Below are 144179 nucleotides of genomic sequence, written 5' to 3' on the forward strand. Positions count from 1 at the left end.
TCATGTGTTAGCCTCTACTGACAGTATAAATCGATGTAATATTTTAAGGATATTCTCCACTCTAAAACTCTACCACTCATTAGCTCAACCTAAATATTTTTGCCCTTTGACAAGCAGAAAATAATTTATGCTTCCCTTGAAATTATTTTTCAAGACCTTTGTCAGTTTGGGGACATTATATTCTTAAAATTGACTTTGCTTTATGAAACTTTAATAATGTTGAAGTTTCCTGCCCTTGGAAGCACCTTTGTTATTATGGGAAATACTGAGGATGAACAAGGACCATTTCAAGAGATCATGGAGAAAAAACTCCTTCTGGACTTAATTTCATTATGAGGATGCTCAAAATGTCAAAATGCTAAATTGCTTATAGTAAGAACCATGCCTTTTTTACACTATTTTCTGCATGGAGCTGGAAAATATATAAAATATTTTAAAATAACTGCATATCTATTTTTGAAGCTGATTTAGCTGTTCATAGCTTGCTAGCACTTTATCCATCTCACTATTTCACTCAGTAAACCAATGCAGTTGTTACATATGTGTCTGTGTTCCCTTCTAGATTATGTGTTTATGAAGTCAGAAACTGTATTTATGTCACAGCCCCTATGTATAGCACAATATTCATTGCTAATTCAGATCATGTTTTAAGATGAGACAAAATTTAACATTTTTATTGTAGTCATAAACATCTAGCAAACCAACCAGAAAATGAAAAGAATTTTGGTAATTGGCCAAGAACAACAAAAAAAGAAATACTTACTGCAAAACCATATCTCTAATAACTACCACTGGAATTAGAACACACACAGCCTAAAATTATTTTAAAGTATCTCATCAAACACTTTGAGGTGGTACCTAAAAAGATTACATCAGAAGTGAACATAATCATGTTGTCTGACCAGCATGGATCACGCATTCAAAGTAAGTGTATATTATATATAAAATAAGCAATCAGAACCCACTGTATAGCACAAGAGAACTTACTCAATACCTTGTAATAAACTGTAATGGAAAAGAATACATACACACACACATAACTGACACACACATTACTTACCTGTACACCTGACACCCAACATTGTAAATCGACTACACTTCAATTTTTTTTTAAGTGTAAAAGGTAGTATAGCTTCATAAATTTACCTCTGATATCCAATGAACTAACTGAAACAACAGAAGCTACAACTTTCTTGAGACAGGAAATGGACAGCAAACTGGGCTGTCACATTCAGTAATAGTCATACCTGTCCAAAAATATACAGACTCACTAATACATAGGAATTTTTCATTTTTCTGGCATTATTAGGCAATGAGGTATGCATATTAGAATTTTTTTAAGTGACAAATTTAAGAAGAGTATTTTAACCTTTACTCATTATTTTTTTCTAAAATTAACAAATGTATTCATCAGTGTATTTAATGTTTTCTTGATAACTTGGGGTCATCAGTTTAATCAACGTTTGCATGAATAATACAAATGGAAGCAAGACAAGCACTCATACTGAAATTGAAGATGACATAATATTATATCAACTGGAATAACTGATGAAGGAGTAAGGAAAAAAAAAACAAAAACGAAAACAAACCGTGATCAAGAAACAGTCAAGTTCTGACTTCTATTTAGTTTCCAAAAGTGAATTGAAAGTGTTCAGTTGTGTCCAACTCTTTATGACACCATGGACTGTAGCCCACCAGGCTCCTCTGTTCATGGAATTCTCCAGGCCAGAATACTGGAGTGGGTACCTGTTCCCTTCTCCAGGGGATCTTTCCAACCCAGGGATAGAACCCAGGTCTTCCGCATTGCAGGTGGATTCTTTACTGCCTGAACCACCAGAGAAGCCATTTCAAAAAGAGAAATCACAAATCCCAGTGGTATCTCCAACATTATTAGCTGTCTTTATCCCGTGTTTCCATTTTCCTTTCCTTTTTCTTCTACCCTAGAGGGGTTCCAGGAAATGTTTACAGCTGCTCTCAAGACAAATTCTAATTCTCAAAACTTCACAATATGTCCAGGAGATTAACAGTGTGGAGGTCAAATACAATTCATCACAGGGAGATGTGTTGTGAAAATAAAATCAGAAACTAGCTTCTAAACATGCAGAGAGAAGAGTATGGTGTCAGGCACTAATTTCCTTCCAAATTCCTCTCCATTTCTAAAAGATGTTTTTATTTACCATGATCCCTTTTTATTGGTTCCCTCTTCCAGACTGCTCCATTTCACCCATCCTCACACTAAAAAGACATTCACACTCTTTTTGATTCCAGTTATTTGCTCATTAAGTAATCATAGGACTGTCAGAATTAAATACAGAGTAAAATTAAAATACTGGAATCATTTGGAGGGTTTAAGCACCTCCACCAATAAATACTGGGTGTGGAATTCAAGAGGCTGCATTTGACTTGGCCTTGTCCAGTTCTTTCTCAAGAAGTATGAAAGATAAACCTAAACTCAGAGTTAATCAGATTGGCCTGCTTTCTCAGGTGGACTAGAATTCACTGCTTATTCCACCCACTCTGAGGTCAGTGGCTCTTTTCGGAGATGAGATGGACTCCTCTGCCCACTGCAGAGGCTCACTTCCCCCGGGCCCACTCTCTGTCTGAAATCCCACACTGAGGCCAGATGCCAGCCTTCCCAGGACATTAGTGGTCTTCTTTCAGTGTTTGAATTGCTCAGACTGAGTCCCCATAGACTCTTTCTCAGCTTGAAACCTGATCGTCAACCTCTTTACCTGACCTGGATGGTCACCTTCCTACTCTAGGCTTCAGCTGCTTTAGCTGGAAAATGATATATCTGTTCTTCATTTTAAAGTCTTCTTTCTAAAGCTCTAGAATGTGGTGACTCCATGAAAATGTTGCTCTCTGCTGGTTTCAACTTTGTAGAGAATTAAAACCACAATTACTCTAAGAGACAGTGAGTTACACTTGATAAGGAAAGTGTGATTTTATAGTTAGATTTACAGGGATGAAAGATGATTTACTATGTTTTAAGATACTCATGATCCATTCTCATGAGACTCAGGAAAGGAGAAGGGAGGGAGTAAAATAGTAAATGATTCTGACAAATTAAGTTAGCCAGGGTGTATCTAATTAGTTACAACTTGAATAAGTCACACATATCCAATTCAAGTTTTCTTTTAGTTTTCTAAGAAGGGATCCCAGTGAACAGAGTTCCATGTTCAGTAAACCCACATTCAGTGGTTTAGTCTTAAAAAATAGTTATGTTGCTGGAAGAAGAAATACTGCCCATCAGTCCTAATTGATGTTTAGCTATCAAATGCATTTGAAATAAATTTATTACTTTGGCTGATCTCTGTTTAACGCATTCCAAAAGGGGAACAAAGCATACAGAAATTTATGGACTCTCTATCTTCTACACTAAAGTGTGTGATAAATTACATATTATTTGGCCATGAAATTAACAAGCCAGAGGAACCACACCATTAGCAAGGTATATAGTGGTGAGCAGCAGGCAATGATAATGATGTAAAACAAAATAGAGTGTGTATGTTAGCATAGCTGCCAATAAAGTAATCATTACATGCATGCATATGTATCTAAGACAGGTAAGCTCTTTGAGGGCATTTCCTATGAATTCTATATACCTATCAGGATATAGCCCAGTTTCTAGGGCTGAGAAAGCATTATTGTAATAAACTCAGACCTTTCCTCAATAGAGAATTTGGCCTACATGTATTCTGAACATCAACATTTCACACTGCTTTCAATATTCCTACACTAGCTGCCACCTCAACAAATGCAAGATAAAGTATAATGGATTATAAGAAGCTAGAAACAAAAAATGAAAGCAAGAGAGGTATAAAAAAAACATGGGTATAGAGTACTTCAACATTTATGTAGAGAGGACCCCAAACTAACCAGAGGTTACCTTAAACTCTTAGCATACACTCTAGAAACTTGAGTAAACTCTGGGAGTTGGTGATGGGCAGGGAGGCCAGGCACGCTGCTATCCATGGGGTCGCAAAGAGTCGGACACGACTGCGCAGCTGAACTGAACTGAATAGAAACTTGAATGAAAAACAATACAAGGGAAACTCAGAAAGACTGTTTTTTCACTTTACTGCATATGCCTGCCCATCTTAAATAATCTATATGTTTATATTCAACGAGAAAGCACTGTTTTGCAAAAAATATTTGGGTTCTATCAGAAAGCATGTAAAGGTTAGGCAACTCATAGCCTTCAGGTGAATAACTGTTTCTTTCAGGTTGTGAGCATTTGAATTTTCCAGAAATATTTCCCCAAAGTTGAAAACTAAGAGAGTAGAAGGACAGTATACTTTAGAAGTTTTACACTGTCAAGATTTTTCTAGGAAGAATATCCTTATGGATTATCAACACAGTGATTCCAAGGAGATCAATTTATGCTGAGAAAATTACATAACAACATTCACTTCACCTCCATTCTATTGACAATAAGTTTCATTACTTCAACCTTGTGCTTCTTAGTAAAGTTTAAAAGATTGAGCCAAGAACAGACAGTGACAATGTCAGAGACTCAGGTGTACCTATAGGTGTCTTCACACAAAATCAGCCACCTAGGCTAAAGTCCTGATTTAAAACATTCCAGTATGAATGAATCTCCAAAACCATATGCTGAGCAAGTGAAGGTAGATCAAAAAGGTACCTTCTGTATTATTCAACTTACACAAATTTCTAAACTCAGCAAAATTAATCTCTAAAGATAGAAATTAGATCAGTGGTTACCTGAGGGTAGGAGATGGGGAGATTTTTGCAAAAGGTTAGGAGGAAACTTTCTAGAGTTTTAGAACTGTTGTCTACCTTTATGGGGGTGGTAGTTATACAAATGTATAAATCAATTAAAAGCCACTGAACTGTTGACTAAAAGAGGCAAGGCCTCTTCTCCAACTCAACTCCAGCTCCCATTTCACTCTGAAACCAAAGACTCACACCTTCCTGGTTCCTGGGCTTCCTTCGTGGCTCAGAAGGTAAAGAATCCGCCCGCAATGAGGGAGACCTAGGTTCAATCACTGGGTCTGGAAGACCCCCTGGGGAACAGAGCAGCCACCCACTCCAGTATTCTTTCCTGGAGAATTCCATGGACAGAAGAGTGTCGTGGGCTGCAGCCCATGGGGTCACAGGGAGTCGGATACGACTGAGCTACTAGCGCTTTCACTTTCAGGTCATTACCATATTGTGACAGCCCTGAAGAATAGTCCAACAATTGTTATGTCAGAGCCATTTGACAGTTTGTAGCTCTAAAAAAAAAAAAAAAAAAAAAAAAACCAAGTCCAGCATCTGTCAAAATTTTCCTGGTTTAAGATTGTGGTAATACAGCAGCAGTAATTCCAAAGTCATTTATGACAACCTGTGTGGGAAGCACTTCCCTTCGGGAAAATTCTTGGCAATACAATACTCCTTCCCCGACAGGTAATAAGAAAGCATGGTCATGGAAAGTTATAATACCTTCAGCTTCAAGAAGGCCTGAGGTTCATGCATTTTTTTTTCTTGAATTAGATTCCCCCTTAATTACTTTATCTGCAAGAAACTAATTATCAGAATTATGTAAGCAATTAAAGAGAAGCTAATCCATGTTCTTTCAGCTTGTTGACCTTTCCCACTTCTACCTGAAACATCAGGAATTTACATGCCTTTCTTTTTTTTACTGATTTGTACGTATGTGTCCTCATAATGAAAAGATCATTAAAATAAAATATCCTGAGTGCAATCTTAAGAAGTCGAGTCTTTTTAAAGTCTTGGAAAATGTGAAAGCACTGATATTCATGGACAATTTTACATTCTGAAATTTACCCCCAATTTTGTAAATCTCTATTCTGTCTAGCAGATTTTCAAAATTTCTACCATGGTCATTTGTTAATTTTATAATTACATAATAAATGCATTAAACATACAATTTTCTGTTACCAATTGCAGTTTTTAAACTATTTCTCTCCTTGTCTTCAGCAGATATGTCATAGACTTGTTTTAAGTAAAGACTCAACATACAGAACTTTATAGTGACAAGAACTCTACTGAGCCCTCTCCATCCTAAGACAGTGTACCATAAAACCACAATATATAACACTCCAAGTATTTCAAAATTATAAAACACTTATCTACTCAAAAAGAGAATACAAACTTGCACAGAAAATAAACATGTAAACGTTCATAAATAAACCACAATATAACTTGCTTCACAGAATATGCTGACTGTAATGTCCTGAGCCTCTCCCATCCTTAGGTAGCCGGAAATTACAACAAAATAATATTTCACCTTTGGAAGTCACACCATCTCTCATACCAACCACCCTATTGCTTCCTTGGAGAAAACAGGAAATTAACCTGAATATCATGCAAAAATATATATATAGCATTACTGATGTAAAATCTCTTTTTAAAGACAATAACTTCAATAGCAGAGGGAATTTTACCATTACAGGCTTCAGATAACCTCTATATTTCTCAGATTTCAGGCTAAATCATAAAATGCTATATTGTATCTAAAGCTATTTTTTCAATAGTCTATTTTATAAAATGCACTAGCAAAGCAATAAACACTGAGCAATATTCTGGCTCCCAAATCCTAAAGTCATTCTGATTATGTATGGGTGATCATGGGACATCACTGGACCCACCAGAAGACTGGCTGAAATGCCAGTGTTCTGACCAACTGATAAATTAGAAATTATTCAGAATCCAACTTTATTTTATTTCTTGTTAAGTAATTCCTATGAGGGATTTAGGATGTCAATGTAAAGTCCTATGATGTATAACCTTTACCCATGAGATGGGGAACAATGTCAATCCCCATCATAAATACTTTCAAAATGTGACACAGAAAATCCACTGTAGGGCATAGGACCAGCCAATCGGATATGAATCACACATGTCCGTTCATTTGGACAATCTTCAAATATTCATTTTTAAGTCTACTACATGCCAATCATGTACTGGGCTCTGAGATACTAAAACCATGCTAAATGCTAAAAACAGACAAACTCAGTTGTGGCCCTCCTGGAACTTATTACTCAGAGATGTGCCTTCACTGTAAATGGTTAGGTCTCAGCCAAAGCTGTTCTCATCAGCAAGTGACCAAGTGATACAGCTTGATTTCTAAACAGCCTGCACACTCTGTCACTTGCTTTCAATATTTTTGCTTTCCTGCAAGAAACATAACCCAATGGTCCCTTTCTCCTCGTTAGTGAGGTTTAGGGAAAATTCACCCGGTGAACAATTCCTTGCAGCCTGTTTCGTCATCCTCTCCTTTGTGCTCTTGAACTAAAGAGACCTGGATTAAAGTCATTTGCTTTAATCCTATTATTTTAAAATATGGCTGCCCCTGCTTTGAGGATTTCTACTGGACCAAACTGGTGGCAAAGCAGCAATGAAGGACAGACAGGTACATTTCAAAAAGACAGCTCTAAAAATATCCATTCTCCTTCTGTTCTCCTCCCATCCCTCTGCTCTGAACACCTCTGCCCTGATGCACTGCCTTTATTCTCTGCTCCAAAAGGGTTTCTAAGAGAGGGGAGTATTTATGGTTTCATTTGCTCCTGAGTCTTTGGTAGAAGAGAATGGTTCCTCATTCTTACTAATTCCACACTCCCATTGGTAACACAAAAATCATTGTTTTTAAAAAATATTTCCTCAGCTTCCCATTTCTTCTGGGCCAACACTGAAAGAATCTTTTCAAAGAAACAATATTCTCTCCCCACTGCCCTTCTGGGCTTCAAGTGCCCACCTCTAATCTCATTTTCAACCCTTATTAAGGGATGCAACACAAAAATACAAGAACATTCTTTGTGCCTTCCTTGTACCAGCCAATTATTCTAATTTGTTCTGTCTCTAAAGAACAGAATGAGAAATCAACACAAAAGCTGATTATGTGATCTCTTCCAAGGGAAAGATCTGAAAGTTGTCTATTTACTAATGAAGCTCCATGTGTTTTAAGGGTTGACTGAAGCAACCATCAGGAATTTTCGTCCCTTAAATTAGTTTTTGCCACCAGATGCATGTCTTTCATTTTGGATAATGTATCTTTTCAGTTCAGGATACAACTGGGCAAAAGAAAAGAAAAAAAAAGATAATCAACACCATGTTTTTGAGTAATAACCCAGTAATATAGCTACCATCCTTCCCTGAGGAATTTCACCTACTTTATGAACACAATTGAGTATCAACTCATAAGAAAACTAACAAAGTCCAAAACCACTTCACAATAGCCTAGAGAGGTAAAGGTCGAAAATGATTATTGCCAGGCCCAGCAGACAATGGCACCTACTAGAAAGGGCACAGGACAGGAAAATCTCAGAAGCCTGGGTTCCATTTTCAGTTATTCCTGTAAGCACTAGTATGATCTGAGTGATCTCAGCCTGCTCCACTTTTTCCATTTATAAAAACTTGCATCATCCTCTCAACAGAATGAAATACAAGATCCAAAAAGCTATAAACCTTTTTAGGAAAGAAAGAAAATAAGCAAGCTTTCTAATGAAAAAGAATAATTCAGTCCATGGAGACTTAGTAAAAATCTGCCATAAAGCAATTGTTTTCATGAAATTTATCTTTTGTGGCATATTTATTGGGGTAAGCAATTGAAGGAAACCATACTTAGAGTTACCATTTGTTCCAGAAATCAAAGTCATTAAGTTCAGGTTCAAACTTTGAAATATAAGATGTCCCTACACCTCATATTCACCATACATGTGAGAAACAAGATATGCAGACACATCTTCATGTAAATATCCCATATGTAGTGGTTTTCATACAGGGCCCCAAAGTCATTGCCATTCTTTCCATCCACATGTGGGCATCTCTCCCCTTGAATTTGGGCAGACTTTCTAAAGCTTCAAAGAATGGAGCAGGAGTCAGTAAATCATGGCTGGTGGGCCAAATCTAGGCCTCTATTTTCTTTTATAAATAAAGCTTTATTGGAACACAGCCATGTTCATTAGTATAGGTATTATCTGTAACTGTTTTCATATCACAGCAGTGGAACTGAGTATCTGCTATAGAGCCTGGATGGCTTGCAAGGCCTAAAGTACTGACTGCTGACACCTTATACAAAAAGACATTAAACTCCTGCAATAGACTATAACAAGGGTGATGCTATGTAATATCTAAGACTAGGTCATAACGGTCACGCAGCTTCTGCATGATTCTCTTGGAAAGCTTGAACTCTGGACACTCATTCTTGAGACACTCTACCTTGAATCCTAACTATCATGTTATAAGAAGTCCAAACCAGGCTGGCGGTCCTAAGATGGCCGAGGAATAGGATGGGAAGACCACTTTCTCCCTCACAAATTCCTCAAAAGAACATTTCAACGCTGAGCAAACTCCACAAAACAACTTCTGTAGGCTGGCAGAGGACATCAGGCAACCAGAAAAGCAGACCATTGTCTTCAAAAACAGGTAGGAAAAACTATAAAAGACGAAAAAGGAGACAAAGGAGGTGGGGAGGGAGCTCCGTCCCGGGAAGGGAATTTTAAGAAGAGAGGTTTCCAAACACCAGGAAACACTCTCCCTGCCGAGTCTGTGGCGAGCCTTGGAAACACAGAGGGCAACATAACAGGAAGGGAAAAATAAATAAATAATTTAAACCAAGAGATTACAAGCCCAACAGTAACTCCCCCAGCAGAAAAGCAGCACAGACGCCTGCATCCGCCACTGGGAAGTGGGGGCAGGGCAGGGACACGCGGGAGGCGTGGGCTGCAGTGCTTTGTAAGAATCAGGCAGGAACGCCCCACGCGCAACCAGAACAATCTAACTTGGGCTAGCAAACCAGACTGCGGGATAGCTACCACGCGAAAAGCTCGAACATAAGACACCGCCAGGACCGAGCACAGAACAAAGGACGGAACGGAAAAAGCCAGCTGCAGACCATCCCCCGCCGGGGATAGGCAGCCAGAGCCGTAAGGGCTGGAAAGGGGCAATTACAGACCCAGAGAGACTTTACTTACCAAACTGCAAACAGGCTTCTTTGCTAAGACTTCTGGGGGTGCTGGACGGTCACCATCTGCCTCACAAGGGGCGCCAGCGGTCCACCCAGAAAACTGAGCAGCAGGGGCAGAAAAGGCGGCAAGTTGCAGTGATCGCGTTCGCCAAACTCCTGAGCTACTCAGACCCGGGAAGGGCACAAAATGCAGTCCCAACCGAATCTGAGCCTCTGAGGGCTACCTGAGCACCAAACCTGAGCGGCTTAGACCGGGGAAGTGCATGCAGCCTAGGGCCGGCCTCAGACGGTTCCCGGCTGAGCATCGTAGAGCCGGAGCGGTTTGTGCGCCGCGAGAAGGGACGGGTCCAGCGGGGCTGAGACACTGTGTGCACACGACAGCGCTATTTGTTTGCAGCATCTCCCCTCCCCACAGCGCTAATGAACTAGCGAGCCTAAAAACCCAGCAAAAAGAAGAAGTTAAACAGAGGAAACCGCCTTGGAAATGACCCCACACTGCCCACAACATCAGAGAAGGGCCAGAAATATTTTTACTATTTCTAAAATCATTTCTTTTTTTTTAACTTTTTTTTTAATAGTTAAGTCTTCTATTTCTCCTCTAATTTTTATTTCTATAACCTATTATTAATATTCAAAAAAATGACTTTTTTTTTTAAGGCAAACACCATATATAGTCTTTGGTTGGTTATTGTTTTTTTTTTTTTTTTTTTTTTTTTTTAATAATTCTTGTGGCTTTTTTCTTTCTTTTCTTTTTTTTCCCTTTTTTCCTTTTTCCTTCTGCTTCTTTCTTTAATATTGTATTTTTGAAAATCCAACCTCTACTCTAGATTTTTAATCTTTGCTCTTTGGTTTTTGTTGTCAATTTTGTACATTTAAAAACCCAAACTTCACTACCCAATTTTACCTGAGAGCGAGATTACTGGCGTGACCACTCTCTCCTCCTTTGGACTCTCCTTTATCTCCACCAGGTGGCCTCTGTCTCTTTTCTCCCCCATCTCTTCTCTATCCAACTCTGTGAATCTCTGTGTGTTCCAGACGGTGGAGAACACGTAAGGAACTGGTTACTGGCAGGATTTGTCTCTCTCCTTCTCATTCCTCTCTCATCCTCCTGGCCACCTCTGTCTACTTCCTCCCTCTCCTCTTCCCTGTATAACTCTGTAAATACCTCTGAGCGGTCCAGACTATGGAACGCACATAAGGAAGTGACCACTGGCTAGCTTGCTCTCTCTTCTTTTGATCTCACCGCATCTCATTCCAGTCACCTCTAACTACCCCCTCCCTCTTCTCTTCTCCTTGTAACTCAGTGAACCTCTCTGAGTGTCCCTCAATGTGGAGAAACTTTTCATCTTTAACCTAGATGTTTTATCATCGGTGCTAAAAGAGGAAGAGGTAGGGAATCTACCTGAGAAAGAATTCCCAATATTGATAGTAAAAATGATCCAAATTCTTAAAATCAAAATGGAATCACAGATAAATAGCCTAGAGACAAGGACTGAGAAGATGCAAGAAAGGTTTAACAAGGACCTAGAAGAAATAAAAAAGAGTCAATATATAATGAATAATGCAATAAATGAGATCAGAAACACTCTGGAGGCAACAAATAGTAGAATAATGGAGGCAGAAGATAGGATTAGTGAAATAGAAGATAGAATGGTAGAAATAAATGAATCAGAGAGGAAACAAGAAAAACGAATTAAAAGAAATGAGGACAATCTCAGAGACCTCCAGGACAATATGAAATGCTCCAACATTCGAATTATAGGAGTCCCAGAAGAACAAGATAAAAAGAAAGACCATGAGAAAATCCTTGAGGAGATAATAGTTGAAAACTTCCCTAAAATGGGGAAGGAAATAATCACCCAAGTTCAAGAAACACAGAGAGTTCCAAATAGGATAAACCCAAGGCAAAACACCCCAAGACACATATTAATCAAATTAACAAAGATCAAACATAAAGAACAAATATTAAAAGCAGCAAGGGAAAAACAACAAACAACACACAAGGGGATTCCCATAAGGATAACAGCTGATCTTTCAATAGAAACTCTTCAGGCCAGGAGGGAATGGCAAGACATACTTAAAGTGATGAAAGACAATAACCTACAGCCCAGATTACTGTAGCCAGCAAGGATCTCATTCAAATACGAAAGAGAAATCAAAAGCTTTACAGACAAGCAAAAGCTGAGAGAATTCAGCACCACCAAACCAGCTCTCCAACAAATTCTAAAGGATATTCTCTAGACAGGAAACACAAAAAGGGTGTATAAACCCGAACCCAAAAGAATAAAGTAAATGGTAACGGGATCATACTCATCAATAATTACCTTAAACGTAAATGGGTTGAACGCCCCAACCAAAAGGCAAAGACTGGCCGAATGGATACAAAAACAAGACCCCTCTATATGCTGCTTACAAGAGACCCACCTCAGAACAAGGGACACATACAGACTGAAAGTGAAGGGCTGAAAAAAGATATACCATGCAAATAGAGACCAAAAGAAAGCAGGAGTGGCAATACTCATATCCGATAAAATAGACTTTAAACCACAGGATGTCAAAAGACACAAAGAAGGCCACTACATAATGATCAAAGGATCAATCCAAGAAGATGTAACAATTATAAATATATATGCACCCAATATAGGAGCACAGCAATATGTAAGACAAATGCTAACAACTACGAAAGGGGAAATCAACAATAACACAATAATAGTGGGAGACTTTAATACCCATTCACACCTATGGACAGATCAACTAAACAGAAAATCAACAAAGAAATGCAAACTTTAAATGATACATTAGACCAGTTAGACCTAATTGATATCTAGAGGACATTTCACCCCAAAACAATGAATTTCACCTTTTTCTCAAGTGCTCATGGAACATTCTCCAGGACAGATCACATCCTGGGCCATAAATCTAAACATGATAAATTCAAAAAAATCGAAATCATTCCAACCATCTTTTCTGACCACAATGCAGTAAGATTAGATCTCAATTACAGGAGAAAAACTATTAAAAATTCCAACATACGGAGGTTGAACAACACACTTCTGAATAACCAACAAATCACAGAAGAAATCAAAATATGCATAGAAACTAATGAAAATGAAAACACAACAACCCAAAACCTGTGGAACACTATAAAAGCAGTGCTAAGAGGAAAGTTCATAGCAATACAGGCATACCTCAAGAAACAAGAAAAAAGTCAAATAAATAACCTAACTCTACACCTAAAGCAACTCGAAAAGGAAGAAATGGAGAACCCCAGAGTTAGTAGAAGGAAAGAAATCTTTAAAATTAGGGCAGAAATAAATGCAAAAGAAACAAAAGAGACCATAGCAAAAATCAACAAAGCCAAAAGCTGGTTCTTTGACAGGATAAATAAAATTGACAAACCATTAGCCAGACTCATCAAGAAGCAAAGAGAGAAAAATCAAATCAATAACATTAGAAATGAAAATGGAGAGATCACAACAGACAACACAGAAATACAAAGGATCATAAGAGACTACTATCAGCAGTTCTATGCCAATAAAATGGACAGCGTGGAAGAAATGGACAAATTCTTAGAAAAGTACAACTTTCCAAAACTGAACCAGGAAGAAATAGAAAATCTTAACAGACCCATCACAAGCACAGAAATTGAAACTGTAATCAGAAATCTTCCAGCAAACAAAAGCCCAGGTCCAGACGGCTTCACAGCTGAATTCTACCAAAAATTTCGAGAAGAGCTAACACCTATCCTCCTCAAACTCTTCCAGAAAATTGCAGAGGAAGGTAAACTTCCAAACTCATTCTATGAGGCCACCATCACCCTAATACCAAAACCTGACAAAGATACTACAAAAAAAGAAAACTACAGGCCAATATCACTGATGAACATAGATGCAAAAATCTTCAACAAAATTCTAGCAATCAGAATCCAACAACACATTAAAAAGATCATACACCATGACCAAGTGGGCTTTATCCCAGGGATGCAAGGATCCTTCAATATCCGCAAATCAATCAATGTAATTCACCACATTAACAAATTGAAAAATAAAAGCCATATGATTATCTCAATAGATGCAGAGAAGGCCTTTGACAAAATTCAAAATCCATTTATGATAAAAAACTCTCCAGAAAGCAGGAATAGAAGGAACATACCTCAACATAATAAAAGCTATATATGACAAACCCACAGCAAACATTATCCTCAATGGTGAAAAATTGAAAGCATTTCCCCTAATGTCAGGAACAAGACAAGGGTGCCCACTTTCACCGCTACTATTCAACATAGTTTTGGAAGTTTTGGCCACAGCAATCAGAGCAGAAAAAGAAATAAAAGGAATCCAAATTGGAAAAGAAGAAGTAAAACTTTCACTGTTTGCAGATGACATGATCCTCTACATGGAAAACCCTAAAGACTCCACCAGAAAATTACTAGAGATCATCAATGAATATAGTAAAGTTGCAGGATATAAAATCAACACACAGAAATCCCTTGCATTCCTATACACTAATAATGAGAAAGTAGAAAGAGAAATTAAGGAAACAATTCCATTCACCATTGCAACGAAAAGAATAAAATACTTAGGAATATATCTACCTAAAGAAACTAAAGACCTATATACAGAAAACTATAAAACACTGATGAAAGAAATCAAAGAGGACACTAATAGATGGAGAAATATACCATGTTCATGGATCGGAAGAATCAATATAGTGAAAATGAGTATACTACCCAAAGCAATTTACAAATTCAACGCAATCCCTATCAAGCTACCAGCGATATTTTTCACAGAACTAGAATAAATAATTTCAAGATTTGTATGGAAATACAAAAAACCTCGAATAGCCAAAGCAATCTTGAGAAAGAAGAATGGAACTGGAGGAATCAACTTGCCTGACTTCAGGCTCTACTACAAAGCCACAGTCATCAAGACAGTATGGTACTGGCACAAAGACAGAAATATAGATCAATGGAACAAAACAGAAAGCCCAGAGATAAATCCACACACATATGGACACCTTATCTTTGACAAAGGAGGCAAGAATATACAATGGAATAAAGACAATCTCTTCAACAAGTGGTGCTGGGAAAACTGGTCAACCACTTGTAAAAGAATGAAAGCTCAATTCCAGAAAAATAAACGACCCAATCAAAAAATGGGCCAAAGAACTAAATAGACATTTCTCCAAAGAAGACATACAGATGGCTAACAAACACATGAAGAGATGCTCAACATCACTCATTATCAGAGAAATGCAAATCAAAACCACAATGAGGTACCACTTCACACCAGTCAGAATGGCTGCGATCCAAAAATCTGCAAGCAATAAATGCTGGAGAGGGTGTGGAGAAAAGGGAACCCTCCTACACTGTTGGTGGGAATGCAAACTAGTACAGCCACTTTGGAGAACAGTGTGGAGATTCCTTAAAAAATTGCAAATAGATCTGCCTTATGACCCAGCAATCCCACTGCTGGGCATATACACCGAGGAGACCAGAATTGAAAGAGACACGTGTACCCCAATGTTCATCGCAGCACTGTTTATAATAGCCAGGACATGGAAACAACCTAGATGTCCATCAACATATGAATGGATAAGAAAGCAGTGGTACATATACACAATGGAGTATTACTCAGCCATTAAAAAGAATACATTTGAATCAGTTCTGATGAGATGGATGAAACTGGAGCCGATTATACAGAGTGAAGTAAGTCAGAAAGAAAAACACCAATACAGTATACTAACACATATATACGGAATTTAGAAAGATGGCAATGACGACCCTGTATGCAAGACAGGAAAAAAGCCACAGCTGTGTATAACGGACTTTTGGACTCAGAGGGAGAGGGAGAGGGTGGGATGATTTGGGAGAATGGCATTGTAACATATATACTATCATGTAAGAATCGAATCGCCAGTCTATGTCCGACGCAGGATACAGCATGCTTGGGGCTGGTGCACGGTGATGACCCAGAGAGATGTTATGGGGAGGGACGTGGGAGGGGGGTTCATGTTTGGGAACACATGTACACCCGTGGTGGATTCATGTCAATGTATGGCAAAACCAATACAGTATTGTAGAGTAAAATAAAGTAAAAATAAAATTTTTTTTTTAAAAAAAGAAGAAGTCCAAACCACATGGGCAGCCTTCTGCAGGCACACCAGTCTACAGTCCTTGTCAGCCCCAGTCTTCAAGTCATCCCATCTCAGGTGCCAGACATGAAATTAAGATGATCTAGATGATTCCAGCCCTAGCCACTCAAATCCTCATGAGCTGAGGTTTCAGACATCAGTTATGGAGTAGAGACAAGCCATCTCCTCTGGGCACTGTTTGAATTGCTGATCCATAGAATCTGTGCATATGTTAAAATTTCTCTTCACACACTACTAGGTTTAGACTTTCTATCATGTAAGCGATTGATAACTGTAGCACTGTGTCTGTACACAGGAGATCTACATTTCACAGCACACGTACAAGAACTGATAAATCCCTGCATTGTATAAACTTTCTCTTTTAACCTCATAGACACTCCCTGAGAGAAGCAATATTGTCTCTATTTTATAGATGAGAAAACGGAGGCACGAACAGGTAACATACTTGAGTACTCAACAAGCAAATTTTAGTCAGGGTTTGAATCCAAGCAGTCAAGTTTCAGATCCCTTTCTCTTAGTCATCAAGCAATATGCTGAGAAAGGGGATGCAAGCTGAAAGCCATTACTTCATGTTCAAGAAGACAGAAAATCAGCAGGCATGGTTGAAAGAATGCAGGACTTGGGAGTTGTAAGACCAGAACTCAAGTTATGCAACGAATTCTCCTCTCATCTAGATATAGGTTTGTGTTAGAAAATGAAGAAGAGTACTACATATTTTGATTGTTAATGTCTGTACTTAAGAAAATTACCAAAGATGAGCATTTCACCAAGGAGTTATTTTGCAATGACAGAAATTACTGATTCAAAATTAAATCTTTATTAAGTATCCATTGCATCAGAAGTCTTTCCCATTCTGCATTTTAAAAATTCCTTTTCTGTCTATTCTTGGCTAAAGCCTTGAAGCCTAACATTTGGAAAGACAATAATTTAGGGGAGACTCCTATTTGCTAAGGTTAGAACCAAAAGAGCATGGTGGGTAAAAAGCTGCCCAAGGATATAAGTTCCTGCAGCTGGGAGGAGACAGAATGGATATCTGAAGATGTGTACTGAGCCAACACTAATTCTACAGCATCAAGTTAGAATTCAGGGAGCCAAACTGCTGGCAATTTTTCCTTATTCCACCCCCCACGCCCCGCCCCCGGCCCCCACCAAAAGCAGCAAAACAAGCACATTGGCAAATGAAGAGCATTAGCCATCACAAATTCCTTTTTAGAGGTGACCTAGCAAATGATTTGATGCAATGTAGACTATGATTTGGCTCCAAAAACCATAAGTCAGGCCTTTTATAAGAGGTCTGTCCTCAAATATCCATGATAGAATCTCCCCAGCTGATTATATTAATAAAATGCAAATAGGGTTAAGAGCCACCAACATAGCCAGTTCTAGACACATAATATTGGAGAGAACATTTAAACTGAAATTTAGTTTAACAGTAAAACAAACTGTGACTTTACTGGCTGGAACTAGCTAAGGGCTGTGGATTTAGCAGGATGAGAGAAAAAGATGACTAGGGAGTAAATCAAATGCTTTACACCTGTGCTTAGCTAATTGCTACTCATAATTCAGACAGTCTCATAGTACCTGCAGAGAAGGCAATAGCAACCCATTCCAGTACTCTTGCCTGGAAAATCCCATGGACCGAGGAGCCTGGTAGGCTGCAGTCCATGGGGGTCGCTAAGAGTTGGACATGACTGCAGCGACTTGGCAGCAGCAGCATAGTACCTGAACCTTAAAATCCCTTAGTTCTGTTAAAAAAAAAAAAAACTCTTCAAGTAAATAAATTCTGAGAATTATATAAATCATAAAGAAAAAGAAGAAACCTTACTTTCTGAGTTAGTTGCTTTCATATTTACTAGTTCACTTTCATGACATAAACTAGATTATTTTTCTCTCCAGTTTATATTTGAGGAAAATACGGCTTTAAAAATGGTACTGAAACAATTGAACATCCCTCCAAATAAAAATAATGATAATAACCTCAACCTAAACCTCCACACCTTATATAAAAAATAAATCAAAGTGGATCATAACCTTAAAAAGTAGAGGGAAAAAAATAGAAAATCTTTGGCATCTAGAGCTAGGTGAGGAATTCTTAGACTTGACAACAAAAGTATGATCAATAAAAGCAAAAACAAGAAATTGGATCTCATCAAAATGAATTAAGAGTGCTTCATAGAATATCCTTTTTAAGTGGATGAAAACTCAAATTACACACTGAGAAAACACATTTGAAATCCCATATGAGAAAAATGACTTGTATCTATAATATACAAAGTATTCTCAAAACTAAACTTCAAAAAATGTAATTAGAAAATAGGCAGATGCAGGCAGAATACAGGGAAAGACATTTCCATGGAATAGAATATACACATGGCAAACAAGCACACAAAAAGATGTTCAACATCATTAGCCATTAGAAAAACACAAACTAAGACCATAATAAGATATCACAGAATAACTAAAATTAAAATACAGTGACAACATCAAGTGCTGGTGAGTATGAGGAAAAATTGTATCACATTGCTGGTAGGAATAGAAAATGGTTTAGCCACTCTGAGAAACAGCTTGACAGTTTTATTTTTTTAATCCTAAAACTAGATTTACCCTACAAACCAGTAATTGTATCACTGAGCATTTATCCCAAAGCAAAACTTAAGTTCCTGCAGAAACTTAAACATAAATATTCAACTAACCACATTTCTTTCGATGGGTAAATGTTTAAACAAGTTGTGATCAAATATTGTGATAGAATACTACTTAGCAACAAAAAGGAATAAATAATATATGCCAAAAATTGAAATAAACTTCAAGGGAATGATACTGAGTCAAAAACTTTAAAAAGCCAATCTCTGAAGATTAATTCATGATCGTGTTCATATATCATTCTTAAAATAACAAAACTGTGGAGACAGGGAAAAATTAGAAGCTGCCAAGGGTTAGAAACGGGGGTAGAAGGTGCAGGAGGGAACTTTGTGAGTTGTTTTGTTTTTTTTTTTTTTTGGTCCCAGTACAAATAACATAGCAATCTTCGTTTTAATCCCTAAAGATATTTAAAAGCAATTCCTAATATGAGGTGTCCAGATATTTAGCAATGGGAGCAGATCAGAGGTGACAACTTCAAAAGAGACTGTACTAATTCAAACTATGTGTCAGTTTTTACAACACCAGTGACACTACTTAAATGATACAAATTTTTTTAATGGAACATACTTTAACTATTCTGGATATCCAGTATACCAGATGGACCAGCAGCATTTTCTCTACATTTAATCTTATTTAAGAAAATAACTTTCATAATAAGACAGTAAGAGAAGAGAAGCCACAAACCTCAAGTACAGTTCTCACAGGAAGACGAGGTTAAAATAAGTGGTAGCAGTTCAAAAGCTTAAGCCATAGTACCTAAATTTGGCTGTGCCTTAGGATTATCTGAGAAACTTTTAAAAAACCCTCACACTCAGGATGCACCCTAGATCAATAAACTCATTTTAAAGCTCCTCATGACACCAACATCTAGCCAGAACCAGCAGACTAAACAGAAGGGGATGTTTCTACAAAAATCTTTTAAAAGTAAGTCCTTTCACCCAATCAGATTTACCTCCCCCAAAGACCTCCCTACTCAGCAAGTAAAGAATCTCCCTGCAATGCAGGTGTCACAGGAGACAAGGGTTTGATCCCTGGGTCAGGAAGATACCCTGAAGGAAATGGCAACCCACTCCAGTATTCTTGCCTGGAAAATCCCATGGACAGAGGAGCCTGGCAGGCTATAGTCCCAAGGGTAGCAAAAAATCTGGCATAACTGAGTGACTAAGCGCACACGCACACACACACACACGCACGCACACACACACGCACGCACACACACACATGTAAAAAAAGGCTAGATGTTGTCCATACTGAACTTTAATTAATACTTAGGACTTGCCAAAAACTTGAATCATGTTCACCCAAATTACATATCATTCTCTAAGTTTTTCAAACCCAGAGCTAAGGGGAAAAGTTTCCCAAAATGAGATTTTAAGTGCTCACAGAGGACTAGTCCCTGGAAAACCAGAAGAGCCATCACTCTGCGTTGAAACGTAAAGCGTTCTTGATAACCTTACCACTGCCAACAGATACTAGTCTCTGCCAACCAATGGAGAAAAGATATTTCCCATTCCTACCAGGGCAAATTCGGCTGTACTTCTCTTAGCTAGACCCCTTCTTTTCCAGGCACCACTGCCCTTCACCTGGTGGTGGACACTTTGGTTCTCTGACAGTGCAGCTATTTTGAAACTCTCAGGTGAATGAAAATCATCTGGAGGACCTATTATAACAAAGATCACTGAGCCCCTCTAGAGTTGCTGAGCCCATAAGTCTGGGACAGGGCCTTAAAACTTGAATATCTAACACAATACCAGGGGACACTCTCAGGCTGTCACCGAATGCCAAGTTCCTGTGCCTGAAGCACAGTGAGGCCAAACAAACCTAAACCCTGGAGTGTGGAGCAGAGAAAGGTTTACAGTAGGGCTGAGCAAGGAGAGGGGTGGTTTATGCTCCCAAAATCCCAAACTCCCTGAAGGGTTTCAGCAAAGCATTTTTTACAGGCCTGTCATAGGCAAGGGGCATCCCCAGGAATGTGATAACCTCATGTCCAATTTTGATTGGCTGATGTAGAGGTAATAGGGCAGTTAACATTATCAATCCTCAGGAGCCACAGGCCTGGGGGCTACAAGCTCCAGATCATCAAGTGGTTAATTTCTTCCATTTGGTGCTGGGTTTTAGCATCTGAAAACTCAGGAAATATGCATGAGATACTAGAGGGCAGCTACAGCTGAGGATACCAGGGACGGAATCTGCTCGAAGAAGGCCTGGTCGATTACTGCTTGGTTAATAGATGACCATACTTTGAGACCCACTCGAGGAAGGGCTGGTAGGTTACTGCTTGGTTACTAGATGACCATACTTTGAGAGCCACTCTTCTAGTGACTTGGAATGTTAAGTAATCGAATTCCTTTCCTTGTAGAGCCAACTATGGGGGGCAGGGAGTAAGTTTCGTCTTTGGTTGTGTTTCTTGTTCATTTAAATCAAAGCCTATTTGAGGGACTTCCCTGGTGCCCGAGTAGTTAAGAATCTGCCAGCCAATGCAGGGTACAAGGGTTCAATGTCTGGTCTGAGAAAATCCCACATGTCTTAGAGAAACTCAACCTGGCCGCCACAACTACTGAGCTAGCGCTTTAAAGCCTGAGACTTACAACTACTGAAATTACTGAGGTGCGCATCCCACCCCACAACTACTGAAGCCTGAGTGGCCTAGAGCCTGTGCTTCACAACAAGATAAACCACTGCAACACCTCAATGAGAAGCCCACCCAACACAATGAAGAGAAGCCTACTGCCCCCACCCATCCCCCGCCCTTGCTGCAACTAGGGAAAGCCACCGTGCAGCAAGCAAGACCCAGCACAGACAAAAATATACCTAAAAAAGAAAAAGCCTATTTGAGACAGTGCTGCACTCAAGCAGGCCGGCAGACCTGTCTCTTGCTTCAACAGAGTTTGCACAGAACCGACCCATGTATTCCCCGTCCTCTAGCCTCCACCACCCTCCAACCTCTTTTCCAGGTGCAACCTTTGGAATCCACCACTCAGCTCTCCTCGGCCTCTGGGACTAGCCAACATCAGTTTTGAGCTTACTTTACTCCTGTTCCACCAGGAGCTCCCTGATTTGTCAGAATTATTCCACCGTGGTGGAGACTGCCGTTCACCGCCTGTTCATCACGCATCTGCGGGCACTTACCTCTTTCTGCGCTTCCACTGCAACCACAACAATGCGGCTCTGCACAAGCTAGGTCCACTTTTTTTTTCCCCCATTGGCCCAGGAGAAGCCAAGAACGCCTAGAGTCTTCGGAAAACGCAAAACCAGTGTTGCGACTGCGCCCTCTTCTAGGATATGCAGAAGCTTCTCAAGAGAGTGGGGTAAAACCCAGGACGCTGTGAAGCCACCACTGTCATGGAGAAAAACCTGAACTGGGCCCTTCTGGATCTGTCTGCCCTGGTTCTCGCGAGCAGACTTGCGCCTCCGTGATTTCCTGGGGAGACCCGTCCTGGAGGAGCAGGTGAAACTCATATCAAGGCCTGTCTCCTGAGGCTCGCGGCCCCCCAGGCTGGGCTAGGTGAGTCTCTCTCTCAAAGGCTCACCCTCAAGCTCTACCAGGAGCCTCCAAAGCCCAGAGGCCTCTGAGGAGCCCCTCTGGCGTCAGGGCTTCTCCCTGAAGCCCCTTTTCGGAGCCACAAGGCAGCTGTTTAACCACTCTGGAGCCCTCTTTTCACGCCTTGAACCAAATGGAAACAGCAAAGCTTTTTGCAGTGGGGGGTGGGGCGGGGGGAAGCATGTTTGAAACTCAAACAGTATAATGAGATATAAAGAATAGATATATGAATTAATGTCCTTTTTACATATTTATTGCTCTCACTGTATCTGCATGAAATAAGTTTGTCCCCCTATTGGACTGGTTCTCAAACTTTGCTGCTTTTGTTTGAATTACCTAAAGAGCTTAAAAACAAAACAAAACAAAACGAGTGTCTGCGTCCCAGCCCCAGAGATTTTGATTTAATAGGTCTAGGAGGAGCCTGGGCACAGAGAGCTAAGTAGAGTTCCCCAGGTGATTCTAATGTGCAGCAAATTTGTGAACTGCCTCTTGGCTTCAGTCCAGCTAGTGATCAGCTATTAAATCTAAGACACATGGGCTATTGCGTGAGCTCTGTTGCTCTGTGTATTCCATTTTCTTCCTCCTGGAATATCTGTACCAGGGAAAAGGATGGACAGTTGTGTAACTTTGATGAAATGGACTGACATTTTCAATTAGCTTGAAGGCAGGGCGGGGGTAAATGCAATAATGCATATAGCCCTAGGTGAGTGGCTAGAAGCTTTTTCAATTGAGTCCACTCTACTGTTCATGCTAATGGTAATACTTCTCCTCTTAATGCAGCTGTAAACTTTATAAGCCCACAGGTAGAGCGCATCACAAAATATTCACCCCTCCCCATTGGCCCACTCTCAAGCTCCATTCCCTTCCCCAATACACCAAGGTACATCAGTGTGCTTGAGAGCAAAATAAACATATTGATCTTCAATTCCTCTCCTTTGCAGCTTCTCTCTTATCAGGAGATGTCAGCATTTAGTGCAAGGACAAATGCTTGCCTCTTGGGAAGTAATGCAGACCAAGCCTCCAAGAGACAAATGGCCTTTACGGAGTGGGGGGAAATAGTCTTTCAAAAAGGTTGATGGCCTTTTCCAGTCATCTCATCTTAGAGATCAAATATCCAAGATAAAAATGGTTAAAAAGAAAAAGAAGAAGAAAGGAAAGAAAGAAAATATAACTTTCTTATTACATTATAATAAGGCAATTTTCCTTTAAATAAAACACCTTAAATTCTCTTTCCGAAATAAAATTTGCTATCCCATCTTTAGACTATCCCTCTTACTTCCTATATTATTCATGATGCTTAATTCCCCAAATAGCACATGGCTGAAAACAGAAGCTAACCTCTTGTTAAGCATGAACTAAATCTTTTCCTAGAGCCCACATTCAAGGTACAAATTGGGGTTGGCCAATACAAATATTTTATCTGAAATAAGTTGCAGTATTATGCCTCTTCAATATATTGTTAACACAATATAATTAATATAGTTACTATAATCAATATAGTTAATATAAGTGCAAGACATGGTATGATGCCACTTTGGTGATTTCCTTCATCCATGTAATTTTGAAATTTGACTGTATATATTTTTTTGTATTCTCATGAGCTTAATAATACCTTTCCAGGGATACAAAAATAAAATAAATCTGTAATATTCATGTGTGGTTTGCCCCTGGGGTGGATTATCATAATGGCGGGTGAGATATTTGAGCCTTTTCCCAAGTCATTAAAAAACCTCTGGCAAGCCGCCCCTGGTCCTCTCCAGGGGGTGGGAGGAAAGGATCTTTAATCATAATAATCCTGGGGGGAAAAATCTCGGAAATAAGACATCTGCTTCTGTGCCTGTTGTTTTGTAGAATAGCAACGATTGCTTTAGCAGCTTCCATTGCCATATGTGTACAATAAGTAAATGAACATAAAATTGAACGAACACATAAAAGAAGGATAAACCCACCCAGCTTAACAAATCCAGTCTCTCACCTGCTGTGCCCTGAAACATGAAAAAAAGAATCCCTGGATCATAAGGATTAATAAAATAACAGTCTCTGTTAACAATACTGACAGGCGGTACAGGATCATTTGTCTGATGTGGGGACTGACAGCTTAGCTGCTTAATTCTTAAGCCTGCCCTCTTTTATCACTTTTCTCCTAATTAGGCAATAAACATCACCTATACATTTGCCTTAGAAAAAATTAAAAGTTTGTAGTCCAGACATTCCATTTTGTTTTCTGTCCAGCTGGAAATGGAATACATGACTGAGTTTTCTCCATCATTCAGACAGTCAGTGTGGAAAACATCAGGGCTGTGACTCTCAGCGCAGTAAGACCAGAAACTTTTATATTGGTCTTTCCAAACCACCAATAATTAACCAGTACTTTGTATAATGCTAAAATCTTAGACTTTATCTGATATTTTACAAGTTCTGAAAACATTAGCAATTTTTCATAATCACATTTCTCATGCCTCAAACCTAGGTATTATTGAAAGTCCTTAATAATTCTTGATGAATAAATGTTTGTGAATTCTCACTGCTGCAGCAAAGTCATACTACTGATAAAAGAAATTTTATTTTAGATTTAGTAGAACAGGACAGAAGTAGGAGATTTTTGTGTGCTAACAATGGTAATAATTAAATGTGTAAAAGAAGTTTCATATATTGTTGTTGGTCATTCTAAAATGTAATTAATACCCTCAGTTTCACAAGCATTTATCACAAAGAAAGCATATCATGTGTTTCCATTCAAAGTGCTACAAGCTCAGGCAATAAATTCAAGAAGACCCAGGTTCAAGTTAATGGTTACCACTTACTGTCTATGTGACCTTGGGCAAGTTATTTAACCAAGCTAGGCCTTTATTTCCTCCTTTATAAGATAATGCTCGCTTCCCTGGTGGTGCAGAGGTTAAAGCGTCTGCCTGCAATGTGGGAGACCTGGGTTCGATCCCTGGGTTGGGAAGATCCCCTGGAGGAGGAAATGGCAACCCACTCCAGTATTCTTGCCTGGAGAATCCCATAGATAGAGGAGCCTGGCAGGCTACAGTCCATGGGGCCGCAAGAGTCGGACACGATTCAGCGACTAAACCACCACCACCACCACAGTTGCTGAGGAGAAGCTTCAGGGTTCTTGAGCCACCAGGAAGATAGTTGCGGTAAAGTGAAGTGAAGTCGCTCAGTCGTGTCCGACTCTTTGCGACTCCATGGACCGTAGCCTACCAGGCTCCTCAGTCCACAGAATTTCCCAAGCAAGAGTACTGGAGTGGGTTGTCATTTCTCCAGGGGATCTTCCCAACCCAGGGATCAAACCCAGGTCTCCTGCATTGCCAGCAGGCGCTTTACCGTCTGAGCCACCAGGGAAGCCTCAGTTGCGGTACAAGGGAGTCTAAAATGATGTTGTACCTGGAGGGCTATTTGCAAGATGAAAGGTTACCAGGGCAGTTCTTACAGTAAAGGGGATGATCCAGCAGAGGGAGAAACTCAGGATCGGGAAACCCTCAGCCTAAACTGGAGTAGGGAGAGGGCTGTGATGAAGACTGCATGTGGAGACACTGCCATCGGCAGGAGCAAGGCCCTTCATCCCAGTGATAACGGGGAAGGAAGGGAGGGTGAGCCCACGGAAAGACATGAGCTCTGTTATGGTGGCCAAGAGGGGAGGGTTTTATATGAGTTGCTTCTGTTCTGTCAGTGTAATGTGAGGCTGGGTGGTCTACCACGGGCAGAGTGTGGAAGGCCAGTGGTTGGCGTGTGCGCCAGGACTTTGAAATGAGAGAAGAAGTAAATAGTAACAGCCATTTTGAGGAATTGGGACACCAACACAGGATTTCAGAGAAGTGACTAAGATGACCAGGCTGATTAGAGGGCCCATTTGAGATTTGTGTTTATGAATTTAGTGTGCGGGAAATTCCCTGGAGGTCCAGTGGTTAGGGCTCCAAGCTTTCACTGTGGAGGATGCAGGTTCAATCCCTGGTCAGAGCACTAAGATCCCACAAACCTAGTAGCACCGCTAAAAAAATTTAAAAATAGAGATCTGTCAGCATGCTTATGTATTTTTCTTCAGCAATATTTAGCTATTTTTGGATTTTGTAAGAACTTTCTTTTTAAGATGATATATACCCTATCTCTTTATGATTAAATCCATTGAGGAAAAAATGTTACTTAATGTCAATGTGCATTCTATGATTAAAGAGAATATACACACAGAAAAAAATCTAGCTGTTTCGGTACAGGTAAGGATGTAGGAAATACTAAGTGTCAGATAATCTTTTTCTCAAATATATATGTATGTATTTTTTCAGAGACACTAAATGACTTAACAAAGAAAGACGAAGTATAAATTGCAAAGCTTTTACTGAAAATGTACTTTTTATAGCATTCATGATTTCACACCTGTGATTAACTAGCAATGATTTCAATACTTACAAACTCTTCTGCCTCTGAATTTGTGATAATGCATGAAACTAAGCTTATAACATTAAGAAAAAACAACAGCTCATCTAATCCATCTTTATATCCTTCATGACAGCAAGATGCACAATTGAGTTCTTTAAAAGGGCTAAAAGTGATTGACATAAATTCTGAGCTTATTTTTAAAGCTGTGTAAATGCAACATTTTTAAGACAACATTTAAAACAAAGGTCACACTTTATGAAAACAAAATTCTTAATTCAGGCTTTCTTCATTCTTAGTCATTTGGCATTCTGCTCCATTTAACATTTTATATTGCCCAACAAAGAGTGATTATCTTTCACTGTTTTTGGAGATGACTGAACAGATGACGGTGTTACGTGCCTACTACACAGGTGGGATCTTGCCTAAGATCAGTTTGCTTAAAGATATTATTTTGCTATATTTTTGTTGAATATTGGGGAGTACTTGTATGATTCAAGATGAAGTCTGTGCTATTTCTTTAAGAACTGAATGCTCTGGATATATATTTGATAATTAAGATTTTAGACAAATATTCACCAGCATTAGGTCTATTAAACTGAAATACACTGTGGGCCTAATATCAAATAATAAATACATGAAGTAAACATTAAGTATCTTAAAAGAAAGACCACATGATCCTTCTTCTGTAAAAAAAACATTATTTGTTTGAAAGTATGACCTTTCCCTCAACTATTACTTCCTGAATATGAAAAAGAGATAAAATGGGTTGAAGTAAAAACTCCAGCGCTACACTCCACAACCCTGAATGTAACTGGTGAGATCTTGGTTTTGACAATGACTTCTCCATGCCACCCTGTAGAGAAAGATGAAACAAATGGTAATAAGGTTGAAACATAGCTTCACTGTATTACATATATTTCAAGTCCTTTGGGAAAACAACATAGTTTATCAATACATGAAATAAAAGCTACAGACAGATCCAAGTATTGCTATTTATTACCTGGAGATATGTATACCAAGGACTTCACATCTCCCCCAAACCTTCGCTGGGGCACAGAACATCTGAGTACAAATGTTGAGTCCTGTGTAGTTCACAGCACAAATGCAAAGTGCATTCCATATTTACTTAATGACAAAAATAATGTCAAGATATGACAAGGAATTAGTATAAGGTGGAGAATCTTAAAACCTCTAGAAATTCCCAAAAATAAATTGAGGAGTAAAAGAATAAGATTTTGAATCCGTTAAAGTAGATTGTTTCTATGTTATACACCATTTAGCATGAATCCAAAGCTGCAATTTTCAGTTCTCAGTACCATACTTTGCTCTTTGGAAATATTCTCTCACCTCTTTCATAACAATAGGATAAAACAGCTCTCTCCTTTAATACTTAACGCATACCACACTCTGTAATGGGAACTAACATAGTGTTGTACATCCATTATATTTCAAACACAAACAAACAAAGCAATAAAGTCCTAGAAAAAGAGGTCAAATTTGTGGTTAGGTAGAGTGAGGGAAGGGGAATTGGATGAAGGCAGTCAAAGGTACTACAAACTTCCAGTTATAAGATAAATAAATACTAGGGATATAATGTGCAGCATGGGGCTTCCCTGGTGGCTCAGCAGTAAAGAATTTGCCTGCAATGCAGGAGATACAAATTCAGTCCCTGGGTTAGGAAGATCTCCTGGAGGAGGGAAGGGCAACCTGCCTCAGTATTCTTGCCTGGAATCATCCCATGGACAGAGGAACCTGGCAGGTAACAGTTTATTGATCACAAAAGTCAGACAGGACTTAGTGACTAAAGAGCAAAAACAAATATAAAGCATGATAAATATAATTAACACTGCTATAGTTTATATATGAAAAGTGTTAAAAAGAGAGTAAATCCTAAGAATTTTCACCACACACAAAATTTTTTTTATTTCTTTAATGTTGTATCCATGTGAGATAATGGATGTTCACTAAATTTATTGTGATACTGTTTCCTGATGTAAGTCAAATCATTATGCTATACACCTTGAACTTACATAGTGCTTTATGTCAATTACATCTCAATAAACTGAAAGGGGAAAAAAAACCACATACCATGCTCTAATGCCTTGTGGATCACTGACAACCCTCTTGGCACATGCTACAGCTTGAGTGATGTCATCTTGCAGCAAAGCTGAAAAAGAGGTGGTGAGAAGTGAAAATACCATTCATAGAAATGTTAAGTTTAGGCTCAGTCAGCTTTATTCTGTTAGGCTGAGGAAAGAACAACTAAAATAATTTTTAAGGGTCTGCTTATCTGTTGATGTTGGGGGAAACTCTTCATTCCATCCCATTTGGCATCTGTTTCTCATTTACCAAAGTCATTGGAAGCTCTGGAATTATTAATTAGCATGATAGAAGGTTTTCTTTTTACTGGGAACTATTGGAAAAAAAAAAAAAAGACAAACAAGCAGAAACTGGTCTAGCAGGTTTTTGCTCAGCAATTCAACGCTGGAAATTGATTCTAAAGAAATAATAAGAGATGTACTGAAAGACATGTATACAAACTGTTTCATAGCAATTAATAGAGGGCATAAATGGAACTAGCCTAAATGTTTAACAGTAAGAGTTAGGTTGATACATTATAGAGCATTTATATTGTGAAAATCTATTCATTTTTAAAAAACAATAAGGATTGGTATTTGTTGACAAAAATAATTTTGTGTAATAAAGACAAAATTGTAAAGCAGTGACTATAGTACAATTTCACTTTTGTTATGTGGGTACAAATGTGTATAATATAGCTTTACATTCATGTCCGGGATTGTTGTGTATTCCAAAAGAACATGTGGATACCAAAATTTCTCTATGGTCATACATGTCTGGGTAGTAAGAATTTTTATTCAATGACAACAGGTTATTCCATAATACAACATTTTTTAAATAAATTAACTGGATACAAAAGTATATTCTTAGACTCATCTTCACTATTAGGATTTGTAATATTTAAAAATTTAGCAGTATCAATTTTGCTATATTTCTCCAATATTTCAGGCACTAAAGATTCTACATGCTTTGGGAGGTTCAAAAAAAATGTAGGGGATATATGTGTACCAATGGCTGATTCACACTGAGGTTTGACAAAAAAGAACAAAATTCTGTAAAGCAATTATCCTTCAATTAAAAAATAAATAAATTAAAAAAATTTTTTTAAAGATTCCACATGCTTTCTCTATTTTAAAAGGAAATCAATAGAATACTTGTTTCACCTCAATTAAGCAAATTTAGAAATTAACTTGTTAGAATGACAATTTTTATATAGGAGCTGTGTTTTTGGAGATTTGTTCTAAAGAATTTATAAATGAAATGTCATAATGTTTCTAATTCACCTTAAAATCACTCAGCAAAAAGAAGTTTATATACATATATATATATATATATATATATACACATAAGTAAATATGCCAAAATGTTAACAACTGTTAAAGTACGTGATGAGCATATTGATGCTTATTATAGTAATGTTTCTAATTGTCCATATATTTAAAATATTTTATCGTAAAAAGTAAAAACAATTTTTTAAAAATACCATGTATATTCCTCCACTTTGATTAACTAGTAATTCTTTTGTTTTCCAATAAAGGAGGGTAGATTTTTAAAAAAAGACCACCCAACAAAATTATCGCTAATCCTCCCCAAACAAGGAAAGTAGAAGGAATGGCATTGTTTTCCAAAGTATCAATATGTCCAGTTATGATAAAGTGATAGGTCATTCCAGCAACTCCTGTATGTTAGCAAACAGCAAACTTTTATGATTAGAAACTGAAGAAATTAGGAGGAGGAGAATAGAGTTTCTAGATAATAAAATGGAGTTTTTATAGGTCCCTGATGAACCCTTCAAGATTTTTTTATTTCTATTGAATCTTGACCTATAGGATTGTTCCAATTTCCCCATAAGATGTTTATGGAAAAACCTGAACGAACTTTTTGGATAACTCAATAGGCATAACCAGGTGAGTCCTGTGCCATCACTCCACATTATCTTGTCTTACCGCTGCAGGGTATATGACAGGCATTAACTGCTCCTGGGGTTTTGCCATCATTACACCACCAGTGGCTATTGATTTGAAATATCCCATAATCAGTGCTTCTGTCTCCACTATTGTAGTTTGTATCTTGTGTGTTATAACTGCTTTCCCATCTGGCCAAACACATCCCTGAAAAAAACATATTTTGAGTAATAAAGAGTGAATCATGTGACTTACAGTTCATAGCATAATCAGTTCTACTTAACTAGTTCTATTTTACTAACGACTTACTTTACAAGTATAAAGATGCATTTTACTTGTAAAGTGTTTTAACACTTTGGTGTTAAAGGTCCCTTCAGAAAATTCTTTTATTAGCAAATGATTTGGTAATACAAATGAAAAAGATAACATATTTTTAAAAATATCTTCCATTGCTATTACACTTTCCTTACTACTAACACCCAGGTAGGATTAAGCCTAGAACAGAAAAATCAACAGAGTTGTTGAGTGGGTTTGGTCATTAGCAGCAGATGCATATGTTAATGGAAAAATGCTTTTTATCAGAAAAAAATAAGGATTTTCTGGGAGAAAGAAAATTTATGATACCGAAGGCGAATTTGGGTATCAAATTATAATGCAGGCAAGAATCATAGAATAGGAAAGGCTGGGTCATCCATCCATCCATCTAGCAATTGGCTAACTCATTCAAAAATATTTATGGAGGAGAAATGTCTGAATTCAGTACGAAAACTACAGTGATGACATTGACAAATATGGACTAAAATACAAAGGAAATTTTCCTTATGGCACATCTTAAATTCTGTGGAAGAAAATGAAAAATAATTAATGAACTAGAGTCAGAATAATAAAATGTCATTTCATGCTGCATTTCAGGGATCCTTATATAGATATTGATTGAGGGGAGATAGTTCTACTGTCCCTGTTTTAAGAGTTCAATGGAATTTTTAAAAAACCTTGATGTTAAAAGTGCAACATCATGTTAGGGGGATTAAAAATGAGAAAAATACTGCCTTATTCAGAACCCAAGATCCAAATTAGAAATGGCTAGAGTCAAACAACAAAGGCTTGACAGACATGTTCCAGGTGCTAAAATGTATCTTATAGTCAGTCTACATGCGCCAGTTGTCAAATTTAGTAGCACTAGAGGAGTACATGGGAACCTTGCATGCTTAGAATGATGTAGAATTTGACCCACCATGCCTCATTCCTTCACCTGGTACATCTGATTCTAAAAGAACAAGTGGATACTTTTAACCATTGTAAGTGTATAAGCTTTTGAACTGTGGTGTTGGAGAAGACTCTTGAGAGTCCCTTGGAGTGCAAGGGGATCCAACCAGTCCATCCTAAAGGAGATCAGTCCTGGGTGTTCTTTGGAAGGACTGATGCTGAAGCTGAAACTCCAATCTTTTGGCCACCTGATGTGAAGAGTTGACTCATTGGAAAAGACCCTGATGCTGGGAAAGATTGAAGGCAGGAGGAGAAGGGGACGACAGAGGATGAGATGCTTGGATGGCATCACCAACTCAGTGGACATGGGTTTGGGTGGACTCCGGAAGTTGGTGATGGACAGGGAGGCCTGGTGTGCTGTGGTTCATGAGGTCGCAGAGTCGGACACGACTGAGCGACTGAACTGAACTGAACTGAAGTGTGTAAACCCTCCAAGAAAGAAAAAAACATTCACTCAAAGACCCTTTCTTTTGGTTCATCCTCTATTAGTATCTGTTCTACACCTAGCTAACTATTTGAAAGGATGAAAAAGAGTTAACTTACAGTTTGCCAGGCTGATTCCCCTAAAGCCATCCATTCCAAATCTTTTCAGAGTTCTGGCAAGCTCACATCTCTCAAAGACCTTGCCTTGGACAGCGACCGAAAGGAGGAGAAGCCCCAGAATAAGGAGAGCCTTCATGTTGACTGAGAAGCCAGACCTCCAGGCTGACCAGGGGAGCTGGCCCTGCTTTTTAACATCTTTTCACTTCCTTCTTATGCGACTGGTTTGGGAGCTCCACCCTCTGAGACGTGGAAAACAGGAAATGTTGATTGGTTCACTAACTTTAAATTTTTCTTTCTTATGTTTGAAGAGGGACATTCTGACGTCCTAAGAATTAATCTGCAAGAAAATAGTGAAATGACATTACTTAAAGACATTGCTCAGGACTAATTGGGATTAGCACTATTGCCAAAAGCAGAACTTTTTCCTATTTTATTATGAATTTGAGCAAGTATAAAAAAAACCTGAATGAACATTTGACTCAACTGAAAATGAATTCCAATCTTTCATTACATTTTTCTTCATTAAGTTGCTTTATGTGCCTTCTGTATGTTGCCTTCATCTTTTTCCTTTAAGATTATTTTATATACACTTTCCACAAAAGAACATTGCCTGTTGTTCAGATAGGTATATAGTACAACACTATGTTGTTCGGCCAAATTCCATTCCTAACTTCTTGGTTACTCTTGTAAATTCTTAATTTATAAATCAATGTTTCGCTATTAGAAGTAAGCCTCGTGCAAATAACATTCTTAACTCCATGAACTGTGAACTTCCAGATGTTCAAGCTGGTTTTAGAAAAGGCAGAGGAACCAGAGATCAAATTGCCAACATCCACTGGATCATGGAAAAAGCAAGAGAGTTCCAGAAAAACATCTAGTTCTGCTTTATTGACTATGCCAAAGCATTTGACTGTGTGGATCACAACAAACTGTGGAGAATTCTTCAAGAGATGGGCATACCAGACCACCTAACCTGCCTCTTGAGAAACCTGTGTGCAGGTCAGGAAGCAACAGTTAGAACTGGACAGGGAACAACAGACTGGCTCCAAATAGGAAAAGGAGTACGTCAAGGCTGTATATTGTCACCCTGCTTATTTAACTTATATGCAGAGCACATCATGAGAAACGCTGGGCTGGAGGAAGCACAAGCTGGAATCAAGATTGCCGGGAGAAATATCAATAACCTCAGATATGCAGATAACACCACCCTTATGGCAGAAAGTGAAGAGGAACGAAAAAGCCTCTTGATGTAAGTAAAAGAGGAGAGTGAAAAAGTTGGCTTAAAGTTCAACATTCAGAAAATGAAGATCATGGCATCCAGTCCCATCACTTCATGGCAAATGGATGGGGAAACAGTGGAAACAGTGTCAGAATTTGTTTTTGGGGCTCCAAAATCACTGCAGATGGTGACTGCAGCCATGAAATTAAAAGACGCTTACTCCTTGGAAGAAAAGTTATGACCAACCAACATAGCATATTCAAAAGCAGAGACATTACTTTGCCAACAAAAGTCCATCTAGTCAAGGCTATGGTTTTTCCAGTGGTCATGTATGGATGTGAGAGTTGGACTGTGAAGAAAGCTGAGCACTGAAGAATTGATGCTTTTGAACTGTGGTGTTGGAGAAGACTTTTGAGAGTCCCTTGGACTGCAAGGAGATCCAACCAGTTCACTCTAAAGGAGATCAGCCCTGGGTGTTCTTTGGAACGAATGATGCTAAAGCTGAAACTCCAGTACTTTGGCCACCTCATGAGAAGAGTTGACTCATTGGAAAAGACTCTGATGCTGGGAGGGATTGGGAGCAGGAGGAGAAGGGGACGACAGAGGATGAGATGGCTGGATGGCATCACTGACTCGATGGACATGAGTTTGAGTGAACTCTGGGAGTTGGTGATGGACAAGGAGCCCTGGAGTGCGATTCATGGTGTCGCGAAGAGTCGGACATGACTGAGCAACTGAATTGAACTGAACTGAATTCCTTTCTGACAAAGCCTTACTTCACGTTTTCATGTTAGAGCATAAAGAGTCATTGTAAAGCAAGGGAATTTTACAGCAAAAAAAACCCAAAAAAAACAGAATATGCCACCCCAAGAATCTTCCCCTTTGACACAAGAAAAATTTTGAGCTGAAGGCAATGCAGAAGAAGAAGATCCAAGAAAAGTTCTCTGTTCTCCCCCTATTTTCCTGAAAGCAGCACATAAATTTGTGCAAGAATTAATCATCAACATCCCTAGACACATATTAGGCCCAAGTCAGGACTAGAGAACTCTGGAAAACAACCTATACTGACTAGCTATTATTTTCCATTCGTTTCTGATGTATTTATTGTACCACTATTTGCTGCCCTTGGAAGCCCAGTACTCTTTGCCTCTGTCTTGTAGTTCCCCTAAAAATATATTGTTCTTTGGTTAAGATGATCTGTAAGTCCAAGTCCTAGACACCTCTTTGAGTTACTCACCACTTTCATTTCTCATAAGTATATATGAGATGTACATGTTAATATACTCATTTCCTTTTCTCTTGTTAAGCTGTCTTTTTGTTACAGAGTCCCAGCCAAAAACCTAAAATAGTGAAAGGAAACAAACATTTCCCCCTGTACAGTTTCTGGTGAGGAGGATGGGACCGTGAAAGGCTAGAACACTCCATTCTCCCTGGCGACTGCAATTGAAATATGGGATAACAGACAGCAGACCAGCAGAAGGTACAGATTCTTACCATGTCAGTCTCCCAGCTCTTTCTCTGTAGTGCACAGACAAGAGAGGAGGATAAAACTTTCTCCTTTTCCCTTCCTTTCCAAATTCACAGTGGCAGAAGAAAAACATTTGTGAAAACAGACCTTGAATTGTGATTCTCGTGAATCTGTTTTTGTTAATCAGCCCCTATGGTTACTGACTCTTAGCCTCGCAGGAAGAGTTACGTTTTCCTTTGTCGTCTGTCATAAGGACGAAAAACCATAAGATGAGAATCTCCATTTGTTTTGTTTTCTCTTCTGAGAACTTGGCTTTGTCACCAGTGAGAATACTCCCTTTGTGGGGTTGGCGGGGTGCAGGTTGTCAGGCTTGCATCAGCAGTTAGCCAGCCAGCCAGCTAGCAGCCGAAGACATGAAGGGACAGGCAATATTCTCTTTGTCCAACCATGCTGGCTGTCAGGGAAATTTGTCTTAATGAAGTGTCTCAGGTCATAAGAGGCCTTTAGGGCCTCTACCTTTGCTGCCTGGTTTGTGAAGGAAAAATTCTCCTCTCAGTATCACCTTTCTGGTAGCATAGGTTAGGAGGTCAGTTATGTAAGGTGTCCCACTTTGCAGGACATAGAGCTTTCTTTGTCACCTGAGACGAGGAAGGTCTTTGTTTCTTAGGCTTTCTCTGGAGTGGCTCTGCATCTTGAGAGGCCTACGTTTCTTAAGGGACAGCTCTTGCGTCCTAATAGTATAAGCTCTAATATTGGTTTTAAGCTCTTGTAAGCCCTAATATTGGTTTTAAGCCATGAAAAAGGCTCACTGGCTCAGACTCACAGTTGGAATAGATCTATTGAAGACTTGAACTTTTACACCTAAAAGGACTTTTAAGATAGCTCTCATCTTAAACAAGTGTCCTACAGGTACCAATGGGAAGATCAAATTGAGAAAAAAAAAAAAAAAGGAAAGAAAGAGAGAAAAGATAGAAATAGATACAGAAGGTACAGGGTTTTCCTGATGGCTCAATGGTAAAAAATCTGCCTGCCAATGAGGGGGACCCTGGGTCAGGAAGATCCCTTAGAGAAGGAAATGGCTACTCACTCCAGTATTTATGCCTGGAAAGTCCCATGGACACAAGAGGAGCCTTGTGGGTTACAGTCCACAGGATTGCAAAGTCAGACATGACTGAGCGACTGTGTGAAAGAAAAACAAAACACTTCCTTAACTTTCTCAACAAGGTTAGCAGGGGAACATCAGAGGACTGTCAAGAGCTACAGCTGGCACTCAAGCAGGTATAAAACTTACAGAAATATTGATAGCCAGGAAATAGCTTTGACAAAGGTCCAGAAAAGGCACATGAAGGTTTGATTTATTGTCCTTTACTTTGTAAAGCCAACCCCACCAGGTCCAGACATCCCATATTTTGGGCCTGCACTACCAAAAAAGTGTCAACATTGTTGAGTTCTCCTATCCTCCTGTTAAACAAAGGGAAAATGTAATAATGATGATCTTAGGTTTCTGATAAGGGCAAATATACCCTTGAGTTCCATCTCATATAAGACCCACAGTCCCTTCTCTGACCCTTGGAAATATTGATCTTACTGTATCTTTGAAATGTAAGCACCCAAAGAGATCCTTGTTGCTAAAGCAATTCAGTTCAATTCAGTCACTCAGTTGTGTCTGACTCTGCCGCCCCATGAACCACAGCACTCCAGGCCTCCCTGTCCATCACCAACTCCCGGAGTCCACCCAAACCCATGTCCATTGAGTTGGTGATGCCATCCAACCATCTCATCCTCTGTCGTCCCCTTCTCCTCCTGCCCCCAATCCCTCCCAGCATCAGGGTCTTTTCAAATGAGTCAGGTCTTCGCATCAGGTGGCCAAAGTATTGGAGTTTCAGCCTCAACATCAGTCTTTCCAATGAACACTCAGGACTGACCTCCTTTAGGATGGACTGCTTGGATCTCCTTGCAGTCCAAGGGACTCTCAAGAGTCTTCTCCAGCACCACAGTTCAAAAGCATTAATTCTTCAGCACTCAGCCTTCTTCACAGTCCAACAATCACATCCATACATGACCACTGAAAAACCATAGCCTTGACTAGACAGATCTTTGTTGGCAAAGTAATGTCTCTGCTTTTGAATATGCTGTCTAGGTTGGTCATAGCTTTCTTTCCAAGGAGTAAGCATCTTTTAATTTCATGGCTGCAGTCACCATCTGCAGTGATTTTGGAGCCCAGAAAAATAAAATCAGCCATGGTTTCCACTGTTTCCCCATCTATTTGCCATGAAGCGATGGGACCAGATGCCATGATCTTCGTTTTCTGAATGTTGAGCTTTAAGAAAACTTTTTCACTCTCCTCTTTCACTTTCATCAAGAGACTCTTTAGTTCTTCACTTTCTGCCATAAGGGTGGTTTCTTCTGCATATCTGATGTTATTGATATTTCTCCCGGCAATCTTGATTCCAGCTTGTGCTTCCTCCAGCCCAGCGTTTCTCATGATGTGCCCTGCATATAAGTTAAATAAGCAGGGTGACAATATACAGCCTTGATGTACTTCTTTTTCCTATTTGGAGCCAGTCTGTTGTTCCCTGTCCAGTTCTAACTGTTGCTTCCTGACCTGCACACAGGTTTCTCAAGAGGCAGGTTAGGTGGTCTGGTATGCCCATCTCTTGAAGAATTCTCCACAGTTTATTGTGATCCACACAGTCAAAGGCTTTGGCATAGTCAATAAAGAACAAATAGATGTTTTTCTGGAACTCTCTTGCTTTTTCCATGATCCAGCAGATGTTGGCAATTTGATCTCTGGTTCCTCTGCCTTTTCTAAAACCAGCTTGAACATCTGGAAGTTCATGGTTCACATATTGCTGAAGCAATTACAGGACCGGAAACAAACAAATATGAGAGATAGTTTTTTAAGAAAACAAACCGTTTGATATTTTCATAAGCTCCCTTGCCCCAAATTTTGTCCATAGCCTCCACAAGATTATTCATTCAAGACAAGTAAAATTCTTAATAGTCTTTTCCACAAATATTGGCAAAAGGCTTTAGCCACCTGAGTGGGTAAATTTAACTTGTTCTATCTGCCAAAAATCCCATTTAGGTCTTCTATAAGCTAGAAAGTTTTTGTACTACTGTACTGGATATGTGGCTAAAATTTTTAAATGAAAGCTATGAGATCACAGTTTGCATCAGTCTCTATCTATATATCCATGTATATCTATGTATGTATGTTATGTATGTGTGATATTTTTATTCCTCTGGATAGTATTTGTAAAAACTTGTGAAAGACCTCTATTTAACTGGCTTAAAGACAATACAAGCACTTATTTAAACTAAGACTAGTCAAATAAGTTTATGTTGTCTCTACTTTATGCTTGAAATTATAAAATTATAAATTCTACTCAAGAACTAAATTTACAATAGAAATTATTTCCTTAATGTATGTCAATATGGTAGAGAAAAAAGTCATCTTTAAATTATTAGATTCTTTACTTCTGTAAGTTTTGCTACTTGCCTAGTTTGTCAACAAGAAAAATAACATAAAATGATGGTTAATTTTTAATATCATTAAATTTTCATGGCGACTCAAGCATAATTGTTAAGTACACATGAATTAAATAGATATAAGTGGTAGAAATGTTCGTAAATGAATTTTGCAGGTATCATTCATAAAATGTGTCTGCTTAAAAATAGTTTTCAAAATCTTTTTGTAACATTAACTTTAAATGATATTCATTGATATCTAGTTCATTTCCAAATAAAATAGTGAAATATTAATTGCCAAACACATGTTTAAGTTTATATGCTTTTCACCTCTTATTACAGAGAAACTAAAGGTATTTGGGTTTGTTAATAACATGTTGTTTTTACCACTTAAAAAAAATTGTACTATGAAAAGGCATATGTCTTTAAAAATCACGAAGTGATATATTCCTGGAAATTCCCTGGTAGTCCTATGGATAGGACTTGGCGCTTTCACTGTTGTGGTCTGGGTTCAATTCCTGGTTGGAGAACTAAGATCCTGTGGCGTCCACACAGCACAGCCAATAAATAAAGATATAAAAATTTAAAAGAGCAAATAAGATAAAAGATAAGGGTTCTAGTAAACAGGATTTTAATACAGGAGAAAGGAGAAGGGAAATTATTGAGATGAAGGGAACAGTAACCCTAAGGACTCCCTGGGGGAAAGCCAAGTTAAAGAAGTCCTGGAAGGCTTCCCTAGGGGTGCAGGGGATAACAATCCTCCTGCCAACAGCGGGCATGCGGGTTCGATCTCCAACTGGGAAGATTCCACATGCCGGAGCAACTCAGCCCGGGCGCCACTACTCCTGAGCCTGCCAGCGGCAACTACCGAAGCCCAGGTACCTAGAGCCTGTACTCTGCAACAGAAGCCAGCACAGTGAGAAGCCCAGTCACCACAATAAAGAGTAGCTCCCCACCCACTGCAACTAGAGGAAGTCCACGTGCAGCAGCAAAGACCCAGCACAACAAAAAATAAACGTTAGTTGACTAATTTTTAAAAACCCTACTACAAATGTGTGTAATAGACAAGCTTAAAAAAAAAAATGTCCTGGAATGTTTGAAACTATTGAAAGGAGTTTGACAACTCTGACTGAGATCTAGGGCGATGAATTAATACATGAATAAGTAAATGGAAGACTATGCAAACAAAAAGTAAGGCAATTGTCAATTCCAAGAAAACTAAAACACAAGAAAAGAAGATATACAACCAAATTATACGATCATAGTATACTCATCTGTGAGAGTTTGTACATGCTTGTAAAGGGGAACAAGACATGGGGAGTCCAGAGAGCTAAATCTTCATCTTCCTTGGCGGAAATCAGTAGAAAATACCCATGATTGAAAATAAAAAATGAATAGAATAATCATACTCTTGACATATATGGCCATAATAATAAAATAGAACTAAAGAAGCTAAAAATACCTAAGAAGTTGAAAGACATTGCCTCTAGTGTTGGGAATTGGATAAGAAAGTTTAGGGCTATCTTTCAGCATTTAACTTATAACACCTCATTTGACTTTAAAAAATGTGCATATGTATTTTATGATTAAAAAAACTTTAAAACGTCTTATGTAAGAAAAAGGACTAAAAGATACACACCAGAATGTTTATACTGACACTCTTCAGAATTTTATTCAACTTGTATATTTTGGCATTTTCCAAGTTTTGTTCTTTCAGCATATATTACTTTTATAATTAGCAAAATAATAAATAATTACACATACAGAGAGGAGTGTGCAGAATCACTAAAAAAAGAATGATTTTTTTGAAGTCCTCAACATTCCTCTGTGTATATGAACTCACCCATATTGGTAGAAATAGTCTGCCAATTAACTTTAAATTTATCCTTCTTTCATGCAGCTCATCTGTACCCAGATCAGTGGTCTCTTAAGCTTCAATAGAAAGGAGTTAAATATTAATTTTCAATGAACTTCATGAGATGCATTAAAATGGCATATAAGCTATAGAAAAAGAAACATGAGAGAATATGTCAGAACAATCCTGTTTTGTTTAGGATCATTTTTATTGTATCATTAACTTTCTTAAAAGACTGAAAAATACTCTTATAAGAATAGAATTTATATGTCTTGGAATAAGAGATAAGTTGCCAAGCTCCTGGAACACTGTCCCATCCAGGCCTTCATTTGGGAGATTATATTATTGAAGGAGGATAAAGCAGGAAGAAACATTTCCTGAGGCCTGGGTACTTGAGGAGGCAAATTTGGCCAGATCTGAGATGACAGTGGTAACAGGCTTGAGAAGTGGCAGGGCCCTGCATCCCACTCCGTGGGGGTCCCAGAGCAGTGGTAAGAGGTCTCTTGGATGGCATGCAGCTGCTGGGAAAGTGAACATGAATTGCTCTCCCTTGGGAATCAATAAAGCTTTTTTAAAAAATATTTATTTATTTGGTTGTGCTGGGTCTCAGCTGCAGCAATGTGAACTCTTAGTTGCAGCATGTAGGATCTAGTTCATTGACCAGGGATTGAACCCAGGCCCCCTGCATTGGGAGCACAGAGTCTTAGCCACTGGACCACCAGACAAGTCCCTCAACGAAGCTTCGAGAAAGAGCTTCTGCCTTCGAGTGAACCATGTCAGCCTGGGAAATTACCATCATATGAACATCTCAGTGATGGACTGAAACTCTAAGGTCTTCCTCAAGTTTTCTGGGCTTTGTCCTTTCTTGAGATGCTTGTAAGCTCCTGGGCAGGGGATAAGCTAAAGAAGTTTTACAACACCATCTTTTGGGGAAATGGGGCTTAGAGACAAATTTTGTTAGATTTAGAAAAATAAAGCAAAGTGATGGTTCTTGCACCCATTTATAGTATAGCAAATTTAGACCCTCTGCACTATTTGACCTAGACTTACCTTCTCTGAATGTGACTGCAGAGTGGGAAGTGAGATGGTTCTTGAGAGCCCTAGAGATGAAACTACTTTCCTGAAAATGGCTCTTCGATTTAATGATTTTGGTCACCACTGACCCTGGAGGTAAGCCACGGTGTTTTTAATTCTCAGTGACTCAGACCTCTCTGTCTTGATAATCTTGTTTCACTATAATCTATCCCATCACTTTTTTGCTGTTGTTGTTCCTGCAATCTGGTTTTTATTTTCTTGTCATTCAGTCACTCAGTGGTGTCTGACTCTTTGCAACCCCATGGACTGCAGCATGCCAGGCTTCCCTGTCCTTCATTATCTCCTGGAGCTTGCTCAAACTCATGTCCATTGAGTTGATGATGCCATTCAACCATCTCATCCTCTATTGGCCCCTTCTCCTCCTACCCTCAATCTTTCCCAGCATCAGGGTCTTTTTCAATGAATCAGCTTTTCGCATCAGGTGGCCAAAGTATTGGAGCGTCAGCTTCAGCATCAGTCCTTCCAATGAATATTCAGCACTGATTTCCTTGAGGACTGACTGGTTTGATCTCCTTGCAGTCCAAGGGACTCTCAAGAGTCTTCTTCAATACCACTATTCGAAAGCATCAGTTCTTAGGCACTCAGCTTTCTTTATGGTCCAGCTCTCACATCCATACATAACTACTGGAAAAACCACAGCTTTGACTACATAAAACTTTGTTGGCAAAATGATGTCTCTCCCTTTTCTAAATTAAAATCTATTTGTGTCAATATATGAAGGACATGAAAAACTATATGCAAATAGCATAACCTCAGGAAGTATTAATAACTGACACTGGTAAAAAAAAAAAGACCGTATTAATGAAAAGAGGCATTGGAATGAGTTTTGTCAAAGATTGTAAATAGTCACTTGCTATGAAGCAGTGCCATTCCGTGGTCAGGGCAGCTCCTCTCATTAGCCAGCTGACACTGTCCTTGTGTAGTTTGGCTCAGGGGTGCAGAGGACCTAGTCTCATCTCTGCTGTGGCAGCATGGCTGCTAGGAGAATTTGGAAGAGGCAGGGGAGATGGGAGGGCTGGCATGTGGGGTAAGGGACACAGCTGGACTCTCCCAGGGAGCCCAGATGCTGAAAGCTGAAGATGGAGTAATTTCTAATGGAGCTGTGTAATAGCCCTGTGAAACAGGACCAGCATCCAGCTGCTCCCAGCAAGTCCAGCATCCTAGCCACAGGTCAGAGTGGCTCTCTGTGTGGACATTCCCTGACTCAGGGCAGTGCTTCACCCTAATCCAAAGCTGGCATTTTGTTGGCCAGGTTCTTGGGTCATTGAAAAATGGTAAATGATTTGGGTTTGCCTAATCCAAACCAGTGTGTCTTTTTTGAGGATTAGTGATCACTTTCTGTTCTTTTAGCTCTCAATGTCTCTGTAATTTCAGTTCCCGCTCTTTGCAAAATAGATCGAACAAGCAAGATGCTTTCCTGCATCTCATAACACCACCCAAACTCCAGAAATCATCTAACTTTTGTACTTAATTTACTATGTAGTCTTGGTGTTTTTGTGTTTTGAGTCAGATACTCAGTTCATGGGCTTTCCAGGTGGCTCAGAGATAAAGAATCTGCCTGCCAAGCAGGAGACGTGAGTTTGATCCCTGGCTCAGGAAAATCTCCTGGAGAAGGAAATTGCAACCTACTCCAGTATTCTGGCTTGGGAAATCCCATGGACAGAGATGCCTTGCAGGCTACAGTCCTTAGGGTCGCAAAGGAATCAGACACAACATAGCGACTAAAAAACAACAATCTGTTCATACTGAGAAAAAATACTACTACTTAATATACACAAGAGAAATTATTTCTACTGTGGTGTCAATACTGTGCTATAAAAGTTATTGTGGTCTCGCACAGAGCCACAACTTACTGACCCATGAATTGATCTTTAAGCCTAAAACAGTACCAGCCTAGTCATCTGCCAGGTGCTTTACTGCTAATCACAGAGGAGACTCTACCATTCTTCACCCTTGCCATGCATCACTCTCTTTCGTCTTTGTTCCTGCTGTCTCCTCAATGTGCTGTGCAGACAATGGAAGAAATAATAGGTGCTGGTGTCAAAGACAACGCTGGGGGGTGAGCAGAACCAGACCTAAAAGCTTAATCCCCGAAACAGTAAAGTTCAGCAATTAATCCCAAAGACAATGGAAAGTATTCATGAGTATTAAACTGGAAGGTAACTGGATCAAAATCTTAAAACAAAGTAAATTAACACTCTCGATTGCATTCAGGGACTGCTGCTAGAAAACTATACGAGTAATTCAGATGGCAGATGAAGTGGGAAGTGGATAATAGAACTAGGAGAATTCAAGAGATATTTAGGAGGTTTGAATAGTCAAGATTGGAGACTATTTTGAGACACAGGGATAAAAGGAAAGGTATATAATGCTAGCTTTTTTTTTTTACTCAAATGCTTGCAATGTGTTAGCCACTTAATAAACATTATTTATAATTCTTTCAGGGGTCTTAAAGATAGGTATTATGTCCATTTTACAAATGAAAAACTATGTCTCCCAGAGGAGAAAAGTCCTGCCCCAAGACATACAGATAGTGAGTGGGGGAGCTGGGAGTTAGATTCAGGTCAGGTCCATGGTCTTTTCAGTTTACCTCGGTACCTTGAAGTTCAAGTGAAAGGGAAGAAATTCTCTCACAACACACTATAACTTCTTTGTCTACCTCTTGCTGATTTTAGTTCCCAATATAATTATACAAATCCATTTTATGTGTTTTAAGTGTGATTTTCATCTAAGAGGTTAATCTAACTCCAGGCAATGCCGTTAAACAATCAGAGACTATTTCAAAATCAGTATTCTTTTTTTGCTAAACAGAGATGTTACTTATTTATTTTTGGCTGCATGGGTCTTAATTGCCACAGGTGGGCTTTCTCTAGCTGCGACGAGTGGGGGCTGCTCTCTAGTGCTTGGGCCTCTCATTCCCGTGGCTTCCCTTGTTGCACAGCACTGCTCTAGGCACTCTGGCTCCAACAGCTGCGGCTCCCAGGCTCTAGAACACGATCTCAGCGGTGTGGCACTGGGGTTATCTGCCAGGTGGCACATGGGATCTTCCTGGACCAGGGATCAAACCCATGTGCCCTGCATTGGCAGGTAGATTTTTAACCACTGGACCACCAGAGAAGCCCCTAAAAATCAATTTTCTTAATGTGAGTACAACTGATAATTGTGGAAAGTTTTTTATTTCTTTGTGCATACTTTCTTTGTACTATTTACAAAGTACATTTAAACTTTCAGATTCAATGAAATTATAACTTTAGAGTTCACTTCCCTTTTTCACATTATGAACAGATATTTCCCTTCCCACATGGGTCAGGTTACAAAAATCCTTCCTCAATTTACACAAAAATTGGGGATTCATCATTGAGAAATTGTAATGAAATAAGTAACTGATTTTTCAAACATGTGATAAAACATAATCTTGTTGACAAAGAGATGGGAATGTTCCTATTTTCGTTTGCTCTTTCTAGAAGAGTATTCTGATTTCATTTCTCTGTTAAGTATGACTTTTGAGTTTAAGGTTTGATCTTTTTAGTTGTGCCAAATCAACTGCATATCATTAAAGTTCTTTCACTGAACTAAAACGCAGTGATTTCAATCTGTAAATTAGCTCTGGTAACATTACAAAATGCTGAGAAGAGAAGAAATAGTTGGAAATATGGGAATAAGGTAATGTACCTGGATCGTATTTTTTTCCCTTTCTTGACAAACAAATATTTTATTTCTCCTCTTAAGAAGCAAATAAGATAATATGCTCAACTTCATATTAACAACAATTTATCTGTACACACTGAATTGAAGATGCTTCTGTTCTCTCTTTGACATCACTCTAAATGAAGATGCAGCCACAAATTATTTCACCCCAACACCTCACCTCAAGTCAATATCATACCTCTGTAAGGTGGCTGGTTGCTGGCATGTGAGTGGTCTATTTCCAACTCTGTTAAATAGGAAGTGAACTCACAAACACAGCATCATTTTTCACACTGTCTCACATGAGCTGAACCAGAGATTATGAGGGCTAGTATCAGTGCTTTATACATTTATTTTGGAAAATAATTTCCTTGACTGCTGATTCAAAAGGATTTTCAATTAAAGAGTCACTTATTAATAGTAAATGAGAAATACTGTAAGAATATGGAATGATAAACTCTGCATACAGAATCTATGTGTTATCTTAGTAATTTTTATGTAAATCTCAAACTATTCTAAAATTAAAAGTTTCAGTTCAGTTCAGTTTAGTTCAGTCGCTCAGTCATGTCCGACTCTTTGCGACCCCATGAATTGCAGCACGCCAGGCCTCCCTGTCCATCACCAACTCCCGGAGTTCACTCAAACTCACATCCATCAAATCGGTGATGCCATCCAGCCATCTCATCCTCTGTCATCCCCTTCTCCTCCTGTCCCCAATCCCTCCCAGCATCAGAGTCTTTTACAATGAGTCAACTCTTCACATGAGGTGGCTAAAGTACTGGCATTTCAGCTTCAGCATCATTCCTTCCAAAGAACACCCAGGACTGATCTCCTTTAGAATGGACTGGTTGGATCTCCTTGCAGTCCAAGGGACTCTCAAGAGTCTTCTCCAACACCACAGTTCAAAAGCATCAATTCTTCGGCGCTCAGCTTTCTTCACAGTCCAACTCTCACATCCATACATGACCACAGGAAAAACCATAGATTTTTTTTAAAAAAAGTATAAGAGAGAACATAGTATGTTCTGGAAATCTCCTTTGAAGTGGGGAGTGGAAGTGAAGAATTTGGCTAGGTAGGCAAAAGACCTTTTATGCTATTCAAAGGAGATTCAATACATAAATTGTATAGGCTGGATGAGGATTCCTAGATCTGTGGATGGGCTTCAGGGGTGTTGCAAAACCTCCTGAGTTGTATAAGATTATATTGTCTGAATGTGTATAGTATGTTTTTCTCTGAAGAAAGTTAAAAACTTTAATTATTATTCAATTATTCTTAAAGGGAAAAGCACATAAAATTGTTAATAATCACTGCTGAAGGTAATGTTGAAATTGAAATATTTCGAGCAAGAGATATGAAACAATTCTATTTTTGTGTGCAAAAAAGATCCCTTCTTGGTAGTCCAGACTATAGTGATAATGTGTATGTATTTGGAGAAGGAAGGCAGGAGTTAAAGCCAAGATGGTGATAAAGACCATGATCTTCAGACTTTTTTGAATTGTGGTCTACTTTGCAGGGGAAAGGAATGACCCCATAAGATACCCTACCCTACTGTTGCCACTTTCCTGAGAAAAAAATTACTCAGTCTTTGGGATGAAATGTCATTTTTGTAAACCAAAGTTTGATGGGATTATATATACATCAACTTTATCATTGTAGATAAATGCACTGTACAAAAAAGGTCTCAATGACCCATATAACCACAATGGTGTGATCACTCACCCAGAGCCAGACATGCTGGAGTGTGAAGTCAAGTGGGTCTTAGGAAGCATTACTACAAATAAAGCTAGTGGCAGTGATGGAATTCCATCTGAGCTATCTAAAGTCCTAAAAGATGATGCTTTAAAGTTCTGCTCTCAATATGGCAGCAAATTTGGAAAACACAGCAGTGGCCACAGGACTGGAAAAGGTCAGTTTTCATCCCAATTTCAAAGAAGGGCAGTGCTAAAGAATGTTCAAACTACAGTACAACTGTACTCATTTCACATGCTGGCAAGGTAATGCTCAAAATCATTTAAGCTAGGCTTCGACAAGATGTGAGTCGAGCGATTTCAGATGTACAAACTAGATGTAGAAAAAGCAGAGGAACCAGAGATCAAGTTGGTAACATCCGTAGGATCATAGAAAAAGCAAGGAAATTCCAGAACATCTACTTCTGCTTCATTGAGCACGCTAAAGCCTTTGATTGTGTGGATCACAACAAACTGTGGAAAATTCTTAAAGAGATGGGTATACGAGACCACCTTACCTATCTCCTGAGAAACCCGTATACAGGTCGAGAAGCAACAGTCAGAACTGGACATGGAACAATGGACTGGTTCAAAAATGGGAAAGGAGTATGTCAAGGCTGTATATTGTCATCCTGCTTATTTAACTTATATGCGGAGTACATCATGCGAAATGCTGGGCTGGATGCAGCTCAAGCTGGAATCAAGATTGCCAGAAGAAATATTAATAACCTCAGATATGCAGATGACACTACCCTAATGCCAGAAAGCAAAGAGGAACTAAAGAGCCTCTTAATGAAGTTGAAAAAGGAGAGAGAAAAAGTTGCTTAAAAGTCAACATTCAAACAACTAAGATCATAGCATCCAGTCCCATCATTTCATGGCAAATAGATGGGGACGGGGGCGGGGGGGGGGGGGGGGGGGGCGGAGCATGGAAACACTGACAGATTTTATTTTCTTGGGCTCCAAAATCACTGCAGATGGTGACTGCAGCCATGAAATTAAAAGATGTTTGTTTCTTGGAAGAAAAGTTATGACAAACCTAGGCAGTGTTTTAAAAAGCAGAGACATCACTTTGCCAACAAAGGTCTGTCTAATCAAAGCTAAGGTTTTTCCAGCAGTCATGTATGGAAGTGAGAGTTGGACCATAAAGAAGGCTGAGCAATGAAGAATTGATGCATTTGAACTGTTATGCTGGAGAAGACTCTTCAGAGTCCTTCGGTCTGCAAGGAGATCAAATCAGTCCATCCTAAAGGAAATCAGTCCTGAATAGTCACTGGAAGGACTGATGCTGAAGCTGACGCTCCAATATTTTGGCCATGTAATGCAAAGAACTGACTTATTGAAAAAGACCCTGATATTGGAAAACACTGAGGGCAGGCGGAGAAGGGAATGACAGAGGATGCGATGGTTGGATGACATGAGTTTGAACAAACTCCGGGAGATAGTGAAGGACAGAGAAGTCTGGCATGCTGCAGTCCAGGGGGTCACAAAGGGTCAGACATGACTGAGAGTCTGAACAACAACATGGGTCACTATGCACCAGCATCCTGGCAACAGAGAAGAAAAACTCTTCCCCCGGAACAGGGATTCCCACATGCTGCAGCAGCAACTATCTCCAGGCTGGTGAAAGGTAAAGCCCACTAACTTCTTCTGGAGAAGGACTGAGGCTTAGCAATAGTAACAGCAGCTTTACGATCAACAGGTCATTTTCTTGAGCTGTCTGGGATGTCCAGTTTCAGGATGAAGTTAGAGTAACTATAGATACCGTGGACTGAGTAAGTATCCTTGGATTCTTTGAACTTCAAAGGAAGAATTGTTTAATAAATAAGATAGAACACAATTTCCTGTTAATGTGGCCAAGTGGGATCTTAATTAGGAAAACATCTCAGAATGGTGAAGCCCAACACTAAGGCAGGCCACCTTTCAGGATATAGAAGTAGCTATAATTCTATTGAGTTATCTACCTGTAACTCAGGTACTGGATAAATATCCTTTCTTTTCAACCTCACCTTACCATGAAGAGGTTATCTACGGTTGAATTAGCACTATCAGAGCCCACATTTCCTATAAGTGATATAAACTTGGCTCCAAGTGCTTTGTACATATTTGCCCAAGTAACCTATCTTAAAAAAAAAAAAAAAGGAGGAAAGATTACAAAGCTGCACTAATCTCTATGATCCTGCCAAGATCATTCTCATGAAGTTATACTTTATAAAGTATGTGCTTATGCTCATAATTTGTACTCTATGAAGCTCAATCTTTTCTTCTATAAAATGAGAGTACTAATGTTCATCCTGTAGCTTTGTTGAAATCACACCATGAAGATTACAGCAAAATTTAAACAACCAAATGACAGCTCCTTTTCTACCCTCTTAGTTCTTTCTCCTCTCTAAACAAGAAAAACAAATTATTATTTTAATATATCACATGCCATAGCATTTACATAGACCACTCTTGACGATCTCAACAAACCACAAACCCAGAGGTAAGAAGATTTTATCATAGTTGATGAATCTTATACTACAATAAGAGTGAGAGAAAACAGAAAATTTGTTACCTTCGTGGCATCTATTTATTAGTTGATTTTAGAAGTGTTTGAGGAAAAATAAATAATAAGAAATACCACCTGGAAAGACCACTATTAAAAACTTAGCACAGTAATCAAGATAGCATAATACTGAAGGGAAAATAAGACACGTAGGTCAATGGAACAGAATAGAAAGCCCAGAAACAGACTCTTACAAATATGCCCAGTTAATTTTTGACTAAAGAGCAAAAGTGACTAAATGGAGGATGGGCAGCCTTTTCAATAAATGGAACTAGAGAAATTGAAATTCATCAGCAAAAAAAAAAAAAAAAAAAACCTTGACCTAAAAACTCACACTTGATGCAAAATTGTACTGAAAACAAAATTTTAATTTAAACTATAAAACTTATAGAAAATAACATAGGAGAAAATCTTTCAGACCTAGAATTAGGTAAAGAATTCTTAGGCTTGACACCAAAAGCATAATTCATAAAAGGAAAAAACAGATAAATTGGCCCTCATCAAAATAAACTTTTGCTCTGCAAAAAGACCCTATACAAGGATAAAAAGACAAATTAGAGACCAGGGGAAGATTCTGAAAATCACTTATCAAAATTCTTTTGTCTAAAACACATAAAGATCCTTCAAATCTCAACATTTAAAAAATAATAATCTAATTAGAAAACTGGGCATGGACAAAAATTCACAGACATTCCTCCAAAAAGGACAGGTATACAGCTGGCAAATAAACAACTGAAAAGACTTTAACATTATCATCCATTAGACGGATGCTAATTAAAACTACAGTATCCTGTCAAAATTAACAATGGACTTATTATACAACCTAGCGATCTACTTTTGGGTATTTATCCTAGAGAAATGTCTTCTTTCCACATAAGAACTTGTATATGAATATTCATAGCAACTTTATTCTTAAATAGCCAATAACTGTAAACTATCCAAATTTCCTTAAGATGTTGTTTGTATCAATAGTTTGCATCTTTTTCTAAATCACTGAGTAGTATTCCATGGTGTGGACACACCAGTTTGTTTAATCATTCACCCACTCAATGAAATCTTGCTAGTTTATGGTTTTTGGCTATTAAGAATAAAGTTGCTATGAATATTCATATACTTCTAAATATCACTTGGGTCAAAGAAGAAATCTCAAGAGAAATGAAAGAATTGTTTAAACTAAATGAAAATAAAAATACAGCTTACGAAAATGTATGAAATACACTGAAAATAGTGCTTACAGAGAAATTTACAGCATTAAATACATATATTAGTAGAGAAGAAGACGTAAAATTAAAAAAAGAAAAACACTAAAAAAAAAACCCCTAATATTCTACCTTAGGAAACTAGAAAAAGAAGAACAATTCAAGCCAAACCAAATGCACAAGAAAAGAAATAATACAAATTAGAGCAGCAATGAAATTGAAAATAGGAAAACAATAGAGAAAATCAACAAAACCAAAATCTGGCTCTTTGAAAAGATCAATAAAATTGATAAACTTCTAGTAGGCTAAGAGTACAAGAGAAGACACAAATTACTAAATTCTGATACAGGTCCTGATCAGTCCAAGAAGAACTTTGAAAAATTATGCTAAGTGAAAGAAGCCAGTCACCAAGGACTACCTATGATTCCATGCACATAAAATGCTCATCCCAGGGAAGTACACAGAGACAGAAAGCAGATTGGTGACTGCCAAGTGCTGGGGTTAGGGGTCAGTAGGTGATAGCTGAAGGACACTTCCTTTCTTTTTGAGGTGATGAAAATGTTCTGAAATCAACTTTGGTGACAGGTATATGTATCTGTGAATACATTAAAAACCACTCAAGTGTACACTTTAAATGAGTGAATTGATGGTATGTGAACCATCTCAATAAAGGCATCTAAGAGAAACAACAGAGTGCAAAAAATTGTATACAACAGGCTAAATTTTCTAAGAAAAGAATGAGGGGGGGGGTGACAAAATGTTTCAGAACAAAAAGCTTATCTATGCATAATATTTCAGGGAGGACCCAGGAAACAGAATATATCTATTGCCTCCAAGGAAGAGAACTGGTGACGGAAGGACGTGCTTGGAGGAAACTTTACATTGTATTATCTTTTTGCATTTTCATGTGCCATATTATTAGGCAGATTTACCATGAAACTAATGAAGCTTAAACTTTGGGCCCCTCACTTGCACAGGCTCTTCATAAGGCCCCAAGAGGGCCCTAAAACATACTTACCTGTTTGTAAAATTGATGCTCATGTTTGTAAAATTTCCAAAAATGAGATGTGTTAACTTCCAACAACTCACCTTGCTATTTCTTTCCACTCCAAATTCCCCTTCTTTTACTTCTCCTTTTGTGATGTGTGAGGAAAGGAGAAGAAAGAATCTGGCTGCAAACATTTTGGGGAGCCCATGCTCTGCAACAAGAGAAGCCACCTTAGTGAGAAGCCTGAGCTCGGCAACTACGGAGTAGCCGGTGCTCGCTACAACCAGAGACAGCCCAAGCGTAGCAAGACCCGGTTCAGCCAATAAACAAATAAATGAAATTTTTAAAAAAGAAATGTCTGACCAGTTTTATTGAGGTATAAATAACATACAAAAACCGCACTTTAAAGTATACAATTTGATATGTTTTTATATATGCATACACCCATGAGGCCATCACCACAGTCAAAAAAGATCATATTCTTCACCTTCAAAAGATTCCTCTCGTTCCTTCATCAGATATGTGCTTTGCAAAGATTTTATTCCAATATTTTCATTATCTTAGCAGCATCTTTTTAAAAGCAAAAGTTTTATAAATTACACTGAAGTTCAATTTATTTATTTGTCCTTTTCTTGAGTATGCTTTTGCTGTTGTATCTAACAAACAAGTCACAAGATTTTTGCTTATTTTTCTTGGAGGAGTTCTATTGTTTTAGGTTTTTCATTTAGGTCTACAATCCATCTTGAGTTATTTTCCGTATGTAGTGTGCAGTGTGGATTCAAGTTCATTTTTTTGCATACCGACATCTAGTTGTCCCAGCACCACTTGTTAAAAGGCCCATCCCTTCTCCACTACATTGCCTCTGTGCCTTTAAAGCATTTTTCTATATTTACAGAAACGTTGCAAAGGTAGTACTGACAATTCTGTCACTGAGTTTTCCCAATGTCAGTGTTCTAGTTTTGGCAAATGTAGTTTTCTCTTAGTTTTGTCTACGTAAGATGTAGACATTAGTAGATTACTATTAACTAAGTTCTAGGCTTTATTTGATCCCACTAGTTTTCCCACTAATGTTCTTTTTCTGTTCCAGGATCCAACAGGGAATACCACATTTTATTTGTTTTCATGTCTTCTTAGGTTTTTTGGTTTACACATAAATAAAAATGCGCTTAGACCAAAGTTTTCAACAGGAACAAGAAAGAACATTAAATATTACTCTGAAGTGCTAATCGTTGTGGCTATTAAGATTTTAAAGCAAAAGTGACTTCCCTGGTGGTGCAGTGGTTAAGACTCCATGCTCCAATGCAGGAGGCCCAGGTCTGACCCCTAGTCAAGGAACTAGAGCCTGCATGTTGCAGCTAACAGCATGCGTGCCACAATTAAAGATCCTGGATGCAGCAACTAAGACACATCACAGCCAAATAAATTTTAAAAGGAAGTTCAACTGGATTAAAAAAAACGATTTTAAAGCAAAAGAATTTTCTTTCAGAGTTCATAATGAACAGCAGCATTATTAAATAGCAAATATTTCATAGGAATCATCAAAATAGCTGCTGTTTTCATCCAGGAACATTCGGAAAAATACTAAAATGAGAAAAGCTAATTAATATTTATCCAAAACACTTTATTAAAACTTAAAATGGAAAAATATGTATAAAATTAACTGGTAAAGAAACAAATCAGATAGCAAGTAATAGTCCATTACTGGAGATTTTATTTCAGCTATAACAGCCCTGATCAATTGTTGACTGTTGTGTAATATGGTTAATATAGAAAACCTTATGAGTGATTTTTAACTTTCTTATCAACTGAAAACTAGCTATGGCTTTATTCAACAAAGTGGAGCAACTTCTGGATGACTTGAACCTGTTGTTGAATGGTATTTGTAGTCAGCTGTATGATAAGAAAGCTATAATGAAAGATGTGAATAAAGCATTTTTTAAAAACATGAACAAGTACAGAATATGTGCTCTGTCTAGTTTCTTTAAATTCACTGGAGAAAATGTCACATCTTTGATATTAGGATTTGTTGAGTTGGATTCAACATTTTGCAACGATTATTTGTGTTCTTTTCAGGTATAATTCTCCACTTTTACAAAAGAATTCTGTTACTAGAATTGCCTACATGATTTTCCAAAAAGATTCTAATTCCATATGCTAACTCACAAATTATCCTAAATAAATATACAAGGAGTATACATGCACGCATGCTCAGTCCCTCAGTTGTGTCCAACTCTGAGACCCCCTGGACTGTAGCCCACCACACTCCTCTGTCCACGGATTTTTCAGTCAAGAATACTGGAGTAGGTTGCCATTTCCTAGTCCAGGGGATCTTCCCAACCCATGTACCTGTAGGCAAATGAACTTCTCCAGTGTGACGGCAATATGTGAGGCTAGCTAGAGTTATGGTGAGAGTTCGTGTCCTTGCCAAGTGCTTGGATTGTTAGAAACAGAGGCTCTTTTTAAGTAGATATACACCAAATTCTGGTAAAAGTTCATTATGCCCTCCAAGTCCCCTATGAGGACACTGGCTTACTATATGAGAACAAAATGAAGGTCCATCATTAGGACTGTGGACCCTTAATGAGGTCACTATTCCAGAACTTAATAAACACACTCACTACTCTCTGACCAGCTCACTGGGAGGTGGCTATCTTGTAAAAATGTGGGCTCCTTGGGAGCTTCAGCTTTATACAAGGCAACACATGGAAGAGGGCCTCTCAAATGTGGCTTGGCCATTCCTGAACACAACATGACACTCAGATTGTGAAAGACCCCAGACATCCACTGATTAACAACATTCCCTTCCAGTTACTTTCCCATACAATGTTTTCTCCCATCATCCCCTCCTGAATTCAGTTCAATCATCCTTTTATCCTTACCACTCCATTAATATCATTCCACTCAAAGTCACCATGAGTTCCAGATGTCACAGCCAAAGGTCAACTCAGTCTTCATTTTATCAAAACCGTCAATAGTATGTGACACACCTCACTCCGTTTTCAGAAACTAGGCTTCCAAGACACCCTCCTTTTCTTTCCCTCTCTCCCTCCTTTCCTCTCCTTTCCTTCCCTCTCTATCCCACACTCCCTCCTTGTCTCCCCACACTTCCATCTCTCTTCTTTCTCTCCTCTATTCCTTTCTTCCTTGGTTCTCTTACCTCACGAGCTGCTGCCTATCTTTTTGGTTGCATCATTCTATCTTCCCTATTTCTAGGTATAAGAGCCCCCTTTTTCAGACTGTTGACCTTTCCTCTTTATCCATCATTGTTCTCCTGGTGATCTCACCTGGTCCCACTGCTTCAAATATTATTAGATACTGATACCTCACACAGTTGTACCTCTAGTCATGAAATTGTCCCAAATTCCAGATATGTACATCCAAATGAGTACCTAGCTCCCCCTTGGTAGCCTAATCATTGTCTCAAACTCAACATGCCCAATATGAAACTTTTTATTTCTGCTCCCACCAAAAAATTAAAAAAAAAAAATCCCACCCAACCCTCCAGTTTTATCTCAGTAGAAAACAATTCTATTTTTTTATTTCTTAGGTCAAAGACTATAGAGATATCCTTGATTTCTTTCTCTCTCATTCAGCTTTTGTCCATCAACAAATGAAGTCAGCTCTACCTTTAAAATATACTGTCTTACTGCTTCTTCACAACTATTGCCTCAATCAAACCACTTCAATTTCTCACCACACTAATGCAAAATTGCCAGTTGGTCTGCCTGCTCCCACAACTGTTCCCTAACCATTTCTTCTCCAGATAGTGACCAGTGATAAAAGGGGGATTGCGACACTCCTCTACTCATACCCTTCCATGCTTCCTGTCACACTGTGAGTAAAAACTAAAATCTTCACCATTCCCTATAAAGCCCTACCCAGCCATGCCCCCAAACATCTTCCTAAATCCATTTCCAACCATTCTCCTCTTCCCTCATTCTACTAGCCTTTGCTGCTTCACTTATACGTAAAGTTCCTGTACACACACAGCTCTGCAGCTGAATTATCTGTTTTAATTCACCTAGTTGTTCCTTTGCTAGTCCATACTCTTGTTATAATATTTTCATCGGATCCCTTAATATCTGGTGTAGTCATCCCCCCTTTAATTTTCTTCATCGACACAGATTTGGCAACTCTGAACTCCATTCTTTTATCTGAATTTTAGAATTTGTTATTTTGGATACCCTAAGTATCTTAACAGTAATTTGATTTGCAAAGCATTGAGTTTGCAATTTGGTTGATCTTTAACTTTGAACGTGAAGTCTTCCCATCTTTAAATATGGTATATTTGCCCAATTATTAAAACCTGTTTTATCTGCTTTGTTAGAGATTAAAATACTTCCCCATAAAATCTTGAATATTCTTAATTAGTTTGATTCCTTTTCTCTTTTGGCCTCATCCTTCTCCAGCCTTTCCCCACCTTAAGCCCCATACATATATACGTGATTCAACATTACTCTCTCAGTGGCCTCTCATGAGTTTTGCATTAGTTCTTCAGGTCTTCCTAGATTTTCTTTTTTATCCTGCGGCATCTCTGGAGCTAGGACGGCAAAGGCAACATGCAGCCTATGCTGGTTTGCCCCCATGGTCCCACTGATTGTCTATGATGGTTTGAGCTGAATTATTTTACTATTGGCAAGTGAATCTCCTAATTAAAACATGTCAGTAAGTGGCACATATAACAAAATGACAAATAGGGTTGTTTATGGGCATTATAGGAGAAAGCAATGGCACCCCACTCCAGTACTCTTGCCTGGAAAATTCCATGGACAGAGAGGCTTGGTGGGCTGCAGTCCATGGGGTCGCTAAGAGTCGGGCACATGACTGAGCGACTTCATTTTCATTTTTTACTTGCATGCATCGGAGAAGGAAATGGCAACCCACTCAGTGTTCTTGCTTGGAGAATCCCAGGGGTGGGGGGAGCCTGGTGGGCTGCCGTCTGTGGGGCTGCACAGAGTCGGACACGACTGAAGTGACTTAGCAGCAGCAGCAGCATGGGCATTATTTTATATTTGTCATATGCTCTCTATCTCACACCATCCAGTCCTTCTTAATCTTCCAGGCTCCCTCTGAGTCCTCCAGCAGCCCAGGTCATCACATGGCTGCTAAGTCCTACTCCTCTTTCTGTTCCTTCCACCTGCTCTGCACAACAAAGCTCTTCAGCATCCAGAAAGGCTGGATCTTCCCTCTACCATCAGATCGGGATTTCTTCTTTTTGAAAAGTGATCTAACTTTAAAATTTAGAAGCGATCATTTGTTTGTACCAAGAGATTTTTCATCCTAGCAGAGATAGTTTCAATCCAAATTAATTTATAATTGGTGCAAAATTTCACAGTATAACCAATGAAAGCAATTCAACAAGTATGGTAGAGAATGGTCCTGGGTTGTAGCATTATCAGGTAAGTAAACAAGTTCTAAGAGACTTCCACAGATGGTTTATTCTTTACAGTATTTTCTCCATTTTTATAACTTCTTCCTTTGTTTTCACTTTGCTTAGCACCTAGGTTTTATAATGTAAAAGTGAAAGTCACTCAGTTGTGTCCAGTTCTTTGAGACCCCATGAACTATATAGTCCATGAACTTTTCCAGGCCAGAATACTTGAGTGGGTAGCCATTTCCTTCTCCAGGAGGTCTTCCCAACCCAGGTCTCCCACATTGGAGGTGGATTTTTTACCAGCTGAGGTTTTATAAAAATTCTACAGTTTTTTCTTTCTTTTTTCCTTATGCAACACTGTGACATTGTAATGTGGGCCTGTAGTTCTCTGACGGAGACAGGGTTTTATTCATCATGCTGTTTAAGTGCAGGTCAGTCTTAAGGCTAGGACACACGATATGAAAAAATTATGAAATCTGAGTCTCTTAAGCCTAGACATTAACCCAGCAAACCTCTAAATTCTGATTAGCTTTCTCTTTACCCTCATTTTACTTTCTCTTCCCATCTTCACTGTGTGAAATTTTAAGTTCGTAATAGGGTAAAATTGCTTCTACCTTTGTTTGTAAGATATGTCATTTCAAAATTTAATATCTGAAAAATATCCAGAGGGGAATTTCATCAGATACACTCCACTCATTAGTACAAAGGCTACTGAGGTTCTCTATAGAGTCTACGTAGAATATAAGGATCACTCTTTTGTGTGTCTTGCTTGTTTTATTTTTTCTTATTCTTGTCTCCTAAACTATCTGTAGTTACAAATATCTAAACAGGTATATTTGGTACATGCAGAAGTCTGTCAGCATAATAAGCAAATGTTTTAAGTTAAAGTCTCTGGTAAATTACACTTGTGTTCTTGTACTGTTTAGTATGATTTTAGTAAATCATAAGAAAATTGATGGCTGCACTAATTAACTTTTTTCAGTAATTTTTAAACTTTCAGATTTATAAAATGTAATCATTGTTGCAATTCTTAGTGTTTTATATTTCTAAAATATAGTTGTTTCATGATAATCAAATATAAGTTATATTGGAAATATACTCGTTAAAAAATACTCCCTATTTTTTATATTTTCACTAGCTATACCTAGACAACATAAAGGCAGCTATTATTTTTTAATCAACAGTGGTTGTAAATATTCTATTTTACTTTCTTAGTACTAGACTATAGCACCAAGTGATACACTTACTGTTCTATTTCTGATATTACGATTTCAAGGCAGTTGTAGAAAATGCTTTAGTAGATGTAATAGTCAAAGAAGAGTCGCTAGAATTTGGAAAGTCATTTTGTAGTTTAAGGGGAAAATTAATTTTGTTTTGTTGTTTTAACTTTTGTTTGCTTTTCTCAAAAGTCCCTTCTTAACTAGTGAGCCCAAAATGTCAGGCCTGTAATCCCAGCTAGAGCTTTACCAGGTGTGTGTACTTCCCGGATCACACAGTTCAGTGAGCTGTATTATCTGTCTCTGCACAATCTCTTCTGAAGTCAGTTGCTGATGCTGTAATCATAACCCTTGAAATGTATGGGTAAATAAAAGCTCCTTTATCAGAAATGTATGACTACTCACTTTCTCAAGAGACTCATAATGGCAAAATTGTGGCAAAATGAGAAATTTCTTCCCTCCTATTTATTTGAAAACAACAAATTATAGTCATGATTTCAAGATTTCCTTCCAGGGCCTCATTAAATTGCCTCCCATGTCATAAAAAACCTCTTGTGAAAGATGCTTCCGGAGGAAACTTGTCACATTAAACTGTCAGTCAAGTCCTCTTCTCAAGTTTTGCTACTGTCTTTTGATCCAAGAGGAGCCACGGAGATGAACCATCTCTTCCTTAAGATTATTTAATAAATAATTTTCCATCCATTACTCTTATGCATAATAATCAGCAGCACTCTACACTATACAGTCTTGTATGTAGAGCCTACTTTAGATTGGGATGTGGAATAGACATTTTAGAATACTAAAATCATTTCCATACAAAAAGCCAAATTATTAACCTAGCAGGAGATTTTGTTGTGTTTGGTTTGTTTTCTAAAGACGGAGACACACTAGATAAAGCGTTGTTCATCTCTTCCATGAACCATAAAATTAAAGGAGATAACTGGGTTTTCCACACTTGATTCTTTGTCTCTGCAATAGAATAGGTTTTTAGCATTTGAGCAGCTTAAAGCCATTTGGTTAGTTTTTCCATATACTTTCTTTAAAAATCACTCTTCAAAAGTGCCAAGTTCCTGATTTTAAAACTCTAATCATTTGGTTTTGACCAATTGTGTGGGAAGAAATATAAAATAGTTTTTCTTCTGTTCAGCCATATTTTCTTTGGTCAATGCCATTTCTGTTTTCTTGGTTTATTCTTTCTGGATTTTTCTAAATCATTACCCTTCATACTGAATATTATGGGGGAAATATGAGCTTAATATTTTTTTTTTTTCCAAAACCAGTCTTTTGATAAAGGGCAAAGTTGAAGGCCAAAATAGACAGATAGCTCAATCAACAGATTGATTTGTACCTCCACTAGTTTGTTCCTCCACCAACATAGGCTACATTATATTTTCAGTAAAAACAGAATTTAAGACATTAGTAATAGAAGTGAACAATTCATTAAGTGTTTGATAGGTTCTCATTCTAGTTTATATATTAATCTTTAAAAATATTAACTACTGAGTAGCTCACACAAAATGGAACTTTTTAGAGGGAATTTAAGCTGATTTTTCTGTTCAGAAATTTTATAGTTAGTTTTCAGATCAGATTCATGATTTTCTCTCCTATGTTCTTTGTCTTACTTACACTGTTTTATCTCAGGGTACAACAAAGAACAAAATTAACAGTGCCTTAAATGTGAGAAAATACAGTGGGTCCTCATCATTTAATTCTTACAAGAATATTTTGAACTGAGTGTTTTTACTTTCATTTGCAGATAAGAAGGTTGCAACTTGAATGGCCTATGTAACTTGCTCAAAGTCATAGTGCAGAGCCCTGAGGTTCAAACTCAAACTTCTTTTATTCCAGAACCTAAATTCATAACTAAAATACTAACTCCTAAAAGCTATGTGGACATCCTAGTGGGCATTAGAAAGGTGTCAAAGAATGTTAGAATCAGACGAAATATTAGTGAGCATGTCATTTTAATATGGATAAACAGAAGTTTATAAAGGCAATGACCTTAATGTCATCTTTTTGTTTAACGGCAGAAGTCAAATATCTTCCTATTTAAGTGCTCACTGAAAATAATCTCAAAATCATTATTTATAATTTTATTTAAAATCCTTTTTGACAGTATTGCTTCTATAACGTAGAAAAATCTTATGGTTGCTATGTATGTATTTTCTTTTTGCTGCTCTAGTCTTGCATGTATGCTAAGTTGCTTCAGTCATGTCTGACTCTTGGTGACCCTATGGACCAGAGGCTCCTCTGTCCAAGGGATATATCTCCTGCATCGGTAGGCAGGTTCTTTACCACTAGTGTACCTTGGGAAGCCTACTGGGTTAATCAACTTAAAAATAAGTCTTTTGTCACAGAAGAAATTTCTAATTCCCAAAAAAGTTGATTTCCAACATGACAATTTGGAACCTCATGGGAAAGACTTGAAAGCCTGGCTTGTGATAATTGATTTGATTCACAAAAATTACTTATCATCTTTTTTTCAATAATTGTTGCTTAAACATTAGGTAAAACAGACAAATTTGCTTAAGTAAATGTTATATCTCAAAATTTTCAGCACTATACTGATTTACAATAATTTTTCTGAGTTTAACCTCTGTTAAAAGGCAGCCATTCATTAAAAATCATTGCTCCCTCCATAACAATAAAGCAAATAATGAGTGTGTGTGTGCACCCACCTGTTTGTGTGTATATGTTTATATACACATATATATTTGAAGATATTCAATAGTTGCAGATGTAAAGAATTCTAAAAGTAAGATATAGAGAGGAATGAGATCTTGAATAAATAAAGGAAGATTGTTGGCAATTCCCTGGTGACACTTGCTGAATACAAGCATAGAGGAGAAAGATCAGACCTAGCATAGTGAGAGGTAATCTGTTGGAGTAAATAGAATCCAGTAGAGTTTTCCACAGCTGTGTAGGTGACATGAATGACTGGAATCTGGCGGAGCTAGTTTTTTCTTCCTATAAGACTTCACTCACCCCGTAAACATTTACTAAGAGTGTGGCATTATAGAATGCTGGGGGACAGACTGAGGAAGAAGAGGAATCTTCATAAGTCTTGCACTTTAGTTCCAAAGTCCTGCTAGAAGGATGTGCCTATAATAATATCTTATGGATATCAATCTTTAGACATTTGAAAGCTGACATGAATTAAACAAAAGTGGCGAGACTGGGCACATTCAGGGTGGTGAGGAAATGTAGATCAATGGAACAGAAGAGAAAGCCCAGAAATAAACCCATGCATCCAGGGTCAATTAATCTACAAGAAAGGAAGCAAGACTCTACAACAGAGAACAGAGAGTCTCTTCAATAAATGGTGCTAGGACAACTAGACTGTAAAAGAATGAAATTAGAACATTCTCTAATATCACACACAAAAATAAACTAAAAATGGATTCAATAGCTAAATGTAAATGTAAGACCAGACACTATAAGACTCCTTAGGAAAACATAGGCAGAACACTCTGACATAAATGGCAGCATAACTTTTTGGATCTGTCTCCCAGAGTAATGGAAATAGAGGAAAAACAAACATATGGGACTTAATTAAACTTAAAAGCTTTTGCATAGCAAAGGAACCCATTAACAAAACAAAAAGACAACCCATAAAATGGAGAAAATATTAGCAAGCAATGTGATCTACAAGAGATTAATCTCTAAACTATACAAACAGCTTATATAGCTCAGTATATTTTTAAAAAGCCAAGCAAAATATGAGGTCCAAATAGACATTTCTCCAAAGAAGCCACACAGATGGCCAAAAGGCACATGGAAACATGTTTACCATTGAGAACTATTAAAGAAATGCAAATTAAAAGTATAATCAGGTATTATATCATCTCAAGTCAGAATGGCCATCATCAAAACATCTACAAACCTATTTATGAAACAGAAATAGTCACAGATGTAGAAAACAAACTTTCAGTCACCAAGCAGTGAAGGAGAGAGAGGGATAAATTGGAAGATGGGGACTGACATGTATACAACACTATATATAAAACAGGTGAGTAATTAGAATTTACTGTATAGCATGGGAGCTCTACTCAGTACTCTGTAATGACCTCGAAGGGAAGATAATCTACAAAAAGAGTGTTTATATGTATATGTATAACTGAATAACTTTGCCATACAGCAGAAACTAATACAATATTGTCAATCAACAATACTCTAATAAAATTAATTTTTAAAAACACACAAATAAGAAATGCTGGAGAGGCTGCTGAGCAAAGGGAGCCCTGCCACACTGTAGGTGGAAATGTAAATTGGTGCTGTCATTATGGAGAATAGCATGCTATGTGCTAAGTTGCTTCAGTCAAGTCTGACTTTTTGAGACCCCATGGACTGTAGTCCCCCAGGTGCCTCTGTCCACAGATTCTACAGGCAAGAATACTGGTGTTGGTGCCCTCCTTCAGGGGACCTTCCTGACTCAGGGACGGAACCCATGCTTCTTATGTCTCCTGCACTGGCTGCTGCTGCTGCTAAGTCGTGTCAGTCGTGTCCGAATCTGGGCAACCCCATAGATGGCAGTCCACCAGGCTTCTCTGTCCCTGGGATTCTCCAGGCAAGAACACTGGAGTGGGTTGCCATTTCCTTCTCCAATGTATGCAAGTGAAAAGTCAAAGTGAAGTTGCTCAGTCATGTCCGACTCCTAGCGACCCCATGGACTGCAGCCTACCAGGCTCCTCCATCCATGGGATTTTCCAGGCAAGAGTACTGGAGTGGGGTGCCATTGCCTGCATTGCCAGCCCGGTTCTTTACCACTAGCACCACCTGGGAAACCTGGAAAACAATACTGATGTTCCTTAAAAAACTAAAAGTAACATTACAGTGTGAAGCTACAATCGCAGCCTGGGTGCATATCCAGAGAAAACCATAATTTGAAATGCACCCTCAGTGTTAACTACAGCACTGTCTACAAAAGCTAACATATGAAAGCAATCTAAATGTCCACTGACAGATTAATGGATTAAAAAGATGTGATATATTTGTACAATGGATTGTTGTGTGTGTGTGTGAAGTCACTCAGTCGTGTCTGACTCTTTGCGACTCCATGGACTGTAGCTTACCAGGCTCCTCTGTCCATGGGATTTTCCAGGCAATGGTACTGGAGTGGATTGCCATTTCCTTCTCCAGGGGATATTCCCAACCCAGGGATCGAACCCAGGTCTCCTGCATTGTAGACAGATGCTTTACCCCCTGAGCCACCGGCTGACATAATGCAATTTACAGCCACATGGAAGCACCTAGAGATTACCACACTGAGTGAAATAAGTCAAAGAATAACAAATATTGCATAATATTGCTTATAAGTGGAATTAAAAATAAACCATGGTACAAATAAATGAACTTATATACAAAACAGAAACAGACCCATAGACAAAAATACAAACAAACAAACAAACTTACAGTTACCAAAGCAGAAAGGAGGGGAAGATAAATTAGGAGTTTGGGATTAACATAGGCAATGGCACCCCACTCCAGTACTCTTGCCTGGAAAATCCCATGGATGGAGGAGCCTGGTAGGCTGCAATCCATGGGGTCGCTAAGAGTCGGACATGACTGAGCGACTTCACTTTCACTTTTCACTTTCATCCATTGGAGAAGGAAATGGCAACCCACTCCAGTATTCTTGCCTAGAGAATCCCAGGGACAGGGGAGCCTGGTGGGCTGCCATCTATGGGGTTGCACAGAGCTGGACACGACTGACGCGATTTAGCAGCAGCATGTATAAAATAGATAGCCAGGAAGGACCTACTGCACAGCACAGGGAACTATATTAAATATCTTGTAATAACTTATAACGGAAAAGAACCGGAAATTCTTTTCCAGAGTCACATATATAAATATTTACATGCATATATATGACAATTCAATCATTTTGCTGTATACCTGAAACTAACAAAACACAGTAAATCAACTGTATTTCAATTAAAAAGGAACACAATATTCACAGAAGAATTAAAAAGTTCTAGCGAACTGAAGAAAAAAAAAAAAAGAAAGTTAAATTGCAACCCACTGCTGACATGGCTCATCTCCTGAATCAATCGATACATAATCAGTTTCTTATCCTAACTGCCAGAGAGAATGCTCTCTTGCTGGGATGGGGGACAGATATTTCTTTGTCTGTTTGTTTGTTTGTTTTTTAATGTATAATACCTGACATACAACCACAAATTTCAAAACACGTAAAGAAACAGAAAAATGTCAACCAAAATTAAGAGCAAAAATAAAAAATAGAAGCAGACACATAGCATCGCAGATTAGAACTTCTGAAAAGGAATTTTAAATGTCATTATACATATGTTAAAGAAATATAGGCAATAAAGACAATAACTGAAAAAATAATCATTTAACAAAGAAATGGAGACACAGAAGAGAAAATAAATTGAATACTGTACAACTGAAAAATAAGGTGTTTGGAATTAAAAATTTTTGAACAGATTTAACAGAAGATGGGCAGCAGACTGAAGCATCAGTGAATTTGAATTAGGTCAAGATAACTTATAAAGACAAAAGCACAGAGATAAAAAGAATGGGAAATAAAGAACATAGCATCAAATAACTTCTTCCACCAACATATAAGTTGTAATATCAGTAGAACCCATACTTTTCCTTTCAAAACTGATGCATACAATAATATGTCAGGGGAGAATAGTCTTTAACAGTCTTTTTCTTCTCTCTCGTCCTCAAGGAGAGGGATGTGACATCATTTTTTTTTTTTCTCTCAAATATAAATTTCTTGAGTATATTCATTAAACTAACATTTAGGAAATTTCTACTGTGGCATCGGTTCTGGAGATATATAAGTCAGTAACTACTATATGGTAGAATGGTGGAGTATGTAGATAAAGCAGCGAGCAAAATAAAGATACTCTCCACGTGCATGCACTTTACTTTTAAGCAAAATGAGACAGAAAATGAAACTGTGTGTATGTGTGTGTGATCATAAGGGTTTAAAAACAGTCAAGTAGTAAAAGGAGATATCATATGCACAGGGGATGGAGGAGTGTGTAATATTTGAGATAGTTCATCTGGATATGCCTCCCTGGTGACTTCACATGTGAGTAGACACTTCAAAAAAGTTAGCTGACATTCAGGCCATGAAGATACGTTGGAAGTGTTTTCAACAGAAGGGATGATGAGTGTCAAGACAGTGAACCAGAGGCATTTACGCTGTGTTGGAAGGACAGAGTGTACAGCCTGGTTAGTGGAGAGATCAGGGTGCAGCACAGTAGGAAAAAAAAGGAAAAAAAGGTTAGCTGGAGATAGATCATCAAAGGAAGCTGAACCAGATAAGACCTTGACCTGTACTCTAAAGGATGTGTGGGGGGTAACCTATCTGGCATATTTGAAAACAAAACTTTCTCCTCTTTCGTAGAAAGACAAAATGAAACAGGTAGAAATAAGAACAAAGAGTAATAGTCCGGTTAAAACATGTTCATGGCTGGGCTAGGATGGTGATAATGGAAGTGGAGAGATGCAATCAGAATTTAAATATAATTTTTAGATAGTATTAAAAGCATTTAAGTATGGATTCAATGTGAGATAAGAGCAAAAAAAGGAATACATGAGTTACCCAATGGCTGTTTAAAATGTTAGTGGGTACAAAATTTTCATCTTGTTTGTGAATTGCCAATAGTTTCATAGAAATGCTTTTGAAAGGAAAATTTTGAGTCAGTGTAAAAAGAAAAAAAAAAAAACGGTTGACATAATTACTGATGTTGATCATGTGTCAAGTTGAAGAAAATACTGGGATATACACCATGTATTTGTAATCCTTCAATTCAGTTCAGTTGCTCAGTCATGTATGACTCTTTGCGACCCCATGAACAGCAGCACGCTAGGCCTCCCTGTCCATTTCAACTCCCAGAGTCCACCCAAACCCATGTCCATCGTGTCGGTGATGCCATCCAACCGTCTCATGCTCTGTCGTCCCTTTCTCCTCCTTCCCTCAATCCCTCCCAGCATCAGGGTCTCTTCAAATGAGTCACCTCTTCACATCAGGTGGCCAAAGTATTGGACTTTCAGCTTCAACATCAGTTCTTCCAGTGAACACCCAGGACTGATCTCCTTTAGGATGGACTGCTTGGATCTCCTTGCAGTCCAAAGGACTCTCAAGAGTCTTTGCCAACACCACAGTTCAAAAGCATCAGTACTTCAGTGCTCAGCTTTCTTTATAGTCCAACTCTCACATCCATACATGACCACTGGAAAAACCATAGCCTTGACTAGACGGACCTTTGTTGGCAAAGTAATGTCTCTGCTTTTGAATATACTGTCTAGGTTGGTCATAACTTTCCTTCCAAGGAGTAAGCATCTTTTAATTTCATGGCTGCAGTCACCATCTGCAGTGATTTTGGAGCCCAGAAAAATAAAGTCAGCCACTGTTTCCCCTGTTTCCCCAACTATTTGCCGTGAAGTGATGGGACCGGATGCCATTTTAGTTTTCTGAATGTTGAGCTTTAAGCCAACATGTTCACTCTCCTCTTTCACTTTCATCAAGAGGCTCTTTAGTTCTTCTTCACTTTCTGCCATAAACGTGGTGTCATCTGCATATCTGAGGTTATTGATATTTCTCCCAGAAGTCTTGATTCCAGCTTGTGCTTCCTCCAGCCCAGCATTTCTCTTGATGTACTCTGCATATAAGTTAAATAAGCAGGGTGACAACGTACAGCCTTGACGCACTTCTTTTCCTATTTGGAACCAGTCTGTTGTTCCATGTCCAGTTCTAACTATTGCTTCCTGACCTGCATACACGTTTCTCAAGAAGCAGGTCAGGTGGTCTGGTATTCCCATCTCTTTCAGAATTCTCTTGAAGAATTTTCCACAGTTTCTTGTGATCCACACAGTCAAAGGCTTTGGCATAGTCAATAAAGCAGAACTAGATGTTTTTCTGGAACTCTCTTGCTTTTTCCATGATCCAGTGGATGTTGGAAATTTGATCTCTGATTCCTCTGCCTTCCCTAAATCCAGCTTGAACAGCTGGAAGTTCATGGTTCACGTATTGCTGAAGCCTGGCTTGGAGAATTTTGAGCATTACTTTACTAGTGTGTGAGATGAGTGCAATTGTGTGGTTTTTTGAGCATTCTTTGGCATTGCCTTTGTTTGGGATTGGAAAGAAAACTGTCTTTTTCCAGTTCTGTGGCCACTGCTGAGTTTTCCAAATTTGTTGGCATATTGAGTGCAGCACTTTCACAGCATCAATTTCCAGGATTTGAAATAGCTCCACTGGAATGCCATCACCTCTACTAGGTTTGTTTGTAGTGATGCTTCCTAAGGCCCACTTGAATTCACATTCCAGGATATCTGGCTCTAGGTGAGTGATCACACCATCATGATTATCTGGGTCTTAAAGATCTTTTTTGTACAGTTCTGTATATTCTTGCCACCTCTTCTTAATGTCTTCTGCTTCTGTTAAGTCCGTACCATCTGCCCTTTATTGAGCCCATCTTTGCATGAAAAGTTCCCTTGGTATCTCTAATTTTCTTGAAGATTCTCTAGGGCATCAGTGACCCTACTTTGCTTTCATTTATCTACAAAACTGTTAAATATTTAGTTTATTTCTTCCACATATTCTTCATTGGTTTATTGAGATAAAATCTACATAAACTGAAATATGCAGACTTTAACTTGGTGATTTTTCTCAAATACACACACACACACACATACACACACACACACATGCAACCGCACTAAAAGATACAAGAAAATTTTTAAGAAAGATATTGTTTCTTCTATCTCTGGCTAGTCTTAACTTCCCCTTTGTATTTACTATTTAGATTTTTACTATTCTAGATTAACTTGGCCTGGATTCAGTTGATTGGTCTGATTTTTTTCACTCTACGTTTTGAGGTTTATCAATTTTGTTTTGAGGATCAGTTAGCTTAAGTTTTTAAATTAATGTTAAGTAGTGTTCTCTCTCAAAAAAAAAAAAAAAAACAAACCCCAGTATGTTTACCTGTTCTCTTGTGGATTGGTATCTGAGTTGTTCCAGGTTGGGGATATTTAAAATAAAACTGCAATATATATTTCTGTACAAATAAGATTCTTCATTTTAATTATGATGTTTTCTTAGCAGGATATAAAAATTAGGTCTCATAAAAAATAAATTCATAATTGTACTGTGCTCAGCTGTGTCCAACTCTTTGTGAGCCTTTGGAGTGTAGCCAACCAGGATCCTCTTGTCCATGAGATTCTCTAGACAAGAATACTGGAGTAAGTTGCTGTTTCCTCCTCTAGGGGATCTTTCTGACCCAGGAATCAAACTCACTTCTCCGGTATCCCCTCCACTGAAGGATGATTCTTTACCTGGTGAGCCATCAGGGAACCCCAGATAAAGCCAGAATCTTTAAAAGGAGACCCCTCTTTCTACACTAAAATAAAAATTATCTTAAAAAGGAGAAACATGGAAGAAAAAAATAACTTTCAGGTGGCTTCCTAGAAACAATCTTTTTTAAAGAAATGAAAAAATCGTCTCTGAGTGTTTGCAGCCATATTTAGCTCTTGCACAGGTTTCACGTTACAACTGATGCCATTGGGGCGTTCTGAATATATTCAAACTGGTTTTTAATTTTAAAGTTTTGGATTGCTTGTTTATTCAGGCACACAACTGAAGCAACACCAAATCTTTTCTGGAAATGGATTAATGTTTAAAATCACCCCCCATAGTTTACCATACATGCTAAAGAAAATATCGCCCACCTTCTACTACACACACATACACAAAGAACATACTCGGGGAAAAAAGGTACCATGAGTGAGAGTTGATAGAAGCAATAAACTGAAGAATTAGACTCACAAAGTTTGAAGATACTGTAATTATCAGATAGAGATCATGAAAATTTTGTTTATTGTTGTTGAGGAAATAAAAGAAGGAACTGAATAAATGACTGAAAAAACAAAAGACAGAAAAAATGACCAGACAAATTGAAAATATAATATCTAAAAGAGAAAATATAACAGGTAAAAGAGAAAAACTATAATTGTTAAAAGGTAAATCTCAGTACATAGACTAGCAAGAAAAAAGACATACTTAAAAAATAAAATTTGTAAGCTGGAAATTCGTTTTTCTAAGGCTACCTAGAATGCAGCAGAGAAGGATAAAGAAAAGGAAAATGTGAAAGAAATGTTAAGAGACCTGGATAATACCATGACACTTTCTAATATACAGTTTCAGAGGGATAGAATAGAGAGCACATAAAAAGGAAATAGATGTATATCATCTCTCAAAATTACAGGCTGGCTTGCTTTCCCTTACTCACAATTTTTGAAATTGAGACATCATTCACATCACTTAAAATTTACCCTTTATGAGTATCTAACTCAGTGGTCTTTATTTATAAAGTTGAACAGTTAGCACCATCTAGTTCCAGCACATTTTCATCGTCTCCCAACAAATGGGGCTTTCTTGGGTGACTCAGTAGCAAATAACATGTCTGCCAATGTAAGAGTCATGGTTGGGAAGATCCCCTAGAGAAGGAAATGGAAACCCACACCAGTATTTTTACCTGGGAAATCCCATATACAGAGGACCCTGAGGGCTACATACAGTCCATGGGATCATGAAAGAGTCGACACAACTTAGGGACTAAAAAAGAGATACTATTCCCATCGAGAGTCACTCTTCATTCCATTTTCTGTCTATGTGGAATTATCTATTTTGCACATCTCAAATATATGAAATCTCCACATATGTGATCTTTTATTTCCTGTTTCTTTCACTTAGCTCAGGTCACGAGCTCCTTATTGCAAAAATCATGCTTAAATTGAAGAAAGTACAAGAAACCACTAGGTCACTCATGTATGACCTAATCTAATCATTTATGATTATACAGTGAAGGTGATGAATAGATTCAAGGGATTATATCTGGTAGACAGAGTGCCTGAAGAACTATGGACGGAGGTTCATAACACTGTACAGGAGGTGGTGAGCAAAACCATCCCAAAGAAAAAGAATTACAAGAAGGTAAAGTGGTTGTCTGAGGAGCCTTTACAAATGGCTGAGAAAAGAAGAGAAGTGAAAGGCAAAGGAGAAAGGGAAAAAATATATCCAACTGAATACAGTTCCAGAGAAAAGCAAGGAGAAATAAAAAGCCCTTCTTAAATGAACAATGCAAAGAAGTAGAAGAAAACAAAAATAACAGAATGGGAAAGACTAGAGATCTTTTCAAGAAAACTGGAGCTATCAAGGGAACATTTCATGCAAGGACGGGCACAGTAAAGAACAGGAACAATAAGGACCTAAGAGAAGCAGAAGAGAATATTAAGAGGTTGCAAGAAAGCTGAGCCCCAAAGAACTTATGCTTTTGAACTATGTTGCTGGAGAAGACTCTTGAGAGTCCCTTGGACTGCAAGGAGATCCAACCAGTTCTTCCTAAAGGAAATCAGTCCTGAACATTCATTGAAAAGACTGATGCTGAAGCTGAAACTCCCGTACTTTGGCCACCTGATGGGAAGAACTGACTCATTGGAGAAGACTCTGATGCTGGGAAAGATTGAGGACAAGGGGACGATAGAAGATGAGATGGCTGGGAGGACAAGGGGACGATAGAAGATGAGATGGCTGGATGGTATCACCGACTCAATGGACCTGAGTTTGAGTAAGCTCTGGGACTTGGTGATGGACAGGGAGGCCTGGTGTTCTGCAGTCTATGGGTTCGCAAAGAGTCAGACACAACTGAGCAACTGAACTGAAGAATATATAGAAGAAGTATACAAAAAGGTCTTAATGACCCAGATAACCACAATGGTGTGATCACTCACCTAGAGTCAGAAATTTTGGAGTGTGAATTCAAGTGGGCCCCAGGAGGCATTACTATGAACACAGAGGAGGTGATGGAATTTCAGCCGAACTATTTAAATTCTAAAGGATGATTCTGTTAAAGTGCTATACTCCATATGTCAGCAAATTTGGAAAACTCATCAGTGGCCACAAGACTAGACAAGGTCAGTTTTCATTCCAATTTCAAAGAAGGGTAGTGCCAAACAATGTTCAAACTACTGTACAATTGCACTCATTTCACCTGCTAACAAGGTTATGCTCAAAATCCTTCAAGCTAGGCGTCAGCAGTATGTGAACCTAGAAGTTTCAGATGTACAAACTGGGTTTATAACAGGCAGAGGAAGCAGAGATCAAATTGCCAACTTTCACTAATCTTAGAAAAAGCAAGAGAATTCCAGAAAAACATCTACTTCTGTTTCACCAACTATGCTAAATCTTTTGACTGTGTGGATCACAAAAAACTGTGGAAAACTCTTACAGAGATGTGAATACCAGACCATCTTACCTGTCCCTTGAGAAACCTGTATATAGGTCAAGCAGCAACAGTTAGAACTGTACACGGAACAACAGACTGGGTTGTTGCCACCCTGGTTATTTAACTTCTACGCAGAGTACATCATGTAAAATGCTGGGCTGGGTGAATCACAAGCTGGAATCAAGACTGCTGGAAGAAATATGAACAACATCAGATATGCAGATAATACCACTCTAATGGCAGGAGGTGAAGATAAACTAGAGAACCTTTTCTTGAGGGTGAAAGAGGTGAGTGATAAAACTTGCTTAAAAGTCAACATTCAAAAAACTAAGATCATGGCTTCCAGTCCTATCAATTCATGGCAAATAGAAGAGGGAAAAGTGGAAACAGTGACAGATTTTATTTTCTTGGGCTTGAAAACCACTGCAGATGGTGACTGTGGCCATGAAATTAAGACAATTGATCCTTTGAAGGAAAACTACGACTAATCTAGACAGCATATTAAAAAGCAGAGATATCACATGGCCGACATTGTTTGCATAGTCAGAAAAATGGTTTTTCAAGTAGTGATGTTCAGATGTGAGAGTCAGACCATAAAGAAGGCTGAGCAAGGAAGAACTGATGCTTTTGGATAGTGGTGCCAGAGAAGACTCCCGAGAGTCCCTTGGACAGCAAGCAAGGCTTCCCTGGTGGTTCAGTAGGTAAAGAATCCACCTGCAATGTGGGAGATCTCAGTTCGATCCCAGGGTTGGGAAGATCCCTTGGAGAAGGGAATGGCTACCCACTCCAGTATTCTGTGACCAGAGAATCCCATGGACTATAAAGTCAGATACAACTGAATGACTTTCACTTTTACTTCGGACAGCAAGGAGATCAAACCAGTTAATCCTAAAGGAAATCACCCTTGAATACATACTCACTAGAAGGACTGATGCTGAAGCTGAAGCTCCAATACCTTGGCCACCTGATGCCAAGCGTTGACTCATTGGAAAAAACCCTGATTCTCCAAAAGACGGAAGGAAAAAATAGGGGACAGCAGAGAATGAGAGGGTTAGATAGTATCACCAACTCAATGGACATGAGTTTGAGCAAACTCTGAAAGATAGTGAAAGACAGGGAAGCCTGGCATTCTGCAGTTTGTTAGGTAGGACATAGCGACTGAACAACAACAACAACAATTTGTAAAATTCATCCACACTGTAGCAAGTATCACTTCATTCCCTTTAGTGGCTGAATACTTTCCCATTGTATGGATATACCACTGTTTACTTCTCCATTAATCAGTGAGGTTCATCATTTGGGTCATTTCCACTTTTTGGTTACTGTCAATAGGGCTATTGTTTTGTTTGGTCTGATGGACATTCTACTCCAAAGCTTTAACTAACACTCTCTCAATACTAGTTTTTAACAACTATGCCTGGCCCTAAACCTTAAACGTATGTTATGATACTGGGAGCCACGCCCTAGGCAGTATGTGTTTAGATGTAATGAAATACATACATTCCATTATGTATGTATTTGTGGAATAATGTATGTAATAGTGGAAGAAATGTATGTAAAAGTGGAAGAAAGTATTTAAAAGTGGAAGAATACGTACTTCCACTTTTATAAATTCATGGGGTCACAAAGAGTCGGACACGACTGAGTGACTGAACTGAACTGAACTAAAGGGGCATCTCTGTGTTGGCATTTAGGCTGGATGTAAATATACTTAAAATATCCCATGCTTTCACTAACCTCATGGTCTTTCAAAGCAAAAAATTTAAAAACCTAAATAATTTTAACTCCTACTGAAATGTGTCCTGAAATAGATTTCTTACTGCTCTCTAAGGAAATCACAATACATTATCAATATTTTATTGTTTTTATTTTCTTCCTTGGAAGTCTGTGAAGAAGTCTGTACAAAAAATCAAACAGTTTTTTAAATCTTTATCAAACAAAACTATTTTAATGAATCTTTATTCTTTGTTAGAGATACTCTATCTGCTCTATGCAGCATCTGATTGAGAGAGATTTTTAATTATGCTAAGACTCATTGGAAAAGACTCTGATGCTGGGAGGGATTGGAGGCAGGAGGAGAAGGGGACGGCAGAGGATGATGAGATGGCTGGATGGCACCACTGACTTGATGGACGTGAGTCTGAGTGAACTCCGGGAGTTGGTGATGGACAGGGAGGCCTGGCATGCTGCGATTCATGGGGTCGCAAAGAGATGGACACGACTGAGCGACTGAACTGAACTGAAGGTACAACTGAGAGTCCCTTGGATTGCAAGGAGAACCAACCAGTCCATCCTAAAGGAGATCAGCCCTGGGTGTTCATTGGAAGGACTGATGCTAAAGCTGAAACTCCAATACTTTGGCCACCTCATGCGAAGAACTGACTCTGATACTGGGAGGGATTGGAGGCAGGAGGAGAAGGGGACAACAGTGGATAAGATGGCTGGATGGCATCACCGACTGGATGGACAAGAGTTTGGGTGAACTCTGGGAGATGGTGATGGACAGGGAGGCCTGGCGTGCTGCAATTCACGGGGTTGCAAAGAGTCAGACACGACTGAGCGACTGAACTGAACTGAACTGAAGGTACAACTGAACCTAACATGAAGCATGAAAGACATGCTTCGCTTTCAACTGCAGTCTTATTTCTGTCCTAGCTCACAAACTTTCAAGCCTAAGTCAGAATATGCTGTCTTTTCTCCTTCACTTAACATCTGATGTGTACAACTGAAGCATGAACAGCTGGTACTGATCACAACAGGCCAAGCACTCAAAAACTTACATCAGTGGAGCAATGCTGGGGGTCAGACATCCTTGGCAAAACTCACTAAACATTTTTGTAAAATTACTTACAGATTCATCAAGTTACCAGTAATATTTCTACATGGATGAGATCCAAAACACATTTATGTGCCTGTTGATGTGCTTTTCAAACTCAAGCAAAAAGTAAATAGTTGCCCAATCAGCATTACTGAAAATATGGGACCTGAGAGAAAGGTGCATAAGAGGCAAATTAAGTGAGAGGGGGAAAATAAAAAGGTATTCCCAGAGAGAGCTATTCTAGATGTTACTAGGATAACTTTTAAAAAGAAAATGACCTTGAAGGTTGGAAGTTCATTTGAGAGGGGGTAAAAGAAACAGTCAGGTCTGTGATCCAGAATAAAAAGGAAATGGAAGTGCTTTTATTTTGCCCCTAGAGCAATGGAAATTTATTGTGTGTATTTGGATATAGATTTTATTTTATTTTTTACTACCCTGGTGGGTGAGCTGAGCAAAAAAAAAAAAAAAAAAAAAAATCCATTTTATGACATTATGGACCTTTTAGACAGAGATTTAGGCCACTGGCAAGAAACATTAGTTTATTTGGGCAAAAGGTTAGTCCAAAGATAAGGCATCGTTCTCACTGGGCTGGCTTACCAAAGGGACTCTTCTTTTCCATACACCTTGAAACAAAGGGAAGGGTAAAAATTCTTAGGAAAATAAAATCTATGTTAGTTCTGTGAGACAGTGTGTTGTCACTGAGTACACAAATCTTGTTGGCTTACTTATAAAATAAGCAAATCAGATAGGGAAAGCTGTGAAATTAAAGCTTAAACTCAGGATGCGTTTTGTTTGTATTTCTTCAACAGGCTTCTGGGAAAGTAAACTCGTCTTTGATTTTCTCTTTGCTCCTCTCTTTGCTTGCTTTTCCTGTTGTTGTTCAGTTGCTTGGTTGTCTCTGTCTCTTTGAGATCCCGTGGACTGCAGCACGCCTGGCTGGCTTTGCCCTCAAATTATTGCAATTGTTTACTGTTTGAACGCATTTCTCTTTGAGAGACAGGATTATGTCTTTTTTAAAAATTATTCCCAGTGTCTGGCATATAGTAGCTGCTCAATAAATATACAGACTAAATCATTCATTTGCAGCAATCGAGATTATGAAAAGGCTGTCCTACAAACCATACTAGTTGAGATTAAGATCATTATTCCTTATTTAGAATCTTTTCTCTGAGAGCATGTAAATCCCTTGGGTTTGGGAGAAAAGAAAAAAAAAAAAAAAAAAAAAAACTGGAAGAGTTCAGTGGATTGGCTTTCCTTGAAAGACAGCCAACACTTTTTTCTCCTGATCCATAATTAGAATAAAGTAAGGACAGCCATTTAGATGTTCTTTCAGCAGTTCCTAAATTAACCCAGACTCACAAGAGAAGGGGGAGGAAGAGACTGGGAGGGAAAAGAAGGAGAAGATAGAAGCAAAAAGAAAGGGAAGCAGAGGAGGACAGAGGAGGATTGGCTAAGAAATCTACTGCTGTGTTTGTCTGAAGACATTAGCACTTTTTATTTAATTGTACTTTTGGTCCCAAAATTTATTTTTACCACATGTGCCTTGTTTTAAACTAACTCCCAGAACTGTGCCACAAAATATTCCTGCTTCAACATCACACCTGGGTCCAGTTCAAGAACCTAACTACTTCTAGTCCACATGCTAAAGCCTTGCTCTCATATGCCAGGAAAAATAGCCAGTGCCATTTAACATCTGGACCCAATGTACTCTCTTTACTAATTTATATTTGTGTAATATTTTATTTACCAAAAGATAAAATCAGTAAAAGTAGATAGTGAAAATCATTTAGAAATTTTAATGAAAATCTGAATATAGTAAACGCAGATTTATAATTTATACTTTCATGATTTTAATGTTATATATGCCTAAAATGGAAAATATCTTTTAAATGCAACTAACTGCCCATCAGCAGTCAGGCATGAACCTGGGATGTATCCATTCTGTAGTACATATTCTGTATTTCAAATACATATTGAAGAGGTTCTAGCTGATCATTAATCCTGGTTCTTACTGAATTTGCATCATCAAAATGCAACACTTAAAAGCAATTTTTCAGTCTCTTGGATGATATAATTTTGGTTGTATCTTCTTTGCTCTATACTTAAGACCATTTTCAGTTTTACATCTATAAACACAATTTAGAATGATCAATGAGTTTTTAAATTTCCTCATGACTTTCTCCCCCAATCACCTTTTCTTACACATCTGTCTTCAGCATTTGCTGATTACAAACTGTATCAGGTAAGTTTGGTGCAGAGATATCATAACAGGTGAAAGAAGGGTGTCACACATCTTTTAAATAAAATGGAATGGTCTTGTTTTTCTCACAAATATAGATGGTAATGTGCTTTCTGTGTTAACAGTTAACTATGAGGAAACCAAATATCTTTTTCATCCTTAAAATTTTATTTTGGATCATTATTGATTTTTGAATTTGAGAAAATTTATCCAGGACATCATAATCTGAATGTCTGAAATTTTTGCTTATGAAATGAATTTCACTGTCAGATTATAGAATGTTCCTAATCTGTCTGCATTAGGATTCTGAATCATCTCGCAGTTGTGAAATATCTTCCTCTTACAGTTTTCTTCAATTTGCCATTATGGACAGAGTATGAGAAATTATGAGTCCAAAGTTACATTCCACAAAAGAGTGGAGTACAAAGATGATGTCTCCAGTCCCCTTTTATATCTTCTCAAAAAGAGAACCTGAAGCATGAAACAGTAGTGATAGTTTATTTTAATAATTTACTATCCTTCTAGGTTCCTTAATTACTCTTGTGTTTGTTTATAATTTTTTTAAAGTATATCTGGGAATAATTGATAAGTAAGTTGACTCATTGGAAAAGACTCTGATGCTGGGAGAGACTGGGGGCAGGAGAAGAAGGGGACGACTGAGGACGAGATGGCTGGATGGCATCACGGACTCGATGGACGTGAGTCTGAGTGAACTCCGGGAGTTGGTGATGGACAGGGAGGCCTGGCGTGCTGCGATTCATGGGGTCGCAAAGAGTCGGACACGACTGAGCGACTGAACTGAACTGAACTGAATGAGAAAATAATTCCTAGGATGATTAAATAGCAAATGTTTCAAGAAACAGAGAAAGATGAAATCACTAAGAACTCGTATCTCAAATATGTTAAAGGTTCCAATGGATTCAAATGATTATTACAAAACAGAGCTTTATTCTAGTTTCATAAAAATAGGTGTATCTTTCTCTTTATTTTTTGGAATAAAGAGAAAGAAAGAATAAAAGTCAAGAAATATTAATACTTGCAAATAGAGTTATTCCAAAATAATTAATAAACTAAAACTGGGTCATATGAACCTTAATGGTATATTGAGTTAATCAGATATTATAGCAAATACTTTAGAACAACAGAAATCAGCAGTATATATTTGTGAGTATGTTGAAACATACCACCCATTCTTACAATTCTGTACAATATTGGGACTAATACTCTGGTGTTCCATTTCCATTTTATTCACTGCAACATTCCTCATAAATCCAATTCAGCATCAGTTTTACTCTGGATCAGTCCTGAGGACTTTGATCTAGCTCACTGCCCCCACAGGTGGAAGAGTGTGAAAATCTTGATTTGGTAAACAACTTGAGCTTTTGATCTGAAAATAAATAGCTTCCACGGAAATAGGACCAAAATATATTTTATTTCTCTGGCTGTCTCTCTCGTTTTCACTCAGAAACTCCAACTGCATACAGATGACCTCTCTCCACATTTTATCTAGGAGCACCTAGTGGGTATCTCACACGTGCTGAAGAAAATGTCAAGTCTCTTTCAGGCATAGTGCTTCTTGGTACTTCTCTATTAGAAATAGCCATGGTCCTGGCAGGAATTGCTGGTCCAAGTGCACAGTTCTCTCATTGATAAAAGCAGCCCACAATTTCTTTATCAGTAGAGGGTACAAGTCTAGAGGAATGAATGATGTCTATTTATTCTCTTTAATAATTGACTGGAAGGGTCCCGAAGGATTACTGCTTGGGCCCTAATGTGTTACAGAGTTCAGGGAAGCAATGTGTCCAGATTTTTCCTACAACTCTCTCTTGATTTCCTTTTGCCTTAGATAGGATTCCACAACATTTGGCAGGGCTGGCTTTGAGTAGAGGCCACCTGCAAATACTTTTTTTTTTCCTGAGGATGACTAAAAACATCTAATTACTGCGTCTTCACTTACTTTTGTTATGTCCTGGTAGGTTTTCTGCAATCTCCTTGAAAATGGATGCCCATTAAATTCCCTTAACTAACTGGTTAGATATGCAAATTTCATTACAACATTCTCTTTCCTTTTGGATAATTCAGACAATGTACAAAGCTAATGCATGTGGTGCGCTCATCCAAACATTTGCCAAAAAGGGCCCACATTTTATAAAGGCAGTGGTGCAAAAGAAAAGGCAATGTCTTAAACTGCAGTCCCTCTGTAGTTGAATCTAAAGGAAACATATGATTTTTTTGTCAATAAATGTTATATATTCTTATGTCAGAATTTGGAGGAAAACAAAACAGGAACGAAAATATGGCCTGTGTCATACTATGCTCATGATTATTAACCCGAGCTGAAGACAGATATAGAGAAAAGAGATGGAATGGTATTTTAAATTTGAAATTCATTTGTCTTAACTGTTTATGCTGTGACAATATTTTGGTTGATTCCTTTTAAGTTGAATAAAAATAATTATGTTAAATATTCAATTTTACAAAATTGGCATCACATTGTAAATTTAGCTTTATATTCTCCTTTTTCACTTAAATTTATATTTGAGCATTTTCTATGTCATCAAACATTACTTGAAAATACATTTTAATGGCTTCATAATAGATTATTTTAAAATATGTGTGTAAAAATACCACATATTTAACTAACCTCCTATTGTTAGACACTTAAATTGCATCCAATTTTTCATTATTATTAAAAAAAATTATAAACAGTATTATATGTAAGTTTTTGACTGAGTATCTCTGATTGTTGGTTTCTCTGGGATGGATTTCTTGGAATAGACTTACTACTCAAAGTTTATGGTATTTCTAAGGCTTCTGAAGATACGACCAGCTTGCCCTCCCAAAAGGGGTTTATGTATTTACAGTTGGTTAAGTGCCTTTCAAAGCATTGATTCTAAGTCCAAAAAACTTTTTAAACTCTCTTCTGCCCCATTTCAGAGCTGAAGTGTCAAATCAGATGGTTCATTTATTTATCTGACTTACTTTCCCAGAAGCATGCAAAAATGTGTTTGTTCCGACAAATTCTAGTCTTTTAACATTTCCCATAGGTTATTAAGATAACATGACCTAATAAGAAAATTCATTTAAAGGTGACAAATTTTGCCTCTGGTTGGGTGACCCAACTTACTTAGAAATATTTTCTTTCATTTTTGAGTGCCTATTTTGAGCAAACTTGCCAAGGTCCACACAATTTTGGAAGGGAAGGATTATTGATCCTGTTGTTTGTATGGACGTTGAAGATGACACTGAGAAAGCTTTGTCCCATATGACATATATAATACGTGGCAGAGTCATGATTCAAAACTCAGGTCTAATCCTATAGACTGGTAGAAAACATTTGCAAATGATACAACCAACAAGGGCTTAGCTTCCAAAATAAACAGATTGCTTCTACAATTCAGTAACAAATAAACAACCAATCCAATTGAAAAGTGGGCAGAAGACCTTAATAGACATTTTTCCAGAGAAGACAAACATATGGCTAACAGACACATGAAAAGATGCTCATCAGCGCTAATTATTACAGAGATGCAAATCAAAACCAAAACAAGGTATCACCTCATACTAGTCAGAATGACCATCATACAAAAGTCCACAAACAATAAATGCTGGAGAGCATGTGAAAAAAAGGGAACTCGCTTACATTGTTGGTGGAAATATACATTTGTGCAGTCACTATGGAAAACAGTATAGAAGTTCCACAAAAAACTAAAAATAGAGTTACCGTATGATCCAGCAATCCCACTCCTGGGCATAAACCCAGACACAACTATAATTCAAGAAGATGCCTGCACCTCTATGTTCACAGCATCTTTATTCACAACAGCAAAGACATGGAAACAGCCTGAACATCCACGGATAGCTCTGTTTACAGGAGCCAAACATGGACACAACCTAAAGGTCCATTGACAGATAAATGGATAAAGATGTGGTGTGTATACAACGGAAGACTACTCAGCCATAAAAAAGAATGCAATAATGCCATCTGCAGCAACATGGATGGACCTAGATTATAAGTGAAGTCAGAAAGAGAAAGACAAATATCATATACTCTCACTTATACGTGGAATCTAAAATATGACACAAATTCACATATCTAATAACCAAAATCAACTTAGATACAGAGTACAGACTTGTGGTTGTCAACGGAGAGGAGAGGTAGGGGAGGGAAGGACTGGGAATTTGGGTTAACAGATGAAAAGTATATATAAATAAATGGATAAACAATACGGTCCTATAGGATAGCACAGGGAACTATTCTCAGTATCTGAGATAAATCAAATGGGAAAGAATATTAAGATGAACATATATATATGCATATATATATATATATCTGAGTCAGTTTGCTATATAACAGAAATTAAACACAACATTTTAAATAAACTGCACTTCCTTAACTTTCTCGACAAGGTTAGGAGGGGAACATCAGAGGACTGTCAAGAGCTACAGCTGCGGCCGGCCCTAGGCTGCGTGTACTTCCCCGGTCCAAGCCGCTCAGGTTCGGCGCTCAGGCAGCCCTCAGAGGCACAGATTCGGCTGGGACTGCGCTTTGTGCCCTTCCCAGGTCCGAGTAGCTCAGGAGTTTGGCGAGCGCGATGGCCGCGGTTTGTCACCTTTTCTGCCGCTGCTGCTCAGCTTTCTGGGTGGACCGCTGGCGGCCGCCGTGAGGCAGATTGTGACTGTCCAGCACCCCCAGAAGTCTTAGCAAAGAAGCCTGCTTGCAGTTAGGTAGGTAAAGTCTCTCCGGGTCTGCAATTGCCCCTTTCCAGTCCTTACGGCTCTGGCTGCCTATCCCCGGCGGGGGATGGTCTGCAGCCGGCTTTTCCGTTCCGTCCTTCGTTCTGTGCTCGGTCCTGGCGGTGTCTTATGTTCGAGCTTTTCGTGCGGTAGCTATCCCACAGGCTGGTTTGCTAGCCCAAGTTAGATCGTTCTGGTTGCGCGTGGGGCGTCCCTGCCCTGCCCCCACTTCCCAATGGCGGATGCAGGCGTCTGTGCTGCTTTTCCGCTGGGGGAGTTACTGTTGGGCTTGTAATCTCTTGGTTTTAATTATTTCTTTATTTTTCCTTCCTGTTATGTTGCCCTCTGTGTTTCCAAGGCTCACCACAGACTCGGCAGGGAGAGTGTTTCCTGGTGTTTGGAAACCTCTCTTCTTAAAATTCCCTTCCCGGGACGGAGCTCCCTCCCCACCTCCTTTGTCTCCTTTTTCGTCTTTTATATTTTTTCCTACCTGTTTTTGAAGACAATGGTCTGCTTTTCTGGTTGCCTGATGTCCTCTGCCAGCCTACAGAAGTTGTTTTGTGGAGTTTGCTCAGCGTTGAAATGTTCTCTTGAGGAATTTGTGAGGGAGAAAGTGGTCTTCCCGTCCTATTCCTCCGCCATCTTTATACCACTTCACACCAGTCAGAATGGCTGCGATCCAAAAATCTGCAAGCAATAAATGCTGGAGAGGGTGTGGAGAAAAGGGAACCCTCCTACACTGTTGGTGGGAATGCAAACTAGTACAGCCACTATGGAGAACAGTGTGGAGATTCCTTAAAAAATTGCAAATAGAACTACCTTATGACCCAGCAATCCCACTGCTGGGCATACACACCGAGGAAACCAGAATTGAAAGAGACACATGTACCCCAATGTTCATCGCAGCACTGTTTATAATAGCCAGGACATGGAAACAACCTAGATGTCCATCAGCAGATGAATGGATAAGAAAGCAGTGGTACATATACACAATGCAGTATTACTCAGCCATTAAAAAGAATTCATTTGAATCAGTTCTGATGAGATGGATGAAACTGGAGCCGATTATACAGAGTGAAGTAAGCCAGAAAGAAAAACACCAATACAGTATACTAACACATATATAATATGGAATTTAGAAAGATGGCAATGACGACCCTGTATGCAAGACAGGAAAAAAGACACAGCTGTGTATAACGGACTTTTGGACTCAGAGGGAGAGGGAGAGGGTGGGATGATTTTGGAGAATGGCATTCTACCATGTATACTATCATGTAAAAATTGAATCGCCAGTCTATGTCTGACGCAGGATACAGCATGCTTGGGGTTGGTGCATGGGGATGACCCACTGAGATGTTATGGGGAGGGAGGTGGGAGGGGGGTTCATGTTTGGGAACACATGTAAGAATTAAAGATTTTAAAATTTAAAAAAAATAAAAAAACGTTTTTGAGACACAGTCTGAAGAAGCAACTTTTTGTTTCAAAAGTGGTTGAGAATGAACAGGCCTCCACTTCCTTACACTACCTGTAAGGTTTCCCTGGTGGCTCAGACAGTAAAGCATCTGCCTGCAATGCAGAAGACCCAGGTTCAATTCCTAGGTTGGGAAGATCCCCTGGAGAAGGAAATGGCAATCCACTCCAGCACTCTCGCCTGGAAAATCCCATGGACAGAGGAGCCCGATAGGCTACAGTCCTTGGGGTCACAAAGAGTCAGACACGACTGAGCAACTTCACTTTCACTTTCCTTACACTCCTAGTCAGCAGTATATACTGAGCTTACCCATAGCCCACTCAGGTTCTGGTCCCGTTCTGTTCTGGTTCTATGGGCCATTATATGTAGTTGTGAGCAGCTAAAGTAAATAATAAAAAGATTAACAAGGTGTTTTATGACAGTGAAAAGTATACTTCTTTTTCTAATATTTACTTTATCTCCACCTTTTATACCTGGGTAAAATTAATAATCTCTAACTAGAAACTCCCTCCAAAAAGCATTAATTAAACTCTGTCTTATAGAGAATACAGTAAATGATGCTTCTTTGAAAAGTCATCTTCTCCAAACAACAGATGTGAAGCTTAGCTTCAAAAGTATGATCGGTGGGACTTTTTGGTTACCATCTGCATGTGTGTATGAACAGTGGGGGCTTCCCTTGTGGCTCAGATGGTAAAGAAACTGCCTGCAATGTGGCAGACTCAGGGTCAGTTCTTGGGTTGGGAAGATCCCCTGGAGAAGGAAATGGCAATTCACTCCAGTACTCTTGCCTAGAGAATTCCATGGACAGAGGGGCCTGGCAGGCTACAGTCCATGGGGTGGCAAAGAGTCAGATAAGACTGAGCGACTACATTTGATCCTTGGTTCTATGAACAGTGGGACTCCATTGTTCAGCTCGTAGAAGCTGCCATTGAAAGTAGGCCTTGTGAAGTGGGAGGAAAGAGCACTGCAATGAGAGGTAGATTCAAGCCTTAGATCTTCCACCAGGACAAGCTGAGCTTTGAGTCAAGGCCCCTAATGCAACTCAATATGCTCTCCTTTAAGAATTACCTATGTTAAGAATTCTTCATGAAATTCTTGAGATGAAATAATGCAATGTGTGAGAGAGAGAACATGCTATACTACACATGTGGAGGAGTAATGAATACTATCCTGGTTCTGTGCCAAAGAACCCAGATGAACCCACCTGTTCCAGAGGGTGTGAATTCTGGATTGGTTTCTCAGTCTCCCCAAACTTGAGTTTCTGATTCCAGAAAACAGAAATAAGAATTATTTTCTTATTACACAAAGAATTACTCAAAGGGCTGTTGTGAGGTTGGAGATAACATACGCCAAGCATCTGGTCTAGTTGTTGACACACAAAAGGGGCTGAACAAATGATAAGTGGGATAAAAACAAGTTGATAAGAAGGGTTAGAGATAGTTCATGACAAGTATCTAGTCTAGGTCTGGTCATGCAGCAGGTGCATACTCAACACTAAGTGGGATTATAACCACAGTGATAACAGTCACAATAAAACGGTTGCTACTGATGGTGATGAAGACAATGGCAATGACAAGGATTATGATGATGAAAGAAAAGAAATGCTATACAAGATAACTGGAAAATTTTATCTGGAAGCAACATGGTGTAGTCAAAAAGTGAAATGAATTTTGAGTTTGGAAACTGATTTGACCTCTTAGTCATATTTTGAACTTGTAAAAGTTATTAACTTCTCTGAGCCTAGATTTTCTCATCTGTATGAAGTCTGGTATTTCTTAGAAAGGAGATGTAATTAAAGCATGTAATCCAACTGCTGCCATCTAATATATTCTGGATACACATTAGCCCCTTTCCCTCCTTCTGCCATCGACATACATATAGAGACCAGCTTTTTTTTTTTTTTTTCATTTTCTTTCAAGTTTTGGACACTGGTATACTCTCCACACTAAAGAGTTTGTTTTTTTTCCCATTCTTTTATAATACAAGTCTATATCTCATAAATGAGAACAAAACTTTATACAATAAAAGACTCCCGCTTTTTCTGCCCCTTCAAAAAAAGGAAAGTGGGTATCTCAGTATCTAACACTATCAGACACAAACTGAGATGATCATATATTAATATTATCATACATAAATTAAGATGATCTATATAAAGGTAAATATGCCTACTGTAATAAGTAAACTTCCACATTACACTAATTTATCATAAAACATGTTGATTCTTCAAAGGCATAAAGTCTAACTGTAATAGGTTGCCATGGAGGACTCTGTTTCTTACAGGTTAAAACTATCTTCAACAAGAGGCTTGCAAGGGCATGTCAGGCACTGGTATCCAGCCGGCAAACGAGGGGAGAGAGAAGATCATGTGGGGGAGGATTTGCACAGGCCAAGCCTGGAAGAACACAATTCACTCATATTCCACTGTCGAGTGCCAGTCACATGGCACCAGTTATATGCAGAGAGAGTAGTGAGAGCAAGACTATCTAGCTGAGAAGTCACTTTCCAGCAACAAACTTTATGGAAGAGGAGTCTTATGGTGGAGAGTTTGTCATATTTGCCAGTTAGCTTTTCTTGCCCTCAACTATCCATATCCTTCCTGCCAAACACTGTACACACTCTCCATTTGCCCAAGGCAGGCAACCCAATATCCACTTCATACTCTCCATTCAACTCAAAGCCCCGGATCTCCAGAAGATTCACAGTCCTCTTATTCATGTCCATTCCTGCCTTCTCGGGTCCAGTGGCCTAAGGCCTGAAAGAACAATCTATCTGCAGTTTTCTACAGATTAACCGCTAAATAAGAGTGAAGCAGCTGCCCACACGGATACTCACCATGGAAACCAGTTTCAAATGGAAGATGTCAGCACAGCAACTGTGGAGACCTCCTACTTTGAGGGCAAGAAAGTTTCTTAAATAGCCCAAGATTCATGGATATACCCCCTCTTTCCTTGTTCTCCATGATCCGAGGCTCAGAACTATCTGAGGTTCTTCCTTGTCCATATTTAAAAAGGAAATTGGGACAAATGGACAACTTGGAGACTGAATAACTTCTGTGGACTACTTCTTATGCAAATGTGGTGTATCATGAATTGTTTTAAAGCTTGACAAATTAAAGGGGATTTTTAAAAGGTTAGTCACATCGTCTCTTGGCAAGATCATTTCTTCCACATATTATTAGAACACTGACCCATTTCCTTATAGATTATTTCAAATTCCAGTAACATTTGACAAAGTTGAACTTCACCTGAGACATGAGCTCATGAAAAAGAGTGACAATAAAGAAATCCCTCACCATTTTGTGTTCTGGGAAACAGCTTACTACCAAGGATCACTCTTCCCCATATGCCGTAGATAAGGGTGGTCCTTGCTAAAGAAAGCAAGTATATTCCTAAACCCACTGTGAACCAGTATGACACATTAAAGCATTTTATATTTAAGTGCATTTTATTTATTTATGAAAGATTATGTAACCAAAATGGTTTTATTTAAAGGAAATGTTCTAATCTTACCCATAAATGATAAAATTCACACAATCATAAAATACACAAATAAGTAGCCTTTCAAAATTATTTCTATTGATAAAAATACATGAAATCAACAACAAAAAGATTCATAAGGCAAATGAGAGCTGAAAAAAATAATACAATGGATTTTCTGGTAAAAAACAAAAACCTAAAGTCAATAAGGAGATGAAAATGGCTTCATAAACTTTGACCATAGCCCTAAACTGAAGAAGATGTTTATGTATAAACCATTCAGAAAGATTTCATTTGGTCGTCTTCATCATAGCTCATGAAGCCCTGCTTCAGAAAGGCAATAGTGCACACTATTTGAAACATGTAAAATTAATGATTATGAGGCCTGTGATTTCTGCAGTTCCAAGTTAGCATCATTATTCCAGTTTTTAATACTCACATTCTTTATAACGAGCTTTGCATTTTCTTTGGGTGGATATATTGCAATTCCACATAGCTTAATGGGGAAATTGTGTTAGGATAATACAGGAATAAAAGGTGCCCCTTAATTTTCCTTTTTTTTTTTTTTGTTAAGACTCCAGAGTCCCTTGGACTGCAAGGAGATCCAACCAGTCCATTCTAAAGGAGATCAGCCCTGAGTGTCCTTTGGAAAGAATTATGCTAAAGCTGAAACTCCAGTACTTTGGCCACCTCATGTGAAGAGTTGACTCATTGGACAAGACTCTGATGCTGGGAGGGATTGGGGGCAGGAGGAGAAGGGGACGACAGAGGATGAGATGGCTGGATAGCATCACTGACTTGATGGACGTGAGTCTGAGTGAACTCCGGGAGTTGGCGATGGACAGGGAGGCCTGGTGCGCTGCGATTCATGGGGTCGCAAAGAGTCGGACACGACTGAGCGACTGAACTGAACTGAACTGAAGGGAAAAATAAAGTATTGTATAATGTGAAAGTGAAAGTCGCTCAATTGTGTCCGACTCTTTGTGACCTCATCGACTGTATAGTCCATGAAATTCTCCAGGCCAGAATACTGGAGTGGGTAGCCTTTCCCTTCTCCAGGGGATCTTCCCTGCCCAGGGATCGAACCCAGGTCTCCTGCACAGCAGGCAGATTCTTCACCAGTTGAGCCACAAGGGAAACCCAAGAATACTGGAGTGGGTAGCCTATCCCTTCTCCAGGGGATCTTCCCGGCCCAGGAATTGAACTAGACTCTCCTGCATTGCAGGAGGATTCTTTACCAACTGAGCTATTGTATAATAGTCAAATAAAACTTCACCAAAAAGTATAGTGCAGTTTTTATGTTGCTATTGGTGTGTGCATGCTAAGTCACTTCAGCCGTGTCCGACTCTCTGCAATCCCATGGATTCTAGCCCACCAGGGTCCTCTGTCCATAGGATTATCCAGGCAAGAATACTGGAGTGGGTTGCCATGGACAGGCCAAAATCAACCATATAGATAGAGTTCTCTCTGTCACTCAAAAATGCTGGAATTTTAGGGAGCACACTACAAAGTTTCCTTTATTCTCCCAAGGTTTTTTGCCTTAATTACCATATCAGTTATCAGATATGTGGGAGCTCAGGGATGACAGATGAACTTACTTTAAGGATGGACACTATATACGGTCTTTCCAGGTAGTGCTAGTGCTAAAGAATCCGCCTGCCAATGTAGGATTTACAAGAGACTCAGGTTCAAACCCTGGGTTGGGAAGATCCCTGGAGTAAGGAATGGCAACCCACTCCAGTTATTTTTGCCTGGAAAATTCCATGGAAAGAGGAACCTGGCAGGCTACAGTCCATGGGGCTACAAAGAGTCAGACACAACTGAGTGAATAAGCACACACATACAGACACTATATATACACATACACAATATAATCTCAAACACTCTTGTTCCACAAACCAACAAAATATTAAAAATATTTGCACATTTCATGTTTCTAACCTTATTAGCCAGTTCTAGACTGTCTTTTAACCTTGAAATTGACACAAACATCCATTAATGGGCCATGTGCTCCTGCTATGTGCTTCTGAAAATATAATCATTATATTTTCAGTATTTGGCAGCTACAAAAAAAAATTGTGCCTCTGCTCACACTTATCATAACCCAGAAGTAAGGAAATAAAAACATCCTTTAGGCAATGAAACAGTAAAATCAAAAAAGTTCCATTCAGATTGCATGAAAATGCACAGCCACTTTCATGCAGCAGCCTATTCAGTGCACAAGAGCACAGGCAGCAGTACCAGGCAGCCTAAGTGTGACTTCAGGCCCCACCTCTTCTCTCTATATGCACTGACCAACTTATTTAATCAGTCTGTGCCTCTGTTCTTACCTGTAAACTGGAGATGAAAATGGTGGTGGCTTAGTCACTAAGTCATGCCCAACTCTTGCTGTGCCCTCCAGGCTCCTCTGTCCATGGGATTCTCCAGGCAGGAATACTGGAGTGGGTTGTCATTTCCTTCTCCAGAGGATCTTCCCGACCCAGGAATCAAACCCGATTTCCTGCATCGCAGGCAGATGATTTACCAACTAAGCTATGAAGGAAGCCTGGAGATGAACATAATGGTACCTATATCTAGTATATCTAGCCTATCCCTTCTCCCTGGGTTGGGAAGATCTGCTGGAGAAGGGATAGGCTACCCACCCCAATGTTCTTGAGCTTCCCTTGTGGCTCAGCTGGTAAAGAATCCACCTTTAATGTGGGAGACCTGGGTTCGACCCCTGGCTTGGGAATATCCCCTGGAGAAGGGAAAGGCTACCCAACCCATTCCAGTATTCTGGCCTAGGGAATTATTCCATGGACTGTATAGTTCATGGGGTCGCAAAGAGTCAGACACGACTAAGTGATTTTCACTCACATATCATGGCATTTTTTGAGGCCACAATGGTTAATACATTCAAAGTGCTTCAGGAGTGCCTGGCACAAAGGAAGTGCATTTTAAAATGTCTAAGATTTTAAAATTAAAAAAATAAAAAACTAATAAAAAATAAAAAAAATAAATAAAAGTAGCTTAAACCAGTGGAAAAATAAATAAATAAAATAAAATAAAATGTCTTTTCTCCTCAATGTGTTGTTATTATCATCATCACTATCACCATCACCATCATCATTCCTGGCCAGAAAGACTAGCTTATAACTAGAGTAGATGAAGCAATATAATTAAAGATATAGATGAAAGTAGTTGATTACAGTAAGTCCCCAGGAGAAGGATGTATTCTAACAATAAGAAAAAAAATCTAGAAAAACTACAAAGAAGGCTGGAGGATGACAAGTACACTAATTTATAGCCACTCCATGAGGTATCTTAGAAACAAACCTGTAGACATTCCCCTGTGACCCAACATCCCAAAATCCATTGAATATTTTTCACATCTTGGGACTCCTTTCAGAATGGACAACCAAGAAAAACAGGTTGATCCATTTATTATTATTCCTAGTTTATTTTTATAAATGGAAACATATTTGATCTTAAAAAACAAAAAAAAATACAAATTTTATTTTCTTATGAAACAGTGCAGGGTTTAAAGAAACAAAATTCTTACAGTTGTATAAAGCGTCTGCCTGCAATGCAGGAGACTCAGGTTCGATTCCTGGGTCAGGAAGATCCCCTGGAGAAGGAAATGGCAATCCACTCCAGCACTCTTGCCTGGAAAATCCCATGGACGGAGGAGCCTGATAGGCTACAGTCCATGGGGTCGCAAGGAGTCGGACACGACTGAGCGACTTCACTTCACTTCTTTTAAAGACAGAGTCATTGTTGTCCCACTTAGTACTGCTACCAGACCTTTGTTATTGGTTTTAATAATCCCAGTCTGGTTTGGCTTATTCCAGGTGTTAAGGCAGAGGTGCTAAATATATTATCAATACCTTCTTATTACATTAGAAAAACTTAGCATAGAAAGAAGGGTGGATGGAGATGCTGGGCAGATTTGAAGTGGAAATCTGCTCTTCTGTTTCTGATAGACTTTGAACAAGGTATTTAACATCTTTCATCATTTGTTTTCTTGACTATAAATTGGGAGAATGATATAATTTATAAAATTAAAAGAGAATAAATAAAATACTGTAAGTAAAATCATTGGCACATTGCCAAATCTCAATCAATATTAGCTCCAATCTACCGCCCCCGCTGGCTTTTCTGAAAATCAACCACCACCAAAGATACTTATACATTTCCCTAGTAGGACCAGGTTAATTACATTTCTCTTCATTCTCCTGATTCTATGCCTTTTTAGCTATTACTTTTAATTATGAATAAACCCTTAAACAAAAATGCAATTCAAATCAAGGAAATCAAACCAATATTTATGGAGCAATTCCCTCATGTTAAGTATGGTGTTTAATTATCTAGTCAATTTTATGAGATTTGTATTATTATCCCAAAGAACTGATAAGATCAAGGCTTAAAGTAATTCATCGGACATAGTTAATAAGTCTTAGAATAGAGTTTTACACTCCTAGCCAACTTCAAAGTTGTCTAGGCTTTTCTAGCTTTCTCCAGGAGTTCTGAACCCTTAAAAGTAAAGGGCATTTTTTCTATTTAACTTAAATTGAGTGATGTCTTGCTTGCAATGAGATAGATGTTCATCTAACTTTCTGGAATACAGTAGTAAACCAAAGAGAGAGGCCTTGCTGAAATGGGGCTTACAAACATTGGGAGGAAAGGGAGATCAGACAGTTTATAACATCTATTTTCTATTATATAAAGTATACAAAGACTCTCCATTGAGGTGCCTTTCTAGCAGAGATGCAAATAACATAAGGAGCAGACATGACAATATCCAGTAGAGGAGCCTTCCATGCAGAGCATGAGCTAAAGGTTGAGTGGTGCAAGTCGGGCCGTCATGTTTGTGGAACTGAGATGAGGCCAGTGGAGTGAAGCAGATGGTCAAAAGTGGTGAGTGGTAGGTCATGAAGTAAGCAAGAGTGCTGCCTGACATTTTTATTAGACTATACAGGTCATGTGAAGGACTTCTGCTTTATTTCAATAAGATGAGAAATATCCCAGTAATGGAGAATTGATGAGAGGAGTTCTATGATAGGAAGAGAACAGACTGTGAAGGGAACAAGAACAAAAACATAGAGACTAGGAAATTGTTGCCATACTAGGAAATGCTATTGGGAGGAATTATTACAATACAAGCAAATCTCCAGGTCAGATTATTTTCTTCCATTTATCTCCAAATCATTATTCTTTCTTCTTTTACCACTTAATTTAACCAAACTTCACACTTCTCATTTCCTGTGATACTTTCAACCTCTACACATCAAAATGCCTTACAAGATACCACGATTTACTATAATGTCTAGAAATTAAGAGAGTGAAGTATGATGTAAAGTTTTCTTTCTGTGCAAGGCCAATTGCTCCAGCCACACTGGTCTCCTTGCTGATTCAGAGGAACACCCACATAAAATCAATATGTCACAGAAGAAACATCACAAATGAGTGGGAGAATGACAGTAAGTAATTCCAGGACAACTGTTTATATGTGTGGGGGAAAATTTTTGATCCCTACTGAACATCATTTACAAAAATTAATACCAAGAATTTGAACAACATAAATGAGTGAAAAATTTCCAACAAATATGGAATCTTATTTTAAAAATATGAGAGTGGGAGGCTAGTGTTAAGATTTCAAGGTAGGAAAACTCTGACTAAATAAGATGCTCAAATATATAAACCATGAATAAAAAAAATCGACTCCCCTCCTATTAACTTTATTCTTTCTGACCTTATATTGCAGGTTGGCAAAAACAGGTTCCTGTCCTGCTGGACCATGACAGATTTATTTGCTGTGCAGAGAAATTATAACAGTGAAATATCTAGTTATAGGGCTTTATGCTCGTTGGCAATACATACAACAGTTTAGACTGTTTTTTGTTAAATGAAAGGAAATTTTTCTCAGTGATCCATTAATCATAAATACAGTTTCTATACGTGACATCTAAACACTTTCAATTTATCTATAAAATACATAGACAATAATACATTTTCTTACTTTATAAAAATTAAAGTCTGGTAAGATTGTATAAGTTTAAATGCTTTGGGATGTTTTAAGCATGCTAAAAATAACAACTATTATTAAAACTAAGTCAAATATAGGTTAAAAGTAGAGATCTAAGGCATGCATTATGAAAACTGTTAAATTTTGAAAGTCACTTCTCTTTAGGTTTTCTGGTTAGCTGAGACAAAACTGGGAAGTCCTGATTTATCAAATAAATTGTTTTTTTCCCTCTGTTTCATTCTACTAGAGTAGATTTGGCCAGTTACTATTTTGACAGATATGTAATCTCTCTGGATCAAATGTAACCACAGTGATTATTCACATTAAGCCCTCGATTTTGCCAAAAAACGGAAAACATGAGAGATTTCTAAAACGTTAGACACATGGGAGCCTCAATTTTTCTCAATTGAACTTTCTTTTTTTTTTTTTTTCTAAAGTATTCAAACTGCTTTGGATGGGATATTGTTTTGTGCGTTTGAATGAGATAAATCACTCATATAAGGAGATGATCCCAGAATGTAGTTTGATGAGCAACCACAAAGCACCAGGGAAAATTCACACACACACACACACACACACACACACACTGTGGCTATTATCTCAATAAACAAGCCAAAACAACAAAGAATTGAGATATTAGGTAGCAAAACACAGTCCACTTTTGTTGATATAACTGATACAGGTTAGACAGAATTGTTATGTGTACTTAGATGACAATGTGGAGATGTGAGACAGCCAGAAAAAGAAGACAAGGTAGGGGCTATTGAACTACTATGGGAAGCAATAAACCTAGGTATAATATTAATAGATCAAGGGCATATGAATTGCAGGTTTCCTCCTAGCTTACACTGCCATCTAGATAGGCCCATGGTAGCTAGCAGCAGAAATATAGTGTCACATGACATCAAGTTGTACATCCTATAATCCTTGGTAGTAACTGAAAGAAATCTCTCTCAAGAGCAAGATGTATTAAGGATGATAATTTATGATTCCAAGGACGAAAGCTTGGTATGGTTGGTATCAGGCATTGCTTGATTCCCTTCTCCTTTTTTGCTTTTGTCCAGACAGCAAATGCCCAGGAAAAACACTTAACTGCCCAGAATTCCTTGCAGGTAAGAGGAGGCATGTGATTCATTCTGACCAATGAGATAGAAATGGAAGTCTGTCTGCCTGAAGAATAAACTCCGTATTTTTTTTCATGATAAAAATGAAAACTTGGCTGGCCACCCTTTGCCTTTTGCCTGTTATTCTTCTTTCTCTGTGGAGTCTGGATTCAAGGTTAAGACTGGTGGGGCAGAGGGTTGGAAGGAGGCAAACCCCTCTCTGCCTCCAGATTTTGATTAATGTAAGAGCAAATAAAAACCTCTATTTGATTCAGCCACAAGAGTTGGATTTTGGTTACATGCCACTGAACAAAATCCTATGTGACACAGCAACCAGAGGTTCACTACGAATGAGTGTTTCTCATTATCTTATAGTGTGATATTCTTAGCAATGGAGACAATTTGGAATAATATTAAATTACATGGTTAGAAGAGTAGCTTTCAGTTATCAATCAGTCTTGATTACTTCAAGGAGGAAAGTCTCAGTTTAGTGCTTGTATGCCTTAAACAGCTCTCTGAAACTTGTTTTTCTCCCTTGCAACAAACTGAGATACACTTCAGACTAAGGACCTTTGTTAAGCATAATTATCTAGCTAAAATTTAATAGCACTGTTTTGTTCCATTAAGTCTGGTTTATAGTTACCTTCTCATTTTTGAGTGTTACTGCATTTCCATTCATGACAATGATATAAAGTTTCTTTATAAAATATATTCATATAAAAATATGAATTGATTTGAAGAAAAATACTAATACAAACAAAAGTGATACACAGAGAATTTTTTTTTTTTTTAAGAAAGACAGTGGTATACAAATGACTACGGTTGAGCCCTAGATAAACAATCTTGCCTATAAGAGTAATGGCCGACTCACTAACACTTTTGGGTTATATCATATTTAACAATTTAAAACAGCCTTGACAGAACTCACCCTGTTGGTCAAATATCCTCAGTACTGAAAATAAACCAACATAGGAAAAGTTTTACGCAAAATTTCTTGACCTTCCCATAAACTTGTGAAGATAAACAGGATGCTTCAGGCCTACTATGTCCTCATCTAGACTGTTACTAAATCTCAGTCCAAATTTCATCCTCTTTAATCCTAAAAAATTATTCCACAGTGTTTCCTGTATGGATGATCAATCAATATTTGTACAGTTTCAGTTATTGCAAAGGAGGATTGCCACAGGAATATTCTATTGGGCTAAAATTGCAGATTCATCACCTAGGATCATCTATTCAATAACTTGAAACTTATTAAAATTTGAGAGTGAATGTTGTATGTCAACACTCTGGTCATCTCTCTGTTCATCTGTTTGAAGTAGCAAGTTTGGCTGCTAATACAAATATTATTTGCTGTTGCAAGCTCCCTTATTTGAGAAATCTGAGGTTTTAGTTCTTAGGCATAATCTTATAAGAAAAACAAATCAAAGCAAAGGTCAAATTGTGAATGAAAATTCAAAACCAAAGCTCTGCAACTATGGAAAAGGAAAGCTTACAATTAAGAATCACAGATTCTCTGATTTCAAAGTTTGCCAAATGTCTTCTGTATTCACTGCAGTGCTCAAATAATTATCACATCGAATTTCATAACAAAGGCCTTGGAAAGACTGAAAAATTGTCTAGTACTTATACACACTCCTGATAATTTTATTATGACAGTAATTTGTTCAAATATAAGCTATGTGCTTCTTCCTCTTGTTGATTCTCATCATTCCACCTTAAAAATGGACATCTACAGTGAAGTTACAGGCACAGAAGGATGATGGGTTACTGTATAAGGAAAGGACATAGAAAATAATTCAAATGATAAAAGAACAAGGCTGGAACTGTGGCTTGGATCTGAAGCATGCAGGACAGTGCAGAGGATCAATGGCAAAGAATTATCACCTTTGGGGCTAATGCAGGAGCCAAGGGCATAGTCAGGGCTGGGGAAGAGTTCTCTAGCTTCAGAGCTGATGCTAAAAGGCAAAGTGGGAACTAGATGAATTCTCCAAGAAAAGCTGCCTTACAGATTACATCTTAATTCTAAAATACTGGCCTTGAGATATCCAGTTAGGTGCTGCTACTGCTAAGTCGCTTCAGTCGTGTCCGACTCTGTGCGACCCCACAGACGACAGCCTACCAGGCTCCGCCGTCCCTGGGATTCTCCAGGCAAGAACACTGGAGTGGGTTGCCATTTCCTTCTCCAATGCATGAAAATGAAAAGTGAAAGTGAGGTCGCTCAGTCGTGTCCGACCCTTCGTGACCTCAAGGACTGTAGCCTACCAGGCTTTTCTGTCCATGGGATTTTCCAGGCAAGAGTACTGGAGTGGGATGCCATCGCCTTCTGCAGTTAGGTGAGGATTATATAATAGCAAGGAACTGTGGGTTGACCAGAGGTTAAGAGGTACTGTGATTCTGACCTTCTGTTGTGCAGAGCACTCACTACATTATGTTAACTCTTAGACTTCAATACCACTTGGGGAAAAGAGCTGTTGGGCTCCAAACTGAACCCTATCATTTCTGGCTGGGCTAATCTGCAGTCTAGAGAGTGAATGGTGAATGAATGGTAAAAGTCGCTCAGTCATGTCCGACTCTTTGCGACCCCATGGACTCGTCCATGGAATTCTCCAGGCCAGAATACTGGAGTAGGTAGCCTTTCCCTTCTCCAGGGGATCTTCCCAACCCAGGGATCAAACCCAGGTCCCCCACATTGCAGGCGGATTCTTTACCAGCTGAGCCACAAGGGAAGCCCAATCTAGAGAGTATTCCTGGACTACTGTGAATCAGTCTGAGAAACTGAATATGACCTCATCTTTGCTCTACCATCTTTAGAGTCAAGTCAAGTGGCTGGTTCTACAGAAACTGGAAGTTTTGGCACATGTATCTGAGAGACAAGTTGCTGGTAAACAGTAATCACTGTCCTGGGAGAAAACACAGCTTAGGACAAAAGATAATTAAAAACCAGGAAGGAAGTGATTTGAGTAAGCATGGGCAAAGCAGAGATCACAAAAAGCAACAGGAAATCCTAGTGGGTCTCTGTTCTTGGAGCTAGCTTGATCATATTTCAGCCAAACTAGGAGTGTCTCCTAGTCTAAGGTACCTTGAAAATAAGATACAGTTGGTAGCACTGTCTCTTCTGTACAATAATGGTCATTATCTATTCAGAAATAATATTGTCCTGATATATCTAAAACTGTCATAAAGTAACAAGATCATTCAAGCTTAGTTGGGTGTACTTGTGTGAGCATGAATGTGAGCTTTACAAGAGACATAATACATATGAATAGATGAGAACAGCAGGTTGTTTTTAAACCTCAGGTTACATAAAAGAGTGACTGCTGAGTAAATGTGCGGCTGCTGACTATTGGGATGCTGAACCAGTTTTGAATATTTAAGCAATAATTGATACTGTCTTCAAAGAGATGAATGGCTCCCATGTTGAGACCACATATTGTTATGTTTACTTAGAGGCTGAGTTGATGATAGGCTTTATATTACACGCAGGAAAGAAATGAGAGTCTCTGAAAGATGTTTCATACTAATATTACTGTCAACACACAAGAGAGACAGACTGGCTTCTGACATGAACTTTACAGATTTCACTCTTCATGAGGAATTAGAATTAAGTTTTAATTGAATCCTTAATTAGCATTATCCAAATATATTTGGAAACTGATTCATGGTATAGAAACTTGTTCAGATTAATGTTAGAGGGAAGGAGGAAGTGATTTTCTTTAATATTCAGAAGAGAATATCATGACATTCAGATAGGCTCCTTTTGAATTATACCCTACAATTTGTAAACATCTATAAAATAACCAGATATTTTGAGTCTAATATATATAGGGAAATATGACTAGATTAATTCTTTCTGTCACTAAAGTATTCATTTTGTTTTTGTTTTTGATCACACAGCATGGCATGTGGGGTTTCAGTTTCCCAGTCGGGGATCAAACTCACACCCCCTGCACTGAAGTGCAAAGTCTTAACCAAAGGGCCACCAGGAAAGTCCCATCTGTCACCTAAGTGCTTCACTTTGGTTCAGAAGCATGGTCCAAGAGGTGAGGTAAACGTGGCGGTAAGAGATATCTAGGAGACTTCTGACTGAGTGAAGTAAACAAACAGGGTTCCTAAGGAAAAAGACCAACATTCTAACCTATCTTCTAGACAGCTCTCCAGCTGCAACTCAGTTTATTTACTGTTTTTGTTTTATATTCACTCTATGCAGCAGAATGACTACTCTTACATACTGAATTCACTAATTCAAGAATGTTAGAGTCAATGTTTAGACAATCTAGATGTTCCCCCGCAATGTGTAATAGCCAGTTAGTAAGTGTAAATTAACAATATAAATTGAGTATGCTAAAGTAAGGGAAAGAAAGTGATCCACAGACACTCTAAGGTTAAAAGATGACCTCAGAGGCCAGCTGCTCTCTATATTTCATAGGTGTGAATTACCAAAAAATAATGGAGCAGAACTGAAGTTTCAACTTTAGATATATCTTTAGATGTAACCATGGTAAGAATATTAGTATGAACATCTATGCTTGGAATATTCTTAGAGAGCTCACTAACCCTTGCTCTTCTCTTGAAAATGTAATTTATTGGGTGTTGTGAATTTAATCCACCTAAAGCTCCCAAGTGTATCAGCTATCTTTCATGCAACTCAGTTTGGCCAGCTCTCTCTCTCTGCTGAGGCCATGAAGATCCTTTTTAAGCCTCTGTCATTCTTAGAACATGAAGGTATTTCATATCTTCTTTAAAACGACCATATCTATTTTAGGCAGAGCTCTATCTTGATATGGAGAGCTTCTTATAGGCAAATAGAAGTTAAGTGGGATTCTTTAGGACTGATTCATTTTTTAAAAGATTTTATAACCATGACATTAACATGAAAATATAATCTCTTTAAAATACCCTACTAGTCATTCTCAGATAAGATGGGAGAACATAGTTTTATATATGTGTTCAAAGGCAGTCAAATATCAAGCTAGTGAAAAATAATAGGTTAGGACTGCTATACAAACATTGATAATTAAATTTTAAAAATATCTTAACAGAGAAATATATAGTCATAAGATTTTAAAGAACAGCCCATATATTATGATTTAATCAAAAATTTCCAGGAGGCTGTGGTTTTTTATCACAACAGTTGTTTTTCTCCACCACTTACTTGTTCTCCTATTTTCTCATGTTGAATAATCCTTATAAATAATCATTTTATTTTCCCAGTAATTTAGAAATGGTGCTGTCTACACACAAATAGGAAAAGGAGTATGTCAAGGCTGTATATTGTCACCCTGCTTATTTAACTTCTATGCAGAGTACATCATGAGAAACGCTGGGCTGGAAGAAGCACAAGCTGGAATCAAGACTGCTGGGAGAAATATCAATAACCTCAGATATGCAGATGACACCACCCTTATGGCAGAAAATGAAGAGGAATTAAAAAGCCTCTTGATGAAAGTGAAACAGGAGAGTAAAAAAGTTGGCTTAAAGCTCAACATTCAGAAAATGAAGATCAAGGCATCCAGTCCCATCACTTCATGGCAAATAGATGGGGAAAAAGTAGAAATAGTGTCAGACTTTATTTTGGGGGGCTCCAAAATCACTGCAGATGGTGACCGCAGCCATGAAATTAAAAGATACTGACTCCTTGGAAGGAAGGTGATGACCAACCTAGATAGCATATTCAAAAGCAGAGACATTACTTTGCCAACAAAGGTCCATCTAGTCAAGGCTATGGTTTTTCCAGTGATCATGTATGGATGTGAGAGTTAGACTGTGAAGAAAGCTGCGTGCAAAAGAATTGGTGCTTTTGAACTATGGTGCTGGAGAAGACTCTTGAGAGTCCCTTGCACTGCAGGGAGATCCAACCAGTCCATCCTAAAGGAGACCAGTTCTGGGTGTTCATTGGAAGGACTGATGCCGAGGCTGAAACTCCAGTACTTTGGCCACATCATGTGAAAAGTTGACTCATTGGAAAAGAACCTGATGCTGGGAGGGATTGGATGCAGGAGCTAAAGGGGACGACAGAGGATGAGATGGCTGGAGGGCATCACCGACTCAATGCACATGAGTTTGGGTGAACTCTGGGAGCTGGTGATGGACAGGGAGGCCTGGCGTGCAGTGATTCCTGGGGTCGCAAAGAGTCAGACACGACTGAGCAATTGAACTGAACTGAACACATGTCCATATCTATCACACTTGTATTTCTACTTCCTTGTCTCTGATTTGTATTATTATTCTGCTGTATTCAAGTTTCAAACTATCTTAACATGAGAGAAAAAATTAAGTAAAGCCTTCCTCTGAATTTCCTCAAAAAGCTAATGACTAAAGGGCTAACAACACATGGCTCCACAGATAAGCTTCTTTTGCCTCCTTCACAGGGTGTGCACATCTTCCTAAGATTGTCTTCCACTTACTATTTTACAGGCACAGAAGCCCCTCCTGAGGATAACAACATTCACAGAGAAAGCCTGGTCACAAGGTCCTTGATTTGGGAAAGCACTACATTTTCCCCTCAGATTTTCTGCTCTTCCAGGGATCAACACCTGCAAACAATTTTTTCCAAGTGTCAGTGATGCAAATGGCATCTATTCTTTCATGCATTCATTCCCCAATGGGAATTTTGAAAAAGGGGGATCGCCTATTTTATTTGCTTCTAGAAAGAAGTTTTTTAAAAATAATAAAAGAATGAAATCCCTAGGAATACATCTACCTAAGGAGGTAAATGACCTGTACTCAGAAAATTATACATAAGATGCTGATGAAAGAAACGGAAGACAACAAAAACAGAAGGAAAGATAACAATATTATTGGATTAGAAGAATTAATGTTAAAATAACCATACTACTCAAGGCAATCTACAGACTCAAGGCAATCCCTATCAAAATACCAACTGCATTATTCACAGAACTAGAACAATTTCAAAATTTGTATGGAAACTCCTGCATAACCAAAACAATCTTGAGAAAGAACAACAGAGCTATAGGAATCATGTGCCCTCATTTCAGACTATAGTGCAAAGCTACAGTTAATCAAAACAGTATGGTACTGGTGTAAAAACAGACACAGAGATTAACAGAACATAATAGAGAGGCCAGAAATAAGCCCACACACTGATGGGTAATTAATCTATGACAGAGGAGGCAAAAATATACAACAGAGAAAAGACAAATCTCTTGAATAAGTGGTGTATATGTAAAAGAATGAAATTAGAACATTCTCTAAAACCATATACAAATATAAACTCAAATGGGTTAAAGACCAGAATGTAAGACCAGATACCATAAAACTCCTAGAGGAAAACATATGCAGAACACTCTTTGACATAAATCATGGCAACATTTTTTTGTATCCATCTCCTAAGGTGAAAAAGATAAAAGCAAAAACACATAAATGGGACCTAATTAAACTTAAAAGCTTTTTCATAACAAAGGAAACTATCAGAAAACCAAAAGAGTCTACTGAATGGGAGAAAATATTTGTAAATGATATGATTCATAAGGTGTAAGTATCTAAAATAAACATACAGCTCATACAACTCAACATCCAAAAAAAAGAAAAAAAAAAACACAGTAAAAAATGCACAGAAGAACAGGAGAGAATTTTTTCCATAGAATACATATAGATGTCCAACAGACACATGAAAAGATACTCAACACTGCTAACCATCAGTTCAGTTCAGTCGCTCAGTTGTGTCCGACTCTGCGACCCCATGAATCGCAGCACACCAGGGCTCCCTGCCCATCACCAACTCCCGGAGTTCACTCAGACTCATGTCCATTGAGTCAGTGATGCCATCCAGCCATCTCATCCTCGGTTGTCCCCTTCTCCTCCTGCCCACAATCCCTCCCAGCATCAGAGTCTTTTCCAATGAGTCAACTCTTCGCATGAAGTGGCCAAAGTACTTGAGTTTCAGCTTTAGCATCATTCCTTCCAAAGAAATCCCAGGGCTGATCTCCTTCAGAATGGACTGGTTGGATCTCCTTGCAGTCCAAGGGACTGTCAAGAATCTTCTTCAACACCACAGTTCAAAAGCATCAATCCTTTGGCGCTCAGCTTTCTTCACAGTCCAACTCTCACATCCATACATGACCATATGGAAAAACCATAGCCTTGACTAGATGGACCTTTGTTAGCAAAGTAATGTCTGCTTTTGAATATGCTACCTAGGCTGGTCATAACTTTCCTTCCAAGGAGTAAGCGTCTTTTAATTTCATGGCCTGCAGTCACCATCTGCAGTGATTTTGGAGCCCAAAAAAATAAAGTCTGCCACTGTTTCCACTGTTTCCCCATCTATTTGCCATGAAGTAATGAGACTGGATGCCATGATCTTCGTTTTCTGAATGTTGAGCTTTAAGCCAACTTTTCACTCTCCACTTTCACTTTTATCAAGAGGCTTTTTAGTTCCTCTTCACTTTCTGCCATCAGAGAAATGCAAATAAAAACTATAATGAAGTATCACTTACTCCTGTCAGGATGGCTATTATCAAAATGACCACAAATAACAAATGCTGGCAAAGATGTGGAGAAAAGGGAATTCTATACACTGTTGGTGGGACTGTAAATTGGTGCAGCCACTCTGCAAAACTAAAAACTATGGAGGTTTTTTAAAAAACTAAAAATAGAACTACCGTATGAATCAACATTTCTACACCTAGGTATATATCTAAAAAGAGAAAAAAAAAAAAAAACACCACAAATTGAAAATGATATGCATCCCAGTGTTCACATCAGTATTATTTCCCATTGCCCAGAAATGGAAACAACCTAAGTGTCCATCAACAGATGAATTCATAAGGAACTCTGGTGTGTTTGTGTATATATTTAAACACACACACACAGTAGAGTAATACTCAACAATAAAAGGGGTTCCCTGGTAGCTCAGATGGTAAAGAATCTGCCTGCAATGCAGGAGACTTGAGTTTGATCCTGGGTTAGGAAGACACCATGGAGAAGGAAATGGCAACCCAATCCAGTATTCTTGCCTAGAGAATTCCATGGACAGAGGAGCCTGGTGGGCCACAGTCCATGGGGTTGCAAAGAGTTGGCACGACTGAACAACTAACACACAACCATAAAAAATAAGGATATTTTGACATCTGCAGTAACATGGATGGACTTGGCGAAGTAAAAGAAGTCAGACAGAGAAAGACAAATATGCATGATATCACTTTTAGTGGGTTCTAAAAATATAAGAAACTACCGAGTATAACAAAAAAGAAACAGAATCACAGATGTAGAGAATGAACTAGTAGTTACTAGAGAGGAAAGGGAAGGAAGAAGGGACAATATAAGGGTAGGAGATAAAGAGATACAACCTAGTAAGCATAAAATTAACCTTAAGAATATTTAAGAATATACTCTACACCATGGAAAATATAGCTAAATTTTACTATGAACAAAGATATTGGAGGTGATGGAATTCCAGCTGAGCTATTACAAATCCTAAAAGATGATGCTGTTAAAGTGCTGCACTTAATATGCCAGCAAATTGGGAAAACTCAGCAGTGCCCACAGGACTGGAAAAGGTCAGTTTTCATTCCAATAACAAAGAAAGGCAATGCCAAAGGATGTTCAAACTACCACACAACTGTACTCATCTCACATGCTAGCAAAGCAATGCTCAAAATTCTCCAAGCTAGGCTTCAACAGTACATGAACAAAGAACTTCCAGATTCTCAAGCCGAATTTAGAAAAGACAGAGGAACCAGAGATTAAACTGCTAACATCCGCTGGATCATATGAAAAAAGCAAGAGAATTCCAGAAAAAAAAAAACAGCTACTTTTACTTCATTGACTACTAAAGCCTTTGACTTTATGGATTACAGTAAAGTGTGGAAAGTTCTTAAAGAGCTGGGAATACCAGACCACCATACCTGCTTCCTGAGAAATCTATATGCAGGTCAAGATGCAACAGTTAGAACTGGACATGGAACAATAGTCTGGTTCCAAATTGGGAAAGGAGTACGTCAAGGCTGTATATTGTCACACTGCTTATTTAACTTATATGAAGAGTATATCATGCGAAATGCCAGGTTGGATATAGCACAAGCTGGAATCAAGACTGCCAGGAGAGATATCAATCACCTCAGGTGTGCAGATGGCACCACCTTTATGGCACAAAGCGAAGAGTAACTAAAGAGCCTTTTGATGAAAGTGAAAGAGGAGAGTGAAAAAGCTAGCTTCAAACTCAACATTCAAAAAAAGATGATCATGGCATCTGGTCCCATCACTTCATGGCAAATAGATGAGGAAACAATGGGAACAGTGACAGTGAGACACTTTACTTTCTTGGGCTCCAAAATCACTGCAGATGGTGACTGTAACCATGAAATTAACAAAGGCTTAACTCCTTAGAAGAAAATCTATGACAAACCTAGACAGCATATTAAAAAGCAGAGACATTACTTTGCCAACAAAGGTCCATCTAGTCCAAGCTATGGTTTTTCCAGTAGTCATGTATGGATGTGAGAGTTGGACCATAAAGAAAGCTGAGCGCAGAAGAATTGATGCTTTTGAACTGTGGTGTTGGAGAAGACTGTTGAGAGTCCCTTGGACTGCAAAGAGATCCAACCAGTCATTCCTGAAGGAAATCAGTCCTGAATATTCACTGGCAGAACTGACGCTGAAGCTGAAACTCCAATACTTTGGCCACCTGATGTCAAGAGCAGACTCATGAGAAAAGACCCTGATGGTAGGAAAGATTGAAGGCAGGAGTAAAAGGGGACATCAGAGGATAAGATGGTTGGATAGCATCACCAACTCGATGGACATGAGTTTGTTTGAGCAAGCTCTGGGAGATGGTGATGGACAGGGAAGCTTGGCATGCTGCAGTCCATGGGGTTGTGAAGAGTTGGACATGACTGAGTGACTGAACTGAGTTGAACTGATAACTGGAGTACAACCTTTAAAAATTGTGAATCACTTTATTATGCACCTGTAACTATATAATGTTATACATCAACTGCAAATAACAAATAAACCAAAAAGAATTTTCTGGTTATTGGAAGTTATATAAAAGCTACTCTAATTTGGTGATTTCCAAGTGAAGCCGTTAATCAACTAACCTATGCCACTAGGGCACTTCCTGGCCCCCCTCAGCAATAATACCAATAATGCCTTTTCACTAGAGAGCAGTCCTGTGCAGTTCCCTCACTGGTCTTGACCTGTGAGGACACTTATTAAAACCATTAGGGAGCATTAAAACCTCATTAAAACCTGGTATTGAGTGAAGCTTGTAATCAACATTGTCTGCTCCAGAGATCTGACAATGGGACTACCTGGAGAAAGCTCTGCACCCTGGGGCTGGCTGAGCCATGCACACTCAGACTGATCTTGTCCACATTAGACTGTGGCCTTGAAAGTCCCTTATGTCTCTACATCTTTGGACTTTGATCTCTAAAACCTACATAACATCTCTTAGGTCCTAAAACTAGATTATTTCTTATTTACATATTAACACTTATGAAATGGAGAGCAATCATAGAGCCAAATATTTTTAAAGTAGTATCTCTCCATTTTCCCAATGCCAAAAACTATCATTAAGTCAATAGTGGGTTCTATCTGCAGTAGAATCTTTGAGATGAGAAAATATCACAATAAAGTATTTGGGAGACAAGGGTGTCCAAAGTAGGCTAATAATTTCAAACTCCTTCAAATATACACTATTTAAATATTCTTTATTTAGGCATTTATTTTGTGAAGCTAAGGGAATAAATGAATTTCTTAGGGCTAGTGGCATGAGCTTCAAGGACTTTTCAACTTGCATATGTCCATCCCATCACTTCATGGAAAACACAGGGGGAAAAGTGGAAACAGTGACAACTTTTATTTTCTTGAGCTCTAAAATCACTGTGAACAGCGACTGCAGCTATAAAATTAAAAGACGCTTGCTCCTAAAGACGCCTGGCATGCTGCAGTCCATGGGATTGCAAAGAGTCAGACACAACTGAGTGACTGAACTGAACTGAAATCAAGATTGCCAGTAGAAATATCAACAACCTCAGATATGCAGATACCTCTCTAATAGCCGAAAGTGAAGAGGAACTAAAGAGTGTCCTGATGAGGGTGAAAGAAGAGAGTGAAAAAATTAACTTAAAACTCAACATTCAAAAAGGATAGATGTTATCATGGTCTCTATTTATAAATGGAGAAATAAACGGGTAAACAGATTCTATAAACTGCTCAGCATCTCCCAACCTATAAAAGGAAGGACCAGAATTCAAATTCAGGGCTCTCTGACTTCAAGTGAAGTGAAATGACGTGAAAGTTGTTCAGCCATGTCCGATTCTTTGTGACCCGATAGACTATACAGTCCGTGGAATTCTCCAGGCCGAAATACTGGAGTGGGTAGCCTTTCCCTTCTCCAGTGGATCTTCCCCACCCTGGGATTCAATCCAGGTCTCCTGCACTGCAGGTGAGTTCTTTACCAGCTGAGCCACCAGCGAGGCCAAGAATACTCAAGTGGGTAGTCTATCCCTTCTCCAGAGGATCTTCCTGGCCCAGGAATCGAACCAGGTTCTCCTGCATTGCAGGTGGATTCTTTAACAGCTGAGCCACCAGAGAAGCCCATTTCTGAATTCAAGGTACAGATATTTTCACTGCATCTATGATGGCTTCATAAAATTTGCAGAACAGATTCAAAACACAGTATTTTGAAAAAGCTGTTCCCTGTCTCTTAGGGGAAACTATTCCAAATTCACTTGATTTTGTCACGGTCTGTAAAACATATGCAGCAAGTGAGATAAAAGAACAAGCAAATCCCAGAAATAATTTTCAATCATTTTATTTTTTCATTGTAAATTCATTCCTAAGTATCTTTTTCTTTGTTGGTTCTTAGAAGTAATACTATCAAAATCTCTGGGTACACATAAAACCACTTATTGTTATTAATGGTTTTAAAAATATTTTCATGTTTGAAATAGTATCTTTTTCAGAAAAAGTGAACATTTCTTATTATTTTCATGGGGTTATTAGTATGATATTGGGGGTTTTATCAAGAAGTTAATTTTCTGGTTATTCTTTTTTTATTGTAAAGTGAAGAAACAGGGTCTAGAGAATAATTTTCAACATTGAATAAAAACAAGGAAGGCAATGAGTTGTGAATGCAGATGCTGAGTAAAGGTAGAAAGCAGTAACTCATATAAACATCTATTTTTTCTGGTCTTGAAACTGATGTACTACAATGATAATCTGAGGTGCGCTATAATGTAGGATTTAAAGGAAGTGATAGCTTTACAGATATGCATTATCCTCTGAATTTATAAACATTTAAATAATACAAGCATCACAGTGATAGAAAACAGGTGCACTGGCACAAAAATGAAATTGTAATGTAGTGTTCTGTCAGATATTCATTTTCAGACTTCAAATTTCTTTCAGAATAAGTTGTGTCCCTGCTAAGTCACTTCAGTTGTATCTTACTCTTCGTGACACCATGGGCTGCATCCTGCCAGGCTTCTCTGTCCATTACGTTCTGAAGGCAAGAATACTGGAGTGGTTTGCCATGTTCTCGCCCGGGGGATCTTCCCAACCCACGAATAGAATCCATGTCTCTTAAGTCTCCTTCATTGGCAGGTGGGTTCTTTACCACTAGTACCATATGGGAAGCCCAGCATAAGTTAGGTAAACATTAAAGTTACAAAATAACTGTCATTTGTCAAAAACAGAAATGTAAAATATTCAGGGGCGTTTTGTTTTGTTTTTTTTTTTTTTGAGGATCCACATCAGCACCATGATCTGAAAACTACAATGTTTATGACCAAACCAAATATTTGTTCCATTCCTTTGAGACACTATTGGCTGGCAGCCTTTTCTTTGGAGAATGGACAGATTGGTGTTAGCTCTACTCTGGTGGTTAGGCCACTTAGCTACACTGATGTATTTAATTACATGGTTTTAAAATTCTGTTTATGCCTTCAGAGGAAATTAATGTAATTATAATATAAAGTTAGTTTCCTCTTTTTTGTTGCTAGGGACACAAATCTACACAAGAAGAGGCTTTCCTGGTTCTTTGTTTGTCTTTTGTTTGAACACGTATCCTTGAATTTTTTAGCTCCAGACAGAGTTTGATAGCAGCAATTCGGGTTGGCAGAAAAACCAATCTGGGGTCTGGGAGTCAGACAGAGTTTGAAGCAGAGCTTGTTCACCTATGGGTTGAGAGACTAAAGAAACAGCTGGGCCTACTGTGCTCAGTTTGTCATCTGTTTACTGTATATATTAATACCTTCTTGACAGGACTGAGATAAATTTTAAATGATTTGGATGTGACCATTCCTCTTATGTGGGCTTCCATGGTGACTCAGTGGTAAAGAATCTGCCTACCAATGCAGGAGACACAGGTTGGAAGATCCAGGGTATCTTCCCAGCCTAGGGATCAAACCCAGGTCTTGATCAGGTCTCTCAGGAAGATCTCCTGGAGAATAAAATGGTAACCCACTCCAGTATTCTTGCCTGGGAAATCCCAAGGACAGAAGACCCAGTGGGCTATAGTTCATAGGGTCACAAAAGAGTTGGACACAACTTATTGACTTAAACAACAACAATTCCTCTTATGCAGGAAACGACTCAGGAATTTTGCTTTTGTTTTCTTTTTATGTTGGAGAGTGGGGCAAACAGGCATTATTTTGTATTTCATTTTCTCCTATTTGTCTGTGAATATGTGTTTGAATGCCTGCCTCATCATTATTGTTCAACACTACAGAGAAGATTAACACATCATGTATTTCCTGCATGTAAGGTATGGACTCCTGTTCTATCAACATTCTTTATATCTGAAACCATCCAGGAACTGTGATGTAGCTATTCTGCAAGGGAGAGGGCTTTTCCCTCACTGCCACCATCATAGGAGATGTGGTTCTGCTTCTGCAATTTCTCTTCTGAAATAATAAAAAAACAGCCTTTAATGCATTGGTCTGCAAAAATTAAGTACCATTTACAATAGCACTCTCATGGAAAACTGTGTTCTAAGTTTACTGACACAAGACAAACTTATGAAACCATCCACACATAAGAATCTTAATTTTGCATAATGAGTACATATATTTCTGTCTACTTACAGGCCAGGAAGCAACAGGTAGAACTGGACATAGAACAACAGACTGGCTCCAAATAGGAAAAGGGGTACACCAAAGCTGTATATTGTCACCCTGCTTATTTAACTTCTATGCAGAGTACACCATGAGAAACGCTGGGCTGGAGGAAGCACAAGCTGGAATCAAGATTGCTAGGAGAAATATCAATAACCTCAGATATGCAAATAACACCACCCTTATGGCAGAAAGTGAAGAAGAACTAAAGAGCCTCTTGATGAAGGTGAAAGAGGAGACTGAAAAAATTGGCTTAAATCTCAACATTCAGAAAACGAAGATCATGGCATCTGGTCCCATCACTTCATGGCAAACAGATGGGGAACCAGTGGAAACAGTGCTTGACTTTATTTTTCTGGGCTCTGAAATCACTGTGGATGGTGACTGCAGCCATGAAATTAAAAGACGCTTACTCCTTGGAAGGGAAGTCATGACCAACCTAGACAGTGTATTAAAAAGCAGAGACATTACAAAGGTCCATCTAGTCAAGGCTATGGTTTTTCCAGTATCATGTATGGATGTGAGAGTTGGACTATAAAGAAAGCTGAATGCAGAAGAATTGATGCTTTTGAACTGTGGTGTTGGAGAAGACTCTTGAGAGTCCCTTGGACTGCAAGGAGATCCAACCAGTCCATTCTAAAGGAGATCAGTCCTGGGTGTTCATTGGAGGGACTGATGTTGAAGCTGAAACTCCAATACTTTGGCCATCTGATGTGGAGAGCTGACTCATTTGAAAAGACCCTGATGCTGGGAAAGACTGAGGGCAGGAGGAGAAGGGGAAGACAGAGGATGACACTGTTAGATGGCATCACCGACTCAATGGACGTGAGTTTGGGTAAACTCCGGGAGTTGGTGATGGACAGGGAGGCCTGGTGTGCTGCAGTTCATGGAGTCGCAGAGTCGGACATGACTGAGCAACTGAACTGAACTGAATATATATCCAGTGCATCAATGCTATTAAAAATAATAGAAAAGGCCTGAAGATTATCAAAAGAAAATTTAAGCTATATACTTAACAAGATCCAGAAAAAAGGTAAGTCATCTTTTTATTACAAATGCTATGCTTTTTTGTTTTCTTAAATATGTACCATATTTCATGTTAAATATTGCTTTAGATTAGAAGCTTTTTCTCATTTAATTAAAACATGGAGCCTAGCTCTTACCATTACAGAAACTTCCTACTGTAATATGTTTATAAATACTGACTTTTAAAAACCTTTGTTTTCTTTTTTTTTTTCCTTTGCTTTTCAAATGTACTTCATCAACATTTGATTTAACTCAAAGTTGCTATATGGGTTGAAGCAGTTTCTGAAAGTCTCAAAACTGAAAGTGTTAGTCATGTCTGACTCTTTGCAACCCCATGGACTGTAGGCCACCAAGCTCCTCTGTCTATGGGATTCTCCAGGCAAGAATACTGGAGTAGGAAGCCATTCCTCTCTCCAGGGGATCCTCCCAACCCAGCGATGGAAAGTGGGTCTTCCGCATTGGTAGATGGGCTTGTTACCATCTAAGCCATAAAGGAAGCCCCAAAAGCCTAGTTACTACATGATAATGCGTATGAGAAAGAGTGGCAAAAGGAGAGAATGCACAGTTAGACTTGAAAAGTATAATGTTGAATTCAGGCAAGGAGTATGATTCAGTGGGAGACAACTGGGACTGGAGGGCAAAGAGTCAGTAAAGCAAGCTCAGTTAACAACTTGTGCTGCTGCTGCTGCTGCTGCTAAGTCGCTTCAGTCATGTCCGACTCTGTGCGACCCCATAGACAGCAGCCCACCAGGTTCTGCTGTCCCTGGGATTCTCCAGGCAAGAACACTGGAGTGGGTTGCCATCTCCTTCTCCCATGCATGAGTGTGAAAAGTGAAAGTGAAGTCACTCAGTCGTGTCTGACCTTCACGACCCCATGGACTGCAGCCTGTGCATCCCTGGTCGAAAGTTGCTCAGGTCTCCATCTATGCTTGCTGCTGCTACTGCCAAGTTGCTTCAGTCGTGTCCGACTCTGTGCAACTCCATAGACGGCAGTCCACCAGGCTTCACTGTCAATGGGACTCTCCAGGCAAGAACGCTGGAGTGGGTTGCCATTTCCTTCTCCAATGCATAGAAGTGAAAAGTGAAAGTGAAGTTGCTCAGTCGTGTCCGACTCTTCGCGGCCCCATGGGCTGCAGCCTACCAGGCTCCTCCACCCATGGGATTTTCCAGGCAAGAGTACTGGAGTGGGGTGCCATTGCCTTCTCTGCCATCTATGCTTAGAGAGATGAATTAGGCAGCCCTGAGAGTCGGCCATCTCTGCAAACTAGTTGGTGTTGTTGCTGTGGTTTAGTCACTAAGTCATGTTGTGAAGTCAATTTGCTTCTGGCTTTAAGTAAAACAGACTTTGAAACTCCATGTATTGTAGCTCACCAGGCTCCTCTGTCCATGGGATTTCCCAGGCAAGAACACTGGATTGGGTTGTCGTTTCCTTCTCCAGTGGATTTTCCCAACCCAGAGATCGAACCTGCATCTGCTGCTTGGCAGGCAGATTCTTTACCACTGATCCATCTGTGAATCCCCTCTACAAACTAAAGGAACAGATAATCTATATAAAAATTATATCAAATAGAGACCATTGGGGTCTCTCCAGCCATTCTGGCAGGAGACCCTGGTTCAATTCCTGGGTCTGGAAGATCCACTGGGGAAGGGATAGGCTACCCACTCCAGTATTCTTGGGCTTCCCTGATGGCTCAGCTGGCAAGGAATCTGCCTGCAATAGGGGAGACATGGATTCAATCCCTGGGCTGGGAAGATCCCCTGGAGAAGGGAAAGGCTACCCACTCCAGTATTCTGGCCTGGAGAATTCCACAGACTGTATAGTCCATGGAGTCCCAAAGAGTCAGACACGACCGAGCGACCTTCACTTTCACTTCACAGTCATTCTGGCATGAGTTGTCTGTGTCATGTGATGTTAGAGAGACATGTTAGAATGAACTGCAGCATATGATCTCATTTGTGCTTATTCAGCACTTAAGTTCACTCTTGAACTTAAGTCTCTGGGAAACAAAGTGATTTTAACTGCTTGTAATCTTGGTACAGAATAGAGAAAAGTAAGTGAGGAGTTTTAATTTTCTTTACTATAATAAAAGAGGAATTAGGCTTAGATGAACATTTTTAAAAAAGCTTTCTCTGTTTTTAGGCATGTATTTTGCTAAAAGATGATTAGATGACTTCATGCTTAAGAAGTTAAAAGTGAAAAAGGCAAGCCTCGTGGATTGTATCATTAGCTGATTAAAGAAAATGTTACTAAACGACCCTGTATGCAAGACAGGAAAAAAGACACAGCTGTGTATAACGGTCTTTTGGACTCAGAGGGAGAGGGAGAGGGTGGGATGATTTGGGAGAATGGGATTCTATCATGTATACTATCATGTAAGAATTGAATCGCCAGTCTATGTCTGACGCAGGATACAGCATGCTCGGGGCTAGTGCATCGGGATGACCCACAGAGATGTTATGGGGAGGGAGGTGGGAGGGGGGTTCATGTTTGGGAACACATGTAAGAATTAAAGATTTTAAAATTAAAAAAAAAAAAACGAAAGAAAAAAATAAAATAAAGCAATACAAAATAAAATAAAATAAAACATCACCATCAAGCATATGACCTGATCTAATTAGTTGATTACTAATTCAGATTTAGTGTTGAGTACCTTTACTTTGAACATCAATTTCAGCTTAACAGAAGTTCTTCCTGCTTCTCTGTCATCATAGAAAACAAGGTTTGGCAATTGAGCAATTAAAGAACTGAATGAATAAATATTAGATTAAGGCTTTTCCTGACATCCATTTCACACCCATGTTCACAGCATGTCATTACAGAATAGAAAGCCACGTCTCCTTTCCAAACAAAATGGCATCTTTCAACTTGATCAAAATCTCTCTCCATCCAAAACTATATTATCATTTTTTTTAGCACTAGTAAGTTCCTGACCCTGTGCTCTATTATGTGAATCTCAGGACAAATGAGATAGAGAATCTATATATAAGTACCACAGTGTACTGGATTAGAAAGTCACATTAACAATCTCCTGTGATTAATGATGGAAGGAGAAAGTGGGCATTGGTGATTACAGTGGAGAAAAGAAGAAATAGCTGTAACCCCTGTGGGCTAGGTAGACAGAATTAGAGAAGGCAGTTCTGTATTAGAACAAGGGGAGATGAAAGGAACTCCCTCTGCCTTTCTAACTTATTCCCTTTATCGGATTTTTAAAAGGTGGATGTCATTACCCGGCTCCATTTCTAGTCTCTCTCCCATTTTATCAAGGTTTCTTTCTCTTCCTCCTAATCTCTCATATTCCTTTCCTGCTAGAGACCAATAGTCTTATCTGTGCAGTGGCAATGATCTGGAGGTCTACTGACTAATAATTTCATTAACTCTCATGATACTTGTCATAAAAAATAATATACAAATGGCAATCATTACTTCAATTCTACATATTTAAAATTTAAGTCACAAAGAATGAGACAGATTTTACTAGGGTTACATAGAAAACAGAGGAGTCAAGATGGGAATGCATGAAACCCCAGAATTGCATCTTTAGATGAGCATTTCATATCATATATAGTCACCCTGAACTTCATTAATAGACATTATCAAAACAAAAAATGTCAAATTTCATCTAGAAATATCATAACCATACTCATGTTATAGCATATTGCATTATAAATTTTAAAATAATTCTAAAGATTGGAACATATAATATTTTACATTTTCAGTTTTTATAATATCATTATCATTCACTAAATTTGTAATAGTGTGAAACAAAAAAAAAAATTTCTTAGGTTGAGCCTGTGAGTTTGTTTGTTTGTTCATATGCACGTGTGTGCAATGTTTAGTCTGATTATAATGGCAGTTTGAATGCTTGGTTACTCTATAGAGATTGGCAGTAATTAGCATGACAGACAAAAGGAGGAAATGTAGTCCACTTATGCCTCAGGCTGAACTAATTTTAGTGTTAAGTATGAATCTAATATCCATAAGTAGGGAATAGTTATTAAAATGTATTGACTCAGAATCGTATTTGTAGTTTTATAACAAAGGTAAGAACTGCCTAGCTTCAGTAAGGCCACACACAGGTTTTGTTAAAGATAAAATTATGAAAATATTGTCTGGATATAACTCTACTAGGAAAATTAGTGTCTAACAATCCATGGACATAAAACTTGAGCTTATCATTTCTGTTAAATGTTAATGTTTTTGGTATAACATGTACTCAATTAGGAAGTAAATTTTACAGATCAGTTGAAAATAGGATCTTTATGCAATATGCGTGTATGTTTACAGACTATATCTCCCAACCTCCAAGATGAAATTAATTTGCTTCTGGCTTTAAATAAATTAGATAGTACCTCAGTGTAGATAAAGCTGAAGACTCCAGTTTTGATAGTATCAGGTGAATTGGAGATTTGGGAATTTGATTCCAGTGATTTTTTATGATCTCTCAGTCACTGTCATGTTATTAGAGTATTATAAGAAAAATTCCGTCATGTCGCTTCTAGATTTTCAGAGAACTATGGAAACAGCAGTAAATCTGACTCTCCTTCAACATATCCTAGTCCTATACCCTTTCCACAACTGTACTGTTGGAGCCTGACACATGTAAAGAGATAAGTGAAAGGACATGTAGCTACAAGAGAGCCACACGCGCACTGTCACCTTGGGATCAGCAAATTATACATGAGACCTTAAGGAAGTAATCTAACCTCTCAGAATTTAGTCATTGTAACTGTAGAGATAATACAGACCTGACCACATCATGAGACTATTTAAGTATCTCATTGATTGCTGACTATTAAAATAGGTCAATAATACTGTCTGAAATACAGTGTTAAAAATACTATTAACAATGAGCATGTGCTATAAAAACTAATTAGGGCTAATAAACAATTTCAGCAATATTGCAGGATATAAGATCAAGCATAAAATCAATCATATAGCTATGTACTAGTAATGTAAAAGTGTAATTAAGCAAATAAGTCTATGTATCATAGCAACAAAAGGAATAACATATTTAAGAATAGGTTAAATGAAAAATCTATACATTGAAAATGATAGAACATTGAGGAGGACATAAATAAATCAAAAGGTATGCTATGCTCATAGACTGGAAAGCTTAATATTCTTAAGACGGTAATACTCCTCCAAATGAGGTATAGGTTCAACACAGTCTGTATCAAAGTCAAAGCAGGATATTTTTTTAATTGACAAACTGATTCTAAAATTCATATGAAAATTAAAGGTTTTCAAAATAACCAGAACCGTCTTTCAGAAGAATAATAAAGTAAAATGACTCACATTTTCTAAGTTCAAAACTTCATATCTAGCTACAGTAGTCAAAGCAATGCAGTATAGCAGAAGGGCAGATATATAGATTAATTAAACAGAATCAAGAGCTCAGAAATAAACCCTTACACTTACAGTTAATTAATTTTTTGACAAGAGAGCCAAGGCAATTCAAAGGAGAAAGAAAAGAATTTCTATAAATGGTGCTAGGAAAACTTGACATCCACATATGAAAGAATGAAGGTGAACCTCTAATTCACCCTACATAGAAAAATTTATTCAAAATGAATCAAACACCTAAATGTAAGAGCCAAAGTTATAAAAAAGCACAATAGAAAACCTAGGCATGTATCGTCATTAACTGGGATTTGGTCGTGGTTGTTTAGACACAAGTACAAACAGGAGACAAAAGAAAAAATTAACTGGACTCCATCAAAATTTAACACTTTTGTGTTTCAAAGGTTGCCATCAAGAAAGTGAAAAGATAATCTGCAGAATGGGAACAAAATGTTTGCAAATCAGGCATCTGATGGACTCTACTGACTAGAATATCTAAGAACAATCAAAACTTAAACATAAAAATATAACCCAATTAAAAAATGGCCATAGGGCTTGAATAGGGGTTTCTACAAAGAAGATACACAAATGGTCAATAAACACATGAAAAGGTGCTCAATATCATTCAGTTCAGTTCAGTTCAGTAGCTCAGTCGTGTCCGACTCTTTACGACCCCATGAATCGCAGCACGCCAGGCCTCCCTGTCCATCACCAACTCCCGGAGTTCACTCAAACTCCCGTCCATCGAGTCGGTGATGCCATCCAGCCATCTCATCCTCTGTCATCCCCTTCTCCTCCTGCCCCCAATCCCTCCTAGCATCAGGGTCTTTTCCAATGAGTCAACTCTTCGCATGCGGTGGCCAAAGTACTAGTTAATGCAAATCAGAATCACAGTGGGGTACTATTTCATACCCAGTATTGCAATTAAAATAAAAAAAAATAAACAAAAAGGAAAATAAGATGTGTTGATGAGAATATGGATAAATCAGACCCATCATAATCTTTGGAAAACACTTGGGCAGTTCCTCAAAGAGTAAAACAGAGTGTTACTATATTGCCCAAGACTTTCACTCCTAGATTGGTACTCTCCAAAACTGAAAACTGTATTTACAAAATAGCTGTAAGTGAATGTCCATTGTAGCATTATCTATAATAGCTAAAGAAGGACAAGCAATCCAAATGATGAACCCAACTGATAAACTGAAAACAAATGTAATAAACCTGCACAGTAGAATATTATTTAATAATAAAATGAATGAAGTACAGATATATGCTACCACAAGGATAAATCTTGAAAAGGTTATGATTTTTAAAGGAAAAAAAGTCAGAAACAAAAGGTCACAGAGTGCATGATTCTATTGCTAAGAAATATCCAGGATAGGTAAATTCATTGAGATGTTCTTTCACTGAAAGTAAATTTACTGGTTGTTAAGGAATGAAGTGGGGGAATGGAGACAGAATGCTAATGGGTATGGAGTTTCTTTTCAGAATGATGAAAAAAGTTCCAAAATTAGACAGTGATGACAGTTTTAAATCTCTATAAATATACCAAAAATCACAGAATTTTACGCTGTAAAAGATGTATTTATGGAATGTGAATTACATATCAATAAAACAATAATAATAAGTAGGCATTCCAGTAATGCATTCAAGGTAAGAAAGACACAGTTTGCTACAACACATGAAATTCTTTTTGTTAACTGAAGTTGAAGACAAAGGTTAACATTGAAATCTTTTCTGGGATGAGCAAATATTTCTTTAAACAATAAGTTTGTTCAGACAGGTAAACATTTTGGGAGACCAGGGAAGCCTGAAGACTGAGTGTCCATTAAAGTAGGGTCCAGAAATAAAAAGCTCTGGGTCACCTACGGGCAGCCTAAGACACTTGCCATCTTTGTGCAGAGGTAGACAGATTGATTAAAGGAAATAAGAAGATTCAGAAAACATATAAAAAGAAAGAATGAAAAAAACAGATTAGAAAATAGAATTCACCTTCATCAAATTTTGCCCAGATCTAACACTGCTCAGAAATATAATCCTAAAAAATCACTCCCTATGCTTTAAGAAGCAGTGGTTTTTAAAATATTATCTTTTTCTTCATATGTCTTCCTTTGCATATTACAAACATCACACAACACATTTATTGGATTCTTTTAAGTTTATGTCTTCTAAACTTGTATCAAACTCTGCAAACAGATCCTTAATCTCACATGTATTAAAATTGTGGAATAATTACATAGGCATAAAAGCTCAGGTAAAGAAAATTTACCATAATGTCCAGTTCATGAAAAATTATTTGTTCTATAATTATGAGGCTCAGAGTGTACTTTATCAGAGAAAGTAAAAATTTCCTTAGATCATTAATTCATCATAAGTTACACAAAATCATGTCATACTCCTACGTCTAATTTGAAGTAGTAGTATTAATTTAGACCTATACTCTTACAGAGAAATGTCCACTTAGAGAAATGAACTTTTAGGTCATGTCTATATGACCATAAAAAGTGTAAAAAAAATTTACTGTATCCGTGGGCTATCTTAATTAACATTCTGCAGGTGGTAATACCAGGTCACTGCCCTTGGCATAGTCATAAAAATGTAACCTAGGCAGAAGAACTAACCATTATTATTTCTTATTTTCCCCCAATAAGATTATGCTATGGTTACATAGTTCTAGCCTAACAAGCCAGTTCAGTAGCACAATTAGTTAAGCTATCCCAAAGGAGGCTGTTGAATGTTAGTGAAAGGAGTATTTCACTTGAATTCAAACAAGCTTAGTCCCAGCATTTGCCATTAAAATTTAATATGGTAGTATATGTAAGAAAGGCACAGGAAGTTTCTCTTCTTCCCTCTACCCTTCCCTTCCTTCATTCCCTACTTCTTCCTTCCTTCCCTCCACTTTTCTTTTCTTTCTCCCTCCCTCCTGCCTTCATCTTTCTTTTATCCAATAACTTTCAAAACACCCTTTTCATATTACTATTTAGAATACTTCCTTAGAAGTATCATCGTTGTTATCTGACTATCTCTTAAAGGAGGCATGGACTATAAAATATTCAGTAATTCTTCAGAGTACAGTTTCAAGAGCTAACAGAACTCCATGTAATGACAGAAATGTTCTAAATATGCAGTCTGTGAGTTGTCACTACTGAGAATTTGAAGTGAGATTAGTGCAATCTGTGTGTGTGCACACTTAGTCAAGTCCGACTCTTTGCAACCCCATGGACTGTATAGCCCATCAGGCTCCTCTGCCCATGAGATTTACCAGGCACGCATACTGGAGTGGGTTGCTATTTCCTTCTCCAGTGGATCTTCCTGACCAGGGATCAAGCCCGAGTCTCCTGTGCTGCTTGCACTGGCAGGCGGATTCTTTACCACTGAGCCAGGTGCCTGAGGTTTTGAATTCTGAATTTAATTATTTCAATATGGCAAGTTGCTATATTAATGCCCACTTGGAATTAATTTAAATATTTAAGTACATATCAATTGCCAATAAATAATTAATAACATTTATAACATTCTATTACATTAATAAATATTGATATATATTAATATAGGTATAAATATATGTATAAATTTAACTATATATTTTATTAAACTAAAGATATACAATATTAGTTTCAGGTGTACAGCATAGAGATTCAATATTTTTATAGATAATATTCCATTTAAAGTTATTACAAAATAATGCCTATATTTCCCTGGGCTGCACAATATATCTTTGGTGCTCATTTATTTTATGGTTAGCAGTCTGTGTCACTTAATCTCATACTTCTATTTTGCCCCTCCCCCATTCCACTCCATACTGGTAATCACTAATTCTTTGTACTTATGAGTCTGTTTCTTTTTTGTTATACTCATTTGTTTTACTTCTTAGATTTTGTGTATAAATGATAACAGAGTATTTGGTTTCTCTGAATTATGTCACTAAGCATAATACCTTAGGTTCACCATGTTGATAGAAATGGCAGAATTTCTTTTTTATGGCTGAGAAATATTGTGTCTGTGTGTGTGTGTATTTTCTAGAGGTGATTTGAAAAGCACAGGTTATTTATTATCATACAAAATTGACCCCATGTGGAAGAAAAGCAAGGGCTTCCCAGGTGGCTCACTGGTAAAGAATCTCCCTGAAATGCAGGTTCTATCCCTGAACTGGGAAAATCTGCTGGAGAAGGAAATGACAACCCATTCCAGTATTCTTGCCTGGAGTGTGAAGTCAAGTGGGCCTTTAGGGGAAGCATTACTACAACCAACTATAGAGGAGGTAATGGAATTCCAGCTGAGCTATTTCAAATTCTAAAAGATGATGCTGTGAAAGTGCTGCAGTCAATATGCCAGCAAATTTGGAACACTCAGGAGTGGTTACAGGACTGGAAAAGGTCAGTTTTCATTCCAATCTCAAAGGAGGGCAATGCCAAAGAATGTTCAAACTATGACATAATTGTGCTCATTTCACATGCTAACAAGGGAATGCTCAAAATTCTCCAAGCTAAGCTTCAACAGAACATGAATCGAGAACTTCCAGATGTGTGTGCCTGTGTGCTTAGTTGCTCAACAGTGTCTGACTCTTTGCCACCCCACGGACTATCGCCTACCAGGCTCCTCCGTCCATGGGATTCTCTAGGCAAGAATACTGAAGTGGGTTGCCATGCCCTCCTCCAGAGGATCTTTCCCACCCAGGGATCAGACCCAGGTCTCCCGCACTACAGGCACATTATTTTCCATCTGAGCTAGCAGGGAAGCCCAAGAATACTGGAGTGCGTAGCCTATCCCTTCTCTAGGAGATCTTCCTGATCCACGAATCACACCAGGGTCCCTTGCATTGCTGGCAGATTCTTTACCAGCTGTGCTACCAGATGTTGTACAAGCTGGATTTACAAAACACAGAGGAATGAGAGATCAAATGGCCAGTATTTGTCGAATCTTAGAGAAAGCAAAGGAATTCCAGAAAAACATCTACTTCTGCTTCACTGACTACACTAAAACCTTGGACTGTATGGATCACAACCAACTGGAAAATTCTTAAAGAAATGAGAATACCAGATCACCTTACTTACTCCTGAGAAACCTGTATGCAGGTCAAGAAGCAACAGTTAGAACTGACATGAAAAAACAGAGTGGTTCAAAACTGGGAAAGGAGTATGTCAAGGCTGTATATTGTCACCTGGTTATTTAACTTCTATGCAGAGTACATCATGTGAAATGCCAGTCTGGATGAAGCACAAGGTGGAATCAAGATTGCTGAGAGAAATATTAACAACCTTAGATATGCAGATGATACCACCCTAATGGCAGAAAGCAAACAAGAACTAAATAGCCTCTTGATGAAAGTGAAAGAGGAGAGTGAAAAAGCTGGCTTAAAACTCAACATTCAGATAACTAAGATCATGGCATCCAGTTCCATCGCTTATGGCAAATAGATGGGGAAAAAATGGAAACAGTGGCAGATTTTATCTTTTTGGGCTCCCAAATCACTATGGACAATGACTACAGCAATGAGATTAAAAGACACTTGCTCCTTGGAAGAAAAGCTATGACAAACCTAGACGGCATATTAAAAAGTAGAGATATCACTTTGCAGACAAAGGTCCATATAATCAAAGCTATGGTTTTTCCAGTAGTTATGTACGAGTGTTAAGAGTTGGACTATAAAGAAGGCCTGAGTACCAAAGAATTGATGCTTTTGAACTGTGGTGTTGGAGAAGATACTTATCAAACCAGTCAATCTTAAGGGAAATAAACTCTGAATATTCATTCAGAGGACGGATTCTGAAGCCGAAGCTCCAATACTTTGGCCATCTGATGTGAAGAGCCGATTCACTGGAAAAAAACCCTGATTCTGGGAAAGACTGAAGGCAGTAGAAGAGGATGACAGAGAATGAGATGTCTGGATAGCATCACCGACTCAGTGCACATGAGTTTAAGCAAACTCTGGGAGATGGTGAAGGACAGGGAAGCCTGGCATGCTGAAGTCCATGGGGTCACAAAGAGTCAGATACAACTTAGTGACTGATCAACAACAAAACTTTTAATTCCCCTTTGGCTTGGCAGTTTAAAAATGTTCAATTGCAGATTTATATAATGTATGAAGTTTTTACGCTCTTAGATATGTTATAGCTGAAAGTTGAACAAAGCTGGGGGAAAACCTCAGAAAGTTTGGATAATACCATTAAACACAGCAGAATCCATACAGAACCAATTCCAATGTGAAGAGGAACCACCAGGGCCAGCCCCAGATTAGGTAGATTTCTCACCTCAGCCTGGCCAAACCGAAATTCTTTGGAGCCTGCCTTTGAACTGAAATGCTTACTCTGGGAACCTTGCAAATACAGAGTTTGAGAAAGTACAGGTTGATGAACAGAGCCTGTTTCACTTGCAACCTATTCAGAAGTATATACATTTTTATAATGCGTGCTGCAAGACAAAGGTGAGAACAAATTTAGAGAGATTCTTAGAAAAAGTAAAGCCAGCAGGTAAATGTCTCATCTCCACAGCAGGCTAATACATTTAATTATAAAATCCCCAAATCCTTATAGTAGACTACATCTGCCAGGGATGTGGTAGATTTCAGTCCAGCTCTGTCCCCCTCTCCCTCTCTGCCCACCTTTAATCAAACCACTCTTTCAAAATAGGAGATAGTATCATTAGTGATTATCTTCATTTTTTTTTTTTTTGGTGATATTCCTCCAAACATTTTTAGCTATATTGAGAAAATTCTGCTTTAAATATGTTGCATATTTAATTTTTTCAAACTGTTAGGTGGATTTTTAAAAACTTATTTATTTATTTTGGCTGTGCTGGGTCTTGTTGCTGCAAGGGCTTTTTTCTAGTTGTGGTGAGTGGGGCTATTCTCTAATTGTGGTGCACAGGCTTCTCATTGTAGTGGTTTTCTCTTGTGGAGCACAGGCTTTAGAGAACCTGGGCTCAGTAGCTGCAGGGACAATAGTTGTGGCTCACAGGCTTAGCTCCTCGGCATGTGGGATCTTCCAGGACCAGGGATCGAACCAGCATCACCTGCACTGGCAGGTGGATTCTTTATCACTGAGCCACCACAGAAGTCCCAGGTAGATATTCTTAACCCACTTTATAGATATTTACATGTCAAAATAGTTAATAAATGTACTCTAAATCAAGCAGCCAGTTATTGCCAGAGTTACAAGAAAAATGGGAGCTTAGCTTTAGGAGTTTAGAGTAATTTTCAATCCGAAGCAAGTGAGTTCAGTTGCCAATGAATGTGTCTATGACCAAGTATTTCCAAACCTACTCAACTTACTAAGCTCTTTACCTTCTCTCATTTCTCTTGCCACAGTCCCATAATGGTCTCTGGGTCATTTTCTGAACCCAAGCTGAGCTACACTGTCAATCATTGTTCATTGATAAATAATACCAACAAAAAACTAGGATATCATTCACTGTAATCAAAAAGGAAGTTTTCTTCAAACAAAAATGTCAGTTGAATATAGTAAAATTAAACAGTGTCAATTACTGGAAGACAACAATTAATATAACATTTTACTTAAGTGTTCACCTAGTTTTCTAAAACTGCATTGAAGAAAAGGTCACATGAAAAAGGAAAGAAAAATTAATTTTAAGATGTAAACTGCCACTCAGATTTTTTACGTTTCTCATTTCATTTTAAAATAACCATGCATGATATTTAATGGTTGCTAAATGCTGAAATAAAATTTATGTTATTTAACTTGTCTTACATCTTTATGTACTGTCAGCTATTAGAATGTGAGCCCCTAGAAGGCATGAACCATAAGGTAAATACGTTGCAGCCTCGCAATACTTTGATATGTACTTATATATTATACAAATTCAATAATGTAATTGTTTAAAATTTATATTTTCATTTCAAACAAGTATTTTATGAGTCTCAGGTAATTGTTTTCTTTTCCATTTAAAAACTTAAAAAAGTTTTCCACTTTACTTGTTTTTTTTTTTAATGTTCCATGACTGTTTATTACCATCTTTAGCTCTCTTTTTACTTTTTTAATTTTTATTTTTACTTTATTTTACTTTACAATACTGTATTTGTTTTTAATTGAAGGATAATAAAAATATTTTCATTTTACATTGCCATGTTAGTCAAGTACATAGCAAAGCAACTCAGCCATACGTAACATGTATCTACTTTTTTTCTAATTCTTTTCCCATTCAAGTTATTACAGAGTATTATTAGGTAGAAGTTCCCTGTGCTGCACAGTAGGTCCTTGGTTATCTATTTTAAACATGCCGATTGTTTAAGATCATGGTGGACGTGCTGAGCATGAATGACTGGCCCATGTATTAACTGAGCCCGGGGAAATGGTTTGTGAACCGCCATGAAGCAGCCTGCACATTTTAGAGAACGGATGTGCAGCCGCTTTGGACCACCCACTGCTGTGGATCTCTTGGTCTGGCATCAAAATTTTAGGAGAGACGAAGCACAGAGGGAGAATGTAAAATCTGCTTTATAAACGGGGAGAGAGGTGGAAGGAGCCTATGTAGTTTACTTTTTTAATAACAAAAGGAAGGATCGAATATGAGAAATCAGGTTGCTCCACTCTCAAAATGAACTGATTTGTGTTCCTGCTTAGAGGGACAGAAAAAAATTAAAGACTAATTGCTATAATAATGATGAATTATTTGCTCTGAATTGTATTTAACCGAACTACTGGTTTTTCTTTTCTTCTCATCCTATATCACATGTAGTTCAAACCATTGTGAGGAGAGGCTACAGAGTTAAATCAAGATATAATAACATATCACATACAGACACATGTATATATGTGTATATTTATATTATAATGTACATGTGTGTACCTCACTATCTTCTTTGGATGAATCCAAATATCTTTTTTAATGCAGCCTTTCTTTTCTAGACATTTAAATATTTTTCTGCTGAAATAGGGCACTTATTTAAATTGATCAGAAATGCTCAGTGATATGTCAAACAGTTCGGTGGCTACTGGTAATAGTCTGAGGGCTTGTGGATATTTTTCTTCCACTAGCTACCATTCTAGGTTTTAATAGAATAGATTAAGCCATGCAATTAAATCATTAAAAAAAAAAGAAACATAATTACATTACCAGCTTAGTCACTTGAAATACTGATATTTGAAGGACAAATTGTACAGTATCTCTTAGGTGCACAGATGATTGATATTTTACTTTTTAAGGGTGAATATATTCATTATTTATTGCTATGTAAGAGAGCACCATTACAATACAGTGATTCAAAGTAACAACATCAATTTATAATCTCTCACAGTCCTGTGGATCATGAATTAAGTCATGGCTTAATTAGTGGTTGTGTCTGAGTCTAGAATGAGACTTACAGCTAGATATTGAGTGGGACTGCAGTTATCAGACAGCTTGGAGGATCCATATGGCTTGTTCAGGGGCCTGGAAAATTGGTGTTGGCCATTGACTGGGACCATAGCTCCTCTCCACATGAGCCTCTCTACAGGGCTACTTGGATAATCTCACAGCACAGTGGCTAGCTTCGAAAGTAAGTGATCCAAAAGAAGAAGGCAGAATCTGCAAGGCCTTTTAGACTCCAAAAATCACGCATCACCACTTGCATTGTATTCTACTGGTCACTCAGAGCAAGCCCTGATATAATGAGGGAGGGCAAGAATACTAGGACAGTAGGATCATTGGGAGACATACTCAGTTCAGTTCAGTTCAGTCGCTCACTCATGTCCAGCTCTTTGCGACCCCATGAACCACAGCATGCCAGGCCTCCCTGTCCATCACCAACTCCCAGAGTTCAGCCAAACTCATGTCAATTGAGTCAGTGATGCCATCCAGCCATCTCATCCTCTGTCGTCCCTTTCTCCTCCTGCCCTCAATCCTTTCCAGCATCAGGGTCTTTTCAAATGAGTCAGCTCTTTGCATCAGGTGGCCAAAGTATTGGAGTTTCAACTTCAACATCAGTCCTTCCAATGAACATCCAGGACTGATCTCCTTTAGGATGGACTACAGTCCAAGGGACTCTCAAGAGTCTTCTCCAACACCACAGTTCAAAAGAATCAATTCTTCTTCATTCAGCTTTGTTTATATTCCAACTCTCACATCCATACATGACTACTGGAAAAACCATAGCCTTGACGAGACGGACCTTTATTGGCAAAGTAATGTCTCTGCTTTTTAATATGCTGTCTAGGTTGGTAATAGGAGAAGGCAATGGCACCCCACTCCAGTACTCTTGCCTGGAAAATCCCATGGACAGAGAAGCCTGGTAGGCTGCAGTCCATGGGGTTGCTAAGAGTCGGACATGACTGAGCGACTTCACTTTCACTTTTCACTTTCATGCACTGGAGAAGGAAATGGAAAACCCACTCCAGTGTTCTTGCCTGGAGAATCCCAGGGACGGGGGAGCCTGGTGGGATGCCGTCTATGGGGCTGCACAGAGTTGGACACGACTGAAGTGACTTAGCAGCTAGGTTGGTCATAACTTTCCTTCCAAGGAGTAAGTGTCTTAATTTCATGGCGGCAATCACCATCTGCAATGATTTTGGAGCACCCTAAAATAAAATCAGCCACTGTTTCCACTGGTTCCCCATCTATTTGCCATGAAGTGATGGGACCAGATGCCATGATCTTTGTTTTCTGAATGTTGAGCTTTAAGCCAACTTTTTCACTCTCCTCTTTCACTTTCATCAAGAGGCTCTTTAGTTCTTCTTCACTTTCTGCCATAAGGGTGGTGTCATCTGCATATCTGAGGTTATTGATATTTCTCCCAGAAATCTTGATTCCAGCTTGTGCTTCTTCCAGCTCAGCATTTCTCATGATGTACTCTGCATAGAAGTTAAATCAGCAGGGTGACAATATACAGCCCAGACGTACTTCTCTTCCTATTTGGAACCAGTCTGTTGTTCCACGTCCAGTTCTAACTGTTGCTTCCTGACCTGCATACAGATTTCTCAAGAGGCAGGTTAGGTGGTCTGGTATTCCCATCTCTTGAAGAATTTTCCACAGTTTATTGTGATCCACACAGTCAAAGGCTTTAGCATAGTCAATAAAGCAGAAATAGATCCTTTTCTGGAACTCTCTTGCTTTTTCAATGATCCAGAGATGTTGGCAATTTGATCTCTGGTTCCTCTGCCTTTCCTAAAACCAGCCTGAACATCTGGAAGTTCACGGTTCATGCATTGCTGAAGCCTGGCTTGGAGAATTTTGAACATTACTTTACTAGCATGTGAGATGAATACAATTGTGCAGTAGTTTGAGCATTCTTTGGCATTGCCTTTCTTTGGGATTGGAATGAAAACTGACCTTTTCCAGTCCTGTGGCCACTGCTGAGTTTTCCAAATTTGCTGGCATATTGAGTGCAGCACTTTCACAGCATCATCTTTCAGGATTTGAAATAGCTCCACTGGAATTCCATCACCTCCCCTAGCTTTGTTCATAGTGATGCTTCCTAAGGCCCAGTTGACTTCACATTCCAGGAAGTCTGGCTCTAGGTGAGTGATCACATCATCATGATTATCTGGGTTTTGAAGATCTTTTTTTTAATAGTTCTTCTGTGTATTCTTGCCATCTCTTCTTAATAGCTTCTGCTTCTGTTAGGTCCATACCATTTCTGTCCTTTATTGAACCCATATTTGCATGAAATGATCCCTTGGTATCTGCAATTTTCTAGAAGAGATCTCTAGTCTTTCCCATTCTATTTTTTCCCTCTATTTCTTTGCATTAATCGCTGAGGAAGGCTTTCTTATTCTCCTTGCTATTCTTTGCAACTCTGCATTCAAAAGGGGTTACCTTTCCTTTTCTCCTTTGCTTTTTGGCTTCTCTTCTTTTCACTGCTATTTGCAAGGCCTCCTCAGACAGCCATTTTGCTTTTTTGCATTTAGTTTTCTTGGGGATGGTTCTGATCCCTGTCTCCTGTACAATGTCATGAACTTCTGTCCATAGTTCATCAGGCACTCTATCTATCAGATCTAGTCCCTGAAATCTATTTCTCACTTCAACTGTATAATCATAAGGGATTTGATTTAGATCACACCTGAATGGTCTAGTGGTTTTCCCCACTAGATATGTTGGAGTTTGGTAATTACTACGGTGAAACAGCTTTTCTATTTGAAAAAAAAAATTTATATTAATCTTTGTAAAATGTGTTGTTCATGTTCCTGCCGTAGAAAATGGTGTACTTTGAAAAGAGAAACCTTTCTTTTTTATGCGGTCAAGACGTAATGAACATTAGCGTAGTATTGTGTTGTAGATCAACAAAGACTTCAGAGGTAACTGAGGTATTGAGAGAGAAGTAGTCCTTCGTGGACTAGTCAGAAGAGGTATGCTATTTTACGGACATGCCGTCGCTGTGTGACCTTAATACCAGGAGGATGTTTAAGTGTGCCCTTTCATTAAATATACCCAAACTATAATTCTGCTTTTATTAATACATTTTCTTTACTTTTCCCCAGTGGCAATTTCTGGGCTTCACTGTCATTTTATACGGCTATCAGTGGTTCCAAGTCTTGCCACTTCAATTGTTTTTATTTTTGCTTGTACTGAAACTGTCAACAATTACTTATCTACAAAGTGTCCAGATTCACTTTTTTTTTTGTCTTTGCTTGCCTTTAAAGCTTTTCTTAGACTTCAAAAATTCAGGAATTAAAATTTACAATGCTGGTTCAGGATAATGCCTTTTAACAGTCCAAGCACAAGTTAACCTTTTTCATCTTTTGGTTGTTAGGTTTTTATGGGTATAAGACAAAATCAGGATTATTGTATATAACTATCATTGCTATATACTATATATACAACCATTCAACCAACCTTGATCAAATATAACCTTCAAAAGTTCAGTATGGAAACACCTTAATTCTGCCATCTTCTCCATTGGCACTGCTTATTTAACAGAAGAGAAAAAGGAAATAACTCACTTCTTTCCTATTTTCCCAGACTGTACTTCTCCTCTCCTCCCTAGCTTGCCAAGAGAAGTTTCTTATCTTTAGGGTCATGGAAAAAGATGTGAGGAGCAGCAAGAAACAATAAAAATTCTTGATTTTTACTCTTCGAGCTACTGCCAGGCTTCTCTTAGCCCAGCCTTGTTTAAAGTTGATTCTTCCTTTCTTGATACTTCAGTGGGTTCCTAGGCTACCTTCCTTCACTGGTGTAGTAGAAAGAAGACGAGCCTCCCAAAGATATCCATGTCCTAATCCCTAGAACCTGTGGATATGCTACCTAACATGGCAAAGTGAAAGGCACTCAGTCGAGTCTGACTCTTTGCGACCCCATGGACTATACAGTCTATGGAATTCTCCGGACCAGAATACTGGAGTGGGTAGCCTTTCCCTTCCCCAGGGAACATGGCAAAAGGACTTTAAAAAGTGATTAATTAAGGATCTCAAGAGGAGAGATTATCCTGTATTGTCTGGTTGGGTTTAATGTCAATCATAAAGGTCCTTCTAAGCAGAGGAGTCAGTACAGTCCAAGACATGGAAGGTGAAGTGATGATGGAAGAAAAGCTACAGAGAGAAGGATCTGAGGATTCTCAGTCATTGGCTTTGGAGACAGAGGAAGAAGCCACAGATAAGGAACACAGGTGGCTTCTAGGAGAGAGAAAAGGCAAAGAAACAGATTATTCCCTAAAAGGCTCCAGGAGGAATGCAGCTTGACCTCACTTGGACTTCAGACTTTTGACCTCTAGAACTGGAAGAGAATAAATCTGCATTCTTTTAAGCCACTAAATTTGTGGTGATTTGTTTCAGCAGCAATATGAAAATAACCAACACTCCCTGAACTGAATTTCTCTGATGAAGATGAATGAAGCTTTTACAGAAAATTGCTTAGGATTCCTGCCTCAGTCCTTGAGTAGCCATTAATATACCATCAGGCTATGTTGGTTGAAGCCTCCTCACCTCTCTAGTTAGACATTTTGCGCAAGATTTAGGACCATCTCATCATACCCACCTGAAACATATTTTTTGATCCAACGTAGTGACTTCTTAACTGCAATTTTCTACTTTATCTGTACAGCCTGGTTCAGACACCTTCTGGCCCTTTACCTTTTTCCAGTGGCAGTAACTCACTGTGTCCCCCAAGCTCTATGGAACTGTTATCTAAACAACTCTAACCGATCTACAAGAAAGATTAAGCAATTCTCTCCCCTCCCTAACAACTTCCACTAAAGAAAATTCTCTCTTGAGACTGTAACTTCTCTTTTAGTCTCTTCAATCTCAGCTTAAAAGAGAACATGTACAAATCCTGATTTTACCAAATGTAACCTAGCCCCTTACTTTGTAATATTAAAGTCCCTGCTAACTATGTTCTTGGTGATATAACTAAAACCACGATATATAGAGTTCCGTTTTAACATCTTGTTATAATGATTAAGTCACAATCTGGGATACACATATGAGAAAACCAAAGAAAGCAGTGCAGCTTCTTAAAAGAAATAACCGAACAGCAAAAAAACAAAACAAACAAAAAAAAAAACCTCTAAATTTAAAAAGTTGTCCTTGATCTCTATTTCCACACAAAGATTCTTATTTTTTCTTATTACAAAATTCTAAAACAAGTCAGTGATCTGATTTTCTAAAACATATTATTTGAAATGGCAAGCTAAAAAGAGTGCATTGGACAATTGGAGAGTAAAAAAAGACAACCCTGGGAAGTAATGGCTGACAGTACAATTGCAGAGGGGAAGGTACTTTTATTCTTCCAGCTTTACTGAGATATGATTGACACATAAAATTGTGAATATAAGATCTACAAGGTAATGATTTCACATATGTATATATTGCAGCATGATTACAACAAGGTTCATTAAACACAACCATCACTTCATATAATTAAATCTTTTGTTTCACAAGTTTGGGGAGCATTTTAAAAATATACTGTTTCATTTACTTTATTATTTTGCGTTCAGGTTTATACACCCTTTTTGTGTTTCCTGTCTAGAGAATAACCTTTAGCATTTGTTGGAGGCTTGGGGCTGGTGCACTGGGATGACCCAGAGAGATGGTATGGGGAGGGAGGTGGGAGGAGGGTTCAGGATTGGGAACATGTGCACACCCGTGGCAGATTCATGTTGATGTATGGCAAAACCAATACAGTATTGTAAAGTAAAATAAAATAAAATATGAAAAAATATATATATACTCTTTCAGCAACTTTTAAATATATAATGCAGTACTGTTAACAACAGACACCAAGCTATATATTGTATCTCCAGAATGTCTTCATCTTATAATTAATTAGAAGTTACCCCACCCTCACTCCTGCCCTTCAGTTCAGTTCAGTTCAGTCGCTCAGTCATGTCCGACTCTTTGCGACACCATGAACTGCAGCACGCCAGGCCTCCCTGTGCATCACCAACTCCCGGAGTTCACTCAAACTCACATCCATTGAGTCAGTGATGCCATCCAGCCATCTCACCCTCTGTCATCCCCCTTTTCTCCTGCCTCCAATCCCTCCCAGCATCAGAGTCTTTTCCAATGAGTCAACTCTTCACATGAGGTGGCCAAAGTACTGGAGCTTCAGCTTTAGCATTCCAAAGAACACCCAGGACTGATCTCCTTTAGAATAGACTAGTTGGACCTCCTTGCAGTCCATGGGACTCTCAAGAGTCTTCTCCAACACCACAGTTCAAAAGCATCAATTCTTCGGCGCTCAGCTTTCCTCACAGTCCAACTCTCACATCCATACATGACTACTGGAAAAACCATAGCCTTGACTAGACGGACCTTCGAAAACATCAATATGTTCTTGTTTCTATGAGTTTGGACTTAGATTCCGCATGTAATGAACTCATCCAACATTTATCTTCTCTCTCTGACTTATTTCACTTAGTATAATGCCCTAAAGGTTCATTTATGCTGTCGCAAATGACGATTTCTTTTTTTATGGCTGTATGTCTATATATACGCGTGTGTGTGTGTATATTATTCATTCATCCTCAATAAGAGCCTATTATGAATTAGACAACATAGAAGAAATAGATAAATTCCTAGAAACAGAAAATCTACCAAGACTGACTTATGAAGAAACAGAAAATCTGCATAAACCAATAACAAATAGGATATTGATTCTGTAATCAAAAACTTCCCAACAAACAAGCAAAATCCAGGACCAGATGGTTTCACTGGCTAATTTTACCAAACATTTAAAGAAGAATTACTCCAATCCTTCTCAAACTCTTTCAAAGAACTGAAGAGGAGGGGATTTTCCAAAACTAGACCAGCATTATCCTGATAGCAAAGTCAGAGAAGACACCACAAGGGAAGAAAATTAAAAACTACAAAAAACTCCCATATCCCTGATGGATACAGACACAAAAATTCTCAATAAAATACTAGCAAACTGAATTTAACAGCACATTACAAAGATCATACACTATATACATATATAGTCCTTCACCTTTAACCATCAATAGTCTAATAGGGAGGAGTGCACATAAAACATTCCAAAGAACCAAGCTAAGCTAGTGTATTGGTTATGTTTCACCACTGGTGGGTTTTAGGAGAAAAGCTCAGATTGATTCCAGATTGACAAGATCTAGTGTGTTTCCATGTGTGGGGATGGCGATGGTTGGGGTTTTCGCTGGGTATCTCTTCTGTATGGTCACCCCATCTCTAGGGGTCCTGACATATTCTCTGACATGTATCATATATATGATATCATTCAGTCCTAAGCACAACTTCCTTGAGGAAACAGGAGCTTAGGAAGACTGATTCAGTTGGCAAATTTCACAGATAAGTGGTAGAGAACAAATAAAAAACTAGAGAGACTGAATTTAAATTCTTATTAACTACAATACAGTACCACCTCCCAGGTAGTAGACAGATGTATATTATTACACATCATTTTTTAAGGGAGAGATTCTAGAGTTCATAGACATTAAATTCTTTACCACAGGTCATATGATCAGTACACTGAAACAAGAATCTGGACCTTCTGATTTCTCACTGATTTTTTTTTTTTTTAACTTGCAATACCTGTTTCTTCATTCTTTATGGGAAATGCCCAATTCCTTAATCACATAATAGAAGAAATACTTCAACATACCCCAGTAGGATAATATATTTATTCATCAATCAATGTATTTTACCCTTAATCCCTACTATACCATGACACTCCCTGCTTTAACATTAGCAATCATTCCATTGTTTCAGTACAAAATTTATTTAGGAGGCCAGGGAATAAAAAGGTCAGATTCTTGGCTTTTGTTTTCAAGTTCACTTGTGAAACAATAATAAAAAAATAATATTTAATATTGTTGATCACCAGGGGTGTTTTCCATTTCCCTTGGAAACTAGATAAATGTGTCAACGTCTGGTTGAAGAGGAAGAATACGGCAGCGAGAGGGGTAGAAGTCCTGAAACTAGAGGATCCCACGTGGAAAGATCAAGTGGCCAAGAACAAAATCTTCTCAGAGTCAGCTACCTCTTAACAAAATCTCTATCAATACTACCACGGAGCCAGAGTAGCACTTGGAGGTCCAATCTCCATGTGAGAGGGCCCTCAGTGAATCAGTTCAGTTCAGTTTCTCAGTCATATCTGACTCTTTGCAACCCCATGCCAGGCCTCCCTGTCCATCACAAACTCCCAGAGTTTACTCAAACTCATGTCCATTGAGTCGGTGATGCCATTCAACTACCTCATCCTCTTGTCCCCTTCTCCTCCCACCTTCAATCTTTCCCAGCATTAGTGTCTTCAAATGGGTCAGGTGGCCAAAGTATTGGAGTTTCAGCTTCACCATCAGTCCTTCCGATGAATATTCAGGACTGATTTCCTTGAGGATTGATTGGTTGGATCTCCTTGCAGTACAAGGGACTCTCAAAAGTCTTCTCCAACACCAGAGGTCAAGAGCATCAATTCTACAGTGCTCAGCTTTCTTTATAGACCCACTCTCACACATCCATACATGACTACTGGAAAAACCATAGCTTTGACTAGACGAACCATTGTTGGCAGAGTAATGTCTCTGCTTTTTAACATGTTGTCTAGGTTGGTCATAACTTTTCTTCCAAGCAAGCATCTTTTACTTTCATGGCTGAAATCACAATCTGCAAAGATTTTGGAGTCCCCCAAAATGAAGTCTGTCACTGTTTCTATTGTTTCCCCAACTATTTGCCATGAAATGATGGGAGCAGATGCAATTTTCTTAGTTTTCTGAATGTTGAGTTTTAAGCCAGATTTTTCACTCTCTTCTTTCATCAAGAGGCTCTTTAGTTTTTCACTTTCTGCCATAAGGGTGGTGTCATCTGCATATATGAAGTTATTGATATTTTCCCAGAAATCTTGATTCCAACTTATGCTTCATCCAGCAAAACATTTCCCATAATGTACTCTGCATATAAGTTAAATAAGTAGGGTGACAATATACAGCCTATTTGAAACCAGTCTGTTGCTCCATGTCTAGTTCTAACTGTTGCTTCTTGACCTGCATGCAGATTTCTCAAAAGGCAGATCAGGTGGTCTGATATTCCCATATTTTAAAGAATTTTCCATACTTTGTCGTGATCCACACAGTCAAAGGCTTTGGAATAGTCAATAAAGCAGAAGTAGATGTTTTTCTGGAACTCTCTTGCTTTCTTGATGATCCAACGGATGTTGGCAATTTGATCTCTGGTTCCTCTGCCTTTTCTTAATCCAACTTGAACATCTGGAAGTTCACGGTTCATGTACTGTTGAAGTCTGGCTTGGAGAACTTGGGGTATTACTTTGCTAGTGTGTGAGATGAATGCAATTGTGTGGTAGTTTCTTTGCCTTTCTTTGGGGTTAGAATGAAAACTGACCTTTTCCAGTCCTATGGCCACTGCTGAGTTTTCCAAATTTGCTGGCATATTGAGTGCAGCACTTTCACAGCATCATCTTTTAGGATTTGAAATAGCTCAACTGGAATTCCATCACCTCCACTAGCCTTGTTTGCAGTGATGCTTCCTAAGGACCACTTGGCTTCACATTCCAGGATATCTGGCTCTAGGTGAGTGATCACACCATCTTGATTATCTGGGTCACGAAGATCTTTTTGTATAGTTTGGCGTTTTATTGCCATCTCTTCTTAATATCTTCTACTTCTGTTAGGTCCATACCATTTCTGTCCTTGATTGTGGCCATCTTTGCATGAAATGTTCTCTTGGTATCTCTAATTTTCCTGAAGAGATCGTTAGTCTTTCCCATTCTGTTGCTGTCCTCTATTTCTTTGCCTTGATCACTGAGGAGGGCTTTCTTATACCTCCTTGCTATTCTTCAGAAATCTGCATTCAAATGGTAAATCTTTCCTTTAACTCCTCTGCATTTTGCTTCTCTTCTTTTCACAGCTATTTTTAAGGCCTCTTCAGACAACTATTTTGCCTTTTTGCATTTCTTTTTCTCGGGGATGGTCTTGATCCCTGCCTCTTGTACTATGTCATGAAACTCTATCCATAGTTCTTCAGGCACTCTATCAGATCCAATCCGTTTAATCTATTTCTCACTTCCACTGTATAATCATAAGGGATTTGATTCACATCATACTTGAATCATCTAGTGGTTTTCCCTACTTTCTTCAATTTCAGTCTGAATTTGGCAATAGGCAGCTCAAGATCTGAGCCACAGGCAACTCCTGGTCTTGTTTTTGCTGAGAGTATAGAGCTTCTTCATCTTTGGCTGCAAAGAATATAATCAATCTGATTTCAGTATTAACAATCTGGTGATGTCCATGTGTACAGTCTTCTCTTGTGTTGTTGGAGAGGGTGTTTGCTATGACCAGTGCATTCTCTTGGCAAAATCTATTAGCCTTTGCCCTGCTTCATTCTGTACTCCAAGGCCAAATTTCCCTGTTACTCAAGGTGTTTCTTGACTTCCTAGTTTTGTATTCCAGTCCCCTATAATGAAAATTACATCTTTTGGGGGTGTATTTTTAGAAGGTCTTGTAGGTCTTCATAGAACCATTCAACTTCAGCTTCTTCAGCATTACTTGTCAGGGCACAGACTTGGATTACTGTAATACTGAATGGTTTTCCTTGGAAACAAACAGAGATCATTCTGTCATTTTGAGATTGCATCCAAGTACAGTATTTCAGATTCTTTTGTTGTCTGTGATGGCTACTCCATTTCTTCCAAGGGATTCTTGTCCACAGTAGTAGATATAATGGTCATCTGAGTTAAATTCACCCATCCAATCCATTTTAGTTTGCGGATTCCTAAAATTCGGATGCTCACTCTTGCCATCTCCTGTTTGACCACTTCCAACATGCCTTGATTCATGAACCTAATTAATATTCCAGGTTGCTCTTCAATATTGCTCTTTATAGCATTGGACTTTACTTCCATCACCAGTCACATCCACAACTGGGTGTTGTTTTTGCCTTGGCTGTGTCTCTTCATTCTTTCTGGAGCTATTTCTCCATTCTTCTCCAGTAGCATATTAGGCACCTACCAACCTGGGGAGTTCACCTTTCCGTGTCCTATATTTTCCCTCTTCATACCTTTCATGCGGTTTTCAAGGCAATAATGCTGAAGTGGTTTGCCATTCCCTTCTCCGGTGAACCACATTTTTTCAGAACTCTCCACCATGACCCATCCATCTTGGGTGGCCCTACACGCCATGGCTCATAGCTTCGTTGAGTTAGACAAGGCTGTAGTCCATGTGATCAGATTGCAGTGGTGGCTGTGCACTGCTGGAGCTTCAACATTAGTCCTTCTCATTGTGGTCCAAAGGAGATTTCTTCCTAAGAACAGCCAGCGAATCTCTTGTTGATCACTTTTTTAAAATTTAAATTTATTTATTTTAATTGCAGGCTAATTACTTTACAATAGTGTATTGGTTTTGCCATACATCAACATGAATCCACCACGGATGTACACGTGTTCCCTTTAAGTGACATCCAAGTCATGGGACTCTGTCCAGGCTGTATTCAACTCAGTCCTGCTCAACCCCATTTGAAATGATGTATAATGCCAAATGCCCTTTCCTCAATGTAAATCCTCACCCAAGGCAGAAAATATGCTAGGACCCCTGGAGAAGGTGTGACCATATCAAACAAATATCCAGCTAGACCCTCAAACGAACCTACTCCCATACACCTAAACACACTAGACCATGTGAGACCAAATCAAACTGAGCTTTTCTTCTGAAACCCAACAGTGGTGAACACATAACAATACACTAGCTTAGCTTGCTTCTTTGGAATGTTTTATGTACTTCTCCCTATTAGACTATTAGATCATTAAGGGCAAGGATTATACCTTTTCTTTTTTAAATTACTCTCCCAATACCTGTAACATTAGTTTAGAAGAAATTAGGATGAATGTTTGTCTGATGGGCAGCTTAATCAGTGAACCCTAGAATTCAGGCAAAAAGTACTGAACATAAAGCAGGTCTCCTTATCCTCTCTCTGTTACCACACAGTAAAAGAAATGGGAAATCCATAACACTGTAACAGAAATCCCTAAGTACATGGGCACTTGGGCTGAATTGCTAATACTTAGGGGTGAGGATTAGCTTTTGGGCTCCTATTCCAAAGCACCAGGTACTCCAACTAGAGGAAATTATCAATGATCCCTCTAGGAAGGATTTAGCACTATCTCCAACAGAGGACAAGTATCTCTTTGCCTGTTTCTCCTTCTCTCTTGGTCTTACTTGCAGCATTTTGTAGTTCACTAATTCCTAGCATGTTTTTTTCTTTGTTTTTACATGAAAAAGTATATTTTAAAAATGACTGTTCTCAAGACTGCTATCTCAGGGGTTTTGTTTTGTATTCTTGTTATTTAACTTTTACAAAGCAATTGGGTTTATGTTTTGGTTTTGTAACAAGACTTGTCAAGAATGACATGAATCTTACTTAAAACTGCAGGAAGCTAGAGGAGATTGCCTGACCGCCAAGACGCTGGAGACATTTAATGTAAACAGTCATGCCAACTAATTTTGTGCAGCTTTTAAATTACAGTTTTATTCACTTTCTAAACACCCTTTTCACTAAATTCCAAGTCAGGCTCCATTCTTTGTCGGTGCTGACTCCAAAGCATTCTGTTAGTTTCTAAACCCAAGGAGAAAGCAATCATAGATCTTTCATGCTCTCAAAAGGCTGCTCTCACAAAGTACCTCAAATTTTTGAATTTTAAAGACTCCTTGAAAATTTTAAACAGACTCAGAAAATGGTTAATAGGAAAACCAATTCGGTTGAAAGGTAGCATTTTTAGATAGGATCAAAACAGCCTAGAGCCATCCTAGGTCTGTCTTCTAGCTTTTTTTCAGCTCTTGTACAAAACAGAATTTAAACTGTGTTAATGTCTCTGGCAATGTTTTCTTCCTTGCATATACCAATGTTTCAGGCATATGAAATCTGACTAAAAGACCCAGGCAATCCAGTACTTTCAACAAATCAGTTTGAAGGGTGCACATTCACCCTGCTTTTTATAGATATATTTATATTTGTAAAACAAATAGTGAATAATGTAATTACTAAGATACTGACTAAAGCAGTTGCAAGATATCATACCCATTTTGCTTCCCAAACTAACTTATGGTAAAATCTTTCCATTAGGTTAGCTAAAAGTTGTTTGCATGACAATGTCCAAGTTAGTTGCCAATAAACTCAAAGTTTCATTTTATGCTTAAATTTGAGGGCAGAGAATATTGATGCAAAGACATGCAGTAAACATTCATAGAAAACCATAGAACTAATGCTATACTGAAGAAACAGGCTGGCCATTGTCAGACCTTGTACCTCAAGTTCCCATTCTGATAGTTGCTAGATTCTATCAGCTATTTTTAATTCTTCAGATTTGAAAGATTTCCTTGTCACTGTTATTTTTCTAATAGTTTGGTTCAGGCACCCAAGCATCTTTCATACTCTCCCTGAAGGGTGCTCTGGAGAGCTCTGAAGCCAATTACATCATTATATCCTCAGCAGTGTTTCAATATAAACTCCAGTTTATAAATGAGGCCACAGAGTCACCAAGAGGTCAAATGACAAATTCAGTCTTCATGGAGTGTCTCAGCCAAGCTTAACATTTATCCTAGAAGGCCACATTATCACACTTGAGAGCTTTGCTCAAGCCCAGAACTCCAAAACTAAACAAAAATTATCTGTAGTTTACAAAAGATTTCACAGAATTCACTACTGGTACTAATGGAAACTTGCAAAGACTTCAGATATTTGTTTTGCTAAGCAAACACCAATTTATATATGGATACGAGTTTATTAGCATAGTAATTTTTTCATAATTATCCCAGAATGAAGTATTATACAAAGGTGACTCAGCCACAATATTTTGCCTTTTATTTTAATTTTTCTGATAATATTTTTTATCTAATGAAAAGTTTTACCTCCTTAAGCAGTTAAAATTGTATTAACATAATTCAGTTTTACATTAATGATTCAAGATCATTGTTATGAGACTCCTCAGTGATTCTGTGAGAAAAAAAAAAGTGGGCTAAATTTTTTAGTTAAGTTAATCAGTGTTTATTGTGAAATTATTTAATGAATATTTAGAAGAAATATGAATTCCAGTTTGTTACTGAAAAGTTAGAATTCAAAATGTCTTCTAAATCACCAAGTGAAAAATTTATGTAGACTAAAAATGAAAGAAATACCAAGAAAGCATAAAAACTCAGTTAAAAACAAGTTTTTTTATTATTTGCTTACAAAAAAAAAATAGTCTTTTTTTTTCTGTACATAAAATTTACAAAATAAATGTAAACAACTAAACTACTATATTAAATCAAAGACCCTAGGACTGGATCAAAAGCAAAATCCAAATATAAGTTGTTGCACCTTAAAGCAGAGTAAATGTTTCAATTTAAATGTTCAGAAAATACTAATAAATAGGCAATTTACTAGGCTAGAACAAAAATTACATATTATTTTATTTAAAAATAACTTTTTGACTACTCTCCGCACCCTGCCTATTGCAGCCACCAAGCTGTTCTCTGTACCTATGAGCTTTTTTTTTTTTTCCCCATAAAAGTGAGATCATATGCTATTTGTTTTTCTCTGACTTATTCCAATTAGCAAAATGGGTTTGAGGTCCATATACATGGTCACAAATGGTAAAATTAAATATAACTTGTTAAATTTAAACAATCACAACATATTGCACCTTAAAGGGATAAAAAGAAATATATATATATATCCTATAAATCATTATTAATGACATGAACAACAAAAGTGGACAAAAGTAAAAACAGATTTCACAAAAGAATTAACAGCTTTTGCCGTTAAATATTTTAAAAGATGGTCAGCCTCATTAGTAATTCAGTTCAGTTCAGTTGCTCAGCCATGTCCGACCCTTTGCGACCTCACGGACTGCAACATGTCAGGCCTCCCTATCTATCACCAACTCCTGGAGTTCACTCAAACTCACGTCCATTGAGTCGGTGATGTCATCCAACCATCTCATCCTCTGTCGTCCCCTTCTCCACCTGCCCCACCAGGGTCTTTTCAAATGAGTCAGCTCTTCGCATCAGGTGGCCAAAGTAATGAAGTTTCAGCTTTAACATCAGTCCTTCCAATGAATATTCAGGACTGATTTCCTTTAGGATGGACTGGTTGGATCTCCTTGCAGTCCAAGGGACTCTCAAGAGTCTTCTCCAATATCACATTTCAAAAGCATCAATTCTGTGATGAACATTGAGGTACATGTGACTCTTTCAATTCTAGTTTCCTCGGTGTGTATGCCCAGCAGTGGGATTGCTGGGAACATGTGTATACCTGTGGTGGATTCATGTTGATGTATGGCAAAACCAATACAATATTATAAAGTAATTAACCTCCAATTAAAATAAATAAATTTATAATTTTAAAAAAGTGAAAAAAAAAGCACCAATTCTTCGGTGCTCAGCTTTCTTCACAGTCCAACTCTCACATCCATACATGACTACTGGAAAACCCATAGCCTTAACTAGACGGACTTTTGCTGGCAAAGTCATGTCTCTGCTTTTGAATATGCTGTCTAGGTTGGTCATAACTTTCCTTCCAAGGAGTAAGTGTCTTAATTTCATGGCTGGTGTTACCATCTGCAGTGATTCTGGAGCCCCAAAATTAAAGTCTGCCACTGTTTCCACTGTTACTCCATCTATTTGCCATGAAGTGATTTAACTGGATGCCATGATCTTAGTTTTCTGAATGTTGAGCTTTAAGCCAACTTTTTCACTCTCCTCTTTCACTTTCATCAAGAGACTCTTTAGTTCTTCTTAACTTTCTGCCATAAAGGTGGTGTCATCTGCATATCTGAGGTTATTGATATTTCTCCGGGCAATCTTGGTTCCAGCTTGTGCTTCTTCCAGCCCAGCATTTCTCATGATGTACTCTGCATATAAGTTAAATAAGAGGGCGTCCCTGGTGGCTCAGAGGTTAGTGTCTGCCTGCAATGCAGGAGACCTGGGTTCGATCCCTGGGTCGGGAAGATCCCCTGGAGAAGGAAATGGCAACCCACTCCAGTACTCTTGCCTGGAGAATCCCATGGACAGAGGAGCCTAGTAGGCTACAGTCCACGGGGTCACAAAGAGTCGGACACAACTGAGCGACTTCACTTTCACTTTCAAGCAGGGTGACAATGTACAGCCTTGATGTACTCCTTTTCTTATTTGGAACCAGTCTGTTGTTCTATGTCCAGTTCTAACTGTTGCTTCCTAATCTGCATACAGGTTTCTCAAGAGGCAGGTCAAATGGTCTGGTATTCCCATCTCTTTCAGAATTTTCCAGTTTCTTGTGATCCACACAGTCAAAGGCTTTGGATTAGGCAATAAAGCAGAAATAGATGTTTTTCTGGAACCCTCTTGCTTTTTTGATGATCCAGTGGATGCTGGCAATTTGATCTCTGGTTTTCTGCCTTTTCTAAATCCAGCTTGAACATCTGGAAGTTCACAGTTCACATATTGCTGATGCCTGGCTTGGAGAATTTTGAATATTACTTTACTAGCATGAGAGATGAGTGCAATTGTGCAGTAGTTTGAGCATTCTTTGGCATTGCCTTTCTTTGGGATTGGAATGAAAACTGACCTTCTCCAGTCCTGCGGCTACTGCTGAGTTAGTAATTAAGAGATTACAAATCAGGAATGCTATGAAATATGGTTTTTACATTATTTTAATAGACAAGAATCAAGAAATATTGCATTCCAAGTGATGCACTGAGTAGAGACAAAATACATTTATTTAGGTTTGTGGTCATACAGCTACTTTGGAATAACCAGATCACCTAAAAATTAACTATCCAAAACTCAAAACCAAGGTTATTGTTTTAGCTATACACCCAAGAGAAACTCCTCCAAATATACATGAGGAACTCTGTCTATAAGTGGCTGAGACAAAAGTTTTCTAATAAAAAATGCCTGGAGAGAATGAAGTAACCACTGGACTGGAGAATGGTTTAATACACTGTCTGCCATCTAGTCACCCAAAGGAATATAATAACAGCAGTCAAATTGAATTAACCAATAAAAATATGGATCATCTTATGAATATAACATTGAATTAAAAGAGTAAACAATCGAATATTTTCAAGAAATAATACCCACTAGGAAATCTATTATCTGGAAAAGAAATGGAATAATGAGCACATCAGGCAAGCCGCTAACTTGAATGGAGAGAGGCAGAGAGTAGGATAGTGCAGAGCCACATACGCTGACATCAGGTATTGTCAGTGTTCCAGTTTCAACGTTGGGTGACAATTATACTGATATTTATTAGTAAAATTTTTTTACATGATAATAAATAACTGTAAATTTCCCTTAGCTTTGGTGAAGGGAATGCCCCCTGGAGTGCCCCCACTGGTTAAGTTTTAGCAGGTGGGTGAGCAGATCTTAATGTAAGCCCATGCTAAAATCCCAATCTCCCTAAACATTTCAAAGTTTTCTCCCCAGTGTGCCATGGAAGCAACTTCATCTAGTGTAAGCCATATTTGCTACAAGCTTCAGTCAACCAAAAAAGTAACCTGTTTAGGGCCACTCTCATTTCCTCAAACTAACATATTAAACTCTCTCAGCTGTTTAGTCCCTGATGAAGAATTTGGTCTGTCCAACTTGATAGTGTTTTCACCCTAATGTCCTATCTTAGGATCAACTTCTGTATTTGTCTTCCAGTTTATATTAATACTGTTGCCATTTAGTTGCTAGATTGTGTCTGACTCTTTGCAACACCATGAACTGTAGCTTACTAGGTGCATCTGTGCATGGGATTTCCCAAGCAAGAATACTGGAGTGAGTTGCCATCTCCTTTTCCAGTTTATGTTAATATACATAGCTAAAAGTTTTCCATCAAATTGTTCTATGGCATCAAATATTTGGTCATCCAAAACCCTGCCTTCTATAGGTATGTGATTATAGGTGTCTGCAAGTAATAATTTAAATAACTGTTTTATGACGCATGCCAAGAACAATTAGTGTTCCCCAAACAAATCGAATCAATGCCTTTAAATTTAATTACTCCTGAGAACTGGCAAATAATACAGAACTAATTAAGAGAAGTCATATATGGATGTGAGAGTTGGACTGTGAAGAAGGCTGAGTGCCGAAGAATTGATGCTTTCGAACTGTGGTGTTGGAGAAGACTTTTGAGTCCCTTGGACTGCAAGGAGATCCAACCAGTCCATTCTGAAGGAGATCAGCCCTGGGATTTCTTTGGAAGGAATGATGCTAAAGCTGAAACTCCAGTACTTTGGCCACCTCATGCGAAGAGTTGACTCACTGGAAAAGACTCTGATGCTGGGAGGGATTGGGGGCAGGAGGAGAAGGGGACGACAGAGGATGAGATGGCTGGATGGCATCACCGACTCGATGAACGCAAGTCTGAGTGAACTCCGGGAGATGGTGATGGACAGGGAGGCCTGGCGTGCTGCGATTCATGGGGTCGCAAAGAGTCGGACATGACTGAGCAACTGAACTGAACTGAACTGAATTAAAAGAATCCATGTTTAACTTTCTTTTCTTCTGGAATTACTTGCATTCAGTATGCATAAATCACTGCTCTTCCAAAAGAAAAGGAATATGATGGAAAAACTCATACCATGTTGAGGGCTAAACACCAGTCTCTGTTTTTGGATGGTTAAGCATCAGCAATATCATTAGCTAGGTCAGTTTTCGTGGAGACAAGTCCAGACTATAATGTCTATACATAACCTTCATCGTGGTGCTCAGGGCCAATCTGTACAATGACCTACCAAGCAGACTGAGGACAGAGACTGGCTGATATCCTGAGAACATGTTATTTTGTTTACCCAGTTCTTGAGAGCCTCCTGGAAAATATATGCTCCTTGGTGAGCATAGACATGGTACATTAAATATCTTTACACTGTTTTCTCATGCCAAGGGGTCCACCTACATAATTCTTCCTCACACTTTCTTGCCACCATTTTTCAGTCTGGTCTTTTGAAGTCTCTGACTTCCCAGTTCTAACCTACTAGCAACTATCCATGTATAAGCACAATGTGTAAGTATGTCTCATTTGAGGCAAAGTAAAAGTCAGTATATTGCTTGAAGTTCTGCCCACTTTGGGAATTCCCCATCATTACTATTCATCACAGCCAAAACTCAGTGAGGCTGAAATTCTGCAACCATCCACTTGTCAGGCTGGTGCCAGAAAATCATGCAAAACATCTGTAAGTCAGGTTCAAGGTGTTTGCTCTTCAGTTAGTTGGCCCCAAGAAATCACCTTAAGAATATAGGTGAGGGTCAGGGGAAGAGAGACAATGTAGAAGAAATTGTCAAAGGAATCTCTATTATGTGCTCATGCAATTTAATGGCGTTTGTTCGAATTTGTGTAACCTCGTTTCTTGTATACCCTTTCAATTTCGTGATTTGCTCTGAGTACCTAAGCTGAAGAGATTCATGTAACACTGTTCCTGATAAGTAGCTCCAATTCCATAGTCACTTGGTATTCACTGATTAAGTAAGTATTCATTCCCTACGATGGCCCACTAGCAAACCAGAAGCTGTTTCTCCACAGAAGGTAGATAATATCTTCACAAGAGGGCATGGATTTAAGATACAGATGTCTGTGCTGCTCTTCTGCTACAGAGGCTTGTAAGAATTCCAAATAGCATCTGTGATTATAGACATTTCATGAACTAGTTCCTAAGTCTCAAGTAGAAAAGTAGTTGGAGTTGCAGCTGGATTTGCTGCAGAATTTTTTCTTTCTCAGTTTCTACTCAAATGGGGCAGTCATTTGTATTAATTACACATGGCTCACATTAGCACACAAAAATAAAAAATACTGTTTTCAAAATCAGAAAGTTTCCTAAATTATTGTGCTTCTTTCATAGTGGTACGTGTGCAAGTACATTGCCTTTTTTTTTTTTTTTCTCACCAAAAGGAATATCAAGATACACTGCAGACTACTGAAACCTCAAAACTTTACTGATGTAGTAGGTTTACGGATTTATCTGGGGTGTATCTTGACTCATTTACGTCTGACTAAGGCA

At 38.4% G+C, this 144179-nt stretch overlaps 1 protein-coding gene across 3 annotated transcripts; it reads right to left on the reverse strand.

Moving 5' to 3' along the window:
* Positions 1-26600: 26600 nt before the first annotated feature.
* LOC138072394 (lysozyme C, kidney isozyme-like) lies at positions 26601-81982 on the reverse strand. 3 transcript variants are annotated; one of them, XM_068963498.1, is made up of 6 exons: positions 81835-81982; positions 51799-51908; positions 32441-32777; positions 30674-30838; positions 28737-28815; positions 26601-27501 (listed from the first exon to the last, which is right to left on the reverse strand). In XM_068963498.1, the coding sequence occupies exons 3-6, from the start codon at positions 32574-32576 to the stop codon at positions 27435-27437; spliced, it is 447 nt and encodes a 148-aa protein (XP_068819599.1). In that variant the 5' UTR covers positions 32577-32777; positions 51799-51908; positions 81835-81982; the 3' UTR covers positions 26601-27434. The 3 variants fall into 3 exon arrangements, with proteins under 3 accessions (XP_068819599.1, XP_068819600.1, XP_068819601.1); XM_068963499.1 differs by lacking the exon at positions 51799-51908; XM_068963500.1 differs by lacking the exons at positions 51799-51908; positions 81835-81982 and adding an exon at positions 40442-40564.
* Between the last annotated feature and the right edge of the window lie 62197 nt (positions 81983-144179).

Source organism: Capricornis sumatraensis, unplaced genomic scaffold, assembly GCF_032405125.1.
Source record: "Capricornis sumatraensis isolate serow.1 unplaced genomic scaffold, serow.2 scaffold15, whole genome shotgun sequence".
Taxonomy (NCBI): domain Eukaryota; kingdom Metazoa; phylum Chordata; class Mammalia; order Artiodactyla; family Bovidae; genus Capricornis; species Capricornis sumatraensis.

Coding starts and splice junctions, on each gene's coding strand:
- LOC138072394 (XM_068963499.1), bottom strand. CDS start 32,576: ATGAAGGCTCTCCTTATTCTGGGGCTTCTCCTCCTTTCGGTCGCTGTC. Junction 30,839..32,440: donor GGGAATCAGCCTGGCAAACT/GTAAGTTAACTC, acceptor TGTTTTTTTCAG/GGATGTGTTTGGCCAGATGG. Junction 28,816..30,673: donor CTGTCATATACCCTGCAGCG/GTAAGACAAGAT, acceptor CCTCTTTTTCAG/CTTTGCTGCAAGATGACATC.